General features: G+C 57.2%; 7 protein-coding genes across 16 annotated transcripts; 3 read left to right on the top strand and 4 right to left on the bottom strand.

Moving 5' to 3' along the window:
* Window positions 1-273: 273 nt before the first annotated feature.
* CHPF (chondroitin polymerizing factor) lies at window positions 274-5573 on the bottom strand. The gene is made up of 4 exons (XM_080399168.1): window positions 5166-5573; window positions 3441-4005; window positions 3063-3245; window positions 274-2560 (listed from the first exon to the last, which is right to left on the bottom strand). The coding sequence occupies exons 1-4, from the start codon at window positions 5474-5476 to the stop codon at window positions 1298-1300; spliced, it is 2322 nt and encodes a 773-aa protein (XP_080255294.1). The 5' UTR covers window positions 5477-5573; the 3' UTR covers window positions 274-1297.
* A 2572-nt stretch (window positions 5574-8145) lies between these two features.
* On the top strand, window positions 8146-13522 carry TMEM198 (transmembrane protein 198). Of its 3 annotated transcripts, none has more exons than XM_080399178.1 (5): window positions 8146-8283; window positions 10255-10505; window positions 10613-11188; window positions 11424-11632; window positions 12081-13522. In XM_080399178.1, the coding sequence occupies exons 2-5, from the start codon at window positions 10316-10318 to the stop codon at window positions 12225-12227; spliced, it is 1122 nt and encodes a 373-aa protein (XP_080255304.1). In that variant the 5' UTR covers window positions 8146-8283; window positions 10255-10315; the 3' UTR covers window positions 12228-13522. The 3 variants fall into 3 exon arrangements, with proteins under 3 accessions (XP_080255304.1, XP_080255303.1, XP_080255305.1); XM_080399177.1 differs by having other exon boundaries at window positions 12078-13522; XM_080399179.1 differs by having other exon boundaries at window positions 8148-8283; window positions 11424-11614.
* Window positions 13523-13648: 126 nt separating this feature from the next.
* On the bottom strand, window positions 13649-29074 carry OBSL1 (obscurin like cytoskeletal adaptor 1; the record flags this gene model as incomplete). The annotated part of the gene is made up of 23 exons (XM_080399132.1): window positions 13649-14209; window positions 14340-14444; window positions 14617-14778; window positions 14871-15024; window positions 15188-15300; window positions 15653-15919; window positions 16282-16548; window positions 16643-16912; window positions 17071-17337; window positions 17420-17695; window positions 17828-18103; window positions 18902-19183; window positions 19443-19718; window positions 19806-20081; window positions 20304-20579; window positions 20910-21539; window positions 21912-22184; window positions 24642-24914; window positions 25050-25697; window positions 25820-26125; window positions 26482-26742; window positions 26955-27224; window positions 27991-29074. 23 exons carry the CDS (start codon window positions 29072-29074, stop codon window positions 13791-13793), a joined length of 7431 nt encoding a protein of 2476 aa, XP_080255258.1. The 3' UTR covers window positions 13649-13790.
* A 2665-nt stretch (window positions 29075-31739) lies between these two features.
* Window positions 31740-34173, top strand: INHA (inhibin subunit alpha; the record flags this gene model as incomplete). The annotated part of the gene is made up of 2 exons (XM_080399180.1): window positions 31740-32106; window positions 32776-34173. 2 exons carry the CDS (start codon window positions 31740-31742, stop codon window positions 33507-33509), a joined length of 1101 nt encoding a protein of 366 aa, XP_080255306.1. The 3' UTR covers window positions 33510-34173.
* A 370-nt stretch (window positions 34174-34543) lies between these two features.
* On the bottom strand, window positions 34544-45497 carry LOC308068470 (gap junction gamma-1 protein-like). Of its 4 annotated transcripts, none has more exons than XM_080399175.1 (3): window positions 39432-45497; window positions 35683-36881; window positions 34544-35555 (listed from the first exon to the last, which is right to left on the bottom strand). In XM_080399175.1, exons 2-3 carry the CDS (start codon window positions 36854-36856, stop codon window positions 35548-35550), a joined length of 1182 nt encoding a protein of 393 aa, XP_080255301.1. In that variant the 5' UTR covers window positions 36857-36881; window positions 39432-45497; the 3' UTR covers window positions 34544-35547. The 4 variants fall into 4 exon arrangements, with proteins under 4 accessions (XP_080255301.1, XP_080255299.1, XP_080255302.1 ...); XM_080399173.1 differs by lacking the exon at window positions 39432-45497 and adding an exon at window positions 39064-39415; XM_080399176.1 differs by lacking the exon at window positions 39432-45497 and adding an exon at window positions 37968-38786.
* Window positions 45498-45605: 108 nt separating this feature from the next.
* Window positions 45606-66205, bottom strand: STK11IP (serine/threonine kinase 11 interacting protein). 4 transcript variants are annotated; one of them, XM_080399140.1, is made up of 24 exons: window positions 65883-66205; window positions 65575-65721; window positions 63418-63492; window positions 63012-63107; window positions 61952-62059; window positions 61674-61745; window positions 60578-60707; window positions 60290-60393; window positions 59523-59612; window positions 58234-58275; window positions 57560-57727; window positions 57152-57233; window positions 56672-57040; window positions 56302-56492; window positions 55234-55344; window positions 54236-54431; window positions 51602-52096; window positions 50207-50322; window positions 49919-50016; window positions 49552-49730; window positions 49213-49297; window positions 48646-48728; window positions 46906-47132; window positions 45606-46586 (listed from the first exon to the last, which is right to left on the bottom strand). In XM_080399140.1, the coding sequence occupies exons 1-24, from the start codon at window positions 66099-66101 to the stop codon at window positions 46446-46448; spliced, it is 3624 nt and encodes a 1207-aa protein (XP_080255266.1). In that variant the 5' UTR covers window positions 66102-66205; the 3' UTR covers window positions 45606-46445. The 4 variants fall into 4 exon arrangements, with proteins under 4 accessions (XP_080255266.1, XP_080255267.1, XP_080255269.1 ...); XM_080399141.1 differs by having other exon boundaries at window positions 65575-65777; window positions 65883-66037; XM_080399143.1 differs by lacking the exons at window positions 61952-62059; window positions 63012-63107; window positions 63418-63492; window positions 65575-65721; window positions 65883-66205 and adding an exon at window positions 61037-61217.
* An 82-nt stretch (window positions 66206-66287) lies between these two features.
* SLC4A3 (solute carrier family 4 member 3) lies at window positions 66288-101069 on the top strand. Of its 2 annotated transcripts, XM_080399138.1 has the most exons (23): window positions 66288-66405; window positions 71688-71828; window positions 73048-73204; window positions 76706-77028; window positions 77485-77627; window positions 78204-78415; window positions 84421-84572; window positions 85202-85382; window positions 85936-86071; window positions 86174-86348; window positions 86754-86850; window positions 88601-88785; window positions 90812-91025; window positions 91353-91574; window positions 91905-92053; window positions 93468-93662; window positions 94110-94316; window positions 94937-95026; window positions 96616-96782; window positions 97158-97411; window positions 97741-97910; window positions 98389-98562; window positions 99312-101069. In XM_080399138.1, exons 2-23 carry the CDS (start codon window positions 71775-71777, stop codon window positions 99387-99389), a joined length of 3735 nt encoding a protein of 1244 aa, XP_080255264.1. In that variant the 5' UTR covers window positions 66288-66405; window positions 71688-71774; the 3' UTR covers window positions 99390-101069. The 2 variants fall into 2 exon arrangements, with proteins under 2 accessions (XP_080255264.1, XP_080255265.1); XM_080399139.1 differs by lacking the exons at window positions 66288-66405; window positions 71688-71828; window positions 73048-73204; ... (1 more) ...; window positions 77485-77627; window positions 78204-78415 and adding an exon at window positions 78792-79571 and having other exon boundaries at window positions 85936-86348.
* The last annotated feature ends 6638 nt before the right edge of the window (window positions 101070-107707 follow it).

The raw sequence follows: 107707 nt of genomic DNA, 5'->3' as shown, positions 1-107707 counted from the left end.
GCTCAAGCCGGCATTTCCAAGTGTCTGTTTGGCCTATCGCCTGCCAGCCTATCCCTGAAGTCGATGGGCTCCGCCTCACCTCACTAAGGAGATGCAGTCACCTTTCAGCTCAGGTAGCAGATGCTGCAGGTGGTTTTGGGGAAAGCAGCATTTCTGCAAGGAAGTTGTCCAGCCAGCCGCAGCCAGATTTTATACGAGCAGCCAGCACCTGCCATCACACAAGACGCCCAGTGGGACACCCAGAGGTGCCCTGGGGAAGAATCAGCCAGACCCACCAGTTAATCTCTCCATTTTATTAGTGTAAATGCACCCCTCCCTCCTCTCCCCCCTATTAAATACAAACCAGGAGCAGAGAGCGGCTCCTCAGTCACTTTCTCCTTAGGAGATGCGCAGCCAAACCTTCTGCTGTGCCCACCAGGGCCGGGCACTGTGTCCCCTGACCCTGAGGGCGCCCCTATGGTGGGGAGGGCTCCCACCTCTGGCGGAAGGCTCTCGTCCAAGGGCTGCGACCTCCAACGTCCTATCAATACTGCGAAGGCCAAAGCGGCCTGGGTCATGGTTCCCATGGGGAGCAGCTCACAGTACATGAATACAGCAGGATCACCCCCTGTGCCCACCAGCCCTAGGGGCCAAGTACCCCCCCCCTCCAACCAGCCAGGAGCGCTCCAGCTCACTGCCAAGTGGCAAAACCCCAAAACCACCTCCTTATTGCTCTTTTGGGGTGGGACATGCCCCATCCCACTGTCCAACCCTGTGGCAGGTGCAGGGATGTGCCCCCACCCCCCACCCCCCGCATGGCTGGGCCGATGTTCTGAAAGAGTGAGGGGCACGGCCCTGCCCCAGCACGCTGGGGGAACCACGAGGGATCACCCCCAGCCCCACGGCAGTCATGGCCCCACAGCAAGGGGGCCCTGGGCTCTGCATGCCCCCGGTCAAGGGGGGACAGCAAAGGACAGGGCAACCCATCACCTCCCGTCTGGGCAGCGGAGCCAGGACAGAGGGATGGTGCCAGCAGCCAGCAGCTCTGGGGCGAGGAGCTGGGCATCCCAACTCACAGCTCAGTGACTCCAACCCCACCTCGCCCTGGGGTCTGCACAGCCACAGCCGCTCTGGAAGGACCTGGGCACCCTGGGCTGGCAGACCCCGGCCCAGACAGCCCCAGCGGGACAAGTCACAAGCTTGGGCACCAGCAATCCCTGCAGTTGCCGGGAGAAGGAAGACAGATTTGGGCAGCAGAAGAGGCAGGGTGGGCAGGCAGGCACAGCAGGGCATGGCCAGCCCCTCCATGCCCCTGGGTTCAGGTGCTGTTCCCCTGCTCCTGCTCAAAAAGCACCATGGCCAGCTGGGAGCGAGAGCCTACACCCTCCAGGCTGCTCTGCACACAGCGGTGGTAGATCTCCTCGCTGAGCCGGGGGTTGCAGGCCTGGTTGCGGTAGCGCTGCAGCAAGGCAGGCTCTACAGCCCGGAAGACATGGAGATTGGAGTACTTGATGAACATTTCATAGATGTCCAAGGTCTCCAGGATGTCCTCATTCTCCTGCACATCACCTGCCATGCGGGTGCGTGCTGCCATGTAGTCAGCATTGTAGAAGCAGGCTTCGTGGAAGACGTCGCGGTCAAAGCGCCCTGCGTCCCGCAGCAGGTCCAGCGTGGCGGGAGGCACCTGGTTGTGGTAAGCAATGGCAGGGTTGTAGCCCTGGAAGTGGATGGGGAAGAAGACCTGCCAGTTGTTGATGGTGTTCATCCGGCAGCGGTTCAGGAAGTCAATGGTGACCTCTGTCCCCACACCGGCCACAAAGAAAAGCGTGTCCACGGGATGCTTCTTGGAGATGATGTCCATGACCTTGATTTGGGAAGGTGCATCTGTCTTAACACTGATCCATGGGATCTTCACCTCTGCATACTTGCGCTCATACTCTGTGATCTGGGCCTTCACGGGGGCAAAGATGTCATTCTGGGTGACCTGCTGGGCCTCAAAGGGGTCATAGATGAAGAGAAAGGTGAGAACCGTGTTCTCACTGCTCTCAAAGGCAGCTGCTGCATAAGTCTCCAAAAAGCGAGCAGCATGGTCCCGGTCATGGGCCGTCAGTGGCAGGATGACATTGATGCGGCTGGCCTCTGTCACATAGGGCATGGGGATGATCTCCACCTCACTGAGGGGCCGCACCAGGTGCACACGCTTGGTGACAGAGCGGCTGTGCCCCTTCTGGGTGACCACCTCCACCTGGAGGTCCAGTGTGTACTCCATACCACGTGTGGGGTCGAAGCGTCGGTACCCATTCACCAGCTGCTGCTTGCGGACATGGAGCACCGGCTGGTACTTGCGGTTCAGTTCTTCCATGGCCGTGGCTACCACATCAGCCACGTCCGCCAGATCCGCGCCACGCAGCTCGCACTTGGGGGAGCCATCCATGCAGGCGTAGACCTGCTCCTCCGTGAAGTAGTCCCAGCGCAGCACTTCAAAGCGGGTTTTGGGCTGGAAGGGGGGTGGGATGCCAATGGGCCACGTGGCACCGTGGTCCCCATCAGCAGACAGGCTGCTGGCATTCTGAATCTCCAACTGCAAGGGAAGAGATGGAGGAGTAAGTACCAAGGTGGGCACAAGTAGGTCTTCCAGCTCTGGCTGCCGGCAAGCTGACACCCGATGCTCAGGGATCAGCTACTCCCAGCCCAAAGAGCAGTTCCAGAACAACTCTGCCTTCAGCCAGACTACTGTCCAGCACCTCAGGTCTGCTCTGAAGAGCACCCTGAATATGGCACACCACTTCCATTGGCAGGATCCACACCCTCTCCCACCCTGCCCAGCCTCTGCTGACAGACCTTAGCGCCCTGCTAGCTCCATCACCCTGAACCACCACCACAGCTCCAGGACCCATCCAGGCCCAAAGCTGTTCTCCAGCCAGCACTGCTGCCCCTGCAGCCACACAGGCTCATCTGACCCCATTCCACAGCAAGTTCAAGTGAGAAACCCTCACGTTAGAGGGGAGAGGCGACAGAGCAATCAGAAAGGCCACAGGTATGACAGAAGGAGCCTAGACCCTCCCAACCAAGCCAGGTCTCACCTGAAGCTGCTGGATCTCCTGGTACGTCCTCTCAAGCTCCATCTGTGCAAAATACTTGTGCAGCCGGTACATCTGGAGGGGATCCAGCACAGGGTGGACAGTGAAAGCGCTCTGGAAACGGAGATCGGTCTCCCGCTCGGGGTCCATGTTCTTCCCCAGCTCAAAATAGTGGTAACGCAGGCCCTGTGCCAGCCAGGAGAGACAGGTCACAGCCAGCCCTGACTCACACTCCCATCCCACTGGCTGCCAGCACAGCAAGCTCAAAGGACAACCAGGTGTGAGGGCTGGTCCCCCCAGGACCTGGGAGTCCACGGGAAGGTGGGCAAACACACTGGGCCAGATCAGGCTCTCAGAGGCCATCTCTGCTGCAGGACCTACCTCATGCTCCTCGGCACAGTTGATGGCTGTGTAGTCAATGATGCAGCGGCCCAGCCACTCGTCAGGCCGGGCACTAAGGATGTCATTGCGGCAGCTTTCCAGGTGCTGCTGCAGGAGCAGGAGGAGGCTGCGGGACAGCAGGTAGCCGAACCCCCCATAGCAGTACCGTCCCTCTGTGTCCCCACCGATGAACTCCTCGGGACGGCCCAGGTAGAGGTGGGTGTCGATGCTGAGGTGGGCGACCAGGCGGCTGATGCGGTGTGCCTCTGTGTAGGTGTCGTCTTGCACCAGGAAGAACCAGTCAAAGTCATTCACGTAGTGGTCCAGGAGGTACCGGATGGTTTGGTACATGTTCCAGATGGGCCGCTCGTCACTATGTGTCACCACCGTCATGCCATGGGGCACCTTGCGGCCCCGTGTGCCTGTGAAGTACACCAGGCGCTCCAGGTGGTGGGCTAGCGTTCGGTTGACAGCGACCCCCAGGGTGTTCAGCGTGCTCTTGGAGGTCAGCACACCCACGAAGAGCCGCTGCCGCATCCCCAGCTCTGTGCTGATGTAGCGGGTCCTGTAGGAGGGAGAGAACGTCTGGCTCCAGGACACTGCACCCCATCTCGACCTCCATGCTCCCCCTCCCCCCACAACCGCACAGACCTTGGCTCCTCTGCAGGAACTGCTCTCAGGCTTCAACTACACGTGCGAGACATCACCCCAGTGGCTCTGGCTGCCACTTTGCTTGGACCAGAGGCACAGCACAGCGCCCTGCTGAAGTCCTCCCTGCCAGCCTGAAACCTTCCTTCCCATGAGCCAGCCAGCCTGGCTCGAACCAGAGGCTCGCAAGGGGCCGAGCACGGCTAAGAGAGGGAAGCGGGGCTGCACGCCCCAGCTTCAGCAGGGACACAGCCCAGCAGGCACCCAGCCATGCTGCCAGCCCTGGCTGGGACAGCCGAGCTGGGAAGCACCTTCCTGCCCGGTGCAGCGCCCTGGCGCAGGCAGACGGGCCGTGCTGCCCTCCCGGGGAAAGCCAGGCCCCGCTGCAGTGGCTGAAGCCAGCGTGGGGCCAGCTGCGTCCCCCTCCCCAGCTGCCCCACTCACAATGACTTTCAAGTTTAATTCCCGCAGCCCGGCGCGGCGGCAGGAAGCGACCCCCCCCCCCGCCCCCCGGCCGGCACACACTGGCCCTATTCAGACCCCTCCGTCGGCCCGCCCGGCCGGGACAAGGAGGCCCTTTCACTGCCTGCTCCCTGCCAGCCCGGGGACGCCGGGCCGGGCCGCAGCCGGCCCCGGAGCGGGCTGGGGTGGTGGCGCGGGGCGGGGACGTGCCGCCGCGGGAGGGTCCGGGCCGGGGCTGGGGGCCCGGCAGCACGTGCCGCAGCAGGCAGCCCTGGCACCGCGGGCAGGAGCGGGAGGCTCTTCCGAGCGCTCCCGAAACAAACGGCGGGCGGGAAGGAGCGGTAGAGGGAGGGAGGAGGCGGCGGGGAGGAAGGGAAGCAGCGGGGAAAGGCGCTTGCAGCGAGAAAAACCCGGCTGCAGCCCGGGGCGGCCGCAGGGCGGAGGCAGCACACCGCCGGGTCACCGGGAAAGCCCCCCAGTACCGGCCCAGCGCCGGCCCAGCGGGCAGGCCGCCCGCAGCCGGGCACCCCGGGCACCGTAGCCGCTCGCATCGGAAGCCCGGCTCCTGCACCGGGGCTCAGCTCCCCCAGCCCGGCCCGTCCCGGCCCCCCGCACCTGACGGCCTTCTTGGCGGCCCTGCCGGGGCTGGGCGGGCGGTAGGGTACGACGCGGGGCTCCCAGCTGTCGGCGCCCAGCCCGGCGGGCACGGCGTTGGGCCTGCGCGCCGCGTTGCCGTTGGCGTTGCCGGGGCCGGGAGGCGGCGCGGGGCCGCCGTCGGGGCGCGGGTGGGCAGCGGGGTGCGGCGGCGGCCCGCAGGGCTCCTCCACCCAGGTGACGCTGAGCAGGCTGAGGGTGAAGCCCAGCGAGACGCCGATGGCCACCGGCCCGGCGGGCCGCAGCACCGACAGCACCAGCGACAGCCGCATGGCCGGGACGGGACCGGGGGCGGCTCCGGCTGCCGCTCCCGCTGGCGGCGCCGCCGTCCGACGTGTCACCCGTTGGCCCCGCCCCGCTGCGCGTCACCGCGGGCGGCCCGCCCCGGCCAATGGGCCGCGTTCCCACCGCCGCGTCACGGGGCGGGGCGGGCCCCGCCGAGCGGAGCCGGGGCGGCGTGGGGGCGGGCCGCCGTCGCTAGGAGACCGCGCGGCCGGCCCCCGCCTCCGGCGCCCCCCCGCGCCGACCCGGCCCTGAGGGGCGGGGCCCCCGCGCCGCTTCCCTCCGGGGCCCGGGGTCACCTCGGCGGGGCTGGCCGCGGCACACGGCGTCACCCCCCCGCCTTTTGCCCCCGGCCCGGCGAGCGCATTGGCCCGGGCCGCCTGAACCGGCTATAGGGCGGGGCTGCTCGGGCGTGTGCGGCGGGGCTGGGGCAGAGCCGGCTCTGCGCTCCCGGGGCCGGGGAGCAGCCACTGCGTTGCCACCCCCCGGGACAGCCCGAGCCGCCACGCTGGTGAACTCCCGGGGGTCTTGAAGCACGTGGTTGCCCGGGGGTCTTCCAAAAAGCGTGGGCAGCGGCACGGGGCCCTACCTGCGCATCCCTGGGAGATGGCCGCGGCAAGGCAAGGGGCACAGGGCTGCGGCCGGGAGCCTGGGAGGCCAGGCCATGGGCTGCCGAAGGCGCCTCGGGAGCCGGGGCAGTGGGCGTGCCGGAGGGCAAGCAGCGGCTGGAAAGCCTTTGGATGCAGAGCAGCAGACCGGTGCGGTACAGGAGGAGGGTGGGCAGAGTGGCAGGGGATCCCAGCAGCAGGGACCCTCATCCTGGGAGTCAAAATGGGACCGAAGAGGTGGGCCTTTCCAGTTGGCGGCCAGGTCACCGTCCCACTATGAGCTGTGGTGCCAGCCACCATCCCACTGGCCACCGGCAGACAGCCCCCAGGCAGGCAGAGCTGGCGAAACTGGCTCAGGGCAGAACCTGCTGCACACACGGAGCCTCCGGTGCAGGATGGATCCAACCCAGAAGCTGCAAGGCCGGCAGCCCTATGTGGCTGCTCAGCGCCGGGCGCTACTGAATAAGGACAACAAGGACCCGTCCTTTCTGCCCATTCCCAGCCCATGGCTCTGCTTCCAGCAGTGCCACAGCTGTCAGGACTCTCAGATGCCCCTGGGTTTACTCTGGCTGGTGGGGAGCCCATCCCACCCTCCCCATGAAACACAGCCTGCCTGCCCCGGGCTGCCGGCTGCCCACAGAGCACAGCAGGGCACTGAGGGCGGGCAGGAGCCTGCTTGGCTCCAGGGTCTCTTTCATATTCTGGAACAAAGCAGCCTGTTTTCACCAGGAAGTGGTTGGCAGCATCCCACCCCCCAGAGATACGGGACCATCATCCAAGCCCAGCTCATTTTCATAGGCCTTTTTCCCCTGAATAGGCCAAGAAAAGCAACAGGCAAAGGCAGTCACGTGGAAAGCAGTTTAATGAAGAACATATAAAAACTAGAAGCGGAGGGAATGCAATGGGACGAGGAGATGCCAGAAGGGAGAAAGATGCAGAAGTAAGAATGAGCACAGATTTTCCATGGACAAAGGCCAAAAAGCAGGCATGATCATAAACAACTGGAGTCGCCTGTTTTCTGTACACAGAGAAACGTGTTAGGTAATAGATGTGTTTGATTTCCTTTACAGGTTGGAATATTTAACACTGGTCACCTTATACAAACCCGGATGATTTTGCGTGAGTGATGAGAGGTTTCATTCTGAAACGACCCTGCTGATCTCAACTTGCATTTAGGTAGAGGTGCAGGTTGGACAAAGTCCTGAAGTTTTCAGAAGTAAATCTCTGAGCTCAGGAAAACCACACGGAGACAAAGCTGTTGGGGGCAGAGCGACCACCTCTGTAGGGTCAGCCTGGGCAGAGGCTACGTCCAGGCCCCCCTGCATGGCCCCAGGGGACCGCGCGGGGGAGGTGGCTGGTGGTCAGCAGTGCCGTTCCTCCGGCAGCCCCTTCGCAGCCCCCCACCAGCTGCAGCTCCTGCCTTTGTCTCCCTGGTGCTGGCGTGAGGCTGGGAAGGGGCTGCCAGGGGAACGGCTGCTGCTGCCAAGAGACTTATCCCTGCCAGGATTTCCCGGGGGGTCTCTGAGCGTCGCAGCCGGGAGGTGCCAGCTCCGGGGAGCTCTGCCTCCACAGAGCTCCGTGTCCTTCCGTCTGCCTGCCCTGCTTGCACCTCCCGGCTGCTCGCAGGGGGACGGGTGGGCAGCCTCTACAGGTGCCCCGTGTGCACCTTTGCCCCCTCCGAACTCCGGTGCCGCAGCTGCGGCACCGGCACAGGCCCCTTGCTCACTGCACACAGCCCCTGTGCCCGCCGCCCCCGGCGCTGGCAGCGGCCCCGCCGTGCACGGCGCTGCACGCCCCTGGCACGAGGCTCCCCGCGGCGGTCACGCCCGCGCCCCCGCACTCCGGGCCCCGCCGCCCCCGCGCCTCGCACGCGGCCCTGTTCCCGCTCCGCGGCGCGCGCCCCACCACACGAGCCCGCGCGCGGCCCGGGTCCGGGGCGCGCCACAGCGCACGTGCCGCCGCGCAGCCCGGCACCCCCGCCACACGCCCGCTCCCCCCCAGCCCCGCCCCTCTCCCCGCCGAGGCCCCGCCCCCCGGCCGGCGCGGTGACGCGGCGCGGTGACGTCAGGCGGAGCTGTCCGCTCAGCACCGCGCGGCGGGCCGCGCCGCCAGCATGCGCGGGGGCCGGGGCCGGGGTCGGGAGCGCCGGGCGCCGCGTGGCCGCCGCCGCTGCGGGGCCGGGAACGCAGGTGGGAGCGGGCGGGGCGTGCCCGAGGCGGGGGGGAGGGCGGCACGTGGCGGGCCGGCGGGCGCGGGGCTCACCGGGTCCCTCGGGGAAGGGGTCGGGCACCGGGCTCCCGCCCCCCCCCCATCCCCCGGGCCCGGGGAGAAGAGCGCGGGGCCCGGGCCGGGCGCGCAGGGCCCGGCACAGCGCCCCCGGGCCCCCCGCCCCGAACAAAGAGAGGGGCGGAGCGGCCCCGCGCCCCGGCGGCCTTTGCGGCCCGTCGCTTAGCAACGCCGCGCCCGCCCCGCCGGCCCGGGGCCCGGCAGCCCGCCGGGGGGCGAGCGGGGCCGGCCGGGGGGCGGTGCGGTGCGGGGGAGCGCCGTGGCGGGGGCCGCTCCCCGAGCGCTGCCCCCGGGTACCGCCGCGCCGTGCCTGCGGGGCGAGGAGCGGAGCGCGGGGGACCCGGGGCAGGCCGCGACGGCAGGGAGCCCGGGGCTGCGGGGAGGGCGGCAGCAGGTGGGCAAGTCCCGGCGCCAATGAGCAGGCGCTGGGCTCCCCTAGCAACAGTGCCCGCGCCAATGGGCGCCGGGCGCTGCCTGCAACGCTGCCTGCAACGCTGCCCGCAGCCTGCCCGCGACCCGCCGGGGAGCGGCTCTCCCGGGCAACCTCGCTCCGCTGCCCCGGCACCGGCCTGCCGCGGGCCGAGGGGCAGAGCGCGGCCCCTCGCTGCGCTCCCCCTGCCCTGCCCTGCCCCGTCCCCGCCCTCCCGGCGCGCCGGCCGGCGGAGCCCTGCTTCACCCCGCACGGCATCGGCCGGGCTCCGCGGTTAAAGTCCAATCCTGCTTGGCATCCCCCGCGGGGGCCCAGCGCTCGCTGCCCGCTCCCTGCCCGCCTGCTTCCCCGGGATTAGGCGCCGCGCTCGGCTCCCCGCGGGGATTTGCCCCGGCTGGTGCTGCCCTCCCCGGAGGGAGGGAGGCCGGCGGCGAGGGAAGAGGCGCCGGTGGAGCCCCGAGGTGCCGGGCGATAGGGAGCCATGTCTGCAGCCTCTGCCCTCTTGCCTGCACCTTCCCGGGGCACCGCTTCTGGGAGCAGTCCTGAGCAGGCTGCTTTAACGCGGCACTTGGAAGGACTGGCACTGGCCCAGGGACGACCGGTGACAATAAACTAGTCCTAAACCAACTGAGCCTGGAAAGGGACCAAGGGAGCAAAGGGATGCTGGAACTGGCTCCAGGTGGGAGCAGGCAGACGGCGGCTGTAATTAGGTTTAAAGTGGAGCTGGATCAGTCTTTGCAGGGGATTATGACCCCTCCGTCTGAGTCGGCACTGCAGGGGGTCTGGCGACTGCCAACTTGGTATCCCAGCACACCCGTGGCATTGCGGGTGAGCCCTTGGATGAGGGGCAGCACCAGCTGGGGCCAGTCCCCCTCCAGCCCCATGGGTCGGCGTGGGAGGGCTGGTTCTGACGTGGAGGCCCACTTTGTTTTTACAAGGACACTAGGAGCTGGAGTGAGGATGAAAAATAGCCAGAAATATGATTAGAGGATTGGAGAAAATGCCTTGGAGTACAAGCTTAAGAGCTCAATCTGTTTAGCCTATAAAAATAGAAGACTGAGGGGTGACTTAATTACCGAGCATAATTACTTCACAGACAGAAAATACCAGGTAGTGGAAGTCTCCCTTTAATTGAGCAGGGAAAGGGTGCCAGAGAGCCAGGGGCAGGAAATTGAAGCCACAGACAAATTATAATGTGCTGCGTCCTGGCAGTGAAGCTCCCCAGGGGTGCAGGCGGGTTCTCTGGGGACAGTGTGTCCCTGCAGCCACCCATTGGGTGACGGGCTGTGCCCCCACAGATGAAGCTGTTCCCCCATTCCCTTCCTTCCCATGCAGGAAGCGAGGGGCCAGAGTGGGTTTTCTGGTGGCTGGGTGGCGAGTGGTGGGCATCGCCATCAGGTGTGTGCCAGTGGTGCATCCATCCCCCTTCTCTCTGTCTCCCCAGCTGTGGCGGGTTCCAGGGTGCAGTTTTGCCGGCGAGCCATGGGGCAGGAGCGGAGATTTTGATGACTCTCCCGGGAGTCCCCAGAGCCATGACTGCAACTGTGCAGACGCTGCGGTTCAAGCTGCTGCCGCATGAGCCAGGCCAGGAGTGGGGGCACAGCTGCCAGCAGGAAATCGAGCGTCGCTACCAGGTGGTGCCCTCGGTGGTGTGTGCCATGTGCTGCCTCTTTGGCATCATCTACTGCTTCTTCGGTGAGCCAGGCCAGCCTGACGGCTGGTGGGGCAAGCAGGGAGAAGGGCAGGGGGGAGCTGGAGGGGTGCTGGCCATCAAACCCCTGACTGTGGTGGTCTCTCTACAGGCTACCGCTGCTTCAAGGCCGTCATGTTCCTGACGGGGCTGATGTTTGGCTCCATCATCATCTTCATGCTGTGCTACAAGGAGCGGGTGCTGGACACACAGCTGAGCGTGGAGGCCTCAGTGGGCATCGGGCTGGGCATCGGTGTCCTGTGCGGGCTGGTCACCATGCTGGTGCGCAGTGTTGGCCTCTTCATGGTGGGGCTGCTCCTGGGGCTGCTGCTGGCAGTGGCCACGCTGGTGGTGATGGAGCAGTTCTATCACCCACCGACAGTGTGGATCCCCATTGCGCTGCTCCTGGGCGTGGGGATGCTCTTCGCCGTCCTCACCCTGCAGTGGCAGCGCTTCTTCACCACCCTCTCCACTGCTGTCTTCGGCAGCGCCATCATGACCGTCACTGTTGACTACTTCATTGAGCTCTTCCTCCTGGTGCAGTACATCTATGAGCGCATCAAGGTGGCCCCTGCTCGCCCCGTGTGCTGGTACAGCTGGGTCATCCTGGGTGTCTGGCCGCTCCTCACCACGCTGGGAGTCCTGGTCCAGTGGAAGGTCACGGCCGAGGGCTACTCCCACACAGAAGGTATGTGGGGGCTGGGGGAGGTGGACGTGGCACGGGGTGAGTGCAGGAGCTGAGGGGTCTGGGGGCTGGAGTGGAGTTTCCCAACACCTGCTTTGCATGCACAGATAAGTGGTTTGGGACACTATGGGCACACGGCATACAAGGGGAGGCCTGGGTGTGTAAAGCTGGGTCTGGTTTGGGTGCTGAGCTGGTCTGGGTGCACTTCCTGGCACTCACAGGCCCCTCTACCCCACAGTGATCATCAGCCGGCAGCAGCGTCGTGTGCAGCTGATGCGCATCAAGCAGCGGGAGGACCGAAAGGAGAAGAAGAAGAAGCGGAGACCCCACCACCCACCGCCCCACCAGCACAAAGCCCACCCACCTGAGCCCGCCTACCGCCGCAAGCCCAACCCTGTGCGCCGCTTCGATGGGGACGTGCTCTCCCCCGTGAGTCCTGCACCCAGGGTAGAGATCTCTCCCAGCCTCTGCAGGCCTTCCTTCTCCATATGGGTGGACTGGGGTGCAGAGAAGGGAGACGTGCCCAGGCACCAGCCGGCATCCAAGCTCCTCAAGGGACAAGGCTGGGGTATCCCAGGGACCAGGCAGCTCAGAAGGGGCTGAGCTGGCACGTGCCCACTGTGGAGCACTTCAGCCTTTGTGAGCAAATGTAAACTGGTGCCCAAAAGTGCTGCAGCTGCAGTAGAAACAGGCAGTGGGCAAGGTGTAAAGCGTGTGCCCAAGGAAGGGATGGGGCTGTGCACCCTGCTGTGGCCAGCCCCCAGAGGGCCTGAGTGCTGGGCTGGGTGGGATTGCACAGGGTTCTGGGGGGCTGCTGCAGAGCTTAGGGTGGAGTGGGATGGAGTGGGCCAGGAGCAGAGTCCCCCTCACTTTCTGTCTTCCCTCTCTCAAGCAGAGCTACATCCAGAGTTTTCGAGAGCGGCAAACAGGGCCATCCCTGAACAGCCTCATCGCCAGCTCCCACGCCGTGGTGGACCTGGACTATGACTGCAGCTCCACCGTGCCCCTCACCACGGGCTCTGGCCCCGCTGTGAGGGTATAAGCCAACCCAGTGACCTCGAGCGACACCAGCACCCCAGCCTGCTCTGACAGACCCCCTGGGACAGGTGGGGTTGTGCCCTTGACCCCAGACGACCAAGTGCAGCTTGGGGCTGCAGATGGACACCCTTCCTGGGGACATGTGAGACTTGGCTGGGCAAGCCCCGGCTGTCCATGGGGCCCGGAGGTGCTGGGGGAGCCCTCCGGCAGGGACTCAGCCCAAGGACTGGGGACACCAGTACCCATGGACGTGTGATGCGAGTGGCTCTGCTGGGGCGGGGAGTCCCTGAGCCCCTGCTGCTGAGCTTCCCTACGGCCTGGGCATGTTCATCCTGCATCCCAACATTGCCCTCCCCATATTTGAGCCCCCCTTCCCTGAGTGCAGCTCCCTGCGCCTGTTCCCACCCCATCACACCCCCCAGCGACTCCCCAAGTGCCTGTGCCCCACATCCCTTCCTCAAAGAGCAGGTCCCACAGCCCTTGCCTCCCCAGGGACTTCCCTGAGCATGCGTGCCCTGTCCCACCCTGGCCCTGGGAGCAGCTCCCAGGCAGCGCTTCCCAAAACCTGCCTCCTCAGGAGGTCCCCCTGCTCTAGCCACCCTCCCTGCCTCCCAGAGTGGCTTGCCTCTCCCCACTTTTCCTGAGCTGGACCGGGGTGGTCCTGGGGCAGGGGCTGCCAGGGCCAAGTGGTTCCTGAGGTGATGCTGGCAAGTGGTGCCTGTCCAGCAGGAGCTGCACTGGTGGGGTGCACTGCACCCATCCCTCTCCAAAATGTTTTGATGGGAGACAGGACACTGGATCCAGCCTTTGGGCAGAGGCTGGGCTGCCTCAGGGATGCGGGGACCCCTGCAGCGTCAGAGGCCGTCGCTGTTTTGCTGGCGACTGGATTTTATAGTGGCTGGGGGGAGGGGGGCCCTGGTGTCAGGCCGAGCCTCCGACAGGGGCAGGGCAGGAGCCCCTGCCCAAAGCACCACTGTGGGCAAAGGCTACTGCCTTGTATATATTTCTCTTGCTGTGATTTGTATTAATTTATTACGGAGTGAGCCAGGACTTCCCCATGGCCAGGCAGGCAGGATGGTGTGAGACTGGACTGGGGTGTCCCCCTGTTTTGGGCCCCCCAGCCCAGCCTGACCGGCCCCGCTGCCCCGGGAACTGCATGTTTCTGCCAGGCGCCCGTGTCCCTGCAGCGCCGTGCTGCTGTCCCCCTTTTCAGTCTCTTTTGTAAATGTGCCAAACGCTGCTGAGGCCATGGCCGCACAGTAAAGAGCCTTTCAGAGCCCGGTGTGTGGGGCTGGGGGATGTGCTGGGAGTGAGGGTGGGGGCCGAGGGCCAGGCTCCCCAGGGATGCTGGGTGTGATGCAGAGCGGTGCCACCACCCGTTCTTCTAACTGGAGCTTGGCTTGCTGGGGTGAAAGAAGCCATGTCGGGAAAAAATACTGTTTAATGCAGAGCCCTGCGGCCGGAGCAGACTGGGGATGGTGTCCCTGTATCCGTACATCCTGGGGGAAGCATGACCCATCTCCCAGCAGCAGCATTCATCTGTGTCTGCAGTGCTGCATGCTGGCTTCTAGCTCCCTGCGGGGACAATAGGAGTCAGGGAGAGCTGCAGCACCCCTGGAGCTGGTGGGGCGCCCAGAAGGGGTGTCCCAGACAAGGGGGGCACAGACCCCTGGTCCCACATCCAGCCTGCTCCCTCCACCCCAGTATTCGGACCCTCACCCTCCACAAGGAGCCGGGCGGTGGTGCGGTCATCGAAGGCATCACAGGTGTACGAGTCCTCGTCCTCGGGGCCCACGCAGTGGATGATGAGTGTGCGGTAGCAGTCCATAGCACAGATCTCATACTTGCCACTGGCAAAGATCTCGGTGTCTCCGCGGAGCCAGCGCACCCGGCCCCGGGCGTTGGACACGGTGCACTCCAGCGTCGCCTTGTGCCGTGCCAGCACCGTCTTGTCTCGCAGCGGCTTCACAATCCGGATGGGCAGCGCTGGTGGGCAGGGGGGGTGGCCCGTGGGCATCGTGGAGTGAGCAAGCTCCCGTGGGGACCCCAGGGAGCTCAACCTGGTGCATCCCAGCCCCAGTGCTGGAGCCTGGGCAGCACTTGCACCCCGTGGTACCTTCCACCTGCAGGCTGGCCTCCGAGGCAGCTGTCCCTGCCACAAAGCGGATGAGTCCCTTGTCCTCCAGGCAGACACTGCACAGCAGCAGGAAGTGCCGAGTCCCTGGGGAGGGGGAGGCTGGCTCAAGCAGAAGGTGATGGGCACCCATGGCAGGCAGGGAAGCAGAACCCCCCCTGACCCCACCCCCAGCTTTTGTCCACACAAACTCCCTTTGCTTGAATTCACACCCTCCCAGCCCCAAACCAGGTGTGTGGCTGCCTGCACCCCCCCCCACCTTCTTGCCGTATCTTCACCGTGCTGGAGACCTTGATTTTCTCCCCGTCTCGGAACCACTCGCTCTTCACGTCCCCATGTGACATCTCACAGGTGAAGATGGCATTGTCACCCTCCCGCACCTGGGCATCCTGTAGTTCCTGCACGATGCAGACCTGGCGCTCTGCGGGCAAGGGGCAGGGTGCCAGGATGGCCAAGGGTGAGGGGGAGCAGGTTATGGGGGGGCACACGCCACCAGGAGCGGGGTGGCTGTACCTTGCACATGCAGCACGGCGGACGACTGGCAGTCACCCGCGTCGCAGGTGTAGGTGCCGGCGTCAGCCAGCTCACAGCGGCTCAGCTGCAGGACGCGGCGCCGACCCGCTGAGTAGATGCGGCAGTTGGGCCCTGGCCGCAGCTCCTGCCCGTCCTGCCCGGGGAGAGTGTGCTCAGGGCTGCAAGCAGGCAGCGCTCCGCTGCTTTGCCCCCAGCTCCCTGCATGTAGCCCCCGCAGGGAGAGCAGCGGCCACGGCGTGAAGCCAGGAGGAGGACACGGCTGAGCAGCACTGGAGGGGATTGGGGTGAACCCTCACCTTGAACCACTTCACCTCCGCGCTGGGGCGAGACAGCTCACACTCAAAGCTGGCGACCCCTGTCTCTGGGACCCCCAGGTCCCGTGGGACCCTCACCATAGTGACTGGAGGCTCTGAGGTAGGAGAACACAAGGCAAGAAGGTTTGGTAGGGGAAAGACATGGGCTTGGGACTGTGGGGATGGGGAGCTGTGCTGGGGGCACCTCAGCATGTGGTGAGGGTGGCACTTGCTGGGGCACTACCACAGGCACTCATGACTGGTGTCCCAGGTAACCCTGGACCCAGACCCTGGCTGGGAGTCTCCACTGCTCAGCTCACATCTTCTTCCATGGGGACAGGGAGACACCTGCCAGCATCTGCCCAGGGCAGCCCAGCTCAGCCCTGGCATCTACCTCGGGACCAAATGGCTGCAGGACCAGCAGTGCCGGTGCCATTTACCCTCCCAAGCCTGCTCCAGTGACTGTACCTCGCACAAGCAGGCAGGCGCTGCAGCGCAGGGTGTCAGTGGTGAAGGTGACAGTGCCAGAGTCCTCCAGCACCAGCCCCTCCAGTGTCAGGCTGTGCCCGCAGCCCTCAGCGGTGATCCGGCGTGTGCTGCTGGGCTTCACCCGGATGCCATCCCGTGTCCACACCCCATGCACGCCAGGGTGAGACAGCTCCAGGTGGAAGGTGGCTGTCTCCTTCTCAAAGGTCTCTACGTCTGCCAGTGGCGTCCGGATCGACACCTTCCGGGCTGCAAGGGACCTGTGTCTGTGAGTGGGTGCCTGCTCCACCGCAGAGCCCTGGCTCCCCTATCTATGCTTGCTGGAGCAATCCCCTAAATCCAGCCCTTTTTACCAGGCTCCTATCCCTGCCCATCCCTGACCCCCACAATCACCTCTCTGCTTGATGACCCCTTCCAGCCAAGTACCAGCTCTGCCCACACTCCCCCCTACAGCCTGCAGCATAGTTGCAGCAGGTGGATGCCATCCCCATCCCCACCTCCATCCCCATCCCCATCCCCATCCCCATCCCCATCCCCATCCCCATCCCCACCTCCATCCCCATCCCCATCCCCATCCCCGTCCCCATCCCCATCCCCATCATGGTACTCACGCTCCACGCAGAGCTTGGCCTGCGTGCGGTCGTGCAGGCTCTCGCAGCGGTAAGTGCCATGATCGGCAGGGCCAAGGCAGCGGATGGTGAGGGTGCGCCGGCACCCCAGCTCTTGCAGCTGGTACTTGCTGCCTGACTGGAGGAGGACGCCCTGCTTCAGCCACTGCACCTCAGCGGCCTCGTGGCTCACCTCCACCTCCAGACATGCTTCCCCCTGCTCCTCCGCCACCACGTCCTGCAGCTTCCGCACGAAGAGCACCTGTGCCTCTGCACGGCCCATGCGCCAGGTCAGCAGCCAGCGCCAGGGCTGTGGCCTGGGCTCTGCCCCGGGCTGTGCCCCAGCCAGCTCCCTCCCTCTCACCTTGCACACTCAGCCGGGCCGTGCTCACCAGCCCCTCAGCGTTGGCTGTCACAGTGCCCGCGTCACCCAGCTGGCACTGCTGGAGAGTGAGGCTGTGGCACAACCCACTCCGTGTCACCAGCAGCCGCTCGTTGGTGGCCACTGGCTGGCCATTCAGCTGCCAGGTCACAGCCACGTCCTCAGGGGACACCAGGCACTTGAAGGTGGCGTCCTCCCCCTCTAGCACTGTCAGGCTCTGCAGCTCTGTGATGATCTCCACCACCCTGGGGACTACAGCCATGGTGTCGGGGCATGGCACTGGGGACTCCCTGTCCTGCAGGGCCACTGAGCATCCCCACAGCCACATGCCATCACCATCCCTAGCTTCCTCACTGCCCCCACAGCACAAGGGTCCCCAGAGTGGTGGCCAAACCTTGGGCACAGCTCACCCTGCACTGTCAGCGTTGCCAGCGTCTGGTCGTCGTTGGACTCACAGCAGTACTCGCCAGCATCCTCAGGCTCCACGCGGCTCAGCACCAGCGAGCGCTCTCGCCCCTCTGCCATCATCTGCCAGCGGGGGCTGGGTGCCAGCTCCCGCCCATCCTTCCGCCACACCACGTCGCCCCGCGCCTTGCAGAGCTCGCACCACAGCACTGCCCGCTCACCCTGCCGTGCACGCACGTCCGACAGCCCACGCAGGAACTTCACCCGCAGCTCTGCATGGCCAAATGCCCTGCATGGGGACCTGCTGCCGCCCTGGGGCAGGGGGTCCTCGGGCACCCCCACCCCACTGCCCACCTCGGACGCTCACGTCGAACTGCATCTGGTCGTGGGGTGACAGGCAGGTGTAGACGCCGGCGTCCTCCTTGGCCACGTTGTGGAGGACGAGGCTGTGCACGCGGCCGTCCCGCCGCAGCTCGCAGCGTTCATCAGCCACCACGGCCTGCCGCGGGCCCAGCCAGGTGACATCTGCTCGCTCCGTTGAGGTGATGGTGGAGAGCACGACGCTGCCGCCCTCCAGCACCAGCAGCTTCTCCCGCTCCTCACGTTTGTTGACGAACAGCACAGGCGCCTCTGCGCCAGGGGAGCATCGGGATCAGCTGTGCCCCAAGCGGCGCACCGCTGTGGGATGGGGGCAGGAAGCGTCCCGGTGCGGGGCAGGGGACTGCTCCTGCGGCATGGGCTGAGGGACACCTCCTGGCTCACCTTTCACATGCAGTGTGAAATGCACCTCGTCTTCACCGGCATCGCAGAGGAAGACGCCGCTGTCGCTCAGCTCTGCTTGCTTGATGGTGAGGCTGCGCGCAGGGCCCTCGCTGCACACCAGCAGCCGCCCACCGGAGCGCAGAGTCTGTCCGTCCTTCTGCCACTGCACCGCTGCCGTCTCCGGGAACAGCCGGGCCACCAGTGTCACGCTGTCCCCCTCCAGCACCTCCAGTGGGCTCTGCACCTCCTCCTTGTTGACGATGTGCACGGGGCGGGCTGGGGGGAGCAGAGGACAAGGCAGGGTTCAGGAATGTCCCCACAGCACAGAGCAGTGCAGGGACAGGACTGCTGGAAGCGGAGAGGCAGTGATGCCCATAGTAAGTCACTGTGGGGTGGGAGGGCTGTGGGGCTGGTGGGGGTCACGGTGCATCCAGCTGCAGGATGCTGTGAGTAGCTGGGGGTTGTTGCTGGACTGGTTCGGGGTCACGGTGGAACCAGCCAGGAGTCCTGGTGGGGCATACGTGCAGGCTGGTGGGTCTGGCAGCTCAGGGTCCTTGTAGGGAAAGGGCCCCCAGGCAGGGACAGCAGCAGAGCCCATTGCAGTGATGATGCATCCCTTCCTGCACAGGCAGCTCAGCTGCTGGGTTGGGGCCATTAGTTTTGGTGTATCCCCCATCCTGAGACCCTTGCTGGGTAGCTGGGACACCTGCCTCCATGAAGCCCCCTCCCACCTTGCCCAGCTCTCCATCTCCAGCTGATAAAGGTCCCAGCTGAGCTCAGCCCTTGGCAGCAGAAGCAGGAGGAGTGGCGCCTGGGAGCTGGCCAAGGCTAAATTTAACCAGTCCTTGGCTGGGGGAGGCGAGGGGGACATGTCTCGCCACAATCTTGACATGTCCCTTTCTGACTAACGGCTCCTGTGGGGTTGGGAACAGGACTCCCACCCTCCTCTGCCATGCTGCCACCCTGGCCTCTGCCGTCAGTGGGGTCACAGAGGCATCCTCTCCTCTTGCCCAGAGCTATAGCACGATCCCATCATGCTGGGGGTCTCAGGGCGCTGAGCTCCTGCTGGCTCACCCGACACCTCCACGCTCATCACTGCACGGTCGCTGGCGGCGTCGCAGACGTAGCACCCTGAGTCACCAGGCTGCACCCCACAGATGGTGAGCTGCCGCAGCACCCCATGAGCCTCAGCCTGCACCCGCTCACCCAGCTGCACCTCCTGGCCATTCCGGAGCCAGCGCACGGTGGCATCGGGCCGGGAGAGCTCACAAGCCAGCACCAGGTCTTCTCCAGCCACCAGGCAGTAATGCTCTGTGGCACCCGTGCTGCTCACGATGGTCACCGGTGGCTCTGGGACTGGAGAGAGGGGCTGTCACCATGGGAGTGGCAGCCTGTGCAATGGCCAGATCCTGTCTGGACCTCCTCTGGCTGCAGCTGGGCAGCACAGGAGTTTCCACAGAACCCCTACATGGGTGCAGCCCACTCCCTGTGTCCCCCCCACCAGCCTCCCCATGCTCGCTGCCATCCAGCCCAGCCCCACACAAGCCTGGCAGCAGTCAGGGACCCGCCTTGGTCCTTGCCCGACTGGCTGTCCCCTCCAGGACCTCCTGCTTACCTTCCACAGTGACAAAGAAGACGATGCTGTCATCACCGGTGTCACAGAGATACTCCCCTGCATCCCTGCCTGTGGCACCCAGGATGACAAGGGAACGGCGCGCCCCGTCCTCCTCCAGCCGCACACACCCCGTGTCCTGCAGCTTCTCCCCATCCTTGTACCACTTCACCTCCCCATGGGCATATGAGAGGTGCACCTCCAGCACCATGTCCTCCATGGCCCGGCAATGCCGGTGGGTCGGCAGGATGTCCTTCTCCAGGATCCTGACCAGTGGGTCTGCAGCACCCAACACCAACAGAGTGGGGTTCTCTGGGGTCTGTGCACTCATCAGCCCCCACCACTCTCCCACAGCCTCTTATTCACCTGACACTTGGACAGTGAAGGTCACTGTATCATCGGCAGCAGTGCAGACATACTTTCCAGAGTGCTCGGCTTGGGCTGCGGGGATGAGCAGGCGGCGGTGGGCACCCTCCTCCTCCAGGACCAGGGTGCCCCCAGCCTCCAGCCTGATGCCCTCCTTGGTCCAGTGCACAGGCGCATCCGCGCGGGACAGCTCACAGCTCAGCGTCACAGTCTCCCCCGGGGACACGGTCACAACAGGGAGAGGTCTGTGGGGCTGCAGGATCTTCACCGGCGGCTCTGCAAAGACAGCGTGGCTGTGAAGCAAAGCAGTGCAGGGACAACACGGCCCAGGGGACATCTTTGCTGCCAGCTCCAGGAAAACATCCACGCTAGGTGGCCCAGGGGGTGGGCACCCACCATCTTTATCACCACGGAGGAGCCAGTACCGCTCACCCAAGCTGGGAAAGGCTCCACAGCCAGAGCCCTATCAGCACTTCTCTATTCCCAGTCCCTGCTGACCTGACACCTTGACATCGAAGGAGACAGCTTCATCCTTGCTCTCGCAGATGTACTCGCCCATGTCCTCCGCACTGCTCCTGGGGATGAAAAGGCAGCGCCAGGCCCCCTCTGCCAGCAGCACCAAGTTGTCAGTCTCATCCACCTCCAACCCATCCTTGAACCAGCGCACGGGAGCATCTGGCACCGAGAGCTTACACCGCAGCTCCACGCGCCCTGGTGCCTGCACCAACAGCTCCACTGAGCGCTGCGGGGGGTCCAGGATCTTCACTGGTGACTCTGTCAGGGACGTGGAGGAAGGGTGTGAGAACTGCTCACCGCACCACTCCTGGCTCTGCTGTCCTTACTGTCACCTGCATCCCTGTGAGGCTGCACAGATGCTGCAGCCTCTCACCCCAGCACAAAGGGGCAGGAGCTGCTTGAGGGCAGGGGCGGTGGGCCCACAGTGCCAGCCCAGCATGGCTGGAGGAGGGCACCCACCAGCCCTTGGGTGATGCAGCCACACCCCCTCCTCCACGATGCTGAGGGCAGGGAGCAGGGCTGGGGACCACATGGCACAGAGCTGGGGCAGCACTGCCCTTCCCGGGACATCCCTGCTCTGCCACCAACCTGCCACCAAGACATGGTAGGAGACAGACGCATCCCCGGTGTCACAGACGAACTCCCCTGCATCCTGCGGCCGGGCACAGGGCAGCACCAGCCGGCACCGCAGCCCCTCCTGCTCCAGCACCAGGCTCTCGCCCGCCTCCACCTCCTCCCCATCCTTGTACCAGCGCACCAGGGCTGCTGGGCGGGACAGCTGGCACCACAGCTCCACGCGCTGCCCAGCCACATAGGTGTGTGGGGCCTCCTCGTTGGAGCTGACGATCCTCACCGGTGCCTCTGCCAAGGGACACATGCGAGGGCTCAGCCACAGTGCTGGGTGAGCCCCACATGAGGATGAGCACCGCCCGGGCAGCTCACCGCTCACAGTCACCCTGAAGCTGGCAGCATTGTCCCCGTCATTGCAGGTGTACGTCCCCAAGTTGGACGGCGTGGCTGCGGGGATGTGCAGCCTCTCTGAGCATCTCTCTGAGCAGATGGCCAGGGCTTCGGTGGGGACCATAGCCTCGCCATCCTTCAGCCGGTGGACAGGGGCATTTGGGGGGGACACCCGGCACTCCAGCAGTACAGGCAGCTCTGGCAGGACTTCCTGGCGCTGCTGTGCCTCAGACACCTGGGCAATGCAGACCTGCGGGGCTGAAAGGACCAAGACCCTGTGTCACTTGGCCTCCATCCTACCTGCCCTGTGGCCAGCAGTGGGGGGGTCATACCAGCCCTGCAGTGCTAGTAGCTGCGGGGGAGTATGAGGTGGCATGACTCATGGGCAGGCAGTGTGGCTGTGCCCTGCGGGCTGGAGGGGCAGCATGGCACAGGGCTCAGGGAGGAAACAAAGCAGCTGACCTGCCCCTGCCTGCATCCCCCTCCAGCCCAGAGGCCTGGGCAAGGAGCCGCTCATGAGGAGGCGAGGGGCAGCCGAGATGCTGCAGCCACTGGTGGGGCAGCAATACAGGCAGGGACCCAGGGCAGAGGGAGAAGGAGAAGAGGGCTGTAGCTGTGTGCTGCACTCACCTGTGATGGTGACAGTGTAGAAGACGGAGTCCCCGCCAGCATCACAGACAAACTCCCCTGCATCCTGCAGCCGAGCACAGGGCAGCACCAGCCGGCACCGCAGCCCCTCCTGCTCCAGCACCAGGCTCTCGCCCGCCTCCACCTCCTCCCCATCCTTGTACCAGCGCACCAGGGCTGCCGGGCGGGACAGCTGGCACCACAGCTCCACGCGCTGCCCAGCCACGTAGGTGTGTGGGGCCTCCTCGTTGGAGCTGACGATCCTCACCGGTGCCTCTGCCGGGGATAACACGAGGCTCAGCCAGCATGTAAAGACCAGCTTGTTGGCTTTAAGGCTGGAAGGCACCACCTCATCTCCATCCCGCAGAGCACAAGCGGCTGTGCTGTCCTACTTGGGGCTCCTTCTTCTCCTATCCCGTCACACCCGGGAGAAGCACTCAGCTTCCAGCTGGCTGTAAATTGCTGCTGTGCCCTTGCCCCAGTGGTACTTGCCCTGCTCTGTCCCAGGATGGAGCTGAGGGATGTGGAGGTTGGATGTGGGTAGGCAAGCACCTCACTAGAAAGCCCCAGCATTGCTAATTGCCATCTGTGGTGCCAGCAGCAGCCCCTGTGGCTGCCCTGTTGGGGGTACCAACCCCTCTGCCTGTCTCTCCATTTTGGAGGCCACCGAGTCCCAGCTGATGCTTCTGCCTTGTCTCAGCCTTGGCTGACACTGCGGTGCAGGCATCTGGTTTGCTTGGGGCTGGCAGCCCCATCCCTCAGGCTAGCTGGGACCCAGGACCCCATGCCAGATTGGAGTGCTCACTCTAAATGCCACCGTTAATGGGTTACACTCGAAATGTGTGCCACTGCTTACGTCTCCCCGCTGACTTGAGTCAGATCTTTAAAGGCAGAGGAGGCTCTCAGTACAAGCTTTAGGTGACCAGCCCTCCTTTCTCCTGGGAGAAATCCAGGATGTAGCCCCCACCTGCAGCAGCCAACGCCACCTGCCCAGCCATGTGCATTGCAGAGGGCTGTAGATGGCCTGGAGTCTGCCGTGGGTGCTCAGCCAGCCTGAACCTCCAGGCGGGCACAGGGCACAGGCAGCACCAGAGCATGCCGGCAGCCAAGCAGTGACCTGCCCTTCCCACGGCCCACAGCTGCCCCATGCTGGGTGTCCGGGCTGCGAACTTCCCAGACAACTTCCAGCCGCGATGCCCAGGCTCAGCAGCCCACCGCAGCCCCGCAGCGCGCAGGAGTGGCGCGGCGCCGGTTTGCAGCATTCAACCTGCACCACACTGAGCCTGCATCCGCCTGGCTCCCTGATCAAACGCGCGGTGGCTGCCTGCCTCCCTGGGCCTGCTAAAAGCAATCAGGCTGCTGAAGTGCAGCTGGAGATGTTGAACGGCACCGAAGTGAGGAGGGGGCGATGTGCCAGCCCTCAGCGGGCAGCACCGCTCTGGCCTCAGCCCCACCACCAGCTCTGAGGGATCCCCAGCGCTGTGCAGCTGCTGCTGGAAAACCCGGAGGCACGTGGGGATGGCTGGGCTTGAGGCAGGCGGACTCCGTGCCACAGCAGCCCGTGGGGGTGGGGGATAGCTGGGATGCCTCGGGGAAACCCAAGCGTGCCACACCAGTGCTGACCGCAGCGGCCAGCCCAGCAGTCATGCCAGAGAGGTGGCACCCTGAGCCTCCTGACATCCACACCCAGCCCTGCTGATGACACCGATGACCAAATCCTGATCAAACCAAGCCAGCCTGTCTAAGACCCTTCTGCTAAAGTGATGCAAAGCTGCTCAGCTGAAAGGCAGAGCTTCAGCAGATGGTGTTTGCCTCTCCCGCCCTAGGGGAGCTGAGCTCTCCATGCCCTGCACACCCACAGAGCAGACAGTGCCTCCTGCCTCTGCCCAAAGCCCACTGGACATTTTGCCTTTATCACACTAAACCTCCTCCCTTCTTCACCCTCCCACCAGTCACCACTTCACTGACTCTTACAGCACCTCTTATCACTCATCCCATTTTCACTCCTACATCCTCTGCCATCAACCTTGGCCCTTTTCCATGTATTAACACCGTGGAGAGGCTTTACCACTGCGGTCACAGAGCCTTTTAACTGGGCTTTAGCTCTGCCCCCAGTCACCTTCCTGTGGTTGTGGGATTGTGGGTTTTGGGGCCAGCAAGGGGAAGTCTTTCACTTGCTTTCAACTTTCATTATTCTCTGCCAGCCAGTAATGCCAGCAGCAGCTCCACAGCCAGGGCAGCTGCCGTGGGACCCCTGCTCACACCCAGCAAAAAACACCCAATTGTCAGTATCCAGGCAACTGCTAATTTTTAGGTCAGCAATTAACACTGTTGGTCAAAGTGATGTCTGACCATGAGTCATCCCACACCAGGTGCCGGGCCCACTATTTTTAGGACCTTGGAGGAGGGCTTGGTTACTGGCCGTGGCAAAGGTCCAGCAAACACCCTGGCGTGGAGGTCCTGGGTGCCCTTGGGTGCTTGAGCAGTTCAGATTGGCAGAGCAAGCTGTCCCTTTTGCCTGTCAGTCTGGGTGGTTTTAAGCACCAGAGCTGCCACAAAGACCCTGACCAACCAACTGACCTGTTGGTGAGGATCTGGCAAGAGCATCTCTGATGGACATCCCCAGAGCAGCAAACGACGGCAATACTGACAATGACACATGCTTTGGCACCCTCCACCACAAAAGAAAGCCCCCCAAGATGTGACTCTGCTAGCCCCTTGTATTATACCCACCTGTGATGGTGACAGTGTAGAAGACGGAGTCCCCGCCAGCATCGCAGACAAACTCCCCTGCATCCTGCGGCTGGGCGCAGGGCAGCACCAGCCGGCACCGCAGCCCCTCCTGCTCCAGCACCAGGCTCTCGCCCGCCTCCACCTCCTCCCCATCCTTGTACCAGCGCACCAGGGCTGCCGGGCGGGACAGCTGGCACCACAGCTCCACGCGCTGCCCAGCCACATAGGTGTGTGGGGCCTCCTCGTTGGAGCTGACGATCCTCACCGGTGCCTCTGCCGGGGATAACACGGGGCTCACCATGGGCACCCGACTGACAGCAGCTTTCAGCCCCATCATGAGGACAAGAGAGGGGCAGGAGCACTGTCAGGAGGTGGGGTCCAGACTCCCGCACATGGTCTCCAGCTCACCAGTCACGGTCACCACAAAGCTCACAGCATCATCCCCAGCGTCACAGGTGTACACGCCTGTGTCCGAGGGACCCGCTGAGCGGAGGAGCAGCCTCCGCACGCAGCCTTCTTTCTGCACTGCAATAACATCATCCAGGGGCACAGCCTCGCCGTCCTTCATCCAGACGACAGGGGCACTTGAGGGTGACACCTGACACTCTAGCAGCACGGGCATCCCAGTCGGCACCTCCCGGAGCCGCTCAGCCTCAGGCACTGGGGCAATGTGGACCTGCGGGGCTGAGAGACATTGTGGAGGGGTGAGAAGCATCCTCCAGCATGAGAGCCCCTGCTGCTCTTCTCCTGGCACGATCCCAGGGTGAGCGCACTGCTCACCTTGCACATGCAGTGTGGCTGAGTCCCGCAGGCTGCCAGACACGAAGGTGACCTGCGCCCCGCTGTCGGCCAGCCGTGCTCCTCGGATCAGCAGTAAGTGCTCTGTCCCACGGTGCTGCACACTGCACCGACCACCCGCCTCCTCCTTGCCCAGCCTGGCTCCATCAAGGAACCAGGTGCCGTGCACTGTGGCTGACAGCTCCAGAGAGAACCGTGCGTCCTCGCCATCCTGCACCCGCACATCCTGCAGACCCCTCTCCAGGCGAGCTGCTGGAGCTGGAGCACAGCCGCACTCAGCCCTGGTGGCACCAGCCAGCAGCATGCCATGGCATGACATCCCAGCTGGCCCCTGGGAAGAGCCAGCTCCCAGGTGGGTGTCCCTGGCTTAGCACCCTTACCAAGATGCACGGAGCCAGGGAACTCCACAGGGCTGCTCCTGCCGTGCTCATTGGCGGAACAGATGCGGAAGCAGTAGTTGGCCTCGCGAGGCACACTGTCACCCAGCACCCGCACGTGTCCAGGCAGGTCAGTGGCAAGGCACTGCACCCACTCACCCCCTGCCACCTCCCGCCGCTCCAGCAGGTAGCGACTGGGGGGATGGAGGTGGGCATCGGGCGCAGGGCACCAGGTCAGAAGGGCTGTATTGCTCTCCACCACACTCATCTCGACTGCCACCGGTGCACTTGGAGGGTCATGCTTCACACCTGCAAGTCACAGCCCATGTTGCCTGCTTGGGGACAGCAGCAAGGCTCCCAGTGGGGAGGCAGAAGGGCTGAGTGGGGCTACACAGCCTGTTTCTCTGGGGATCCTCTCTCTGATGGAGAGGATGGTCTTGTTCCTGTGTAGCACAGTGCTAGTTACAGGGGTTGTTGAGTGCCAGCAAGGCTGCGGCACTGGGGCACTGCTAAAAGCACCTTTCCCCAAAAAGCCATCACAGCATCACATCAACAGCATAGTGGGTGCCCATCTCATCTCTCCCCTGTGTCACACACACACACACACACACACCCCCCACCCGTGAATGGGCAAGATGGAGGATGCGGGGCCCTCCAAGCCTTACACTTGACCCGGAGCTGGGAGGATGTCCGTGACTCCCCGACAGTGAAGGAGATGATGCCCGCATCCTGGCGGGTGACGTGCACCAGCACCAGGAGGTGTGTCCTGCCGAAGCTCTTGAGCACGGTGCGGGGTGACGCCCGTAGCTGCAGCCCGTCCTGGCTCCAGCAGGTCCCCTCTGCTGCCTCCCGCGTCTCCACACAGAAAACTGCGTTCTCCCCCTCCATCACATCCAGCTTCCGTGGCAGTCGCTTGGTTATCACCCCTACAGGAAGAGATGCATGAAGGCCAGGGAGGGATGCTGGGGAGCAGGGTGGGCTCTCTGGGGTGGGCAAGAGGCAGAGGAGGATGTTGAGGAGGGGCAGCAGCAGACACCACGGCCAGATGGTGGGAAGGCAGATGCAGGGCACAGTGGGGAGCCTGGCAAGGAAGGGGATAAGAAGGTAAAGCCACACCAGCTAAAATCCTGACTCCCACCTCGGACAGAGACCTCGGCGATGCTGCGCCCCTTGTCCTTCATCTGGCAGAGGTAGATGCCATCGTCATCAGTGCAGGCATCACGGATGGTCAGGCGTCGCACCACGCCTTGCTCCTCCATCACATACTTGTGGCTGGGCTGCAGTTCCCTGTCCTCCAGGTACCAGGCAGTGGGGATGGTCTCCAGCGGCACCTGGCACTCCAGCACGGCATCCTCCCGCTCTGCCACCTCCACATCTGCCAGCTGCACCTGGAATCGTAGCCGGTGCTCTGCCAGCAGGAGAGATGGGTGCTGAGGGCACAGGGGGTACAGCACCCTCCGGCAGCCCTTTGCTCAGGGTGTTCCCAGCTCACAGAGTGCCAAGCCCTTGGCCCTTCTCTGCCCCTCTCCTCTTCGGTGTGTGTGGGATGGATGCTGCACTTAGAAGCATATTGCCCAGAGCGGGGGGAACCGGGGCATAGGCTGGGGAGACCCAGCAATGCCCCAGCATCTCAGCAGGGAGTTTTGGGGGATGCGAGAGCATGCATGCCAACATGCTGCAGCAGGCATCTCAGTGGAGGGGAGCAGTGGGGTGCAGGCAGGGTATGCACAAGCTGTTGGGTCACCCCAGTGGTGAGTGTCCCCAGCTGGTGGGCCAGCTCTGGAGGACAGGGCTGCCCATCAGTGCAGACACTTGGAGCCATGCCCTGCATGGCTGCCCACCAAAACCACTCAGCATTTCCAGGGGAATATGTCACCAAGGCACTGTCCCCTCTCTCCACTCATGGCTGGACACCCGCAGCCCTGCAGAGATGCCACCTCTCTGTTCGCAAGGGGCGAGCGGCACAGAGGGGGACACAGGTCCCTGAGGAAGCCCAGCATCCCCTGCTTCCAGCCCACAGCTCTGTCTGGTGGAGCCACGGGTGACCCCAACTGCGCAGGGCAGGAGGGAGCCAAGGGATGCTGGGCTTATACACAGATGCATCCCTGCCAGATGGAAAGCCCTGGACCACCCCAGCACCTGGCCACCCCCGGCAGTACTTGGGCAGTGCCTACCTTTCACCTGGAGCTGCACTGCGCTGAGGGTCTGGCCAGCGGTGTTGGATGCTGTGCAGACATACAGCCCCTGGTCCTGGGGTTTGCAGTACAGCACCTTGAGGATGAAGTAGCCCTCCCGGTCCTCGTAGATGAGGTGCCTGCGGCCAGGTGCAAGGGGCTCACCATCCTTCTGCCAGACAATCTCTGGCTTGGGCTTGCCGGTAACGTAGCAGCGAAACTTGGCGTGCTTCCCCGCGCTCACCGTGAACGCCTTGGCTCCCGGTACCCTGGGTGGCACCGTGCCATTGGGCACCCAAGTCTCTGGTTTGGCGTGCCGTCCCGCTGCATGCCGCCGCTGCCGCTGCTGCCGCTCCACCAGCAGCTCTGGGCCATCAGCAGGAGAGCCATTGGGGAGACTGTCTGGCAGCACCCGGGATTCAACCAGGAGCACAGCAGCAGCCAGGGCCTCCCGGGAGCCACTGCGTGCCCGGCACACATACACCCCCCCATCCGGGGGCCGGGCGCCAAACAGCTTCAGGAAGTGCCAGTCCTCTGGCTCCTGCCCCACTGCGAAGTGGCTGCTTTCGAAGAGGTCGGAGAGCTTGTGCCCATCCTTCTCCCACTCCAGCACTGGACAAGGCTGCCCAGACACCCTGCAGGCGAACATCACGTCTTCCCCCCGGCACACCCGTGTGGACAAGGGGGCGACGAGAAAGGTAGGTGCTTCATTGCTTGAGCATTCCTCCTCCTCTTGGGGCTCCCCCACCTCCACCTTGAGTGTGGCAGCTGCGTAGGTCTCACCAACACTGTTCTTGGCCTTGCAGATGTAGAGCCCGCTGTCCTGGGGGGTGACGTGGGACACCAGCAGGCTGTACAGATCACCCTTGGTTTCCACATGGAAGCGTCCCGAGGGTTCAATTGGGATCTTGTCCTTCTCCCAGAGGATGCTTGGCCGGGGGTCACCCGTGATCTGGCAGCTCAGGACTGCATCGGTGCCACTTCGCACCGTGAAGGCACATGGGTAGGCCAGGAACCTGGGGGCTCCCCCAAACCCCTCCATCACCACCTCCAGTGGGTGATCATCAGCAGCTGTGGGGATCATCAGCCTGGGGGATGCAAAGACCACTAGGGTGGGGGCTCAGTCTTCTGCAAAGGGACCGGTGTGGAGCACCACCAGGAGGGACCTGTGTCTGGAGGAAAGCGCCCAGCATGGAACCCACACTGCAGGAGCATCACCCACACCCTGAGCACCCCAGCCCCACGGGGTATGCTCCTGTCTCAGCCCGAATAGCCCATTTTCCAGCCCAGTGGCAACAGAAGAGGTGACAAAACGCGGCTCTTTGCACCTCGAAGGGCCGGGGCACCCACAGCCTGCCCCCGGCTCACAGAGGGGACCCCAGATCTAGGGGTGGGGGACCCCTGCCCAGACAGGCAGCGCAGGCAGCTGCTCGCAGGGCTCTGGATGCTGGGGCCGGGGGAGGCTGGACAGCCCCGGCCCGCCCCCTCCCCACCCGCGGGGCATTCCTGCAGTATCGGGTGGTGGCAGAGCCGCATTCCTGCAGCATCTGGGCTGGCTCAGCAGGCAGGTGCTGATACGGGGCTGCCGCGGGCGGGAGGCACCCGGCCGGACCCGGGCGCTTCCTCCCGGGCTCGGAGGGGCACGGACCCCCCTGAGCCCGGTGGGGATCCCGCAGAGCCGTGCACTGGGGCCAAGCGGGGCTCCCCCGGGAGCAGGTCTCCCCTCCAAAGCGTGGTCCCACAGGCAGGATCCAGCCCTTGGGTATTGAAAGCCACAGCTGGAAATAATCAGCCCCAGGGGGTAGGGGAAGGCTGGTGAGATGGGTCCCGCTTTCGGAGGGCACTGCCTCCATCCCCAGCGCTGTGGGAAGTCGTGCCCGCTCGTCACAGGCAGGAGCGGCATCGTGGCCAGGGCTGGGGCAGAGGCATCTCTGCCTCCCTCAGACAGGGGGAAGAGAAATGAAAATACCTCCTGAAGGAGCCAGAGGGACCGTGGGAGAGGGCTGGTCCCCAGGGAGTGGCAGGGCCCAGGGCCCATCCTCTCCTGCCAGTCCCCTACCCCCAGGCCAATGCATCTATTCAGAGCCACCTCCCCAGCCACGGTCCCCTGACCCCCAGGCCGCCCCATGGCAGCTCCTGCAGACATGCACAGCCCTGATGGCTTGGCCGCCCCACTGCCCCCTTCCCCAATCACTCTGCCCCATGCAGCCCCACAGCCCCCTCCCCTGCCCCACACACACACACCTCGCTCTGCCGCCTCTTCCCCGTGTCTCCCAGTGCCAGCACCCAACTCCTGCTGCTTCCCCCCGCTCTGCTCCCGGGTGTCAGGACGCAGGGACCAAACGTTACAAATGCCTGCAGCTGCTGTCCCCAAAAATACCCTCTGATGACACGCTGGGTTGATAAGACTGAGCCTGCTCCATTCAGTGCCTCGCCGGGGCAGGGCTGGCCTACTACCTATGTATAGCAGCCCCGCCGGAGCCACCCAGCCTAGAGCGAGCAGGCAGCGCCCCGCCTCCGGAGATCTGGGGTGCCACAAACCCAGATGTGCCTTGGTGCTAGCTCAGCCAGTGGCAGGAGGCAATGCACTGTGTGGGGTGCACAGCACGGGGGGCATGGCATGGGGTGGGGGGCACTGTTCGGTGTGCATGGCCTGGGGTGCATGGCATGGGACACAAGGCTGCGGTGAGATGGGACATGCCAGGCAGGACATGCTGCACAGGGTGGGATGTGGCACGCTGGATGCTGCATGAGATGCCAGGCTGCAGAGGATGGGGTGTGCCATACCGGCCGTGCTATGTGGGATGCCAGCAGGAGGAGCAGGAGGGGTGCTGAGGCTGCCCAGCATCCCGAGGGGCAGGCAGGGCTGCTGGATGGGGGGTGCCTGGCCCTGTCCCCACAGGCAGCAGTGGGAGGAAGGGCAGGACACGCTGGGTTCCCTTGCAGCCTGCACACCTCCTGCAGCTCCCACCCCAGGAGCCAGCTCACAGCCAGCCAGCCCAAACAGCACTCCAGGATCCCTCTCTTGGCCCTGCTGTGGGGGCCTCCAGCTAGCCTGGCTCTGCCTCACCTCTTCTCCTCCCCCTCCCCCTGAAGCTGGCCCAGCTTTCCCCAGCCCCAGGCAGTGCAGGGACCTCTTGCCATCCCCTGCTTCATGTCCTCAGCGCCTCACCAGCCTCCTGGCTGCCCTGGAGATGCCACAGCCCCTCGGCACCCCAGCCTGCCCTCCCCAGAACCCTGTGCTCACATCCCTCCCGGCTGCCCTGTGACCCTGGGGTATCCCAGGCATTCCTGGCAGAAGGGTGCGCAGCCCGCCTCCCCCGACATGCCCCCCACACCAGGGCCTCACAGGGCTCTGGACCCCATCAGGTCCCTGCTCAGATGCCCCTGCTGTGCACAGTCACTGCCACTTCCACTGTCCCCTCAGAAGCCCCAAATCTGCAGCTCCTCCACCATGGGGGGCACTCAGCACCAGCAGCTGCAAAGTTTGCCCAGGGTGCCCCCTCCATCCCCACCAGCGCAGCAAAACCTTCCTTACAGCACCCTGCCTACAGCCCAGCCCCCCCCCACCCCCCATGCGCCTGCCACCCCCAGCAGCATCCCCTCCCACCCCCCCTGCCCGGGCGCCATCCCCCCCCCAGACCACACTGTCCTTGCAGTCCTCGCATTCCAGACGTCTCAGCGCTTTCGCTGCCCAGAGATAATATTCACGGCAAGCAGACGTTTGCGTCAGTGTCAGATAGGTCTCAATGCCACCCTGCCCCGGGGGGAGTGCAGCAGGCAGACGGGCTAGGCAGGCAGGCAGGAGCCTGCAGCAGAGCCCCACAAGCCACCGGCCCACTGTGTGTCCCATGGTCATGCTGCTCCTCCTGCACCTGCTGCCTGCCATGCTGCCCACCGCTGCCCTGGCCAGCTGCACCGGCGCTGGTGCTGATCGGCAGCTCGTTCTGGCCAAGGTGCGGGCTCGGGTGCTGGAGCATCTGAGCCCCCCGGTTCTCCAGGAGGAGGCCCAGAAGGAAGCGAGGAGGGTACACCGGAGACACGTCCTTGAAAACCCTGAAGTTGAGCCAGAGGAGCTGGAGGACACTTCCCAAGTGATCCTTTTCCCTTCCACAGGTGAGAACATCCTGGTGGGATGGAAAGGGGTGAAGCAGGGTGGGCGCTCAGGGCGACACAGCTGCAGCAGGACGGTGGGGCTGCTGTGGTATGCCAGGCTGAGGCATGGGCGAGGTTTGGTGGAGAGCCAGGAGGTTGAAAGGTATGGCAGGCAGGGACAGGCAGAGAGCACAGCCCGGGACACAGGCAGGGAGAGGGGCAGGTGGCACAAGGGGGTGCCAGGAGGCTGCATAATGACTGGACCAGGCAGGATGTGGAGAGATGGGGAGGGCTAAGGAGCAGGCAGGGTGGGATAGGGTGGGGTGCTAGGGGATGGGGCAGGATGCTGGGAAATGGGATACTAAGGAACAGGTCGGGATGCTGTGGGATGGGGCAGGATGACCGGCTACGGGGCAGGACACTGTGAGATGGGGCAGGATGCGGGGGGATGGGGGCAGCAGTAACAGACCAATCCAGGTCACAGCAGGGCTCAGCTGTGGGGTGCAGCACAGCGGTTGTTGTGTAGCAGTAGACATTCAGCTCCCCTGCACCCTGCCACTGCCCACGCCAGCAGCCAGGCACCCTGCCAGCACCTCAGGGATCCTCTGCAACATCCCACCTCTCGCCAGGCATCAGGGACCCTCCCCTGGTTTGGGCATATATCCTGAGCATATTTGTCCCCCCCTGCAGACGTGCCCTGCGAGCCCACACAGCCGGACAAGCTGCTGGAGGAAGAAGGAATTTTCACCTACCTCTTCCAGCCCTCGGCGCACACCCTGAGCCGCACGGTGACCTCTGCCAAGCTCTGGTTTTACACCGGCCCCTCTGCTGCCCCCAACCACTCAGCCCCCGACGTGCTGACCCTGTCACCACAGGGCCGCATGCCGGTGACGGCCATGGTGATGCAGACGCCCGAGCACTGGACTGTGTTTCACTTTGCCCCGGCACTGCTGCCCCAGCTCTTGCAGCCGCTCTTCGTGCTCCTGGTGCGCTGTCCTGGATGCCCCTGCCTGGCCGAGGGGGACAAGATGCCCTTCTTGGTGGCCACCACCCAGGCCAAGGGCAGCGAGAGGGCTCGCCGCTCCACCATGCCCTGGTCCCCGGCTGCCCTGAGCCTGCTGCAGCGCCCATCTGAGGACCTGGCTGCCCATACCAACTGCCGCCGGGCTTCCCTCAACATCTCCTTCGAGGAGCTGGGCTGGGACAAGTGGATCGTACATCCCAGCAGCTTTGTTTTCCACTACTGTCATGGGAGCTGTGCCGAGGGCCATGGGCTGAGCCACCGCCTGGGTGTGCAGCTCTGCTGTGCCGCCCTGCCCGGCACCATGCGCTCCCTGCGCGTCCGCACCACCTCCGACGGTGGGTACTCCTTCAAGTACGAGACAGTGCCCAACATCCTGGCGCAGGACTGCACCTGCGTCTAGGGCATCCTGCAGCCTGGCCCGCAATCCCACCCAGGGGACTCCTGGCCCCATGCCACAGGGACCTGGTGGAGGGGTTTGGGCTGTGCCACCCTTCCCTGCACAAGCTGGAGTTTTGGGCTGCCCTGGGTACGGTCACACTGCCAGATGGTGGGACAGGGACAGGCACAGCCTCTGGCAGAGCCAAGCCCCTGCCAAAGCCAGCCTGCTGTCCGCAGCCAGCTCAGCCCCTGTTTCTCTCCACCTGCTCCCTTCCCCCAGTTCTCACCCCGCCTCCCCAAAAGACTGGGGTCCTGCTCCTGCCGCAGAGTACAACAGCCTCCCCGTGCTCCCAGGCAGGGCCAGGCTGCCACAGCAGGGACGGGGACGTGCCAGGGCAAGGCCATGCTGGGACCTCACACTGGTGGCAGGGCTAGCAGCACACGTGGCACTGCAAGCGAGCCCTCTCCTGGCGGCACAGCCTGTTGGAAAGCTTAACGGGATAAGTGAAATAAACCTGTTCTCTTTACCAGAACAGCTTGGTAATGCCAGCTTCCATCAGAGGCAGCCACAGAGGTGGCACGCAGTTGGGTGGCGGGATGCCAGTTCCCTGGGGGCTTTTGGCTGGAGGAGGGAGGGGACAGGCAAGCGATGCAAGAAGTATCCAGGTCCCAGAGAGGGAACTGGTATGTGCGTGGCTGGGTTTGATCCAGCGCCAGGGCATGGGGCACGGGGCAGGGCAGGGCAACATCCCTTCTGCTCCCGGTTGCAGTAGGATGGGGAGGCATGGGGGCAGCAGTGGGATGGGGAGGCATGGGGGAGCCCCTCACCGGGCGCCTGGCCGGAGTCAGTACCGCACAGGAACGTGGCTGGAGCAATCCTGCTCCACCAGGCTGATGGAGGCTGCCCTGGCCACAGCCGCCTCCACACAGCAGGAACAACTGAGTCACCCAGTGCGAGCAGGGAGGTCCCGGGGCAGGCAGCCGAGCTGCCAGCCCCAGCCCAGCTGCGCAGGATTCCCTTCCCACCCCTTCCTCCCGAAGGACCGGATGCAGCAGCTCAGTACAAAACGTCTCCAGCCTTTACTAATATAGATATAAAAAAAAAAAAAAAAGAAAAAGAAAAAAGAAAAAACAGAGTGACAATCATTTTCGAGTAAAAAACAATGCTACAAAAATCCCTGTGTGACCCAGGCTGAGATGATGAGAAATACCCCACTGGCTCCCAGCTGAGCCCGGCTCGGGGCGCTGCATCTCCCCCACCGTGGGACCAGGGTCCAGCCCCGCACAGGGGCTCCTGGCCCCACGGCCAGAGTGGGAGGGGGTGGGCTTTGGTCCAAGGGCAGCTGGCTGGGAGCGGGGTGGAGGCATTGGGAAGGACAGCCCTTGCCCTCTGCACAGACATTTCTGAGTGGGCCAGTCCCACAGCTCACAACCCCGTGCCAGGATGCTGCACAGCATGGTCTCCCTGGCCACACCGGCACTTTCTGGCAGCAGAGCTGCCAGAACCTCTTGCGTCCCCTCTCTGCCATGTGCAATGCCAGCCCAGCGCCCTGCCCCACGGTTCGGCCCAGCCAGCCGGACCCCCAGGCTCAGCACCCCGAAGCCCCTAGGCTGCAGGGCAGCGCTGGCATCGCCAGCATGGCTCACACATGCAGCACCGGCCGGTGCACAGGTGGGTGGCAGCAGGCACAGGAGGGCACAGGGAGGTGTGAGGAGGACATGGTGCGGGAAACGGGTGTGGGAGGGGGAAAAGGGGGTGAAACTGGAGCAGGGGCAGGGCACAGGCCCGGAGCAGAGATTGGGAGCGGAGTATAAAAATGCCAGGGTGCACACACTGACAGGCTTATAAAAACGTACAAAAATAAGATATTCCCTTTTTGAAAATTAAGTAGGAATGTCCCCCAAGGCGCAGGTCCCCACCGCTGCCCACCAGGACAGGGCTGCCCAGCCAGCCGTGCCAGGCAGGCGCGCAGCACCCTCTGCCCAGTGCTCCCGGCAGGCTGCTCCTCCTGTGTGGTGGCGGCTGCTCCGGCAGGCATCGCCATTGCCCCTGGTGGCACTCACAGCCCTGCGGGGAGCAAGAGGCAGGTTAGCACCCACCCCAGGGGGAACGGCATCCCCTCCCCAGGGAGCCCAGTCAGCCCTCCCCAAACCCCTGCCCCAGTCAGCCGGATCCGCCCCCCTCCCTGGCTCACCTGTGGTCCTGTCGCAGGCGGCGGTCCCCTTCTCATGGGCAAGGTTGAGGCGGTTCTGCTCGGCAGCAATGCCATTGGCCTCGGGGCTGCTGCTGCGGGCAGGGCTGGGGGGCCGTGGGGGGGGCTGGAGGTGGAAGGCCACCTCCAGGTGCTCCTGGGCCAGGCGCAGGTGCTCACGCAGCCGGTCCAGCTCGTGCGCCGGGGGAGCCCCGGCCAGGGCGAAGCGCCCTGCCACCGCCAGGCTCTCCCGGTAGTCCAGCTTGCCATCTGGCAGCAGGGCTCGCGGCGGCTCCTTCTTCAGTGAGTGGTAGGTGGGGGGTGCGCCGGGGGCTTTCTTGGGGTACTGCGGCGCAGGGCTGCCACCAGCCGGGAGCGGGGGGCCGTCGGGCTGACTCAGGGCATCACGGATGCGGCCCACACCAAGGTGCACGAGCTCACAGAGGTTGAGGAAGAGGCAGAGCCCGCTGACAGCGTACATGACGAGGAGGAAGATGGTCTTCTCGGTGGGGCGGGAGACAAAGCAGTCGACGGTGTGCGGGCAGGGGCTGCGGCTGCAGACATAGGAGGGGCTCACCTCGAAGCGGTACAGCAGGTACTGCCCGAAGAGGAAAGCTGTCTCCAGCAGCGAGCGGCACAGCAAGTGCAGGACGTAGGCACGCATCAGCCCGTCCTGCTTGATGCGGCGCCGGCCGTCATGCTTCTCCCCACCCTCGGGGCTCTTCTCCTTCTCCACCTCGATTTCCTCAAAGATCATGGGGTCTTCTTCGTTATCATCCTCCGCCTCCTCATAGTCCCGCCCGGCTCCCCGGCGCACCACCGGCATGCGTGCCCGCCGGGCTGTCAGTGAGCGGCGCCGCGAGGACTCAGGCATGCGGGCAATGCGGTGCATGGCAAAGCCCAGGTACAGCACTGATGGCGTGGCCACCATGATGATCTGGAAGATCCAGAAGCGGACATGGGAGAGCGGGGCAAAGGCATCGTAGCAGACGTTCTCGCAGCCCGGCTGCTGTGTGTTACAGACAAATTTGCTCTGCTCGTCGTAGTAGATGGACTCTCCCCCCACGGCTGTCAACACGATGCGGAAGACGATGAGGACAGTCAGCCAGATCTTGCCCACGAAGGTTGAGTGGTTGTTGATCTCCTCCAGGAGCCGTGTCAGGAAACTCCAGCTCATCCTGCCCAGGCAGTTGACTCAAACCCTGTGCAGAAGGGACAGGCAAACAGGCACTGAGCAAATCTGCATGCACCTCACTGGGCACCCCCCCAGCTGCCACCCCAGCTCTGTCACTCTCCCTCTCCAAGCACTGATGTCTCTTCTCTCATCCACAGGTCCAAAACCACAGCCCTGAGCAGGCAGCCGTCTCCCCAGAACTGTGTCCCCTGCCCAGTGCCACATCCACACATTCCCATCCGTATCCTGTTCCTGCCCCACTGCCAGCCAGGTGGGTGGAGGGCACCTGGGGAGGAGGGGAAAGGCTGGGACGTCCCTGTCCCCTGTGGGACACATCTGGGGGAAGAATCATCACAGCCAGGGTAAACGCGGCAGCACGAGGCAGTGCCAGCTGGGGACTGTGAGAGGAGAGGCCTCCTCTGCCTCCAGTGCCATGGCACACATTTGCCACCTGGTCTTGGGCAGGTCCCCAACCAGCACCACACCCTGTGCCAGCACCCACACCCTCTCACGGGGGTCCTCCACTGGCCCCTGGAGGAAGGCAACACGCAGAGCCCCTCTGGCTCACTGCAGCTGCCAGCCCTGAGCCCCTACTGAGGGGGTGTCCGTCCCTGAGCAGTCCCCACCACATGTCCGTGAGCCAGCTCCTCTGTACCCCCCAGAGCTCTCCCTCGAGAGCCGGCAGAGACGCAGCGTCACTCTGCCCCACCAAACCGTCATGCTGTGCCCTCCCTCCCGCAGGGCCCCCACTCCCCAGTCCTTACAAGTCCCCAGAGCCTGCGGTGGATGGTGGTCAGAGCACCCGGCAGCCTGATGGCAAGGGCTGGCAGGGGGAGCAGAGCAGGAGAGCGGTGACAAGGGGCAGCACGGGGCAGCCAAGGAATTGCACAAAGTCCCGGCAAAGCAGCTGACACCGGAGGTCGGGGAGGAAATTACGAGGACTGTGCCTCAGCTCCCAGCAAAAGGAGAAGACGCAAGAGGAGACACCCCACCACCGGCCCCGGTTTCGGCAGTTTGTGCACAAGCTGATGCAAGGGCAGCAGGTGGCAAGACTGCCTGGGGTGAGCAGAGGGGACATGTCCCCACAGAGCCCTCAGCCTCTCCCACGCCTCACCTGCCCTCCAGGCAGCCCTGTTCCATTGCCTCTGGCCAGGGCGCATCCCTGCAAACACAGCTCCGCTGCACACATGCGGCTATTGTCCGGAATAAGAGGATCTTTTTGGCTTATCTCAGCCTGCCTCCCGAGCAGCCTTGCCTAAACTGAAAAGCCCCTCCAGCATAAGCACCCGTGCAGGGGACACGCTCTTGCTGATGGCCTGGTGCCCAGCAGAGCCTGCTGAGCTGCGGGAGGTGGCACAGGCTGGCACCGGGGACCCAAACCCAGCCCATCAGGGCCACCATCCTCCTGCGGTCAGGCACCCTACAAGGTTTCAATGCTGCCCCATCTCCCCGGCGTGCGGCCCTCTCGCCCACCGCCCCACTGGAAGGAGGATGCTTTGTGCCTGCATGTAGCCCTTGCCTGGCAGCAGCACAGTGCCCTGGCCCCAGGGCGAGGGGCTGGGGACGAGGCGAGGGGACCAGGCAGGAGGGCAGCCCTGGGAGCTGGCACGCTCACGGAAAGTGAAAGCACACACGTGGGCACTGCCGTGGTGGCCAAGGAGTAACAGGGAGGGACCACAGGGATGGACACAGCGCGGGTCCGGCTCGGCCAGGGCGGCCCAGGGCTGCCCGCACCCACCCCCCGCCCGGGCCGCGCTGGGACCCGGGTCCAGCGCCACGTGCCTGGGCTGGGCCCCACGCACACCCCCAGCCCCACCGACCCCGCGGCCCCCGGTCCCCTCCGCCCCTGCCCGCCCTGCCCTGGCCCCGCAGCGCCGGGCTGCCCATCTCGGGGCTCGCCAGCCCCTGCCCGGCCGAGGACCCCTGTCCCACTGACCCTCTCGCTGACCCCTGCCAGCCAGGGCCCCCGCCCCCCGGGCCCGGCCTTCCCAGCCCCCCGACTCCAGCCCGCCGCGGGCCCCCAGCCCTGTGACCCCAGCCTGCCCGAGATCCCCCCGCCTGCGGCCCCAGCCTCCCTGCCCGCCGCCCACGCCCGGGGCTCCCGCCGCCCGTCCCAGCCCTCCCGGGGTACCACCGCCCGCCCCACCTGCCTCCCCCAGCCCCACCGGCCCGCGCCCTCCCGCAGCCCCCCGCTCCCCGGCCCCACTCACGGCGCGCCGGGACGAGCGGCTCCCGCCGGCAGCGGCGGACAAAGCGGCGGGGCGGCGCGCCGCCGCCTCCCGCCGAACAAAGGGGCCCGGGGCCGCCCCGCCCCGCGCCCGCCCGCCGGTGCGTACCGACCGCCCCGCACCGGCCGCCCCGCACCGGCCGGCGGCCGCCACTTGGCGCGGAGCTGCAGCCCCGCTCCGGCCCGGCCGGCCCCACGCCCCCGGTGGCTCCATCGCCGCCCGGCCCCGGCTCGGGAGGCCACGCAGGGCTTTGGGCTGGGGCGGGCCGGCCGAAACTCGGCCGAGCATCGCGCCTGTCGGCGACACCAGCCGCGGCGAACCTCGCTTTGCCGGCAGCCGCCGGGACCCACCCGTGCCGCCAGCCCCGGCCGCCCCACGCACCCTGTCCCACGCCGCCCTCGGCCCCCGGGTGCCGCTGCCGCTCCGGTGCCCAGCGGCGGCGGCCCGGCCGTGCCGGGGCAGCCGCTGGGGCCTGGCTCAGCCCGCGGGGTGTGCGGGGTCAGCGGCCCCGCCGGAGGTGAGCCTGGCCGCTGGAGACCCCTGCCCAGCAGCCCCCTGCCCCTCCCAACACCAGATTCTTCCTCTCTCAGCGAAGAGAGAGGATGGAAGGAGAGACCTGGTGGCCTCAGAGTGGAGGTGGCCCCGGACGTGGTGGGAACGTGGAGGAAAATGTGCCTTTGTGGTGGGAACGCGCTTCAAAGCTTTTGAAGCCTGCGCTGCTTCTCATGCCCCAGACCAGGTCCGGGCGGCAGGGCCAGGCTGAGCGCCCGGTACCTCCAGACGTGCCCTTAGAGAGTCACAGCTGCTCATCCTGGGAGAAAGCACCGCTCTCCCAAGGCCGCCGCAATGGCAGCAGTGGCTTTGAGCCGCCACCCTGGAGCTGTGGGCTGCCCCTCCACCAGTGCACACTGCCCACTCACTTTCCACACTGCTAAAATTGGCTCTGGGGGTTTTTGTCGGGGCTGAGTCCCCGCACTGGGCCACCCACGCCTGTGCCACCCTGGGCAGAGCACCCTGTCCTTGCACCCTTGCGTGGAGACGGGGAGGGACGCAGGGCTGCCTTGCGCAACCCGAATAGTCAGGGGGAAGCTGGTTTCTGCGTAAGTTTGTGGAACGCTGCTTCTCCCCACGGAAACACACGCTCCCTCCTGCAGAAGGGTTTCCAGGAGCAGGCACTGGTGGGTGCAGCACCTCTGCCCACCTCCTGCCGGCAGTGCCAGGGGCTGGGTGCAGGAGGGCTGAGGCCATGTGGCTGTAGCAAGGAGAGGGGTGGGAAGTGTGGCTGCCACATCCAGTGTGGGGATTTGGTTATTCTGGGCCCACTGAGTAACAGCAGACCTGCCACTTCCCCTGCTGCTTTCCTAAGTCAGCAAGAGCCACCATGGCTCAGTGGGAGGGCAACTGGAGCCCCCCAGAGCAGCATGCTGCACCCCGACATGGGCACAGGATATGTAGAAGAGGAAAGGGCCCTGCTTCGGGCTCTCTTGCTCAATGCTGCTTTCCCCCCTGCTCATGGATGGGTCCTTGCCAGGTGACAGCTTCAGCCGTCTGGAGGGAGAGCTGCCACAGAAGGAAGGGGATTTGACCTGGCCGTGAAGAAACACTTCCCATTGAATTCTGCCCCCATGCATGCAACTGGCATTAACACTTCTAAAAGGGGAAATGCATGTTGCAGACCCAGCGATATATCCTCTGGGAGCAACCCCTGGGCAGTCTCCATCCCAGGCTAGGAGCAACAGGCAGAGGTGGATGTGGGGAGACCACAGGCTGAGCACAGAAACTCAAGCTTTTGGAAGGGTGCAGGGAAGTGTTCAGGGCCAGGGAGGGAACCTGGTTTTCTTTCCCCACAGTCATCCCTAGTTTTCAAATGCTCCCCGGCCTTGCCTCCAGCCTGGCTTCACCGCCAGGCACCCCAGCAGTTTGCCCTGGGTAAGGGACCTACATGAACCTCTGACTCTGGTGCTCAGTGCGTTAAGAACGAGCCCCCATAGCACTAACCTCACATTAAACTGGGGACCGTGACCCGCTGAAGCGCTGCAAACTGAGGCCATTGCACCCAGAACAAAGTCATTTGTTGGGTCGGGGCCAGGTATGGCTGCCGAAGCATTTTTACACAGCACAGCTCAGCCCACGCCTGGGCTGCAGGACAGAGCTTGCCTGGGGATACCGGGCCTGGAGGCCAGTGTCAGACACCCCCTGTGCAGACATTACTGTGCTTGCCAGCATCTGGCCATTGGCGTCAGAGCCTCCCATTTCCCGTGGCAGTACCCTGTGTTCCCCAGCTTTACCCTCATCTTGAGCTTGCAACACTCAAACGCCTGCAGAGGCATCACCCTTTCAGCCTGGGGTGGAGGGCAAACCCGTAACAGCCAGGAAAGGAAGGTGGTAGGCGAAGGGTGTTGCCCACCCTCATCCTTCCCCACATCAGCTGAGGCTGACAGCACAGGAGCCCATCGTGGGAAGGAAGGATGTGCAAGACCAGCAGCCTTGCGGGGTCTGGCTGAGACCAGCTTTGCAGAGGAAACAGGCACAGTCACCAACCGCAAAAACCAGCATCAGCCCCAAACTGCTAAGTCTGTGGGGCAAAGCCCAGAGCTGGAGCAAGCATGTGGAGTGTGGCAGGGTGGCTGCACAGCCCAGCAAGAGCGAGGGGAGCTGGTCATGGAGGAGACAGTGGCTGAGAGGGAGTGTAAACACAGGGATAAGAAGAACATCCACTTCTGGGACAAGTGCTGCAGCTCAGGAGGCGCATGACAAGAGCTCCTGCAAGCAGTCCCCCCTCACTGCTCGGCCACAGGGCTGCAGTGGGGGCATCCTCTGTGACTCTGCCACTGACCCTCCTTCAGCTGCTCGACAGAGGGTACCAGGGAGGGCGTGGACGCAGTCTGGCTCTTGATAGCAGCCTCGGTTCCTGCCCTGATCGATAGGGGTGTCCTGCTATGACTGCCTCTGCTGCTGAGGATGATGGTGGTGTGGCAGATGGCAGGGCTGGGCAACTCAGGTGTATTTGCTGCAGGGCAGCATGGACTCTGCCCGGCTGGCACTCAGCAGCAGGGTGAACCAGTGGTGAGAAAGCCAGCTCCACCCTCCCCGAGCAGGGCCACAGGCGGGCAGTGCTGGAGGCAGCGCTGCAAGCGGGCAGCACGCATCCTCTGCAGCAAACACACTCTTCCCAGATTAAATAACTTGTCTGGCACCGGGACAGGGAGCAGACAGCTCTATTGGGGACTGTTTGTCCTGATACAAGACAGCTCGACAACTAGCTTAATAACTTTCTGATAACAGGCAGAGGCACGTTCCATTGCTGGAGCACAAAGGGTAATGACTGTCCCCTGTAACACAGGCCAAGAGAAGTCTGGGATGGCTTCAAAGTGAAGCCCCCTTCCCTTATTCCCCCCTGCCTGATTATGCAGCACAGTAGGAGGTACATGACACAGTCCCTACTCGCCTCCCTCCTGCTAGGGTCTCCTTCCCAGTTCCTGGGTGCCAACTTCTGCCAGCACCCTGGTACTGTGTGTGGTACTCCAGCCCAGCCTGCGTTGGCTGCTCTTCCCCTGCGAGCCAAGCTGATGGGCAGGGAAGGGGTTTACATGGCCCCAGGCCATTGCTCTGTAAGCTGGGTAAGGCGTGTTGACATCTGCAGGAGGGATGAAGCTGGCCAGGCAGGTCCGTAAGCCACAGGGAACTTGTGCCCGTTGCTGCTACATCTCCAGTCCCCTGGATATGGTGCCAGCAGGGATATTCTTCTAGAAGGAAACGGTCAGCCCCTCCAGTAACCCAGTTTGATTAGAAACAGGGCTTTGTTATTTGGACATTGTGCAGGGGAGCTGACAGCTATCCCACAGACTATGTATGCTCAAGGCAGTACTGCTTTAGAGGGCAGAGTAGGAAGCACTGAAATAGCCAAACCCATGACTGAGGCATCATTTTCATCGATGAGTTGAACAGCAAAGTAAGGCAGGGCTGGTTATGTGCCCGTGGAACAGCGGTGGTAGCTTCAGGCTCGTGGCGATGGCCAGCCTGAAGCCTGAGCCCACGGCTGCCTGCAGCGGGTCTCCAGAGCCCTATGGCCACCCCAGGCCTGGGCATCCCTCCAGGCACACACACCTTGAGAAGAGTCTGCTCCAGGCAGATGCAGGCAGGGAAATGCTGAGATTCAGACCAGCCTTGCTCCATTCTAGCAGCTGAGTGCTGGAGCCAAGTGCACCCAGAAAAGGAGAGGGGAAGATGGGGAAAATCCAGAGCGTCTAAGAGCACAGCTGGGGGACGGCATACTCAGAACTGTGACAGGCAGGAGACATCTGCAGCTGGTTCAACAGATATCACACCTTTCTGTAAATCTGGCTCTCCTATGCATCCCCTGCTCCTGCGCAGCCGTCAGTCAGGGCTGCCTGCAGTGCCGGAGTGGAGGAGCGCATCGGGGAAGCCACTGCACACACCCAGCTGATGCAATGAGGCCAGTTAATTCTATCATTCCGCCCAGTGCAAGGAGCCCACAGCAAAGTGTTCATGATCACGAAGGAACCACAAAGGAGTTAATCTGGTAACAACCAGGACAAAACCCGGAGGGAAAACAAAGCAAGTGCTTCATGAAGAGGCAGGAGACAGGTTGTGGCAGCACATGTGAGCTTCCCTGTCAGCACTCAGCAGTCTGAGGAATGCAGAAGAGCAGGGAGCTGTTAACTGGACCAAGAGGCTAGTGCTGAGCAGAGAGCACAGACTTGCAGAGACGTGGCAAGGAGCAGAAGCAAATGAATATTTACTTCTACAGTAAAAACTGGGAAGAGCTTCAGAAGAGCTATGGATGGGGACACAGCTGAAACCTTTGGTTCTGGCAGTCCACACTTTGTCAGGCCTCTCAACACATACCCAGACACCGGCATGGCAAAGCAAAGGTACAGCTCAGCTAAGATGGAAAAAACAAGCTCTAGGGATCAGCTTTCTCAGGGGATCAGCTTACACAGAAGAGACACCAGCAAGCTGGGCCAGTAACTCCAATTTTGACTCTTGCCCTTTGTGAAAAACATGGCTATAGAAGGTGAAGACAAAACTTACACAAGATCCTTAAACGACAGGATGAAGACAGAAAACCCTTACTGGTCTTTACTGGCTCAGCACTCTCAGACTCTTTCCCCTGGACAAAGTGCTAGGTGCTGGCAGCGCTTCCACTGAGCTCACTCCCACTTGTGATCTGAGATCACTCCAAAGGAATAGAGAGCAGCAGCCATATGCCCATTTAGGAAGAGGGGAGAAAGCGGAATGCGTTGTGACATCTGCCTCAAGACAGTATAGATCTTGCCAATCAAGTCTATAGGAGGCTAGATAAAAATATCGGCCACTGCAGACCTTCAGCAACTCATCCGCTTCTGGAAGTGACAGGCGAAAATCTAACAGTATAGAAATTCCAAAAAAGCGTCCAACAGTGTACTGCAAGGTAGCATTCAGTCCGCTACAAAGTATGGAAACTGAACTTCCCTCTCTCCTATGCTATAAGGATGGCACAGCTGCGTTTGAGCAGGACAGGAAACTTTATCTCATCTGTCCAGGTGAGACTGGAGCACCAGGATGCTGCAGGACCCAGTCACTGTGGTTTTCTAGATGACCAAAACTGAAGTCACAGACACCAACTCTGCGTATGTGGAAAGTTTGGCTGTCACAGAGACTGATGCAAAGAGCTGCCACACTCAGTATCCAAAGAAAACAGGCATCAGGTCACCGAATGACAAATACATGTCTTCAAAGAGATCAGGATCACCTTGACATAATATATAGATGTTTTGTCACTAAGGATTCAGCAATCAGAAAACTTGCCCTGAAACTGTGGGTTGAACCCTGACAGCAAGACAGAGACACTGCTGGGAAAAGCAACCATCAGTAAAGGTCCCTGCTTAGGGTATCTGACCCCACCTGGCAGCACCTTAATGTAAAAGGCTCTTCTCTGCTCACCCCCACTGGGAGCTTCAGCTGCATCAAAGCACCATACGTGGCATCTCCACTTGCTCTTCACTGGGCAGGGTGCAGAGACACTGTGACAGAGCAAGCCCGGGCCAGACTGCAGCATTTCCTGAGCTGCACTGAACTCTGTGCAGGAGAGGCTGAGACAAGGTAAGCTAGCACAGGGCAGAACCTGGGGGCAGGCACTCCCAGCCCTACAGCCACAGCCAGCAGCAGCTCCTGTGAGAGGCATGCCTCTGTGGGCCTCCACAGCCAGCAAGCAACTTCCTGGGGCTGGAAGCCTACAGGATGCTCACCTAAGGGCAACTGACACAAGAGAACAACACAACCAGTACCTGGGGTCAGGTCTAATCCTGTTTGAGCCTTGTTCTCCTTGGTTGCTGCTTGGGAGCCAGGCAGGTGGAGATTAGTCCAGCAGCCCATCAGCACCCACCCTGAACAGGACATGGAGAATGGCTCAAACCCTGGGAGATGCTGGGGAATCCTTGAGGCTGCTGCAAAGGTAGTATGCAAGACCTTACAAAGACATTACAGCAGTGCAAGAGGATGAAACAAGGAAAACATGACAATTTAATAAATATAAGCTTTTATTACAATAGAAAATAGTAAAAGTCATGTTAAAATAGACTCTTGCTTTTGGACTGCTCGGAAAAGCCTACGCCTCACTTTTACCTGCCAGTGCCCATAAGGCTCCTGACCCGTAAGCAATGAGCAATACATTTCTGTGCTAAGAGCCTCACAGCTCCTCCCTCCCCCGTGACAGTGAAGGACTACAGCAGCAGACCAAGCCATGCCCCATCAGGCAGGCAGGTAAGGGCTCTCTGTGGGGTTATTACTACAATACACCTCATCCCCTTGTGCAATCAGGCTCCTGTTGGAAGCAGGCAGCTTTAGGGAAGCTGTGGACAAGAGGGAGGGGGAGGAAAAGAAAAAAAAAAATCAGCAGCAGATGATGGCAGCTGTCTTGAGACAGCTAGGAAGGCAGCAAATACACCCGCCAGAAAGACCACAACACCCGACTGTCTCTGGCCTGCTGTTTGCCTAGTAGCACTGCACGTCCCACTGAACATGGTCTCGCCTGGCTCCCCCTCCTTCTTCAATGATTCTTCATATGACCCTGAAGGAGACTAGCAGACACTGTCAAATTAAAACTCTGTGTAACTTATGCAGTATTACAGTGAACACCCTCCACCTCCTCCTTCCATGGCCAGCCCAGTGCAAGTGTCTGTGCAGCCTGGCTATATTGCGTGCTCCCCTCCTCCCCACCAAAAAGGGCCATGGGCAAGAGTTGAGTAGAAAGCAGAGGCCACAGGATGGGCAGGTGAGATGGGACTGTGAGACACTTATGCACCATTGCCAGCATAGCAGCACTCCTGACTCCAAGTGCTGCCTGCCTACAGCCAGCAAGTTCACTCCAGTCCCTCGTACACAGCCCTCCGCAGCTCAATCGAGAACATCTCCTCCCAGGGCCTGCGGATCCACTCCACCAGCTCTACCACGAGCTCAGGGCACTCTGTGCGGATGTGCCAAGTGCTCTCCAGCTTCAGCACCTGGGAGGGAGGAAAGAGAGGGAGGCAAATGAGCAGGGCCTGGCCTGAAAGGCACTGATCAGCCCCGAGTCGCTACTCCCCAGCACTGCCAGCTCCTCCCAATTCCTCAGTGACATCCACCTCCCTCTCTGCTGCCAGCCATGAGTGTCCCTGCATGACTTTTGTACAGCAGCAGTTTGCTGTGCTCCTTTGCCTCTGTGAAGCAGGGCCCTAGGTCAGGATGGGAGATGACGGCCCCAAGACACTCTTGGCAGGAACAGGATCTGAGCACAATCCAGCCCCCAGCATCCTGTGTGCCCCATGACCACCTCCTGGTTACCTCGTCATAAAGCATCAGCTTGATGTCACAGGGACAGAGGCGATATGTTATGACATTGCTAATACTGCTGATTGGCTGCTTCTCCTTCAACTGGATGTTGCTCCTAGGAGGTGTTTCTGCTTCATGGTCTTCATCCAAGGGGGGCTGCACCTGCCACTGGTGATTCTCCTCCAACAGAAACAGCATGCTTCGGGTGCTCAGCAGGGTCACAGGGAAAGCAGATGCCCCTAAAAGGATACAACGGAATAAGAGAGGCTTTGCTGAGAGCTTGAGTCACCACAGAACCAGCTTTCCATTCCTCACCTCCTTTCCAGCAACAGTAACTGGGTGAACAGCCTTAGGCAGCCTCCCGACTGAAGAAAGGGAACAGGGTAGCTAAATGTGGCTGGGCTAGACCAGCTGATCAAAGCTCACTGCAGGAGCACGCATATGAAAGACCACTGCCCGGCGAGCCTTGTCCAGCCTATGTCCCCATGTGAGGCAGGAAAAGACACTTGAGTCCTTTGACCTCTTAAACAACACTTTACTACCCCTTAGTTTAAAAGTCACTCAGCAGCTCCAGCTAAAAGGCCGCCTTTTTTGGCCTAGATCCATCTGGCTGCAGATATCTGATGGCTGGAACAGAGAGCACACACATAAAGTTTAATACAAAGCTGGGATGTGTCGTAAGTATGGCAGGAAACAAAGTAGTTTTGATAAACTGTAGGGAGCATAAACACCATCCAGCTGATTTCAGTGGATGCAAACAAAAAACGCTAGAACTTGGGAATAAGTCAGATGCACAGAAATAGGGAACCACTGGCTGAGGTCACAGGGGATCACAAGCTGCTACAGCAACATGTTGCTTTTCTTGTCACATTTCACTCTTGGGAATTAATAGGAATATCAGAAATGGGACATTTAATTAGTCCTGCCTACTTGGCAATGAGGCCTCAAGCTGGAACTGTGTCCAGTTTGGGCACTATACTCTAAAAAAGGAGAAAACTGTGGAGTAAGGAAAACGCACTGAAGTTCTCCCTCCCACAGGCTATTTGTTCAGCTTGAGGAGACCAATAAACACACGGATTCCTTCTGATTCTCATTCTCTCATACCTTCCCAACAGCCAACGGTGAACAAGAGTGCAAGAGCAGTAACAAATTGGTCAGATTAACAGCTAGGTTGCTTTTTTCAGTGTCCCAAGCTAAGATGACGCTGGAATTGTTCACTGAAGACTCAAATCCCAGGTTTGGCACGTTTGGCCCTCAGCAAGCCCTGGAACAGAACTTGATGGGCTCCAGCAGGCTGCTCCTGTCCTACTGTCTCGGATTCCGGACATCTGCTTCTGTTTTCCCAAACTGAGGAGCCTTTCAGCTTTTCACACAAACCAGCTGTATGACCCCTCAGCTTTCCCCTCAGCTCAGGGCAATGATCCAGCTCTTAGATAATCTCCAGCTTCTGAGAAACCACTCCGAGTTGTCACCAAACCTGGTGTGCAAGATCAACTGTTCCCTAGAACCTGGACTTCAGTGCAGAAAAAGGCTGGGAGACTCTTGATATACAGGAAGAAGCATGCAACTATCCTACACATCTCAACACCAAAAAAAAAAAAAAAAAAAAAAAAAGTCTCACCCATGCCCCTGCCCTATCTTGCTGCTGTACTAATGGTCCAGCTCTTTTCTTACAGACTGTACACTAAAAACACAAGCATGTAACCAGACAGCACAAGGCATGGGACACCTGGCCACTGAGATCTCCTGTACCTTGGATCAGGTAGGCCAGCAGGTAGAAGAAACAAGCGTCATCTGTAGCTGCAGAATCTGTGGTCTTGGAGTCCAGCAGAGGCCTGGAGGAGAGACAACAGCAGGACAATCAAGGAAACACTCGTTTCCAGTCTAGGTTTGGCATGAATTAGCTACTGTTCACTGTCCTCTTGGGGAAGGGACCCATCTCTTCCAGATGTTGCAAAATTCTCCTCTCTCCTGTTGCTATGCTTAACACCTTGTCAGCTAGGAACCAAATTCTTCCTGCAAGGGAGGAGGCTGCCCTGTGCCTCTTCCTCTTCCTCCATCCAACTATGTTCTGCTCCTCCAGGAGAGCCGGAGTTGCCCCACCTGGTTCAGTCCAGGACACCCCTCTGTCTGCTCATCCCCTGTGCAGCAGGCACCCGAGCCAGCTCCTTAAACCTGTAAGGTAGGCCTGGCTGCCACTCCAGCAGCACCTCCTCCTGCGCTGCCCTGTTCGAGCACCATGCTTCCCAGGCACTGCTGGACAAGCAGAGATCCCCTTCAACCCGAAACCCCAACCTCTCTCTCAGGGGATGTTCTTACCATAACCAATGTTGTGGATTCATTTCCACAGTGGGGATTTCCTTCACCTTACTCCTGTGCTTAGCTGGCAGCTCTTGCATGAGATCTAAAGAGGGGGAAAAGATAGCCATCTTTTACTGCAAGCCCAAGGGCAGTACCGTAACACCTCAGGATGGTTCTCTAGTCTACAGAGAGGCACTGGAAATTATGATGCCAGTGAGGTTGTCCCTCAGGTATTTTCTGAGCTGGCAAGAAGTGAATTTCCAACGTACATCCAACTACAGCTCTCCTGGTAGCTCTCCAAGAGCAAATCTTTCAAATCCTCTTCTCCGCCCACCCCCACTACAGCTCTACTCTTACATGTCAGGGTCTGCAGGAACTGGTCACAGCAGCTTTGGTTCCGGATCAGCAGACTGTAGGAGGCTTTTGGGTTCTCAAACTCCATTCGCAAGCTCTGGTGGCAGAGTCCCACTTCCAGATGGGAAATATCAGACAGGTAGTGAGAGTCATTCTTCTTCAGCCAGTCTGCAGGTTGTCCCCTAATCACAGAGCACAGCCCTCAGCTGCAGCAGGCTGCCCCAGCTCTCCCACATCAGATTGCAGCAGGGGGATTTGCCAGGAGAACCTTTGCACGTCACCGCACCTCCAGGCTAAAGCTAGCACAGGCTGGCTTTACCCAGCATGCGCAGCCTTGTTGCAGGGTCTCACTTGCCACCATTCTCCTCACCTGATAGCCCCAGTGACTTCCAGCACATAAATCTTGAGATCAGAAGCAACCAGGATTGAGAGGAACTCTCCTTGTCGGCCAAACTTCACCATGACCACCTAAAGCACAGAGAGCGTGGGTCATGGCCTGGCCTGCCCCTTGCCAGCCCACCCATGGAAAGGACTAACTCATACACACTTCGGCTCCCTTCACACCCCACAGTCTCTGGAATGCCACCCCAATGCAGAACTTGCAGGGTGGCAAGAAGGACAGCCAAGGAGCTGTAGGAGTGGTGCTACAGGAGCTCACCTTGAGGAAACACTGGAACTCTTCAGTGTTCTCCTCAAAAACCTCCATATCCAGATACAATTTCAGCCGATGATCCACAGAACGGAAGTCCCTTGTGTTCAGGATGATGTTTACAGCTGAAGAGAGCAAAGGGTAGGCTGGCACTCTGTCTGCTGACCAGGTGCTGCCCAAGCATGCAAACTGGCACCAGGGCAGCAGCAGCGGTGTCACCCCCTCTGCACACCTGCTTCCATCAAGTCTCTCCTCAAGACAAAGGGCCAAAGCCAGGGTGTTCCAGGCCACAGGTCTCCATGTGGAGACACAAGGAGACTCCAACACTTGCTTCTTCAGATACACAAAGCTTTGTTCTAACCCATCTTCAACCTAGGCTCAGCTGTTTAGTTACAGGAGGACACTGCTTTGCTGCCGGATTTGGCAGGAGGGCAATTCTTTATCACAAAGCCAGAAAGACATTTCTCATTTCAGCTGGTGTCAGCTCAGGTCAACTTTCTAAACTCTGACTTTGACTAAGGTCAAGGGGGACTGAGGAAGACACCAATAAAACTGCTTAAGAACATAATTAACTTTGTCATGCAATCATAGGACCAAAAAATAGCCGTGATACTGCCTGCTTGTATACTAGTAGTCTTGAAATGCTGGGGGAGATCTCTATAGAACAAGAAGCTGATGGGGTTGCAAATCAGGTGTAGACTGCAGTTGCAGCAGAGTCACTGGCTGAACCAGATAACCTCCAGAGCTCCTTTCCAACTTCAGTTATTTTGTAAATCACAAGCTGATGCCCAAGCAAAGGCAGCCTGCTACGTCAGAAATCCAGGGCCCTTCACAAAAAGCATTTGTGGACCTTCTAGTAACTGGTATCTTGCATGATAGCCCTCACACAGACAGCACACATTCTCTTCTTTTGGACAGGCTTTGCCACTGAAACTCACAAAGACCACTGAGGAAAGCACAAGTAACTGTAGAGCCACTAATCACAGCCTTCTACAAACACACCAGCCTCACACTGCACTTAAGACAGAGAACAAATACAGAGAAATTGTGCATAGTATTCTCCAAAGGTAGTGCTCCAGCTGGCAGCTCACTGGTGCCACAGGAACCCAGTGTGTCTGTAACTGAGCAGTGCAGCTCAGGGAACAAGACCCTATTACTCATAGTCTGAGCAATACTAAGGATGAAGAGCTGCTCAGCTTTTCCTACCTTCAGGCATGAGAACTGAAGAGAGAGGGGAAAGAAACACCCTGCTCACAAGAACCATGGTTACTGCTGCTCGTGCTTGAGGATCCCCCCCTCCCTTCCCCATTAAACCGGAGGCAGGGCACCCTGCAAGCACCAGTGATAAAACCCAACACCAAGATGTGCACACCCCTAAACCCTGCACAGCCCCTGCATACTCACAGGGACTGAGATTCCACATTTCCTCAGACTCAGAGTTCAAAGAGAGCTGGGAAGGAGTGGGCCCACGAGAAACACTGTAATGGTAGCTCCCCATCAAGCTGCCCCCGTTGGTGTCTGTGTGGCTGAGGGACAAATGCTGGCTCTTCATGCCCAGCTCCTTCTTCCTGCAGCCCCCATCTGAACTGCGGGAGCTGGAACGGAGAGCGCTGTTGTGCTCGCCACTCAGCTCCAGGATCCTGGTGCTGTTGCTAGTATCCATCTCCGAGCTGTCCTCCCCGCCGATGTAGAACTTCCCACTCTCGCTGGCCAGAGCAGGTGCTTCCTCTGGGCCCTCCTGCTGGCTGCCTCCCTCCAGGACAGAGTCTGACAGGTCCTCACTTGTGCTATCGAGGCCAGGGGGAAAAGGTGTGCTGGAGCATACCTCTGAAGGCAGGATGACCACATGGTCACTGGAACAACTGGGACAGGCTATGGTCTCATCCACTGCTGCAGCATCTGCAGAAGATTGCATCAAGGATAAAGAAAAACCAGAACAGCTCTCCCCCAACAAGATTTTGCTTTTTTGCTTTTTTTCTGGGTTTTTTTTTTTTGTTTTGTTTTTAACTGTGCAAACCACAAACCAGCCCTTTCAAAGCAGACAATAGTTACAGTCCAACTTGAGCAGCTTGTTGGGCAACTCTGTTTGGAATCATATCCTACATACCTCCTCGCACAAATCAATGAGAAATTCTGCATCAGTGCCAACATCCACCTGAAACAGCTCTGCTCAGACTTACAGTGACTGGTGTAGCTACAAATGAAACCACAATCAGGGTTTCGGCTCCTGACTTTCATCCACTTCATGCCCACAACTGCTCATGTAGCCTGTGAAGCCCAAGCTCACGACCAGTCAATCCAGCCTTCCTTAGCCACCTCTATCCCCAGCTTGGTTTATTCTCCAGGCAGCCAAACCACAAGCACGCCATGTCCCTTCTCCAGATGTCCTCAACCCTCCTGACCCCAGCTCCTGAGGCTCCCTTCACCCACACCACAGCAGACTCCCAGATGTATCTTGGGACTTCCACTACCCTGGTAGGGGGGAAAGTGTCCCAGCGTGAAGGACAGTGCTGCAGCCCGGACAGCACCTTTTCCCTCAGTGAGGTACTTCAATCCCAGGACACTTCATCTAACAAGCAGTATTGTCTGAGCTAGGGCTGACACTCCCCACTTCAAACACAAACTGAGCTTTGAAAAACTCAGCAGTCAGAAGGTGCCTATTCAGTACTAGCCGTGTCTCAGCCAAAATACCACATCTAGTTTCAGACACCCAAAGAAAAATGTGGACAAATGGGAAAGAGTACAAAGGAGACCAGCAAGAATAACTGCATTGTATGAGATAAGACTGACAAGCAAATTATCTAGGGAGTTGAGCTTATTCATTGTAGAGGACTGTCGTGGTTCAACCTCAGCCAGTAACTAAGTACCACACAGCCCTTGCTCACTCTGCACCCCACCCTCCAGGATGGGAGGAGAATCAGAAAAAGGTAAAACCCATGGGTTGAGATTAAGAACCGTTTAATAACTGAAGTAAAAATAATAAGAACAATAATTGAAATGAAGAGAGGAGGGGGAGAGAGGAATAAAATCTAAGGGAAAAGAGGAAAAAACTCCCAAAACACCAAGTGATGCACAACACAATTGCTCACCAGCTGCTGACTGATGCCCAGCCACTCCCCGAGCAGTGATCTGCAGCTCCCGACCAACTCCCCCTGGTTCCCCCTGGTTTATCTACTGTGCACGACATTCTATGGAATGGAATATCCCTTTGGCTGGTTCGGGTCAGCTGTCCCCGCTCTGCTCCCTCCCAGCTCCTTGTGCACCCGCTCACTGGCAGAGCACGGGAAACTTGAAAAGTCCTTGATTTAGAGTAAGCAGTACTTAGCAACAACTAAAACATCAGTGTGTTATCACCATTATTCTTACACCAAACCCAAAACACAGCATTGTACCAGCTACTGAGAAGAAAATTAACTCTATCCCAGCTGAAATCAGGACAAGGAGACAAGGACAGAAGACAGGAATAATTGTGGGGGAGAACAATGGCCCTCAAGTACAAAGAAAGGAATAAATAATTTCTCATAAGGGAAGCAAGATCACAGCCAGGGAGACTGAGGTTAGGGTTCTGGTTGTTTTTCTGATGTCTAATAGCCAAAGATTTACCTGAAATACTGAACCAGATCATCCAGAAGCTTCTGTTAGCAAAAGCCCTTTAGAACAAATTAGTCTCTGTGGCAGAACTGACCGTGGTTTCAACAGGATGAGAGACTATATGACCTTTAAGGCCTTTGCAGACTTCAGATTTCTGTGGACCACCTGCAGTTTCCAGCACCCCTATGTTCTCCCAGACTCCAGGCCACCCACAACAGGGGTGGTTTGCTTAACCTTAAAACAGTGGCTTATTCCTGCTAGTGAACAAGGCAGGGTCCTTCCAGTCCAAGTGGCCCAAGTGAGAGTATATCCCCACAATCGGTTTTAATTCCAGTACAGCCAAGACATTATCCTTTCCTGTACATTCCATGCTCTGCATCACAGCTGCCATTCTGGCAGTCTGCCTGGGCATTAGCAAGCATCATTTTCCTGGACACTACATCCTACCTTGATTTGAGGGAACTAGGGTCTCCAGGATTGTGGTGTCTCCAGCCTCTGAAGGATAAGGACCTTGATGCCAGAGAGTCAGGGACCATGAAAACTCCTGCTTGCATTTCAGGCACTGGAGCTTTGTGGATCCCTTCTCCTGGTCCTGGTTTCGCCGATTCTCCTCAACAGCTGGGGACAACACTTCAAGGACACACTAAAAGTAGAACACAGGGAAAGGGTGCTAGCAGGCAACTATAACTATCCTAATAAAAGTAAGCCTCTGACACCAGCAAGTCTCCTCACATGCCTCATTACAGCGTTTCAGAGTGCAAGGGGTGCAGGGCTGTTTCCCAGCTAACAGTACAACAGCCGGTCTGTGCAGGACTCCCCAGGGGCACGGAGCTTCACTGCAGAAGACCAAAAGAACATGTTTTTGCAGGTCTGTGCCTTGTACCTACATATTGACAGGCCCTCCATAGAACTCAGGTCTCAAAGGTTCCATCTATTTGTGCCTTCTCTGTAACAACTTGTTTAAATGTACTTAAACAACAGTACCTCAAGAAAAATACTTGGATTTGAAACCAGAGTCCCTACAGCAGCTGTGCAGACCAGAGCTGCTGCAGCACTGACACTCTCATTGTCCAGAAGACTAAGTACAGGCTAGCGTATCAGTCAGCACCCAGGAAACATTATGTTGCACACGTACAACAAGTAAGGATCACTAACTTGACTACCAACTTACTTCCCCAAGAGGGAGAAAACTGCAAGGTTTTCTCCTTGAGAGCACCCTTTATGCTCCAGGAGCTCCACTGCCCACGGCCATGCTCGCAGGGCCCTGCACAGGTCATTTGTGCAGCAGCAGAAATCCTAGGCTTACAAGCAAAGTGCTGCCTGCTACAGGGCAGCAGATGTGCATATGCTCTGAGAACACTGACCCTGTGCTGGCTGGAATTACTCAGTGTCTTCCAGTGATACTGCTCCCTCCTCCCCAGGCCTTCCCTTCTAGCCTCCCCTACCTGCAGACACTGCTCCGGGCAGTTGTCGAGCACCACATACTTGCGCTTCTGACGGTCCTTGCGAATGTAGCTGAAGTGCAATGTCAGGACAGGGAAAACTCGCTCCAGGTCCTGCATGAGACAGAAAACACCAGTTCTAGAAAGAGGGTGCAGCATCCTGTATACAGGCTACGTATGCTTGCAACTGGCTGAAATGTGGCCATACAAGCACTTAATTTAGTAAGCCACAAGTAGCCCTCATGAGTAGCTGATGGCATTTGGGAGCCTGGTAAAATGGACATAAAATTGATAAATAAATAAAAGTAAAGCTCATGAGTGCTGAGGAAAACAGTAAGTTTCAGGGCCCAGAACAAAGCATTTCAAACAGAACACATTTTCACAAAGGTATTTCAGAAGAATGTCAAGCCACAGACTTTCAAGAGGTACAAGGGCAGGAAGAAAAAAATTAATTTAAGCTTTTGGGCAAAACAGTATTACAGAAGCCTGTGAACATGTCCATGCACACAGTGAATGTTAAAATCCTACCACAAGCAAAAAAAGATTTCCACATTCCCTTTCTGAAGAACCACAAAAGCTAAATAGGGCTGGTAGGACTAAAGTGTGCACCTAGAGCAGACAGAAAACCACCCACTGAGCTACCAGTAGCTTTCTAAACATCACACTAGGCTTAGTGCTGTATTGTCTAAGAAAAAGTGCAAGCCACAAACAGTCCTCCAAGGCAAGGGCAATATCCCAGTGAGGAACAGATGGGAAGGAGGTCTCCATTTCATTTAGGCTCCTCTTGAGAAGTCTCTCATTCCTGCACACTGGAACAAGTTCAGCCATTGTCTTCTTAATGCCAGCTCTGGAACAGAATTGGTGCTGGCTTCTGCTGAATTATCACATTAGTGTCTAAGCAGCACAGATGCTGTTAGATACACATGCATTGGGTGGAAGAGGTGCTCAGTCTATCAGGCTTTGCTGGAGCCAGGAGAAGACCTGCAGGGTACTCTGACAGAAGCCCAAATCCAGAATCCTGGCCCACATAGGGAATAAGATGCCAAAGGCTCATACAGAGGCATAACTCACCATTCTCTTCCAGTTCATCTCAGAGGTCTCAATCTTCTGCAGACATTTCAGTTCCAGCTTGTGAAGGACTCTGCCAGCCTTCAGTTCCACCTCAATCACATGCTTAGCTGTGACTCGTAGGAAGATCCAGTCTGGCTCTGGGTCCCCTTCACCTTCTATTTGGCTCACCAACACTGGCTGGCAAAGGTCCACTGCCGAACAAGACACAGTACAGGGTCAACACACACAGGATGCCTTCAGGCCTGCTTGGTCCATCCTTAGAATTTCCACAATACTAGGCACCACGTAAAAATTCAGGGATATCACATTCGATCCATCTATTTTATCATCACCCAAACCCTCAAAAACAGCAGTGAAAGGACCCGTTTACCTTCTGGCTTCTCCTCTTCTTCCTCCCCCAACATTAGCTCATCTGCCTCCTCTTCTACTCTCTGTTCTCCTTCCACAGGCTCATCAACCTGTACTTCAGGCTCTTCCTCCTTCTCAGCATCATCCAAAGGAGCAGAGGATTCTTTCTGGGATACCTGGGGTTTTCCTTGCTCTGCGTCAGAGCTCTCACTCTGCAAGTCCATTGCAGCAGGTCTGCCTGCGATGTCATTCGCAGAACGGCTACGGCAGATGACAGGTACTTGGTGGTCTTGCTCCTCCAGTTGTCTCTTGTACTGCAGCCAGTCAACACCAAAGCGATCTCTGAAGCTGTCCAAGCGCTTCATCTCCTTCTGATGCTGTAGGACCAGGCCTGCAGAGACAAAACTTGGGAAGCATGAGAATAGCCACCACGCCAAAGCGCTCCTCCTCTGAGTGCAGGCAGTTCAGCTGCTGTGTTACTGAGGAAGAAGACAAGCCTCACCGGCAGAGAGAGGTAAAGCCTGGGACTCATGTTCTGTGTCACTGGGCTCCGAAATGCTCGCTCTGCGGACTTTGACTTTTCCCTGCAACAGAGTAAGAACAGTTGGGAGGCACCAGAACTACCAAAAAAGCATCTGATTAGGGGCTCTGCCAAGCTGAAGTGTCTGAAGTATGAAGCTTAAAACAGTGCCAAGCTGTTACAGTTGCAGGAGCACACCACAAAACATTTGTCACAGCATATCAAGGCTGATTGTTAAGCCCAGCCCCTTCCTAATACACAGGAGCATAGAGGCTCACTACCACACAGTCAGTACGAAACCACAGCCCACTGCATGAGGCTTTCATGTCGAGGCAGCCCCTTCACCCAGCATACTGGCTACATGGTTAGGAAGCTATCTCAGTCCCATACCTTGCTTTTCTTCCGAGGGAGCCTGACAGCCACATTCTCTGCTGGAGACTGACTGTCACTGAAGTCTGCGGCACAAGAGCTGTCCAGAGCACTTCGATCCAGTGTGGTCTTCTCTGAGGTAGAAGTGTGGATGGACTGCGACACACTTTGCACAAGCCTTGGAAGGTACTAAAGCCAAAAGAAGAGAATGCTGCCTTCTGAGTGCAAAGGGGAGACAAGGTAACCAAGCCACAGCTCAGGCTGACAACTTCCCTGTCCCTTACCCCAAACTTTCACCAACTTAGTCAAAGTGGTGACAACAGATCTTGACTGGTTGGACTGGATTGTTTATCACAACCACTCCAATTTAAATCAATCTCTGCCTTTCTTAAAAATAGCAGATGGGAAACTGATAACTGTTTGTTTTGTTGACATGTAATTCAAGTGTCAAGTACCAGACAGTACTGAAAGAGGAAACAGGCAAGGCTCCAAGTTCTGCAAGGCTGCATGGGACAGAATAAGTAACACTGGCCGGTCCCAACAATTATTAGGAATCAGCATGGACTGAGCCAAAATGAACTGCGTCAAAGAGTCAAGGCAGCCCATACAGACTTAATGGGACACATGACAATGCAAAAACCTGCCAGTTTCCATTCCCAAAGCCAGTAAGATCAGTTTACAGCACTTGTACTTACCATTAGGTCTGAGGAAGAGAGTGGCTCCCCATCCAAGAGGAACTGTAATTAGAGACCATTTCCAGTCAGACTCTATTTGGCACATACTCAGGACAACATCTGCTGACTCCTATTGCCTTTCAGGCCACCCTAGGATTGGGATCCCCGGCACAAAACTGCAAAGACTACCAGAAAGAACCCTGTTCCTGTCTATCCATCACTCCTTTAGTTGTAGCTACCTGACCTAATAGTGTATAAGGCCAGAAAGGACTGTTGTGGTTTTCCTGTTTACAAACTTTACAACTCCCAGAAACCTATCCAAGACAGTTCACGGAAGAGACACAATAGATTATTCTGCAACAACTCATGAATTGTTTTGAGTGGTACTCACTTTCACCTCAAAGCTTGCACTCTGTTTCCAACCCTAGTCCACCTAGCTTCCAGTAACTTGAGCTCAGTGAAAGCTCGGTCCAAGACGCAGTTTGAAAACAATCAACCCAGCCATTTGCAACTAATATGAAGGCCAGACCAGCTTTGGAACACCTCTGACCCTTAGCAAGCAAGTTTACTTCACTAAGTTGTCAGAACACTGTCTTCACTGGCTTCTTTATTTAAAATCATATTACCAAGAACTGACCTAAGCACTAGAGTGCAAGGGAAACAGTGATGACAGCTAGCTGAGAGCAGAGTGATGGGGAGAAAGAAAGGTGGCCACAGCTGCCAAAGCAGTATGTAATTAGGCAAAGTGGCCAAGATGGTAAGTTCCTTCTTTGTAAAGTCCAGGCACATAGTCACTATCTAGCAGGAACAGAATAAAGTTTTGGTACCATCAGTGAGCAAAACTAATAAAGTAAACAGTGAAGATGTATTAAGATCCAAGGTCTTGCAAACCTGAGATCAGTATTCAAACTCTGTCTGCCCTGGTAAGCACACCACATAAAAGTTTAAGGATAAACTACTCTACCTGAAAAAAACTCACCAATGCACAAAACAATCACCACTGTTACATCATTGGAATAAATTTTCAGGTTTAAGGAATTCTTCCCCTTCAATTGTCCCTGAATGTCAGAACATCCTATGCCAGGGGTCCTCAAACTACAGCCCGCAGGCCGGATACGGCCCCCCAGGGTCCTCAATCCGGCCCCCGGTATTTACAGAACCACCCCACCGGGGGTTGTGGGGGGGAACCGAGCAGCCGCAGATGACTGCCTGCCACTTCATCCGTGCGCCGGCCCCCTGTTTAAAAAGTTTGCAGACCCCTGGCCTATGCCTTCAAAAGCAGGAGCAAAAGGCACGTGGCCAGTACTCACATTGGAGGAGGCTGCCCTGGGAGACAGATGTACAAGGGTGGCAGATCGGTGGTTTTGATGGAACCATAATGGGTTTCCCTCTAAATGCAGCTGGGTGGAGGAAGTAGAGAAATTGTTATTAGAAGCAATATTCTACACCCTGACCTAACCTGTCTGCAGGCTCCAGGCTTTCTCTCTGCCTCCAGAAACACCCTTGCAGTGGAATGGTGATCAAGCCAGGACAAGACTAAGCTTTTACAATGCCTTCTGAAATTTGTTCTGTAAATAGAGAAGGAAATTAAAGTATTTCCTACTCATGCCCCTAAATCATTAGGAGCTTTTTCAGTATAGACTCTGAGAAGCGTTGAGAGAACAGTCCTTTGCAGGCTATCTTCCTTCACAAGCACTATAGTGACTGCAGTTAGCCTCCTTCAGACTTCTCTGAACACATGAATCCACAGCAGGATTAAGGGAAGATCTTTGCTGAACTTGACAGTGTTAAAATCAGAAAAGGGAAGCAAGCAGGTGGGGATGAAATATGGAAAAAGGTTAGCTTGAGCAGGGGTCACCAAAAATGAAGGATACACTATAGGATACAGGGTCCTGGTTCCATGGAGGTGCTGAAATGAAGGTGTCTCTCCAAGGCTCCCCTGTCAGCTTCCCACATTAAAATTAAATGCTCAGGAGTTGAATTGATCTTTCAAAACTCTCTTCTTATCACGGTCTCCACCTTGCACCCCCTGACCATGATACCTCTAATCTCCCAACCCATCAGGCTTTGTGCTTACCTTTTTTAGATAGTGCAGAGTGGACAGTGGTGCCAACTGGGCATGTTCTAGCAGCAGGTTATAGGCTACATCCAGGTGCTGCAGACTCACTAGCTGTTCAACCCCTGCAATCAAAGCAAGCAGCCATCAGCATGCTAGAAGATATTACTTAGGAAACTCCCACCTATCCCTCTCCCCCAAAATTGAACCCTAGTAAAAATAGCTGTGCTCAAGATTTCAAGTTCTGTTCCTCCTTGAGGAAGAGAGGAAGGCCTCAAACTCAGAAACATTCCTGCCTTGTGGGCTCACCATTAATGCTGTCAAGCTCATTGTTGCGCAGGATCAGAGTCACCAGCTTGGATCGGCTGAAGATGCTAAGGTTTGGCACCTTGGACAGGAAGTTATAAGCCAGATTGAGGTACTCCAGTTCCGTAAGGGTCTGTTCAGAGACAAGAGCAGCACCGGATCAATTGGGACTTCAGCACAAAGCCTGATCCTGAACTCAAGACAGGGCACTAGCCCCTAGCATTTTTTCCATCCCACCAAGGTCAACCAGCAAATGAATTTCTTAAGACTATTTCGGCAGCAAGACTTTAATGTTCACATTTGGAGTGGTTTGTCTAGGGGCGCTCAGCATGATCTAACTGCTTTACAGAATTTGCTAGGAGCAGTTTTCTCCTTCCTTGTCAACTACTATGGAGCACAGGAAGGGACTGGACCCCCTGCCTCAGCAAAACAACTGAACTACCAAAAGAAGCCCTTTCTTACCTTTGCAAAGATGATGGTGAATGATACATTGTGAGCCCCACCAACTCCATGAAAAGCTGCTTCATTGCTTCTCTTAAAAGAAGCAGATCTAGCCCAGCAGAGCATGGATTTGTCATTCCCCAGAGACGCATGTGCCACTGTGATGGACTATCACCTTTCTAAAGTAACTGACAGGAGATTTCTGAGAGAGAGAAGGAAATGCTACTGGCAGTCTGAACAAAGCAAACAGCAAGTTGCTACAGCCCCATGCCTGGCTACATAATTCCCACCTGCTGCACAAACCATAGCGAAGTCCTGGCTGCAATGGAGTGCACACTGCATGTGCAACTGTACATAGTGTACACTGCATGTATCACTGCATTTATCACTCGGCCACACTGGACTGCCACAGTGATACACACAGCTAACTTTCTTGTCTTAGAGCAGATGAGGAACACTACCTTCTCTGCCTCCGGCACAGGGGCTGCACATACAGGACAACAGTTTCAAGGCTGCAAGCACTAGCTCTAAACCACATGCCTGCTGGCCATGTCTCCAGTTTCTTTTGTCATACTTCACCTAGCAGCCAATGATTACAGCACTTGAGCAGTGTCTTCTCCACATGAAGAAACTCTGGTGCTCAACCCAAGATACTCACTGTTAAATAGTTCTCACAATCCTGGATCTTGTTGTGACTCAAATCCAAGACCCTCAGAGCATTCAGTAATTGCTGAAGGACAAAAAGATACTGGATCAGATCCTACAAATGTCTCCATTGCAGCATGAAAACCCTGTCCTGCTGGGAGAGGCCAGCAAAATTAACACTGCCCACTCCCTCCCACCCAGATATAGCAGCGTCATTAAAGGAGTGCCCAGTTCTTGGCGTGATCATATCCTTTCTTCCCCTCAGACACACAGGAAGGATGCCCCACTCACCAGTGAGTCATCAAGGGCAGTGATCGAGTTATAGCTGAAGTTCACAGTCTGCAATTCCAACCATGGGAGAGCACAGCTCAGATCTCCACCACATGCTGAAATGATTTCCTAGGAAGAAGTGAGGACCCATTCCTTGGTGAGTACTAGCTATTACAGGAACAGCAGATGAACACAGGAGAACAGCTAGTCTAGAACAAGGCTGGCATATTGTGCTTTAAAGACCCTGCCTTGCCTAGAGTGGCAATGACTTTCATGTCGCTAATTCAAGCATTTGGAGGTGGTGGGAATTCCAAGGCTAGATATTTAGAAAGAAGGGAAGATGCTTTTGTTTCCTACACTCAAATGGCAACAGTTAACACGTTACAATTTGCAGGCTCTGAACACTGAGTGCAAAGATTCATGCTAAAAAAACAGATTTTTCAGACCTCCAGCAAAGCAGAAGAAAAATACGCACGCTCTGGCCAAACAACTTGTGCTCTGGCAGACAAAAGCAGCCGTCAAAGCATTTCCTACCAGCAGCCCCAGTTCCCCAGCAAGCAGCTGCTTCTCTGCCACAGACAGAAGCCCAGAACCCCACGGTTAGCATAGCCCACGCTACCCAGTTCTCCACAGCTGCAGCTTGCCTTCATGGCTCAGAAACCTGCTGGGCACCAGCACAGATAAGACACTGGGGCACAGCATTCCATCTGACAATCAGCTCTAATTTGAGCCTGCTGAGGTACAATGAAATAAACCTCAATCAGCTGCAAGCCTTTGAGCATGGAAACAGCTAGACACACAGAACAGTCAGGTCTAGCTGATACGAATATTGGTCAGTCAGAAATTCTCAAGGAGCTAAAGAGGAGACTACACAGCACATGTGTATCCAACCAGGAAATACCTCAACACTGTTTGAGTCTGGAGTAGGACCCCAGAACAGAGATGGGAGAAAAAGCTATATACAACATGGATCAATAAGATGGTTAACACCGATTCCTGCATCTTCCCTGTGTGAAGGTCTGTAGCATCAAGACAGCCTTTCTCCTGCAATTTTCCCCACAAACTGTGTAAAGGCACTTACCTCCAGTGTACTGATACATTTGCAACAGGTTAGAGATTCCAGCTGAGAGTAGACAAATCGCAGTCCCCGGAGGCAGTGTGGAGGGACAGACCTCAACTGCAGCAGTGATGAGAAAGTAAGGACAACGTACATCAAAATACCACAGTGCAAGAACAGCTGCCATCCCAGGCCCATCTCTGCAAGGGATCTCCCATTTCCCTGCTGAAGCCCCCCTCTCTAACACTCCAGCCTTTGGTCATATCCAAGCTTCACCCCAAGCAAATGCTGCAGGACTTCAGCACAGCCTTCTAGGGAAGCCACAAAAGCCTACCCAGTTTTTAGGAGTAGAGGCATTCCGCAACCACAAAACTAAGTCCAGAAAAGCCAAACAGCAAAGCTCAAAGCCAGTTCTGCCTCCTGTACTTACTTCCAGATGCCGGAGGGACTTGAAAGGGAAGATCTTCACAGAAGATTGCAAAACACAGTTTGGAACATGAACAAGCTAGAGAAATCAGAAAAGAAGTCTCATGTCAAGCTCAACTTGTGCTGCAATACCCCCCTCCCAATGCACTGACTGCAGCACCTTGAACAGGCTCCCCCTCCAGCTTGAGTGTTCACTAACAAGCTCTCCCCTGATGCTGGTATCAGCACTGTCTCCTGGCCCCATAGGTCAGTAGAGGTCAAAGAGAAAAGCATGTTAGCTAGCAAAAGACCATGGTCTACCAGACCATGGAGCTCCTTTTCTTCTTCCCTGCCTACATGCCTTCACCACTTCCAGAACCACAGGGAGGTCCGACAGCTGGATTCTTCATCAGCCACCACTAACCAATCTACTAACTAAAGACAAATCTAACTGCTGGAGCTATGCTTAATCAAGCAACTGAGCACACTGGTGGGAGGTGTGCATGTGCATTTCACTAGAACAGGCCAAATAAGGCAAATCACAAGCAGATACAATTGAAAACAGAAATGCTCTCCAAGACACTGTTAGCATTAGATTGAGGTACCTGCAAACCTCTTTGTATTTTGTAGTGCAGGCACAGGCTCTTTCACCACAGGTTAGTTAGGCTGCGTTGACATACCACATGGCAGCTTATTAAATACAGCTCTTTATGCTTTCTACAGACAGTGCACAAACAATATTTCAGACAAAGTGAGTAATGAAGTAGTTAATGTTTGCACTGCAGACAGCAGAGTACAACTGGAGAGACTATCTCTGCCAGCTACATCCACGTTCACGCAGAAGTGACTCATCAGGTGCAGAACAGACATCCCAGGGCTTTGTCACCACTACTGCTCCCACAGTTACCGTGCTGGCAGTGATGAATCACTGCCCACTGCCTGCCAGCACTAATGCGGCATGTTGAACAGGACCATTTGTAGAGGAAACTTGCACTGGGAAGCTCTGATGACCAGTTTTAGCAAAGGTTACCTCAGATTCCATCCTTGCTGTGTGTCTTGACCATCTCCTCTCCCTCCATTGTCTAAAGAATCTGATCAGCCTGATAAACATTATTAGTTTCTCCAAGCAAATCAGTTACCGCACCACAATGGGTAGCTTCCCCTTCTTTACAGGCTTGTTACAGAAAGAGACCATAACACTAGCACTCACCACAACATCCTTCTGACTGCAGCATCCGTCTGCATTCTCTGCCCCCCCCGCCCCCCTCCTGCCAGGGGACCCGTGTTTCTCCCAAGGGCTCTGGGATCCAATCTCCAGCCTTAGCACGCTGCTACAAAACTCTCCCAACAACATTCAGATACTTTGTCCAATCCATCTCATACAGAAAACACTTTTAGAGATGTTGCAGGCCATAGTGCTCAGCCACAACACTCCCGGAGCAGCACTGTGGAACCTAAGAACAGTTGCTAATTCCCCTTCCCCTTTCAGGCCCATTTCACCTCTGCTACACTCCCAACAGTGCCCCAGTACCATGTATAATCGTGTGCAGTCTCATAACACATGCCACCTTTCAAAAAAGCCCTCTGAAGAATCCCTAGCTCTGTACTTTTACCTTTATTACAGCCTTCTTAAAATGAACGAGGACACGTTACTAGCAATAAACCATGCTGTGAAATGGATCGACCAGAACCACTTCCCAGGCAGGAGCACATAAAACTCAGAAATAAGAAGCAGAAAGTCTCAGAGTAGTGCGTGTACATACCCCAGCTCTGCTCCCTCATGTGGATCAGTCCTCACTCAAGGAGCACTCAGCTGTGCTCAGCTGCCAGATACTACCTGAATTGCGCAAGCATTTCAGGAAATAATCATTTTCCCAACAGTGTTAACACCTTACCCAGGTCAGAACATAATTAACTCCTGCTGCCTGTTTTTAACTCTGAAAAACTTTCTGCTGAGTTGCACGGCTGGTCCTAAACAAAGTAGCTACACACTATCAGCTGAACTATGACTCCATGCAACAGCCCTGCGAGAGCTATCCGACCCATGCAGCACGCGCATAAGACGGGTTCAACAGGCACCAAAGGAGGCCATCCTGGAGCCAGCAGCTGTGCCTGCCACCTCCACTGGCCGGCCTTGCAGTACCCCTGGCTCCTCACATCCCCGGCCACGGTGGGTACGGACCTTCAGGGAGTGAGTCTTCTGCAAGACGTCGAAGAGGAACTGCGCCTGGAGGATGGAGGCGGTCTCGGCGGGGTGCGAGGGCAGGGCCACGAAGCCCCGGTTCTGATTGCGGGAACCCAGGTGCTGCTCGAAGACCTGCGTGAGGTGCTGCAGGGTGGGGGTGAGCAGCGTCAGCGTGCTGGAGCCGTCCAGGACGAGGTCCCCTGCAGCGATGGGGAAGGACGCGCCGGGCCGTGAGCGCTGCTGCCCCGCACCGGAGCCTTCGCTCCGGCCCGGCCCGGCTCAGCCCAGCCGGGCCCGCCACTCACCCGCGTCTTGCAGCAGCCGCGCCAGGCCGCGCACCAACGTCTCCGCCGCCGCCATCTGCAGGGGGGAGGCCGAGGTGACCGCGGCCCGGCCCGGCCCAGCTCCTCCCGCGCCGCCGCCGGCCCCTGGCACTTCCGCGTTACCACAGAGACGCGCCCTTCCGCCGCACCAGCGAGGCGACCGCCGCGGCTAGAGCGCCGCCGCTCACATCCGGTTGCCATGGAGCCCGCCCCAGCGTCCCCCTCCCGCCCGGCGGGGCCCGCGCCCCCCGGCCCCCGCCCCACTGCCGCCGCCCCGCGCCGCCGGGGGAGCGCCCCGCGCCGCCGCCCCGCAGCCCCTCCGGTAAGCGGGGGCGGCACGGAGCGGGGCAGCGGGCCCGCGCCGCGCCCTGCGCAGGGCCGGCGGGAGTCCGGGGCCGCAGCGCCGCCCGCCGCCGGCGCGGCGCGGCACGTGTCGGGCGGAGCGCGGTGGCGGGGCTGGGGCGCGGCGCGGCGGCGGGCGGCTCTCCTTCTCCGGCGGTGCGAGGTACGGGCCGGGCGGGGGCCGAGGGGGGGCGGGTCCCGGCTCTTACCCCGCCGCTGTCCCGACAGCAGCAGCCCGCGGGCCCCGCGGACACGCGTGGCGGGCGCCGCTGCCCCGCCGAGCCCGGCTGGCCGCCCTCCTCCGGCCCCGTGCGCGGGGCGCGGCGTGCACCGGGCGCTCCGGTGCTGCACGGCGCGGTGAGGCTCGCTGCACGGTGCGCGGCGCGGGGTGCTGCACCGAGCGCGGTACGGCGCGCGGCGCTGCATGCTGCTTGCATGGCGGGGCACGGGGCACGGTGCATGGGACACGGTGCATGGGGCACGGTGCATAGCACAGCACGCAGCGCAGTCCCGGGCACGGCGCAGTGACCGGTGCTGGATGCTGCACGGCGTGGTGTGGTCCCGCGCACTGCACCGTACGGGTGGCACGTCATGACATGGCACGGCAAGGTGCATGGTGCAGCTCATCCCCGGTGCCTGCCTGCATCCCTTCGCTCCCCCAGCTCTCCGTGTGTCTGTCGGAGCCTTCCGCACGCCCGGTGGAGGGGTGTCTCCTTGTCACTGTCTGGTGCTGGTGTACTTCGTTCTGGAGTGGGTTTTGGTCCCGTGTGTTTGTCTACGTGTCTGTCGGCCGTGTGAGATCCATCCTGCCCGGGATCCCTGCGAAGGGAGCGTCAGGGAGCGGAGCAGGTGCTTCGGAAGTGAATGGCTGTGGTGGTTTATCCAGGCTAGTTCAGGGTGTAGGATTCATTTAAATATTTGAGCCTTGTAAAATACTTCTGCATTATTTAGTTTCGGCGTAGCCGTGTGGCAGAGAGATCCACAGGTTAAACCCTTTGTGCCTGAAAACTTTGTGTGTTTAATGTGCTACGTGTTGCCTTTTCGTTCTGGTGTGTGTGTCTGTTCCTGTGCCGTGGCAGAGGAGAAGCAGGGGCTGCAGGGCCCACTCCTGTTTCATTCGGCTTTGAGGCTGTGACTGTCACAGCAGCATCTGAATGCTTTGGTGTATGCAGCAGCACCCCTCCTGCTCCTTTCCTCTGTGGACAGGCTCATCAGTATATCTTCCCAGGAAAATCTTCCCAGGCCTCTAATCCTCCTCCTCTTTGAGCTCTTTCCATCTGTGTCTTATCAGTCAGAGTCTCTTCTTTTCTTCTGTCCCCAAACCAGCTTTGCCCCTGTGGCTTTATCCCTATCTTAACATCCTTTCCTTGTCTAGACACTCCACTGCTAAATTATTCCCAGCCCGATGGCCAGGGGATTAGGGAAGAGCTGAGGAGGTGGATGCCGAGGCTGATGGCTGTCTTGGTGCAGCCCTTTGCCCACGGAGCTGGGGCAGCCTGTGCTAGCCCTCCCGGCTCATCTTTATTGCAGAGGGGCAGTGTGACTGCTCACCTCTGCCCCTCAAAGATATGCCAGATGTGTTTTTCTCAGCAAAACAGGAAAGCTTCTGCGCTGACACTGTGAAGCAGCCTTTGGGGCTCAGGAGAAGCCCCACTGGAGTCCCTGTTAGCAACATGTGGGAGATGCCATACCATATCTGCCAGCATTGCAGGGGCATGCCTGCTCACTTTCCTTCAGCATGCATTTAGCCTGGGTGGTCAGTCCGAGGTGCAGTGGTTTCGGTGAGCCAGTTCTGTTTCCTGATGCGCTTGTGGAGAGAGCAGGGAGGTGTGAATGCGCACAGGTCGGCAGGCTGTGGATTCTTCTGGCCTCCCTTCAAATCTGGCCTGCTGGCATGATGCTTCTATTACTGAAAATTACTTCTAGTGGGAATGCTGAATCACGTACTCCCAACAACCAAGAGATACAGTAGGATGAAGGTATCATTCATTCAGTTTTCTTTACTGTTTTTTTTTTCTTTCCCCTTTTGTCTTGCGTTCTTACGGCAGCCCAGGCAGTGATGCCAGCAGACTGGGTGCATCAGCATGATGCTCATTAGCAGAATTCTCCCTGATATTAATTTTAAGTTTCTCTTTTAAATTTTAACCATTTGTAAGTCTCTTTGTGCAGGGCCACCTGAAAAAAAAATCTTTTGTCATGTTTTACACCCTTGAGATCTTTCCAGACTGCTGGCTTGTTCCCTCCCCATCTTAGTCATCCCATATTGCGCTAGACCAATTTAGCTCCTAACCTTTCCTTACAAATCAATCCCTCTGGCCTACTGGCAATTTTTTGTTGCTCTGCTCTGAACACCGTCTGTTGTGGGTAATAGAAAAGCCAGGCCAGATCCAAGTAGGTGTACATCCAGCCTTTCTCCCAGCGCTTGCACAGGGTGAGGGGCAAGTGTCCTCTAGTGGCCAGCCATCAATTAACGCACAGAAAGGGAGCACCAGTGATCCCAGGCCACGGGCTCCCCCTTCTCGAGAAGGCAGGAAAGCTGGGAGGGTTAAGGTCGGGGAGCATGCCTCCTGTCCTCGGCCCTTGGCCCCAAAGCGGCAGACCCCTCTGGCAGCCCTGCCCCTAAGGCCCGCTGGCTCGTGGTGCCCATGCATTGCATCCTGCTTTCACTGGGTGACGAGTAGGGGATTGATGGCAACTCCATGGGCATCTTACAGTCCCTCTGAAATTTCAAAGCATGTCCCAAGGGCTGTTTTACTTTACTGCTAGTGCAACTGTCATGCTTTTAGCTGTTCAGCATCATCGTTACAGTAATGTAATTTCAGCATAATTCAGAAGACACTGCTTCGGTGGGTAAAAAAAGACTAAGTGCTGGATTTTCCCTCCCTTTGAACTGCGTTTATGCAGTCAGGTTGTAGTTCTAAACTCAGTGTAACATCTTGCAAAGCTGGAGCCAGCAGGGTTTGTTGCATCCAGCAGTTGTCCCAGCCGTAGGCTTCCTCCAGCCTGAGCACAAATGCCCCTGTGAGCCTCTGCCTAGCTCCAGATAAATGTGAGCTTGACCTGAAACAAAGCACTTTGTTTCACAACGTTGCTTATAGTTTGCACTTTCCTTTGGAGGCCCCACAAAGCACAATAGCTGCACAGAGGTGGAGCTGAGCATTAGCATATTTTTTTTTGTTAAATTACCTTTACTGTTTTGCTAGTTTTTAGGGATTCTGCCACTACAGGAGCTGCTGTCCAAAGCCCTGTTGTCATTTTATTCCCTGAAGTAGCAGTGCTTGCAACACGTTTTTGCAGGCAGTCTGTAGCTGTGGATGTTATGCTCTTTACAAATATCTGATCCTTTCTTTAACAGTTGTGATGCCGTGGCCCTGCAGGACTGCAGAGCCCGGTTCCCCACCAGCTCTTCCTGCTGGAATAAAGCGTTCCCTGCCTTCAGTTTCAAATGTGCTGCTGTTTCCTTTCATGGAATGATACCCTGTTCTTGAGTTAAATGTGAAAGGAAATAAAAGCCAAAGCCATGTATTACCCTTTTCTCTATCATGTCTCCTACTAAAAAGCAGCTTACTCTTTGTTTACAGATGATTTCCAGACCTTTCTCCTTTTTTCTGCTTTCTCCTCTGAACCCTTTTGCTCTCTTTTTCTTGGAAAACAGGGTGTAAAGTTGAAGATTACAGTTTAAGATCTACAGAGTAGATTGGGGATTTTCATTATTTTCTGTCGTGTTTGTTATGGCCTGGACTCTGCGTTTGCTTTTTAGATGTCTGTCTTTGCAGTGTATTTCTCTTGAGCTGTTCAGGCCTCATCAAGGGATTAAATTACTGAAGAGTCCAATGTGTTTTTGAGGGGTTTCTTCCAATAAGTTTGCCTTGTTCCTGATAATTAGGAGGGTGGACCAGGGAAGCATCCTTCATCGGTGGTCAGATTAGCTCCTCAGAAACTTGCCATACAGATAGCCCTGGGATTTTTGGTTTGAGTAAGCTAATTTTTCAGTTTGAATGAGCTCTTCAGGTGGACAGAGTAAGCAGAGGCTGTAGTAGCACCTTCTTGAGATCTTCAAAGATAGGAGGGACGATGAAGTGGCCTTACTGGTATCACCTTTAGACCATTTGTTTTAGTGGCCTGTCTTGAACAGTAGCCCATACTTGGTACTTCAGATAAGGTAGTAAGAAACCCCTCAGCAGATCACCAGGGTATAACCTATAATACTTCTTCCAAACCTTTCACACCTGGAGAATAGCTCGTTCTGAAAGATGGTTTTGACTTCTCTTAATTTTCTTTGTCATAAGTATGACAACTTGTTACCCAGAGAGATGGCCAAGCTACCCACTGACTTTGCAGATTTTTTCCTCCTTTGTGACATTACTGAAAAAAATGTATTCTTTTGCCAGTTTTGAATTAATTTGTATTCTACCCTTGTAGTTTTAACGAATGTCCCTTTTCTTGTGCTGCGAGATGAGAACACTTTGCTTATCCCTGTGTCCAAAGCACTGTGCATGTGCTTACATCTTCTTTCCTTCTCTGTACGAGTTCAGATGAGGTTTTGGAGGTCAGTATCTTCCCAGTGCCAGTCTCTGTGCCATCTCCAATTTTTACTGGGGTGCAGCCCCCACTGAACTCAGCCTGTACTGTTGCTGTAGATGATATGACTGCAGCTGTTTCTGTGTTAGTCTCCATGCCACTCCCTGTCAACCATGGCACCTCATTGCCTTCCTCACGTGCAGCTGCACATTGGGCAGAGCATTCCCTCGGGCTGCTGTAGTCATATTGTCTACATGGTCTCCGGTGTCCCTCAGCCGCGCTGCTGCAGACAGGACACGGATCTGCAGCCTGAAGGTTGGCCTCTTCCCCTGTAACATGCGGTGTTTGGTGTTTGGTGTTTGAGTGGTGAACTGTTTGTCCTTGTGCCGTCTCTCTGGCCTGCGCAGATGCCTCTGAGGTTCCTTCTGGCCCTTTTGGGATCTTGGGCTCAGTTAAAGCTAGGTGGCACAGGACCACTCTACTGCCCACTCCTGGTATGCTCTCCCAGCACCCGATCTCTCCAACTTTATCCTTCCCCGGTGGTCTGTCACCCCCCAGCTTTACACAGATGTGCTGGCGGGGAGGTGGCCGAGCAGGAAGCTTTTTCTTCTCCCGCAGAGTCCGTGCGGGAGCTACGCGTAGCTGCCGCCTCGGTTGGCCCCTGCACCCTCCATGCCAGCAGGCTGAGGGAGGGCAGGGTCCCACCTGCCCTTGAGCTGCTGGAGCGGTGCACGAAGCAGCACGGGCTGGGCCATTTCTGCCCCCTTGCTGCAGTGTTCCAGGGGACAGGTCTGTCCCGGTGATGCCGGGGAGGTTCCCTGAGGGGGCCGGTGAGGTGGCCTTTCTGGGTTAGGAGCCAGGGGGGTTGAGAGCAGTGGCCAGCAGTCTCCCACGACATTCCCTTGTCCTGCCCTCTCTCCACAGGTTATGCCACTCTCCAGGCTTGCTGGGTGCCTGCCGGTGAAAGAAAAGGGTTGATATTTTGCCCAGGCCCTTAGGTCCTGAACCAAAATGGCAGCTGGAGAGTCCCCTCCCGTAGGAGATGTCTTCATCGGCCTGCAGCAGGTGAGGTGGGAATCCAGCAGCAGCGGGGCCATCTCTTCCCCGGGGACTGTGCTCCTGCCAGGCTGAGTACGGGTTCCGCGTCCTGGCAGCCTGCTGCAGTCGGACACGCAGCCTCTGCTCTCCGGGGACAGGTCTGCACGAAGGGTGCCTCGAGGCTGCCCACGGGCCTACGTCCCCTCCCTGTGCGGACAGCAAAGCTGTGGTCCAGGCAAGGCCAGAGGTCGCTCTGCGGGCTCCCTGTGCCTGCACATGCCCTTGGATGGGGTAGGCAGGGGGCAGGCCGAGCCGGGCAGCTTGCAGTTAGACTCTCCCCGTTTAGGCTGGGCTCGGGACAATGGTGCTAAGGTGAGAGGAGAAGCAGTCTCACCCACAGGTACAAGCTGCTCCTGGGGCACAGCTGGGAACAGCTGGGGGATGCGAGGAGAGGCACAACTCGGCTAAAACCGCCTTGCTCCCTCTTTCAGCCCAGCACAGACAGATTTGTCACAGTTGGGCCTTCTCCTGTTTCCATGGAAACACGGGAGTCCACAGCAGCTCCGCACTGGCATTTCAGCTATATTGACGGAAAATTTTACCAGCTGCAGCTGCTCAGGAGGCAGAAAGGACAGGGGTCACAGGCAATGGTCTTCCTGGAGCGTCTCTACCAGCAAAAGGCAGAAAAGCACCCATAGCCTGAAACAGGAGGAAAACGGGCAGAAAAGCCTGAAGAAAGCATGCCTAGGGGAATGGGGGCCCCTAGGAGTGCAGAGGGGAGGAGGGAAGGCACAGGGTGGTCACTGACCCAGGTGCAGCTCACCAGAGCAGGGATGCTGTTTCCCAGGGGGAGATATGGAGGAGGTCTAAGAAAGGGAGGGGTGGCAGACTGGGCAAACGGAAGGCCGGAGGGCAACAGTCAGATGTGAGGAGAGAGAAATTCCAGCTAAATAAAAGCTATGCATCTCTTCTAGTAGGAAGGACAGTCACTGACATAGCCCCTTGATACCTGCCACTCAAGGGAGGTGTGGAGGACTGCTAACGTATCTCTGCAGAGCGTGGCTGGAAGGCTTGCTGATCTGTTCTGGCTCTTGGTTTTGAGCAGAGCTAGCTGTGCCTCTAAATGAGAAACTATGCCTCAGCCCTGTTGTGTGGAGCCTGCTGCTCCTCAGCAAGCCCAGCACCATTTGCAGGGCAGAGGGATCCAGAGGGCTGTAGAGGTCTGCAGTGTTTGATTTCTGTGCAGGGCAGAGACCGCGCAGAGAAAGCCTCTCCTGGTGCCGAGGACGATGAGGACTTGGATAAGACTTTGTCAATCGAGAGATTTGGGGACCTGATAAGCAAGTCAGCATCAAGCAATCTGGAGAAGCAAAGACGCAGCTACAGTGAGAGAGATTTTGAATGTATGTAGGTTTGAACTGTTGTACCCACTTCCACCCTCTTTGCTAATCCTCGTTCAGCCCCACGTGCCCTGCAGCTTTGTGCCAGGACCCTGCAGATCGTGTTAGCCTGCTACTCGCTTCCTTCCTTTGCAGCGTTCAGTACTATGTACACCCATTTTAGTACTAGTGCCCATGGCCTCTTCCCAGTCTGTTCCCTGTTTTCCCTGTCCCTGCAGGTGTAGCTACTGCCCACACGGCAGCATAGCTCAGCCCGAGGTGTTCGCTCACCTCCTCACCAGCATCGGGGACCTCTGTAGGCTCTTCCCCCACACTGAAATTTCCAATTTTTCTTCCATATGGCTGCAAAGAAACATCCAAATATGGTCAGAAGCCAGGCTGTCCTCCCCGATCTGAAAGCAGATGGCTCCAGTCAGACATGCTTGTGTATTTCTAAATAGCAACCATGAAACCATCAGGCTTATCTGCTCAAAGAAAGGACTGCAAAATAAAAATGGGGTGTGAATTTAAAAATGCTGTAGCTATCTCACCTGAACTCCTCTGAGCAGCATAATTATTCCTCGAACTGCCCTTCCCTGATGAAGGCAACCAGTCTGCCTAAACTCACTTTGGCTGTAAAATGAGAGTGTGCCCACAAGAGTGGCCATAGGCTATTGCCTGGTGTAGGTGGCTTGTGTTGGCTTGTCGTAACAGCAGTGAAGGGCAGGAAGAAGAGGCCCCCGTCCAGCAGCCTGCTTGTGTGGCAGACAAGTAGCAATGGTTGTGAGATGTTCCCACTGTATGGCTCTCCACAATCAGATACTGCTTATTTTCCAGCTCAGCTTTGATGGGATACAACGTCAAGAACATTATGTTGAAGTACATCACCAGGCTGTTTTCTGCTTGGCCACTCATTTCCAATGGCTGTTGTAAAAGTTTGCTGGTAAAAGTCTATTACTGTAGTGCACCCCAGCTGCTACTTTCTGCTTGTGTCATTTCTCTACAGAGGCTCCATTCAGATAACACTTTCCACCTGAGCACACAGTCACTCACGCACATGGCTGCAAGGTGCTAATAGCTTTGCTGTGGGTTGAATACCGGTCCCGTGCCCATAGGACTTACTTGCTTAGAAGCTCTGCCTGTGTGGACAGGTGTGTGGGTTGGCTTGGAGGACACGGATGATCTGCTTGAGCATGCATGGCAGAAGCTTCTTTGAAAATTTAACTAGATAATTGTACTGTTTGGGTTTTTTTTTTTTTTTCCTTCTTAATAGGAGAGTCCTTCTTTCTTTGTCAGAATCAAGCTTGTTTTCCTCCGAGCTCCTGACGTATCCCTGTTATCTAGGACTATGTCAGCCCTGGTTATCAGGAGTTTTATGCAGTTTGTATTCATAAAGCTGGAAGATCTGGTTAGGTCATTAGACTCTGAAAGATAACATACCAGCCTATGGAGATGAATGCTCTCTGGGTTTAGAAATGTTTCCTGCCCTATTCAAACCCAGGAATTCCTAATATGTAGGCTCTTCCTTCTGGGCTCCCTATCCAAATTACTTTCTCATATCTCTTGTATCAAGTTCACAGAGAAGTGTAATCAAACATGTTTGGCAATAACTTTCCATACAGGCAGGCAGTGCAAGGAAGGGAGCAGGGAAGGAGGAGGGCAGGGAGGAAGAAGAGGGAGGCATGAAGCCTTCTGTGTTTGGGAGAGGTGTGTTTTTCCCATGTCCAGGCCACCTCTGTGGAGATGTGATCAGCTGACATAAGGAGAGTCGAGTGCAGGGGTGAAGACTGGTGCTCCCCTCTTCTCTGCCAGATCAGCCATTTACCACCATTGCCCTTCCCTGCAGCCCAAGGCTTCGGTTTCCTTCTGGTCCAAAATGTAGATGTTTCTGTTTTGGCCCGATATGAACAAGCCAGAAGGGAAACAGACTGCGTCCTCATCAGCAGCTTTGTGCTGTAGAAGGAGCAATGTGTACGGTTGAGGCCTTCCTTGCTTCTTCTTACATTAGAAATTCATGCCGGACCTATCCATGGCATGCAGAGCAGTGCTACAGGAGTGCAGCAGTGGGATAGGAGGGTCTTTCTGCCAAAACCTGCAAGTGAAGTATGGTACATCTAGTTAAGTCAAAGAAGGCAACACTTTGGAGGAAAAGGGGTTTGTAAAGAGCCCAAAGTTTCCAATTAGCAGATGTCTAACCATTTCCAGTCTCCTCTAATCTTGCCACAAGCCTCTCCTGCTGAACCAGGGAGGTGTGTGAAATATCTCTGCTGTTCCCAAGGGGGGAAACAAGGGAGAAAAGACTTGAGAAACCAAAGGAAAGGAAACATGACAGCAGAACAATGAACCTGCCTGGCTCTCCCAGGGAGAAGGTTACAGCTTCCATTGAAAATGCCCTTTGAAGGTAGTTTTCACTATAAACAGATTTTGCTGCCATGTCACAGGAAAGCTGGGAAGGAACCAAATCAAAACAGGCTGGAAACAATTCCTCAGGAAGAACTGCGGAGCAATGCTGCCTTGCGAGGTGGCTGCTGCCCCCCTGACTCTGGGTGCAGCCCCTGGGTCTATGTGCCCTGCAAACTGTCTGTGGGAGGCTTTGTGCCTGCAGGCAGACCTGGCAGAAGTGGCTTTCCTCTCTCTCACAGGGAGATGCTGAACTTAGCCTGTTCCCTGCCTGGTGCATTATCGTTGTTTTTGAGTGAAGGCTCAGAAATGCCATTAATTTCTTCTCACTCTGTAATTCCCACGACACCCAGGTCAAGCCTGTGTGAGTTTTTCTTTGTAGATTGGTTTAAAGAAAAGTCCTTCTGCCCTGTTTTTTACCCTGGTTTTTAAAAGACAGCCTCCTAATTGAACCTGCATTTCAGAGGCTGGTAGACACAAGCCCTCACAGTACCTGGGGCATGGACTTAGGCTGCAACTGCACTAAAAGACTCCGCCTGTGGTTCCTGGGTATGCAGGAGGGACTTTCTGTCAAAGCCTGGGGGATAAATAAGGTGCATCTGTTTAACTCAAAGACCACTGTGCAGGAAGGAAATCGTAGAATCATTCAGGTTGGAAAAAACCTTTAAGATCATTGAGTCCAACCATAAACCTAATGCTAAGTCCATCACTAAGCCATGTCCTTAGCCACTAAGCCGTGTCCCTAGAATGTTTGTAAAGGGCCCAAATCATGCTTGTTTAAAAATGCAAGAAATGTTTCCCCATGTTTAGGAATGGGACAGTGCCTCTGGCAGGTCACTGCAGCTCTGTGTAGCCATGTGAGTGGCTTTCAGCAACACTGGGAGAGGAGTCCTGCCTTCCCCAGGGCAGTGGAGCTGCACTGGGATGGGAGGGCTGCCTTCCCAGCCACCCCAGGCTGGACATAGCCTGCTGCATCACTGAAAGAGCTTTGCTATGTCCCTGCGGGCTGGTGGCTCTCCTTGCCCTTCCTGGCCCTTGATCTCCAGACCATGCTGTTTCCTGGAGGGGCGCCTGGCAGGTTCCTCCCAGCCTCTTCCTGCCCCTGACTCTCTTTTTCTCTCTCAGTCCACCGCCAAACCTCGCACCACATCCATCATCCCCTTTCCACTCACCTCCCTTCTGCCCTCAAGTTCCAAAAGAGGCCCCCCCGTGCCAGCAGGAGGAAAAAAAGGAGGAGGAAAAAGAAGAAAACCTCGGTACCCCCCTCAGAAGTCACCCCCACCATCCAGGAGGAGGACGAGGAGGGGGGAGAAGAGGAGGAAGAAGAGGAAGAAGAAGAAGAATCTGAGACAGAGGAGGCTCAGGAGAAAGAGATCTCTGCAGAGTCTGAGGGTGAAGCTCGTGGGAAGGACACGTCCCCTAAGCTGGAGCCCCCAAGCAAACCGAAGGCAAGGCTAGGGCATCCTTACCTGGATGGGGCTTAGAGGCTGGGAGGGAGGTGGAAGGAGAGTTGATGCTGGGAGGGTGCCAGGGTGCATTGTCAAGGGAGTGTGCTGCTCAGGGGGAAGAGGTTGTAGCTGTGCAGTATTGTGGAAAGAGTGTTTTTGTCCCCGCCTAACAGAGATGGGCACTGGAGGACAGCGATAGATAAGCCATTGCTTGGGGTGGTAGCTGGGGAGGGTGTGCATGACTATTTTGGGTGTGTAAGGCCCACGGGGGAAGGTCAATATGTCTGTTCTTAGCCTTATGGGAGACTCAATATGGCCAGTCCCAGGGTATGGGGCACGTGGGGGAAGTCAGTGTGGTCCGTTCTAGGAGGTGGGGATATGGGGAGGATCTGCACACCAGGGACGGGTGAAGGCTGCCTGCCCTGGCTCCTGCTGTCAGGACTGTTGTCTCTGCAGTTCACCATCGGCAGTGATGAGGAGGAGTCCAGCAGCGCTCTGGCCCCCGCGCAGTTCCATGTGGAGGAGGAGTGTGGCATCCTGTCCTCTGTGCCACGCTTTGCCGACCTGCTGCAGGACAAGGGCCCTGCCTCTCCCCGCAGGTAGGCGATCAGTGCCAAGCTGCCCGCGGCTCTCCCTGGCTTGAGGTTGCTGCCACAGATCCTGTGCCCAGGGGTAGCAGCTGTGCCCAGCCTGAACTTGCCTGCTGAGCCAGAGGGGACATGGGGTCCGGAGGGGGAGCGGCTGTGAGTGGCATGACTGCTCTCTGGTGGGACAGTCACTCCCTGGGACTCCTGTGACTTCCTTGGGTCCGTGGGATCCCCAGAATGCAGGTTTGGGGACACTGGGCTGCACAGCTGAAGCACCCTTCGTCCCAGCTAACTTGCGCTGTCCTGCTGACCTGCGGGCTGAGAAGCCCCAGGAGGGTCGGCCAAGTCAGGGGACCGTGAGGCCATTGACTCAGAGGTGGGTCCCCAGCACTGACCACAAGCTGAACCTCTCTGGGAGAGAGGAGGAGCAGAAGGGGCAGCATTTAGGTTTTGTGATAGGTGGCTCCTGGCTGCGCTCCTTTTCACAGACTTCTTGGCCAGGGCTGGGCTGAGGGACCTCAGCACAAGGGGCCATTGCCCGTCCTCATTCACCCTGTTTGCTACTACCAGACTCTTTCGTTCCTACAGCCTCCCTGGGCCTCGAGAACGTCTGTCTCGTGGATGGGAGAAGCGCAAGCCCTGGGGCCAGGTGGCAAGTGGACAACGGGTTACCTATGACTTGAAGGAGAGGATGTGCATTGGCAGCATGACCACGCTGGAGAGCGCAGCGTACCAGCGTGTCCCCACGGACGAGGCTGAAGCCCAGATGCTGGCATCTGCTGACTTGGACGGCATGAAAAGTGAGGCTTTGCATTACTACCTATGTTACTAGTGCGTGTGTCCCTTGCTTTTCCCTGCTTTGCCCCCTTCCCTAGCAGCTCCAGGCGTGGTCCTCAGCCTGCTGCAGGACTTGGTCCTCATCCCCCTGTCCCCCAGCCTCTGCCTTTCCAGCCCTGGCTCCTCTGTCAGCTTTGCAACGTTTGCAGCAGCAATCCCCACATTTCCAGCACCTCTACTCACACCCACCCCATGGATGCTTGCTTCTCCACCCATCCCACTGCCCTTCCAGTTTAGGGCTCCCTGTGTCTCCCTGAGACCCAGCTCTCTCTTCTCCTGACACACTTTCCCAGCAATCAGCCCTCTGTGCGACACGCCAGCTCTGGCATCGCAGAAAACCTGAGGCGAGGAGCCTCCCCTCTCCTCTGGTCTCCTGGCGGAGAGGCAGCTGCCCTCTCCGGAGTGCCTCGGAGGGGGACTGCCCCTGTGCGCGGCGTGAGGGCAGACAGAAGAGACGTCATGGAAATGCACGCTCCGGGCCAGAGGACATGGAGAATTCAATAGGTTGCTCTGCAGGCTGGAGAGGGAGGGAGACACCAGAGGGGAGCGAGGGAGAGAAGCGGTGCTGCACACACAGCCTGGCTGTCCCCGAGCCACAGGCGCTGTGCCCCTGGGCATCTGGCACGAGACCCCGCAGCAGAGCGAGGACCCTGCTCCTGAGGAGCTGGGGGGGCAGTCCCCCACAGAAGCATCCCTGGGTGGAGTCAGCTTTCTTGGGGCCTCAGCCATCCCCTGGGGCTGCTGCAGCTGGCACCTTCGTGCCCTTCGAAGAGGGGAGCGAGGCACAGAGGTTGGCCCCGGGGCTGCGGTGAAGCCCCTGCTGGGGGGTAGCTTTCTTTCCACACATCGATCTGGCTACCCCAGCCCCTCCTCTGAAGGCAAGTGGCTCATGGTGCCTGACCCCTGACCTTCACAAGGACAAAATGACAACCCTTCAAGACAGAGAGGAGGCAGCGAAGGAATCAGAAGGGGGCAGCAGCCCGGAGGTAGCGATAAGCACCCATATTCGCAACTCGCTCAGCTATGAAGACTTCGATGAATTTGCCTTCAATTTTGAAGACTATGATTTATGGGAAGCCATCAGAAACCATCTTGGCTACCCAGGCGGGGAGCCCACCAGTAAGTACTGGAGCAGTCACCTCACGGTTGAAGCTGTAGTTCAGAGCCCCCAGCTAAAGTGCGTATCCCCCACCCTGTGTTTGCTGTCTGCACCCTTTCCGTGTCAGGTTGGTTTCCTGGTTTAGAGGCAGTACGGTCTGCTGGTCTGCCCCACTGTGTGCCTGGGGGCACCGGCGGAGCTGCCTGCTGTCTTGTGTGCCTGTCTGAGGTCTTTGTACAGATCTGTGTCATAGTGCTGAGGTGCTTCCCTGTGTGTGTCTCGCTTGAGCAGCTTCAGAGGCAGCTGCATCTTGCTGTTTGTGCTTATCAGGATGTGGCCCGTGCTGTGGTCAGGGAAAAAGCAGCTCCTTTGAGGTGTATATAAGGACAGAGCCATTTCCCCTTCCATCTGTGGCACAAGGTGACAGTGTGCTGCTGCTCTGCTGGAATTCAAGCTGAGCTGTGGATCTGACAGCGGAGGTGGGTATCAGGTTCTCAGCTCTGCACCGTATCCTAATGCCTAGAGGAAAAAATAACTAATCTCTGTGCCTGCAGGCTTGAGTGTGGCTGTGAAACTACCTAGTGGTAGGCTGTCTGGGGTGTCTGGAAGGGGGAAAAGAGGAAGGAAGAGAGAGCGGGAAAAGCAGGGAAGGAGAGAATAGGAATCCCGAGAGCAAAGAGCGTCTTTCTGTTCTCTGCATCTGTTTCCATACCCGTGCATCCTGTGCAGAGAGCTGGATGTCTGAGCTGTCCCGGGGACTGTGCAGAAACCGGAGGCTTGCTCCCACCTTGTGCAGGCGGTCCTTCCTCAGCAGATGGTGGTAACTCATAATGAAAAGGTGGCTTTGTGTGTCGCTTGGGAGTGACAGTTCATAGCCATAGCTCTGTGGCAGTTGCCCAAATGTCCTCATCCAGATCGTGTGTTAATTTTTCAAGAGATTTTAGGAGTGCACATGAGAGGGTGACATGACCCCAGAACTAGCCCATTTACCAGTTTAACGCTCAGGAGCGGGGAGGCAGAGTGCTTGCAACAGGGACTTGGGATGCCTCGGTTCAGCTTCTGACTCTGCCATAGCCTCTCTGCCTCTGTGTGATCTCAGGCAAAACACTACTTCCCCTGCCTCCCCATCCCAGCATCATGTTCTCTTTCCCAGCTGGCCTATCCCATCTTTACAAGCCTTTGGGTAAGAAATGTGTCTGTGTACCTCTGCAGGGACCAGCGAGTGGAGATTTGCTTCTGGCTGGGTCTGCTACTTGTTAACTGTAAATTGATAGACAATATAATAGCAGCAAAGTTCAAAATAGAACCCTGGAGCAGACTGGCTCCATCAGCTGTCCTGAGCTGAGCAAACTGTACATTAAAAGTGTGAGAAATTGACCCAGGTTCACACAGGAAAGGATGGCTATTCATGGGAAGGGAGAAGGTGCAGATCACTTCTGCAAGGTGTGATGCGCATCACTTACGTAGTGGGAAAATTTGACTTGCTAGCAGTTAACGCGTTCATTGATGGCTACAGCTAATGCCGCAGGTGCTTGAAATAGGATGTGCTGTACAGTCAACTCTTAATTATTTTTGCACAATGCATCCATGCTGTGGATTAATCCCACAGAGAGATACGGCAGTCCACGCTGTGGATTAATCCCACAGAGAGAGATAGTGGAGGCAAAGATGGCTGAGACACCAGAGTCAGTTCTGTGCACAGCCAGCTCACGTCCAGCCAGTGCCACTTGCCCAGCTATTTACTCCATGGGGTACCTCTTCCAGGACCAGCTCAGATCCAGGAGGAATTTAATAGCTTTTGTGCAGAGTAGAGTCCTTGCTGGACCTGAGCTGGTCTCCTTGCATTCCTTTTAGTGTTTGGAGAGTGGGTAGTGCAGGACAGCAGCAGGGATGAGCTGGGGTCCAGCTCTCCCTATCACATTGGACTCAGTATCAGCCAGGGGAGACTCGGACTCCGCACAGCACAGGGCAGTAGCTTTTTCCAGAAGCCAGCATATGGTTGTGACTTACTGTATGTTGATTAGCATTTTGCTTAGTCTAATTTTAAACATTCTAAGAGATGGGTTTTCAATCTCTTTTTTCTTGCTCTAACTTAATCATTGGGGTACATGGGAGGTGCGCACCCATCCCTATGATGCTAGCAGGTTGCTGTCTGGTACCGATACAAATACTCTTGGTGCTTCTTTCTGGGCTTCCTGCTTGTGGATAGGGACTAATGAAAAGAGGGAAACAGGAGCTAACACAGGAATTGAAGGCAGTCATCTGCTGAGTTGAACTGACTAGCACAGGCATTGTCGGAGGAAGAGTTTAACCATTGTAAAGTCATATTTGTCATCTTCGGGTTTAGTTTGGTGGAAAAGGCATTTGGTCATCCCAAGAAATCTGACAGTGGAAGCCAGTGTGGCAAGGTCTTCTGGAGGAGACTGTAGGAGATGCTGTATGGGAGAGTGCCGTACTGGTTTGTTGTAGCGGAGCTACGATAGGAATCACTCTCTGTCCTCAGATGCTGTCACTGTCTTGTGCTCTGCTCCTGGGGAGCACTGGAGAGGAGGCAGCAAGAGCTGTCCTCAGCTATTTAATCTCACCCCGGAGAGTTTGGCTTCAAGCAAGAAGGGCAGAGCTGTGCCCTGGGCACATCACCCTTTGGTCTCAGTTCAAGATCCCGTCCTGGGTAAGGACCCCAGACTTAGGTGCTCACTTGAGCTTGACTTTCATTTGTGGAAAGCACCAATCTGACAGAAGGGTTCTCTGTAGAGCAGCCTGGAGCACCTCAGCTGGGCTCTGCATGGGACTCCCAAAGCCAGTGGCCTCTTCCTAAATTAAGCCCACATGTCCACTCTGCTTCTGACTTGTCTCCCCCAGCAGGCATCTCAGTGGCCACAAGCTCTGCCAAGGGAGAGCAGCACAGTGGATTGCTCCGTAGTCTTCTGTAGGGCTCTGGAGGTGTGCTTTCACCAGCTTGCTCTGAGCCTACAGCACTCGGGCTCCTTTCCCTATCAGCAAGTGTGGGAGTCACTGGAGATGCTGGAAGGAAACTTGGCTCCTTTCATTTTATCTGTCCTCCAGCCATTTGGTGTCTGAGACTGAATGCCTGGGTGTGCTTTCTAGGGCTGTTGCTGAAGAGCACTGTGTAGCAGGTTGTCATCGCCATGGGGCAGACTTGCCATGCTCTGGGCGAGTGCTCGGTCTTGATGGGCAGAGTGTCCTCTGGTCCTGGTCTTCCAGGGACATGGTGAGAATGAGTCCCAGAGTGCATGAAAGAGAGCAAAGGTGCTGGGATTGGAGCAAAGTGCCAGATACCAAGATCGTCTGCCTGGTGGACTGTTCGTTTTATGCATGAACGCATACCAAGTATGATGAAGTGGCAGCCCTGCATGCAGGAACTGAGAAATCCATGCAAAAGCCCAAGGAAGCCCGACACGTGCCTGGCTCCCAGAAATGTTTGTAGCGGTGGGCAGTTATTGGTCCCCATCGAGGCTGTGATGCAGTAAGTGGAGCAGGGAGGAGTCCAGCTGTCAGCAGGATGTGCATCAGCAGGGCAGCCAATGGGGGAGTATGCCCTGAAGCTCAGTATCGATTCATTTTATATTTAATTTAGTGACCCAGATTTCCAAGGAGCAAGGCCATGGTATGCCTTGCTGGATGTGCCTTTCCATGCCAGAGATGCACGGATGTTTTCCTGCAACATCAAAGCAACCACTTGGCCTTCAAACCCAGTGCTTTTTGCTACCTCTCATGGCCTGAGAGCTGCAAGTCTTGAAGCTAAGTGCAGAAAGGTATGTGGTGACTGAACATTCATCCCAGCTGGTGGAGAGCTGCCCTTGTTCCCCTAGGGAGAAGACCTTGGCTTTGCCTTACAAGCAGGACCAGTAAGCCTCGATAGACCGAAGCTAAGCAAAACCCCTGACTCTGTGGTCTACTTGGGCGAGTCTGCCTATCCTGGAGCCAGGCTCTGAGGCTTTCCCCATCCCCATGGGCTGTCTGTGCTGAGGAAGATACACTTGCTGTCTCTGGGTAGTGTCCAAGGAAACTGCTCTCCGTGGCAGACTGTTTCCCAGGTGCTGTTTCTCTGGCATTGCAAAAGGGGCTGGCACAGTTGTGGCCAGGTTTTGGTGGGCACTGGCTTGCCAACAGCACTGGTAGCTTGGTGGTGGGTCATTAATGCAGCCTCAGCCGCTTCTTTGGAGGCTTCAGGAGGTTTTGCTTCAGCCAACCGAACTCTGTAATGCGGACCTTTCAGAGGCATTACAGCAGCACTGCGGATCATCTAGAAACAGCCATAGCTGGAGTTAACTGCCCAGCCTCCGTGCCAGCCCTGGTCTGCGCTGTTATCCTACAGTCTCATCGCACAATTAAATAAACAGTCACTGATATTTCCATGTGTTTCCCAGACCAGCAGCTAAATATCCTTCCCCTTCACTGCCCTTTATGCTTGCTGAGCACCAGGCCTTCCTCCAGTGGGAGAAATGAGCCCCAGCCAGGTGCCTGTCTGTGCTGTCTGGGCACAGAGCTGTGCAGCCGAGGCTTCAGGTTGCTTTTTGTTGAGGGAGTATGGGGAGGGTCAGTGCACCGTTTATTCAGGAACCATGAATAAAAGCTTTTGCAGTGATGCTCCAGTGTATGCACAGCCCGGTGGGAAGCCTTGTTCTTGAAGGAATTAGCTTGCAGTCATCTGGAAGAGCTGAAAGTAGGCAGATGGGGCAGGAAGGATCTTCAAAGGTCTGGACGATGATAGTGAGCGCTCCAGCTGCCAGAGCTTTGCTGGCATAAACTAATGAGAGAAGGGTGGGCTTGGATGTGTTTTTCTCCCAGACAGCATGTTTCCACTAGACAAACTGGTGGTCTTTTTTTCCTTTCCCATATCTTTAGGCCACCGTTTTGAAGATAACCCGGGTGTGAGGAGGCATCTGATGAAAAAACCATCTCGGAGTCAGATCACCAGGACAAGCAAAAAATTAGCATCAACTCCATCTGTCAAGAAAAAGAAGAAGAAGAAGAAGTTGGATAGAAAGCCCCATGAGGTATCCATGTGCTGTCCTTCCACACTTCTTCAGAAGCCATAAGTCAGGACTACAAACAGGCACTTTTATAAAGTGATAAATGTGGTTTCAGTATAATTAATTCTTTACATGGCCTTGGGGGTGACATTTCAAGCTCTTACCTGTTGTCATGAGGGCTGAAAATACACTTTTTTCAAGATAAGCGTAGATTTTTTCAAAAAAGTTTTGACTTTAGGAAAGACATTAAAAAGTCACAGAAATGGTAGTGCTGTTGTGGAAGTTGGCAGCACTGTAACATCACCATCTCTGGTAAGTGTGGGAAATCTAGGGGGAAACCAAGGAGCAGGCAGAGGACAAAATTGTCACAATTTGATAGAAAGGGATGCGGGATTGCATCATTCTCTCTCCTCTGCCCATGCCATCTGACTTGGAGCTTTCTTGTGCTGGTGGAATGGACTGATGGAAACTCCTTCCACACTTCCAGTGATATTTTTCCTGGCTGCTTCTGCTCACTAAACTTCTGGTTTAACTAAGGCAGGCTTGTTCAGGTAGCACTTTAGACCAAGCAAAAACCTGAGGCTTTTTGCATATTGTTGGTAGAGCTGTATGCATCAGGGGAAGTCTCATGTCCTCACTGTAATTTGCATTAGGTGTTTGTGGAGCTGAATGAGCTGGTGGTGGATAAAAACCAGGAGATGCACTGGAGGGAGACGGCCCGCTGGATTAAGTTTGAGGAGGATGTGGAGGAGGACACAGCAAGGTGGGGGAAACCCCATGTGGCTTCACTGTCCTTCCGCAGCCTGTTGGAGCTCAGGAAGACTATTGCCCACGGTGAGTCAGGAACTGCAGGCCAGGGTTTGTGTCTTGCTCTGGGACAAGTTTTGCTGGACAGCTTCTGTTGCTGTTTGGCCCCTCACAAGAGATACTCCAACAGTGTTTGTGTCCAGGTTCCATATAGAGCCTGTGGAGACCAGCCATCCTGCAGCCTGTTTGCCAGGGTTTGCATTAGCCCAAGGGTGCCTGGGTTGGTTCCTTGCTCTGCTTTGCTGCTCTCAGGCACGTGGCAGCTGCAACACCCAATTGTGCCTGGGCCAGCAGGTCTTGGACCCATCTTTGCTGTGAAAAGGCAACATTGGTCAGAGTGGGACACCAAAATGAGAGGGAGATACCAGAGCTACCAGTGCATCCTGGAGCTTTTGGGTTCTTTTAGGACAAGGGTTTACATAGAGGACATGGGACGCCTGGACCTGGGGCATTTCTCAGCTGAGAGAACCTGTACCCCAGTCAAAGCCTGGCTCTGGGTGGGACAGCTGTGTCTCCAGAATGTGCATGTGGCAGGGAGTGTTGCACACTAGGAGCAGGGCTCTTCCCCTCCCGCTGGCAGGTGCTGTCCTCCTTGACCTGGAGCAGACCACTCTGCCTGGCATTGCTCACCTCATGGTGGAGACCATGATCATCTCTGACCAGATCAGAGCAGAAGACCGAGCCAACGTGCTGCGTGCCCTGCTGCTGAAGCACAGGTGGGTAACGTGGCTGAGGGGTGCCAGGGCTTGGAGGGTTGTCTGTGAGCCCCAGGTGGCAAGGGAGGTGGGTCCCTTCATGGCCACCACTCTCCCCCTCAGCCACCCAAATGATGAGAAAGAGGGCTTCTTCCCGAGGAACCACTCCAGCTCCAGCATGAACTCCATCGTGGGGAACCACCATCACAACCACACCACTGACACTTGTGTGCCCCTCATGGGGGAAGAGCGCATTGAGATGGCTGACCCCAAGGCCAATGAGACCGAGTGCAAGGAGGTGAGGATGACATGAGGGGTTATTGCTTCTTTTTCCACACCCTGGAGACAACTGTTGGCTGGCGGCAGCCCTTGGTGCCAGCCTTCATGGGGGGGTCTTGCACTTGCAAGGGCTGAGCTCACCTGGATCACCTGGAGTGCTGTAATTGGGTCGCTGCATTATGATTTTGGGACCTAATTTTAGCCTCACACTGTATGCAGATGTTTGCTTGAGCTTCCATGGCAGCAACAACTGTAGCACTTGCAGGGTGGCCTTTGCTGAGAGGGTGCCTTATCGGTGAAGCAGGGTGTTGGGCATGCAGCCGAGGCAAGCCCAAGTGCAGATATGCCAGTGGGGTGCAAGGCTGTGTAGGGAGACCAAGGCACAGGGACTTCATCCTTACTTGTTTCTATTCTTCCCTGGCAGAAAAACCCGCATCTCCATAACTCTGAGGGTCACCGTAAATACCTGAAGCTGATGGAGAAGATCCCTGAAGATGCGGAGGCCACAGTGGTCCTCGTGGGTAAGAGGCAACATGTAGAGTCCCCAGCCCCAAAAGAGACTAGAGCAGGTTCTGGCCCTAGCTCTCTGTGCCCTCCCTCCTGAGGGGTGTTCAGTTATCTTGTACATGTTCCCAAAGTTCAGCTGGGGAAGGAACCTTTGCTCTCTCCTTTGGTGACAGCACCCATTTTGTGTTAAATGTATGGGGTGCCAGGGTAGTTCTTTTCCTAAATGAAGAGGTTGATAGACACTGCTGTTGGGAGCTGGAGCTCAGCTTAGGGGAGAAAGTCCTGCCATGCTTACCAGAACATCCCATTTTGCAGCTCAGAAGTGGGTCGGTGGTGCCCAAGGGACTGATGGCCAGGCACTGACTGCTGTTGGGCTTCACACTGTTATCTGGCCATTGCTGCCCTCCGTCTGGCCTCTTCACACCTTGCCAGCAGCTGAGCCCCGCTCCTGGCCAGTGTTGGTTGCTGGTTGTATGTGCCAGGGAGCTTTGAGTTTATGGAAGCGGGGCCTGGCTGGTGGCAAGGTCTCAGGTATTGGCCATAGCACTGCCAGGAGATAATTCTCTGTACAAGAGGGCTGTGAGCAGGCAGGCTTGAGCATCAGTGGGTTTGGTTCCTTCTGACCACAAGAGTAATCTTTCCCAGCACTTTGCTGTCATTAACATCTTAGCAAATGTAGCTACGCTACAAGCTAAATAAATGTAATTGCCTATCCAATAGATGAAAAGCTGAGGGAAAGCAGCTTGGCAGTGCAACCAAGCTGATACTTAACCATGATGAGGCCAAATCAGCTTCATAGATGCACTTTGAATGCTCAAAATAACTAAACACTGGCCATTTCTGAGGTAAGACTGTGTCTTGGGATTCACTTGGCCACTCAGATAGCCCAGATTTGCCAGTCTAACAGAACACAGCTCATTGCTGGACACAGATGGCAGAAAGATCAGTAATAATGTCAGAGAAACACAAGTATTCAATAAACATTTGTGTTCGGTATGGGAAGGAAGTGGCTGGTGTGTCGGAGGATGCGGGAGTACTTCCCAATCTGTTAAGAACTGAGAAGGCTGCCAAGCATTGATGAGATGCGGACATTGTAAAACAAACTGCATTTTGCACCTATGAGTCTCTAGAGAACTGGCTCGTTTTCATCTAAAACAAATCACCAGCCAGTCTAGGAATAGAGGGAACATACGAGAAAGACAGAAGAAAGCTCATAGCATCAGCGCTCAAGAATGAAAGGACAGTGATCCAGTACCTGTAGGTTGTTTAACCTGACGTCCTTCACAGCCAACATAATGGCAGAACTAATATGGAATTCAATTAATAAAGAACTAAAGGATAAGAATGTAATTATTGTCAAGCAGTGAGGTTTATGGGAAATAGGTCATGTCAAGCAAACCTGATCTCATTCTTTGGAGAGATTAGAAGTTTTTTTTGATAAAAGTAACATGTAAGAGACTTTCTCCCGTAAGGCAGTGGCTTAGTGGAAAACAACCTTCTGATTTAATGTTAGCCCCTTATAGTGTAACTAGAGCCCTCCTGTAAGAGATTAAGAACTGGGAAGCTAAAGAAAGTAGCACTGCTGGGGAGTGGTGACTGAACAGGGAGCTTGGGGCAGTCCTTGGCATGAAGCTCCACACTGTGACAGTGGTCTGGAGACATGTGTGGGACTGCAGGGCTTGTGGGAACCCTCAAAATCCCTGTTTCAGCCTAGTACACCTCACCCCGGTGATTAACTCTGCTCAAAACATTGCCTCCTGGCAGGTTGTGTGCAGTTTCTGGAGCAGCCAACTATGGCTTTTGTCCGACTAAATGAGGCTGTCTTCCTGGAATCTGTCCTGGAGGTCCCGATTCCTGTCAGATTCATCTTTGTGCTGCTGGGACCGAGTCAGGCCAACATGGACTACCATGAAATTGGCCGCTCAATCTCCACCCTCATGTCTGACAAGGTGAGGAGCTGACGGGAGGTGATGCTGGCACAGGCAAGGGAGCTCCAGTAGCTCCTCAGAAGTCAGTCTTGGGACAAGAGTGCTGAGAGATGCTGTGCAAAGGCCCGGGTGGGACTGGCAGGTGTGAACACCTGGGATTTTTAAGAGCAGCCTGGCTTGACCAAGGTAGAAGGCTTCAGTACAGAAGAGTAGGACAGGCATTTGGCTGGGACAGAGTGCTAGGCTGGGTGAAGAAAGGGGCCGCATGCAGAAGCAGGAGTGAAGGACTGCCCAAGATTAGAGGAGTTGTGTTTAGTAGATGTTTCACAAATGGAGAGGCGGGGAAGCTGAGTGGTGCCTGTGACCATGATGCCTGTCCCAGGCCACACTAAAAACAAGACACAGCGATGCCAGGGGGCTGTTGTCGGATGCTTTCTAGCTGAGTCCTGTGACTGGGGCGTCTATGCAGAGGAGCACAGGCATGCAGGAGGAGACGTGAGGAGGCAGGAAGGTTTTTCTACCAAACGTGTGTACTGCTAGAAGTCCCCCATCTGGCTAGACGGCAGGAAAGTGAAATTACATTATCCTGGTAAAGAGTTCAGGGCAACGAAAAGACAATCTGAGCATCTGCATAGATCCAGGACAGGAGTATCAGAGGTTCACAGGGTCCTCCTGGCTGGTCCCTTGTAACTGCCGATCCTGCCACCAGTGCACAGCTTTCCCTGAACTGGGAACTAAAAGGTCCGTTCTGCAGGTGGGTTGTGAACAACAAGGGCTCCCAGCTGAAAGATCCCTTCCGAGAAATTGCACAGGGCTCAGCTGAGACCATATTTTTAGCCAGAAGAGGTGAGGTGCCATATTCCAGCTTCAGCACTACATTTGTGGGCTGATCTCACTCATTTGAGCCTCTGCTCCTCTGTTGCCGGCTGCCGCAGCCGGGGCTGGCCGTAGCAAGGTTACACGGTGGCTGGCGCCACGAAGAGAGTATGGTATCATTTACAGTTCGAAGCTACGGCTCCAGGGAGTCTGTGTGCTGCAGGGACCTTAGCTGTTCCCTACCTGCTTTACAGGCTGTCCACTTGTTCATTTTCCTCCAGCCCTTTCTCTGCAGGCCTGTTCCAGAGGCAGCGCAGCACTTCAGCCCATTTGGCAGCACCTCTCTGCCTCTCCGCAGCAGTGCTGTCCCCTCATGGTCTCCTTTAGAGTCTTTCCTTGTCATCTTGCCCTCGCTGTCAGGAGTATCTCCCCTTTTCTGCCTCGTTTCCTTTGCATGGCTTCCCTCATGCTGTAGACTCCTGTTTTCCCTCCCTCTCTCATGTGGAGACTCCCAAGAGTCTCTCATGCTCCCTGCTCAGGTGCTGGTTCTTGTGCTTTACCTGCAGGGCTCCACCAGCTTCTCTCTCAAAATAAACCCAAGACCAGACTAGGAGGACATTGGTCTGTCGCAGAGTCCTAATGTTGAGCTGCAGGGACAGGAGAAGTGGTGCCTGGCTGTTGGTAACTCTGAGCCGGGCTCTGAACAAGAGCCCTACGGGACCAAGCAGTGGCACGCAGGGCTTGTAAAGAGAAGGATCTTGGCCTGATGCAGCCACAGTGATCTGGTGTAAACAGAGGCACAGGCTGGCCAGGTGTAGCATCTAGCCTAGGGAACGAGAGGCACCGGACTAGCTGGGAAGCACAGATCTGATTTTGATTGATGGAGAGGTCCCATGAGAGGCATCTTGTGATCTGGCAGAGATGCTGCAGGAGCAAGATCTTGAGCAGGAGCAGTGGGGCTTGTGGGAGAAAAGCAGGAACAAGGAGGTCACTGGAAAGGGTGGGTAGGGGAAGGAGGGAAGACGTGGGATTAGGTGAGGGGCACTGGCTAGAAGGACAAGGAGGAGGAATTTAGGAGTGTGGGTCACAGAGTGGCAGTAGTGAGACAGGCAGTGGGCTGGAGGAGCGGGATGTTACTGTATGGTCACAGCAAGCGCCGTGTTCCCAGGCTGCAGGTAGCTGGGTGCAGTCTGGTCTGAACCTTCTCTCTCTCTTTCCCTGCCCCTCCCAGCACTTCCATGAGGCTGCATACATGGCAGATGACCGACAAGACCTCCTCAACGCAATCAATGAGTTCTTGGACTGCAGCATTGTCATCCCCCCATCAGAGGTGGAGGGGAAAGACTTGCTTAAATCCATTGCCACCTTCCAGAAGTTGCTGCTGAGGAAGAGGAAGGAGAGGGAGCAGAAGTCCATGAAGGAGGGGGCTGTCCAGGAAGCCAAAGGTCTCTCCACTCACATTTGGGCAAAAGAGCTTGTGCCTAGTGCCCTGCGTGCCCCAGTGGGCCCTCCCCTCACAGAGCCTGGCAGAGGGGTGAGCGGGGCCTGGCTCCTGCAGTGGGCAGTGGGGAGGAGGGCAGGGGGCGGCAGGACAGTGGCTGCGGGCAGCTCTGGCAGCTGGGGGTGGCTGGAGGCAGTGGGATGTGCAGTCGCAGGGGGCCCACCAGGTTAGTGCTGCTGGAGAAAGGTCTCCATGGGGTATGGGGGAGAGGGACAGCCCAAGGGCGGACACACATTCCCCTGTTCAAGCCCTGCCCTCCATGCACCTCCAGAGCTGTGTGAAGTGAAAGCTGAGGAAGAAGAGGAGGAAGCTGAGGACGATCCTTTGAAGCGGACCGGGATATTTTTTGGAGGTCTGGTTCGGGACATAAAGCGCAGGTACCCCAAATACCTCAGTGACATCAGAGACGCCTTGCACAGCCAGTGTCTCGCAGCCGTTCTCTTCATCTACTTTGCTGCTCTCTCTCCTGCCATCACCTTCGGGGGACTCCTAGGTAATGGGCCTGCTTTCTGGTCTGCTCTTTGCACGCTGGGACACTGGCTGTGTCTGTGTAATGCTGTGCTGGGGTGGGCTTCGGTGCTGCTTGCTCGGGGAGAGCAGCAGCGCTGTGCCTCTGCTGCTGCCTTGTCCCCTCCCTGCCACTTGGCCTCTCCAGCCTCGGCTCCCCGGGCTCCCTCTGTGCTCCCTGCCCAATGCAGGGGACCTCTGACTGATGGGATGGGGACCTGCCTCCTCCGTCTGGAGCTGTGTCTGCAGCCTGCCTGCCTGTGGTGACGGTGCCTGTGCCCAGGCTGTAATACTCACACATTGTTCTCTTTCCCAGGAGAGAAAACTGAGGGTCTCATGGGGGTCTCCGAGCTGATAATCTCCACCTCGGTTTTAGGGATCCTCTTCTCCTTACTCGGAGCCCAGCCGCTCCTGGTCATTGGCTTCTCAGGGCCTCTGCTGGTGTTTGAAGAAGCTTTTTACAAGGTACATGTGAGGCAGTGTCCGTGCTTAGCACCTGCTCGCTCTGCCCTTGTGCTGGAGAGGGCAGCTGGCATTTCTCAGCTCTCCAAATGGAGAATGGGGTGAACTCCTTGGGTCCTGCCAGGCTGCCCTCAGCTCAGCTGTGGCTGGCCCTGGCTCTGCTGACCCTTGGCAGGTCATGCCATAAGGACTTCTGCCTTCTGTTGCTGTATCCTGGGGGCTGACCCTCTTGAGGTGTGACAGTGGTAACAGCACTCCTCTACCTGCTGACTGTGAGGGGAGCATCCTCCTCCAGCCCTGTGCTGTAGCCCATCCTGGCAGAATGAGCACTTGTAGCTGTATCCTAAAATGCTAGTCCGTAATACTTCCTTGTTCTTGGGGCTTCCTTTGAAGATTAGTTCACGACTTTTACCTGTGTCTGGGTTTCCTTGTATGGGAAACCAGCAACATTCAGTGTACCACCCATCTGGGATGTCCCACGTACGTTACTCCCACCTCGGGATGAGCCCAAGGGTGTGTGCAGAGATATCACGGCCATCCAGGATGGACAAGTTTCTTTCTCAAGTAGCACGATCTCTTTGCTGTTAAAAGCGTCCCTATGTCACTGTACCTCCAAGCAGTGGGTCTAATCCTTCTCCTTTTTTCTGATTCCTAGCATGTCTGGGCTTTTAAAGCCTGTTTTTTCCTACAGCTAGATTTTCACCTTGGTGTGTCAGGAGTTTGGAGCTGCTGATGCCATTGCACAGTGGGAATTTCTCTGCTCTCCTGTGACCACACTTCTCACTGACTGCTTTTGCGTTGCCTAGTCATTATGTACAAAGGTGTACCTCTGCCCTGCGTGAGGGCACTGTCTGTGGTGGTACCAAGGAAGGCTGCGAAGGGAGGGATGTGATTTGTTGCTGTGTGTGGATGAGCAGAGGCAGTGGAGATGGTCTGTTCTGTGGTGACAGCCTGCGGCTTTTCTCCACACACATAGAACCGTGTGTGTACACAGGGCGCTGGCTGGGATCACGCCCCAGCCTTTATGCAGTGGGACATAGCAAGCTGCTCAGGCCCTCCTTTGCAGGGAATGGGCTTGTGCTGGTGAGTGCACAGAGCAGTGGAGAGCTGTTTGGGTAATGGCACCTCCATGTGGGTGGGATGGAGAGCGTCATGCATGGGGTGGCTTCAACAGAGAGTGAGGGAGGCACTGTTACAAAGACTGGAGGAGTAAAGACCTGCTTGGTATGAGCTGGCTGGTGTTAATGCAAAGTCTGTGACTTTACCTTTGACTCCAGCCCCAAATTCACTGTCTCTGTGCTGGATGCCCAAGTAGTTGCAGATGCTTTTTTCCAGGATTGTGTTTGATCTTAATGGGAAGCAGATGTGGGAGGCAGCCTGGGGCGCCTTGAGTAACACCTTCCCCTTTCCATTTCAGTTCTGCCAGACACAAGGCATTGAGTATCTGACAGGCAGAGTGTGGATTGGTTTGTGGCTCATTGTCTTCATCTTCATTATCGTGGCAGCTGAGGGAAGCTTCTTGGTGCGCTACATCTCGCCCTTCACCCAGGAGATCTTTGCTTTCCTCATCTCCCTCATCTTTATCTACGAGACCTTCTACAAACTGTACAAGGTGAACCTTCCCCGGGGAGATGGGCTGTTGCATCTCTTGATCCCCCAGGAACCTGCTGCTTTAGCATACAGGAGGCAGGGGAGCAGGGCCAGCTCAGCCACAGCTTTCCTAGGTGTTCTGCAGAGCAGTTCTTTGCTGGCCTCTCGTGCCGCAGCCCATCTGGCCCCTGTGCCACCACAGAGGCTGGCAGGATGAGCCCTAACATCTGTCTCCCCTTTTCTTCCTGCAGGAGGCATTAAAGAGGGGCCACTTTTCTCTCCCCAGCCCTCTCCAGCTGGGTAGGTTGTGAGGCGAGGTGACGGATGCTGGGATTATCCGCACCCACCATCTACCGCCCTCACCTCTCCACAGAGCAGAACACCTCCGCTTCCCCCTGCCCCCAGTAGTGACAGTGCTCCCTGCCCCTCCTTGCGGTGACAGTGCCTGCTGCTTCTCTCACCTGCCTAGGTGTTTGCAGAACATCCTCTGCTGAAGTTCTACCCACCGAACGTGCAGAGCGGCCTGAATGCCAGCATGCTCTCTGCGGATGCAATGTCACTGGGAATCAGGATGCAGCCCAACACTGCTCTCCTCTCCCTCATCCTCATGCTAGGCACCTTCTTCATTGCCTTCTTTATGCGCAAGTTCAAGAACAGCCGTTTTTTAGGAGGAAAGGTGAGAAATTTGTGGGACCCAGATGTTAAGGACAAGGAATGTGCCAAACAAATACTGCTTCTTGCTGCAGACCTTTGTCCTCCAGAGCATTTGGACCATACCCCAAAGAAACACCAGCAATCCCTTGAATACCATGCAGAAGGGATGGTAGCCTGACCGAGGCTGCAGACCAGAGCTGGCTGTTCATGATGGTGTCTGCACTGTCCTGCTCCACTGAGCTTTGCTGAAAAGTCCTCTGGACCTTGGGAAAGCTCCATTGGCTGGATAGAAGTCTGTTAAAATAGAGTATAGGAAGAAGAGCTTACAACTTTTTCCCTTTGGTCATCTCTCTACATCCAGGGCATTTGTGTAATACCTGGAGCACCATCTGAATAGGCCAATAGGCGCAACGAGTCAGTCACTTAAGAGTGGCTGGAGGACTGTGTTATGTTATGTGGGCAGTGGGATGCGCAGCCCTATGGGTCAAAGCTGGGCTCCCTTGCCCTGCTCGTCATCAGTGCTCAGATTTGCAGTGGTGCTTGGCCCCGTATGGGGCTTCGCTTTATTGCAGGCTCCCTGTAGCAGGGCGAGTGCATGGAGCTGACGCATTCCCTTTGCCAGCAAGGGTGTTTGTTTTGCAGGCTCGGCGGATCATTGGAGACTTTGGGATCCCCATCTCCATTCTGGTCATGGTGCTGGTGGATTACACCATCACTGACACATATACGCAGGTAGGTGCCAGAGCCACCCTCAGACCCCCTCCTTCAGCCCAGCAGTGATCCCTGCAGCACCATGGCCTGCTCTTGTGTGGTGGGCGATTTGGATTTCCTGCCTCTTTAGTCATAAGAGCACAAAGCAAACAGAGATGCTCCCCTTGTCCTTACTCCCACACTGAAGGGAGGCTCCAAGGGTCTGGCTGAGACTGAGACCAGAGCTGCAGGGACTGGAGCTCCCTAGTAGTCCTCTGATATTCCAGCTGTTAGTAGGGTAGGCTTTAGGGGGCCAGAGAGATTCAGTGCAGTTAGTTCCTTGTTTGAAACTCCAAAAACTTGCAGACGATCAACAAGACATAAACTGGTTGGTTATACATGCTGAAGGGGGTGGTATGTAGAGTGGTTTCAGCAGGGTACTTGTCATGGATTTACTACTTAACATGTTTATAGTCTGCTTGATTGTAGGCTACTAAATATTTTGATCACTTTATCTCAAACACAATGATCTCTTTCCCAGTTTATGCACAAACTTAAATGTTAACAAACAAACCCATCTCACAGGTCTCCTTTCCTCCCCCTTTTTTAGTAGATGTGTAGTTATATCTTTCTGTTTTGGCATTTTTTTCAACTAATATCGGGGAGAGGGTGAAAAGTAGTTCCTGTTCAGCATGCAAAGTTTTTATCGACAGCACAAGGCTTAGTGGAATCCAAATACATTATTCATTTAAATTTCAATGAAAAAATTGGTTTTATCAGATGTTAGTAAAATCACGCACTTTGTTACATCCTTTTCATACCCTTCTACACTTCCACAATTAATATCAAAAGCATTCTCATTTCAGTATTAACTCAGCATATGTACAAAGCTTTCTGAGAAAACGGTACTTGGTTGCACAGCTTAGCTCAAGTACAAGCATTCCAGGAATATTATTCATACTTATGCTGATTAACATAAATGCAAATCATAAACTTTCCCTGCAGTGCTCACGCAGGCAGATAGCAAGAACTGCTGTTGAGCAGCGCAGAGCCAAGAGTTCAAATGCTGGTGAACACAGGGTCGGGACAGTATACAGCTAGGAGTCTGTGTGATTTCTGATGGGAGCACAAACATGATGTTCCCTCTGAACATGATCAGTGAGGTCATTTCCAGAGAATGTGACTACTTCTGGGGTCCACGCTGCAAAAACAATACTGAAAACTGTCTCAGAAAAGGCTTGGCAAGTCTGGAAAGCCACCTCGGAGAAGGATAGGCAGTTCAGGACACTTGATTTCTCCAAGGAGAGGTGAAGGAGTGCTTTAACCATGGTCTGCAAGCACTAACATAGGAGCAAGCTTCCTTAGGGAAGATATTTCCATGGTCTCTTGGACAAAACCCAAGAAATTCCAATAGCTGAAAGGAAATGAGACAGGCCCATGTTAGGGGACATGGGATTTTTTTCACTGAAGGGGATTGTCCATGAGAAAGTTCTGCCTGGGTCAGGGTGCCTGTTCCATCATCTGAGGTGCTCAGACCAGGGAGACCAAGAGGATCAGGGCTAGTCTTGTGTGAGGCTGTGGGTATGTATGTATTGATGAGTAACTGCTGGGTTTTGCGGCTATACCACCAGAAGCTGAATGTCCCCTCTGGTCTGTCGGTCACATCTCCTCACAAGCGTGGCTGGTTCATTCACCCCATGGGCAGCAGTGGGACCTTTCCGCTGTGGATGATGTTTGCGTCTGCCATCCCTGCCCTCCTGGTCTTCATTCTTATCTTCATGGAGACACAGATCACTACGTGAGTACCTCCTTTGCCAACGCCAACCATCACTAACACCTGGGCAAGCAGGTGCTGGTGCCATTCATGTGAAGATGCGCCTGGCATCCCAGCAGGACAGCAAGGGCAAGGTCCTGGCCATTTCAGACTGTACCCTCTTGGGTTCTTCCATCATCTCTTGGCTTTCTGCCTGGTATACTGTGTGGTGGAGACCTGCCTCAGCTAAGCACAGGATGAAACCTCTAACCTGAGGTTGATGGTCACCGTCCCTCTCAGCCATCTCCTTGTTGTCCCTATGTGTGCTCTCTCCAGGGAGTGAACGTTGTCTCCAGCTGCAGTGCTGTTCCTGGGGACAGGGCTGGGCCTGTAACTGACCTAGGCTCTTTTTCCTTCCAGGTTGATTGTTAGCAAGAAGGAGAGGAAGCTGCTGAAAGGCTCTGGCTTCCACCTGGACCTGCTGCTCATTGGCACTATGGGGGGGCTTTGTGCACTGTTCGGGCTGCCCTGGCTGACTGCGGCGACGGTGCGCTCCGTCACTCATGTCAACGCCCTGACAGTCATGAGCAAGGCCATTGCACCTGGGGAGAAGCCCAAGATCGAGGAGGTGAAGGAGCAGCGTGTGACTGGAGTGCTTATTGCTGCCCTTGTTGGTGAGCCTCTGCTTGGGTGGAGGAGTTGAGGGGTGGGGAGGTCAGGGCCCACCACTTGAATTTCCTGGCAGTGCCCCTGCCCACAGGCCAGCCTGTGCTCTGCCCACCTGCTGCAGGACTGCCCCCACCTATGCTGAGCTCTCCTGGCAGCCTTCGGTACCCCCCGTGGTCAGTCCATCTCTGCAACCCTTCCAGCTAGATGCCTCTGGAGCTTCCTTTCCCTTGCACCCTGGGTCAGACAGAGAGGAGGCAGGAGAGGGACAGAGGCTGAGGTGCCTTGTGGAGGGGCCGGTGTGGGACACGCCATGCCCTGAGCTCTGTCTGTGCAGGTCTGTCCATTGTGATGGGGAACATGCTGCGGCAGATCCCGCTGGCTGTGCTCTTCGGCATCTTCCTTTACATGGGGGTTACGTCGCTCACTGGCATCCAGCTCTACGAGCGGCTGCTCCTGATCTTCATGCCGTCCAAGCACCACCCTGACCACATCTATGTTGTCAAGGTGAGAGAAGGCAGGTTGCGAGGAACCGGGTAATGAGGAACAGAGGAGGAAGAGTCAGATGAGGGGAGGATGGTGCATTGCTAGAGTGATGCTTGGCTTGGTGACCTGCCTTGGCTGCAAGCTTGTGCCAAGAAGTAAGTGCAAGCCGTACACAGAGGTGATACAATGCTGGGATAGCGTGCTGGTAGGCTGTGCACAGGAGTGTCTTGCCAGGATATTGTTATGGACAGACTGTTTACAGGAGCAATGCATCTCTTGAGCAGGTGTCGGGACATTGCACTGCCAGGTGGATACGTAGGTTGCACAGAGGCTGATGTGTTTTGGAGTTCTACTTTGCTGTAGAGTACAGGCAGGGAGAGCATGCAGCAGTGTTGTGTTACTGTGCTGTGCTGTGCAGGAGGGTTATGTTTTGTCAGTTGGGTCTTCATTAATCTGTGTGGAAGGGTAATGTGTTCTCAGGCTGGATTTATCTCCCTAGGTGAAGACCTGGAGAATGAATCTCTTCACCTGCATTCAACTGGCCTGCATTGTGCTGCTCTGGGTGGTAAAATCTACGGTGGCATCCCTGGCCTTCCCCTTTGTCCTGATCATGACAGTGCCATTGCGACGCTTCGTGCTGCCCCGCTTCTTCCACGACAGGGAGCTCAAAGCGGTAAGCAGATAACTGTCCTCACGGTGTACCTTGCAACACTGGATTGAGGTTCAGGAGGTTTGACAGACTGAAAGGCTGGGAGATCCTGGGCTGCAAAAGCCTTGGCTTTCCCTGCTGTTATCAGGGGGTCTTTTGTTCAACAGCAGTAGTGGGGTGGATGGCTTCCTCAGGGCTTGTAGCCCTGGGAGTGCAGTGTGGGATGGAAGGGCACCCGAGGGCAAGGAGACAGAAGATCCTACCACACAGAGGCGTGGAAAAAGGGTTTCCTCTTCCATCCTCCTCCCCATTTATGACTTATTTATACAGAGACACCCCATTTCCCCAGAGACAGCAGCAAGGACAGCCCAGCAGCACACCAGAGCCTGTGGCTGCTTGGCACAGGAGCACATAATCACAGTGCCAGGGTGCTGGCAGCTCCTCTGCTGCTGCCAACATCCTGAGCCTCTGTTGGAGAGCAGCCTGGAGCCTGCCAGCAGGGCAGGAGGGAGGAGCTGCTGTGCTGGACAAAGCCCCAGTGATGGGGCACTGTCAAACAGGAACACTTACAAGAGAGAGCATCAGACTGGGGACACATGGGTGGGCATGAGGGGCAAAAAAGGGCCCTGTTGGAAAGGGAAGGAGCAAGAGCTTTGGTCTTCCCAGCGCAGCCCAGCTGCCTGGCTCGCGGTGCACTGATCCCTCCGTGCCAGGCTTGATCCTGCTCTGGGGTCGGCTGTGGCCTTCAGAGCCCGGTCTCTGCCTCTCCCCAGTTGGACTCAGAGGATGCGGAACCGAACTTCGATGAGGACGGCCGGGACGAGTACAACGAGCTGCATATGCCTGTGTGAGCTGGGAGCTGCCCTCCCCACTCATGGGACAGGCCACTCATGCCTGCTCATCCCTCCCAAGGACTAACTGGAGACTTGCCATGAGTCACGCAATGTCTTGCCTGGACCAACAAGTGGCGGTTCCATAGCCCCGCAGTGGGCAGCCCCACCTCCTGCTGCCCCATCACTTGCTCAGCAGAGGCTGTGAGTCTCTCTCCTCTTGGACCTGGTGGGCTGAGAGATGCCTCTCACATCCCCAAGCTGTGTGGGTCCCGAGTGCCCGTGGGTCAGGGGTCTGCCCCATCTCTTCTGGAGGCAGCCTGTGCCTGGCCTCCAGGTGGTGAAGGGGAGCTATTCCGGCTGGTGCCACTGTGTCCCCCTCTGCTACCATGAAGCTTGGGTGTCTCAGCACCATGTGCCCCCGAGCAGTCACAGGGATGGGCTGATGCTGCCTGCAGACAGCCGTTAGGTTTCTCACAGGCCAGCAGCCTCCTTGCTCAGCTGGCAGATGTCTTGCTCCTGCTCCCTCTGCCCCTCTTCCAGGAGGCCTCACGCTGGGCCTGTGCTCTAGCCCCTGGCCCCCGCGGGGCTGCTGCAGCCTTGCAGATGGGCAAAGAGGGACCAGCACCATGGCCCTGTCCTTGAGACCATCATCTGTCCAGTCACCCTCTCACAGGACTGTTTTCAGCTCCTGCTCAGCATGGGGGAGGCTGTTTGCTTCCATCCAGTTTTCCCAACCCTCTTCCCAAAGGAAAACTGCACCAGGAGGGGAGACTGGGAACAAACAAGTATCCTGAAGCCTTGAGTGCCTGCCCTCTTGCAGGGACTAAGAGGAGTCCTGTGTCATTCTGCACCTCCACCAAGGTTGCAGGGGTAAAAACTCATCACAGGGCTGCATCCCAGTTCCTGACCCCCACGTTCCTATCCCTGAGACCAAACCCTATACAAGAGATGTAGTGCTGGAGCACAGAACAGTCCTTTGGGTCCCCTCCTTTTCCCTGTGCAGTGATCCACTGGGTCTGGCTCCCTGCAGCCATACAAAGAAGTCACTGAACCCCCCAGCCCCAATTCTGCTGCCACACCAGGGTGACCTTTCATGTCCAGGGGTGCCCTCCAAGTGGGAAGGAGCAGCATGCAGCATGCCCAGCACAGCCCCCGTCACCTCTGGGCACCTCCGAACATCTTTCCGCCTGGCTGGGCTGTCCCTTGGGGTCACCCTGGGCTGGCAACCCTCATTCAGAGCTGCCTCAGAAACCGCTGTCGGTGCCCCTGGCGGCTCTGAGGGTGGTGCCAGAGGAGATGGCACCCCAGCCTCTCCCTGATGGTTGGAGCTGGAGTGGCCTTCTGGAGGAGGCTGGGATGCCCACTTCATTATTGGATTTGGGGCAAGCTGCTGGTCCGGTTCCCACGTAGCAGCCTGGCTCCTGCGAGAGATGGTGGGTGCTTCATTACCAGGAGGGTCTGGCACCTTCCCCAGGAGGCTGCAGAAATATCCCACCAGAGAAACCTCCCCCGCAGCAGGTTCCTGCCCCACAGCCTGGCCCCCTGCAGGGCCCCGGGGCAGAGAGACAGTGTCTCTGTGTGTCTGTGGCCGTGTGTGTCCTGTCCTCCCCATGTAGTGTAGGAGGCCTGTTGTCGCTGTGCATTGTGACTCCTCTGACTGTAGTGGAAACAGCTACACCAATAAACTCTTCACAGGAACCATGTCTGGCTCTCTGCTTTTATTTGTTAATTGGCAATAAATTGAATTGATTGAAATTCCCTGACAGAAAACTGTTAGTTGCCCGTGACAGCAGCCAGTGAGGGAGCAGGCCCCAGCTGAAATGGGGACTGTCAGCTTGTCACCCACCACCGGCACGGAGATGGGCTCTCCACCACCATCACCAAGCAGGCCGGTTACTGTGGGCCTGGCTGGAGCCCCCATGCTTGGTGCTGGAAGCAGGAGGCTGAGCCCCATATTTAACCAGAAACGCATGGTCATGCCTGCTCGCATCCATACACTTGTGAATGCGTGTGCCTCTGTGCTCAGCAGTGATCTGTGCCCACCTCCTTACCCAGCCTGTAGCCACACGCTGAATGGCAGGGCCACGGGCTGAGCATGGAAGAAACATCTCATTAAACGTGCGTTCCCTCCACGCTTCTTCCCAAGCCGATCTGAGTGTGGTCCCCCTGACCTGCTGGCTGCCTGCAGCCCATGCGTTGATGGGTTGGATGTCCTCCAGTCGTGTTCTCCTGTGTGCTGCTGCTGTGAGAGGGCAGTGGTCCCACCTCCCATGGTGACGGTCACTGGCTGCTCCTGGGGCTGGCTGCTGCTGTGGGGCACGTGGCAGAGGGCTGAGCCCGCCCAGGCGCAGGGCTGGTGGCCATCCTGCTTCCAAGCTGGGCCCACTGCAGGATGGGCAGTGCCTGGCCTCGCAGCATTCTCTCCAGGTCTTGGCAGCGCTGCTCAACCTACAGGAGAAGGAAGCAGCACAGGTGCCCAGCTCCTGAGCATCCAGGTGGGCTGGATGAGAGCATCCACAAATGTTTCCTGCAGGCTGCTCCACCATGTTAGGGAACACTCCCTCTCGCGTTCCCCACTCCATGGCTCTCCTTCCTCTCACCTGAAGCCCAGGACCACCCAACGGGCCATTGGTTTGGACTTGAGAGGTTATGGCTTTACCCAGTCCCAAGGATCCGTGTCTCCACACGTTTATCCAGCCCTTTCCATGCAGCTCCCCTGCCTGCGGCAGTGCCCCCACTCTCACCCTGGGACACAGGGCAGGGAGCACGAGCAGAGCGAGTGCGTGCCCCTTACCGCATCGATCCTCCGGATGAGGATGGGGCTGACCTCGAGCTCCAGCAGCCAGTCTGCCTCCAGGATGCTGCGGTGGTACTCCTCCAGCTCCAGGCTCTTCTGCAGCTCCTCAGCCAGGGCAGCCTGGTGCCGGTGATCTCCCGTACCCAGGCTTTGCTGCAGCCAGGCCAGCTCCATCCCCTTGCCCTGCTGCTGCAGGTGCAGGGTGCGGATGCGCTGGGCAATATGACACATCTGGCCATGCAGGGAGGCTGCCCTCTCTCTGCGGTGCAGCAGGGCCAGCAGCTCCTCCCGGCTCTCCTGCAGCTGGGCTCGCAGCACCGCAGCCCTGCCACCTGCGCCCGAGGGCTGCAGAGGGACCAAGAGGTCAGGCAAGCCCGGGGAAGAGCCAGGCTGCTGGGTGCCCCTGCCACACCGTGGGGGCTGCACAGTGCTGGGAGCCAGCCCTGCTCTGCCCTGTGCTGGTGGCTGCTGTGACGGCGATGGAGATGGAGATGGTGGCAGGGAGAGGCTGTACCTGCTGCGGTGGAGATGGACCCACTGCTGGGCAAGCTCTGCTGTGGCCAAGCTCTGGTGAAAGACATCAGGGACCAGCCGCAAGACCTTCATGAAGGGCCCCACACCAGCAAAGCCACACAGGTCATGGAGGCTCTGGGGGCTGAAGACCTGCTCATTGAGGGGCCCTCCCTGCAGCAGCAGCCCCCAGTTACGCCGGTGGGCAAAGAGCTGTGCAGCCAAGTGTGGGATGGATGCCAGAGGGGACTGCTGGGTGGGGTGGGCAGCTGGCTCCTCGTGCATGTACAAATTCTCACAGAGTGGGACCACCACCCTGGTGTCAAACCTCTCCTTCAGCATGGTCAGGTGCTGCAGGTAGGAGGCCAGCCACCCCACATAGGTGGCCACACCGGGGCTGGGTGAGCTGGGCTGGTGCTGGGCAAGCCTCTGCAGGTGCTGCCAGCTCTCCACCTGCCCTGAGGGGCTCTGTGGCAGCACCAGCAGCAGTACATGATACAGACCACGCAGGTCAAAGTTCTGCTGACATCGCTGGACATGCCTCGTGAAGGCACTGATCTCCCCTTCAAGGGCAGAGTAGAGGGCCTCCATGGGCAGTCACAATGATGGAGAGGAGGCAGCCGGGATCACAGCTCACCACACGGTCCTGTGCTCCAGATACACTGGAAAACACACTGCACCTGGAGGCAATGCACAGGCTGGTGCAGGCAGGATTGCTGCGGGGGCTCAACCAGCAGATGATGCTACCCAAGGCTGGGGTGCTGCTTTGAAGGTTGGGACACCTGTCCAGCTTGGATGAGTCTGTCCTGGTTGCTCTGCTGGAGAGGAGACAGCAGGTGTGTGGGGAGGAGGGCAACAGGGGTGGGCTGGGGAAGGAGTGAGGAAGCTACAAGGGGTGAGCTCAGTCTAGTACCCCCACTTTTGTGGCACCAGAGGAGAGGTTTCTGAGTGCTGCCACACCAGGAACATGATGGACCACAAAATGCCAGCATGATGCAGGGAGAGTAGCGGAGAGGCTGCCTGCAGCGCCAGGGGATGCTGCTGCAGGTGGGGGGAGAATACTCCGGGTACCTGCAGCCCTCCAGCTGCCGGGGGGATGTTCTGGTATGGGGCAAGTGTCCTCCTGCTCCCTGCACTCTGACCAGCAGTTTGTACCATCTCTTTGCTGTTTGAGAAGAGGTTTATCTTTATGAAAATAAGCAGCTACCCTTGCCTGTCTGGAGAACTAAAAATAGGTCTGTTCCCAAAATTATCAACTGTATTATTTTAAAACATTGTGTGTTCAGTTAAACTATCTGGGTTTCTGTTTCTGCCACTCGGGTTCAAGTACACTTAAGCTATCATCTCCAGTTATTTTTATTCTCTGCAGCCAGGAGGGGCTGGCACATCTCGGTGTTGAGATACCATTTGCACACAGTCACGCAACTGTGTGGTTTGGAAGTTAAGGAAATTGCTGGCTAGAACCATCCCCATGACAAAACTGGGAACCAGTGCTGCTAGCAAAGTTTCCCCTTTGCCCTGTATATCTGGAATTCTTTGCCTGGGCTTTTCAGGCATTCAAACGTCATTAAAATAAATTAAAAAAATCCTTTTTCCTTCCCTGTTAGGAGGGTTTTGCAAGCTCTGACCTGGCAGGGGCAGGTAAAAACGCATGGACCATTCCTTGCACTATGGGCTGGCGGGGGTGAGAGCAGCTTTGGTTGCAGTCACCTTGCCCAGGAAATGTCTGCAATTGGGTTTGTTCAAATGTGAGTTGCACAGTCTGGTGAGAGCAGAGCCGATGCTGAGGGCATGAAGCCCCAGAGACCAGCTAAAGAGCAGCCCCAGCTGACAGGCGCCAGGGTCTGGCTGGCTGTTTTAGCTGCTGAAGACTGCCAGTGAGTGCTGCTGAGCACTGGTGACCCCGCATATGCCTGCTGTGGCTCCAGCCCCATGCTCTCTGCCCCCTCCTGCCCTCCATTCACCTCCCCTCTGCATCACTCAAAAGAAGGACTCACCGCCCCCAGGAGAGGCACCAGGAAGAGGAGAAAGGGCTGAGCTGGGCCCTGCTGCCGGCCAGGGGAGGAACCTGCCCTCCCTGCCCACAGACACAAACCTTCCTCCCCATGGGAACGACAGGGTTGGACGTGTCCCTCACACCAGAGCCAGCCTTTTCCAAAGCCAGTCAGGCTTTGGAATGCCCCACAGGCATTGCCACAGAGCTACAGGGCAGAGATGCAGCTCCCTCCAGCCCCTCTCCCTCACATAGATCTTTGCAAAGGACACCTCTCTCGCATGGATGCCCGAATCTTGGGCACAGGCTTGGCTAGCACAGTTCTTCAATACAGGTGAGTACTCCTGTGCACGGCCCCGAATTTGTCCCGAAGGCTTGTCTGGCCTTGGCAAGAAAGAGGATTGACAAACTTGGGTGGTTTGCTGCCTGCCCGCTGTGTTGTGCCCCTGCTCTGTCGCTCCCTGTGTACCATCCCTGCACCTTCAGCTCTCCATCTCTCTGAGGTGCCTGTGCTGGGACTGTTTGCCATAGTGACTCTTAAGAGAAGCAAATGGTCTCTTGAAGGAGTGAGATGGGGAAATGGGAGCAAATCCTTTGTTAGTAACCTCTACAGGGACAGCATCCCTGGAACCGCTGTCTGACCCCAACAGCTCCCCTTCCACCTCCACGGGGCTGCCCATGGCAGTGGGAGCCTCGGCCATGGTATTTCAGCCCGCTCAGCGAGCAAGTCCTGCCTGCTCAGCGGGCTGCCCGGGGCTGCGCCCAGCCCTCCTGTCTTGCACCAGGACCCTGTGGGGAGGGGGCCAGGGGCTGCTGGCTGGGAGTGATTCAATGAGGACAGCACTGGGACATTTCTGTGCCTGTGCAAGGTCCCCCTGTCTGGGTGCACACTTTCGGTTGGGGTGCACCTACGCACGCAGCGCCAGGCTTTGCTGTGGGTGGTTCACATGAACTCCCCTGTAGAGAGGGCACTGCAATGCTGCTGTAAGGTCAGGATGGGGGCGGCTTTGCCTGAGCTCTGAAACATGGCTGCTAAAGCTTCTTCCTTGTAGGGAGCGTAGGGATGTGGGCTGGCACCCATAGGTGTCTGCCTTGCTCAGGTGGCCATGCAGGAGCTGGAGCAAGGAAAAGTGCTGAGCACCAGCGTCGCACAGCAACCCCCATCACTCCTGTCATGTTGCTCTGTGACCTCCTGGGCCACAGGCTGCCAGATGCGACCTTGTCACTGAGCAGGATGGAAGGGTAATTTTTCTTTTTGTGACTTCTGCAGAGAGGGGAGACCTTGTGGTCTCTGCTGCAGGAACGCAGCTGGATGATTGCCTTCATCTATCAGCCCAGTGTCCCTAGGGGATGACCCCCCCCTCCAGCACGCAGTATACAGCAACATCTTCAGGGGCTGGAGAGGCTGGGGAGTGGCCAGCTCTGGCTGTGACAAGCTCTTGTCTTCAGCAAGTACATATGGCCAGAAGCTGGGTCCGGTTCCTGATGCTCTGAACTGGGGCTGCACTTGCTTTTTGGACCTGAAACGGACCTCAAAACTGGGTGCTCTGGCAGACAGGAGGTGTTAGCACAGCCTCGCTTGCTCCTTGGGTTTGCTAACCCAGTAGCCCATCATTGCAGACTGCTTCCTGGGGACTTACAAGGGGCATACACACCAAAGCAGGGCAGGGATTTGCATCGGTTTGGCTGCAGGTGCACAGCAAGGAGAAGAGCACTCTCCTTTAGCATAGAAATGATTTTGCAGGCTGAAGCTGCGCAAATGAGATCAGGAAGAGGAAATGTACTGAGCTCCAGCTACCAGCACCCATCAGCAGACCTTGGCCACAGCCAGGAGTAATGATATGACACCATTTAACCTCCTTCCTTGCTTGCCTGGGTTTATCGTGCAGCCAGAGACAAAAAGCTACCGGTAGATGGTAAACCAGCCCAGTCTGGGAAATGCCTGCACCACAGCTGGCTGACACAGTTTCTACAGCATGAATCCAGTAGTGATGGTTTCTGCAAGCAAAGCCCTGCTTAGATATTTGGTTGAGCAGAATCCACAAGGCTGTTTGTAACAGAGCCATCTGTAACCTCCACAGCATCACACCGTTAATAGCAAGACTTGGTCTGGATCAAACAAAAGCAGGGCAGGCTTAATAGGAGAGGAAATTAGGTGGATGCGCTTGGCTGGCCTCATCCCCACATGTTCCAACTGTAATTATAGCCTTGTGCAGCTCAGCTCTCTTATTCTCGCCGCCAGGACTGCATTTCTCATGACCCAGGTGTAAAAAAGCCACACGAGGATATGATCTGGCCCCAAGAAACGCTGTGGCAGCACGAAGTGTGCAGTGGCAGGGAAATTTGGCTTGTCGCTGCTGGGAGCTGGATGTATGGCCTAGGATGTGGCAGGGGAGGGAGGGAAGGGTTGGGCAGGAGGGACAAAACCAGGACCCCTATCTGCAGAGAAAGCTGGTGATACCTGATTATGGGTTTGGTCCGTCCAGCATGGCCAAGTGCACGCGGGGCTGGTAAAAAGTCACAGCTAGTGCTGGTCCCAGTGACACAGCTTGGGAGGATGCTTCAGAGGCCGAGGGGTGGCTCACGGTGACAGTGGGGTGCATGTTCCCAGCATCCACCCTCTGGGCCCATCTGCTACAGCTCTCTGCTCTTGTGCTCGGGCTGAAAATGAAGACGACATCCTGTTTTCCTGACATACGGGGAAAGGACAGCCCTGGAGGCCATTCCTGTGCCTGGATGTGATAGAAAGCTTTTCCTGCTGTGGTCAGACTAAGCAGGGGTGCAGCCATCCTTGGCCTAGGCTCTGTAGTGTGCAAAATCAGTGCTCTGCCTTGCAGCGAGACAGCCTCTCTGCTAGTGGTGGCTGAAGTGAGACAGGAGCCAGCAGGGTGCCCAGGACAGATAAACAACCCCTACCCTGGCATTGTCCCCCCTTGTCAGGAGGGCTCCCCCTCACACTCCTGCTCTCTGGGGGAGCAGGTGTCACAGTGCTTGGTGTGACCCTGTGAAGGTCTCTCCAGGCAGCTTTAATCACAT

This window comes from Falco punctatus, assembly GCF_963210335.1.
Source record: "Falco punctatus genome assembly, chromosome: 8".
NCBI classification, from domain to species: domain Eukaryota; kingdom Metazoa; phylum Chordata; class Aves; order Falconiformes; family Falconidae; genus Falco; species Falco punctatus.
Note: the sequence above shows the minus strand (reverse complement) of the source record. Positions and strands in the feature narration are given on the sequence as shown.

Excerpts from the sequence above, each read along its gene's own strand:
- CHPF (XM_080399168.1), bottom strand. The coding sequence starts at position 5,476 with ATGCGGCTGTCGCTGGTGCTGTCGGTGCTGCGGCCCGCCGGGCCGGTG. Across the intron at positions 4,006-5,165 it reads GCCGCCAAGAAGGCCGTCAG|GACCCGCTACATCAGCACAG; the intron begins GTGCGGGGGGCC and ends TCCCTCCTACAG. Across the intron at positions 3,246-3,440 it reads ACTGTGCCGAGGAGCATGAG|GGCCTGCGTTACCACTATTT; the intron begins GTAGGTCCTGCA and ends TGGCTGGCACAG.
- TMEM198 (XM_080399177.1), top strand. The coding sequence starts at position 10,316 with ATGACTCTCCCGGGAGTCCCCAGAGCCATGACTGCAACTGTGCAGACG. Across the intron at positions 10,506-10,612 it reads CATCATCTACTGCTTCTTCG|GCTACCGCTGCTTCAAGGCC; the intron begins GTGAGCCAGGCC and ends GTCTCTCTACAG. Across the intron at positions 11,633-12,077 it reads CCGTGAGTCCTGCACCCAGG|CAGAGCTACATCCAGAGTTT; the intron begins GTAGAGATCTCT and ends CCCTCTCTCAAG.
- LOC308068470 (XM_080399175.1), bottom strand. The coding sequence starts at position 36,856 with ATGAGCTGGAGTTTCCTGACACGGCTCCTGGAGGAGATCAACAACCAC.
- STK11IP (XM_080399140.1), bottom strand. The coding sequence starts at position 66,101 with ATGGCAACCGGATGTGAGCGGCGGCGCTCTAGCCGCGGCGGTCGCCTC. Across the intron at positions 49,731-49,918 it reads GAAGTCACTGGGGCTATCAG|GGGACAACCTGCAGACTGGC; the intron begins GTGAGGAGAATG and ends CTCTGTGATTAG. Across the intron at positions 48,729-49,212 it reads AATCCACAACATTGGTTATG|GCCTCTGCTGGACTCCAAGA; the intron begins GTAAGAACATCC and ends TCTCTCCTCCAG.
- SLC4A3 (XM_080399138.1), top strand. The coding sequence starts at position 71,775 with ATGGCAGCTGGAGAGTCCCCTCCCGTAGGAGATGTCTTCATCGGCCTG. Across the intron at positions 91,575-91,904 it reads CACCTTCGGGGGACTCCTAG|GAGAGAAAACTGAGGGTCTC; the intron begins GTAATGGGCCTG and ends TCTCTTTCCCAG. Across the intron at positions 97,911-98,388 it reads ACCACATCTATGTTGTCAAG|GTGAAGACCTGGAGAATGAA; the intron begins GTGAGAGAAGGC and ends TTATCTCCCTAG.